General features: G+C 36.0%; 1 pseudogene; it reads left to right on the top strand.

Annotated features, from left to right (window-relative positions):
* The first annotated feature begins 35,998 nt into the window (after positions 1–35,998).
* Positions 35,999–96,297, top strand: LOC121146405 (annotated as a pseudogene).
* Positions 96,298–144,179: the final 47,882 nt, after the last annotated feature.

Genomic DNA, 144,179 nt, shown 5'->3' with positions numbered 1-144,179 from the left:
CTGAGGTTTAAATGCCACACAGCTCACAGTTTCAAAAATCTAATTTTATTTTTTTCCAAAAAAATGAAATAAAAGTAATTTTAGACAGTAGATAATAAAAAAACAAGTTGTTAACTGCATATGGCCCATGGGCCACGTTTGATGATTCCTTAAACAACAATATTACTTTGTGTAACATTTCCTATCACAGTCTATGATGCATACGCTATTTCCACAGTACTTTATATTCATAAAATGTCTGTGTTTATGCTACTCATCTTCTGATATGCCATAATTTGAGCTGTAAGCTTTCAGAAACACCATAATGGAAATGGTGTGATTGAGAATGTAGTTTCTAAAGCCAGACTGAATTTTCCACTAGCCTACATATGACTCTTGAAAAGCTTTTCATACTATCTCCACCTCAACATTCATTCATTTATTAAACACAAGGATATAAGACCATAGGATTGTAAAAAACGTGCAATTACTTCATAATGTCATTGTATGTCAATTTGATGAACTTGAACAAATGGATAGTACTGAGAAACTTTTGAAAACATATACTCTGGAAATCATTAACTTCATTTTGTCTAATGTAAAACATAATATGTAACTGCTATTCAAGATCTGTGTCTGTAGGTATGCATGTTGAATGAATTCTTTTTAAAATTTCCATTTTTCTCTAGGGATTTCATACAGTAATTTTTAGAAGAGAGGGAGGCAGACCCCTGTCTAAATGCTTTGAAGTTAATTTTTCATATTTATGTAGTATTTTATACTCTCTGAATTTATTTGGAAGGTTTCCATAGTCAGCACGGTCATCTGTTATATATTCTTTCATTCAGGAAACTTTCGTTGAGTTTTCATTGCAAGCCATGAAATTCTGGCAGGATGAAGAATAAAACACAGTAACTTCTCCCAAAGTTCTCTGTTCTGCAGTAAGGGCAGGCCCATGGACTGGTGGCTTTGATAAAAGTGCAAAACGTGGAATACTGAACTCAGAAGGAAATGCACATGTACCTCATCTGCCTAGGGAATCAAAAGATACCTCAAAAATTCAGTTCTTATACATTTATAACTGAAAGAGGCTTCAAAGAATAAAAATAATCACACACACACACACACACACACACACACACACACACACACAAGAATAAATACACACACCATACTGCCAAATACATTTTACAGGAAGAAACACAAATTTCTTACAAAAACATAAGCATATTTAATCATGTGTTTTCTTTTGTTGTTGTTCAGATAAACAACATTTGGGAGCAGATAAGAGGAAGCCAAGCCTGGACCTGGTTTAAGCCCAGAGCCCCAAATTTAATGCAGGTCTCCCATACCGGCTCAAAGAACCTGATACCTTGATTTTCACTGATATCTCCTCGGGTACAAAAGAGAAGGGAACTAAGCCAAGATTTTCACTCAGGTACCAGATGTAGTATGCAAGAGTCCAAACAGTCGTCTTAGCCACTGTACCAAATACCCTTTCCTACAGCATGTTTTAGTCATGAAACCCTTCTTATTTAAAAAAGAAACTGAAAAAAAATATGTAAACAGGAACTACTTAGAATAATCTATAATCCCATGAATTAGTGACAATTTTTGCTATTTATAACACTCGATTTTTGAGCATAAAAATGAATATGGGGCCAATGTGATGTCTTAACTGACTAATCTCCACATGCCAACATCAAATATGGATGCCTGTTCATGCCCTAGCTGCTTCATTTCCCATCCAGCTTCCGGCTTAGGGCTTTGGAAAGCAGCGAAGGACCATAGCCTCAGAACCCTGCATCCATGTGGGAGATGCAGAAGCAGCTCCAGGCTGCTGCCTTCCAATCAGATCAGCTCTGGCCATTGTGACCATTTGCAAAGTGAACCAGTGGATAGAAGATCTATCTCTCTGTCTCTCCTTCTCGCTGTAAAATTGCCCTTTCAAGTAAAAATAACTAAATATGTCAGAACATGAAGATATAGAATCAGCATTGTGATAGTGAGTAAAGCTACACATTGTAGTGCCAACATCACTATGGGTGCTGGTTTGTGTCCTAAATGTCCTAATTCTGATCCAGTTCTGGATAGTAATTCAAGAAAGGCTGCAGGAGATGAACTAAGTGACTGGGTCCCCATCTCACATGGAATGGAGAAATGAAAAACGTCTGCCTGTCTTTCTCTGCTTTTCTTCATCTGTTTACCCAACTTGAAATAAAGAAAAAAATGACTAAATATGTTTTAAAGCAGTATAAAAACATTAATGTGGTATTTCCTTCCCATCAGAGAATAGAAAAAAGTTAACAAAAATATTTAACTATCTGCTAATAATTATCACCAAAATTAAAATATAATAGATGTTTTTAAAATTCAAGGAAAAGTTGAATCAACACCAATTTATTTTGGTGTAAAAAAAATCTAATCTATATAGCCACAAAAATCTAATCTATTGGTCCAAAGAGCCTCCTCTGAGCCAGTCAGGAGCCAGGAACAGCCTGGTTTCCTACATAGGTAGTTGGAGCTCCAGGCACGGGGCCACTCCCCACTATCTTCCAAAGTGCATTAGCAGGAAGCCAGATCAGAAGCAGGTACCCAGGATTCAAGGCACTGCTCCAATAGAGGACACCAATGTCACAAACACTGGCTCAACCCAGGCACTGCAAAAATGACCTAACTTGGTAATATTTCAAAAATGCATAAATGATGAATTATCTGCATTAAAATACTACTTTGTAAAATGATTCCTTTTCTGGGGAAATTCTAATGTAATTTAAGTCAAAAGACTTTTTAAGCATTTATTTTTATATGAAAGGCAGATTTAGAGAGAGAAGTAGCAAAAGGCAGTGAAAGATCTTCCATTTGCTTGTTCACTCTTCAGACGATCTCTGAACCAAACTTAAGCCAGGAACCAGGAGCTTCTGCCAGGTCTTTCATGTGGGTGGAGGAGGAAAAGGACTTGAGCCAACACCCACTGTCTTCCTAGTCCAATAAGCAAGAAGTTGGATTGGAAGTGGGAGTCCATTTTTGATCTGGAAGTAGAGATGTTTACTGCACTGTATCCTCAAATTTGGATACAACAGTCTCCATACACAGTTACTATATATCCCCTTAAATGAAAAGCCACAACACAAAATCAACAACAGGAAAAAATATATAAACATACAATGACATGAAACTAATTGGCATGCTACTGAATGACTAATGTCACTGAAGAAATGAAAAATAAAATCAGGAACATTCATGAAGAAAATGGTGGTACTATATGACCTGAATCAGTGAAGAATTTAATGAGGAAAAAAAACATTTTGAAGAAATGAAAACAAATACAAAAACATTAAAGTTAATGAGATATAGTTTCTACTGATCTTTGTTAGTGAAATATGTCTCCTGTAGGCAACAGATAAATGTGTGTTGTTTTTTTTTTTCATCCAGTCTATCAATCTATAACATTTGGTTGATGAGTTTAAGTCATTTCTATTCAGGGTTAATATGAATACGTGGTAATTTGGTCCTGTCATTTTAGCAATGGGTCGTTCCTGGTTTGATTGTCTTCTATTGTTATTTTACTGGGATAGTCTTCCCATTTGCCTTTGGTTTTGTTGGGTGCTAATCCTGTTCTCTGTCAAGAGAACATCTTTAAGCATTATTTGTAGGGCAAGTCTAGTTAAGTATGAACTTAAATGTACTTGTTACTTCCAATTAGGCCTGATGGATCCTGGTATGAAATCCCTTTAACTTCAATACGATAGACACTTACCCCATCAAATTCTATAAGTTACCTTTTGTTTTTTCTCTTTTCTATGTCCTTCCTGCCTTTCACCCCCTTGCTATTGCTCTTACTCAGACCCTTTTGACCGTAGAGGACTATTGCCATTATAACCTAATGTTGTGGTCCCTCTTCCTTTGCTCATCTACTCAAACCATTCCCCTCATAATTCAGAAAGAATTAGCCTCTTTCTTGAAATCTCACATATTCCACTGTTAGTCCTATTCTTAGCCTTTAAAACGGCCTCTAGATTTATTTGCTCATGTTTCTCTACAGGCTGGAGTCTCTTGTTAACTTGCGACTGACCATGACACAACTCTCATGACTCAGTTTTATTCTAAGAGATGCACCAAGTGTCACCATCCATTTTTCCTAACCCTTAACAATATTCAAAACTTTGAAGCAATCCATAATCTTCTCAGAGGAGAAAACATTTTTTATCTTTACTTCTCTGTGATACTCCATGGTACGCATCAACTTGATAGGACACAGGACCAGTTGCAAGGTCAAGCATTATTCTGGATGCTTTTGTAGGGGTATTTTTTTTTAAAAGAGATGAATACTTAAATGGGTGGATTTTTTGTAAAGCAGCTTGCTCACTGTGATGTAGGTGGGCCTTCTCCAATCAGTTGAAGACCTACATAGAATTCAAGACTAAATTCCATTGAGCACACAGAAGTTTTTTAGCCCTTTAGACTTGAACTGCAACATGGGCTCTTAAGTTTCCAACATAGCAGCTCATCCCACAGGCTTTGCCTTGCTGGCCTTCCATGTGGCACATGTCAATTTTTTTAAGACAAATATCTTTCTGTCTATACACATAGTATCTGCCTGATTTCCCTGGAAAAACCTGACTAATATACCTCACAACATATCCTACAATTTGGAAATTAAATCATACCATCTTCAATTAAGGTTAAGGATTGTATTTGCCTATACCCTAACTAATAGTAACACCAGTGGGATAGCAAAAATGTTTTAATGCCTTAATGCTTTCTTTTTTTCTCTTTGTGACAGGGAAGTAGAAAGCCTTTATTCATCTGCCTGGTCTTCGAAAGGACTATAAAAGCACATCTGACATAACATGAACATAAGAAAATTTCAATTTCCCTTTATCTTAAAAGTTCTCAGCTTCACGTGCTTTGGGTCACTCCAGCTATGACTTTGCTCCAAATACTCAGGCAGCCACCAGCTTGATATATCATTAACTGAACCAATGATCTTCATTAACACAAAGGCAATTTATGTAGGACAACATGAACAAGTATTACTACCCTTTCAAAGGGTTCCCTAATCTCTTATGATCCTTGCTGTTTGGCTCCCTAATTACTTCTTTAATCAACTGATTATCTATTAAGTAGTCACTTAATTACCTTACATGTAGGTACTGGTTATTCTAAGGGCCTTTCAAGGTTTTATTCTGACAGTCTAAAAAAGCAATCTGTAATGACTTTGATTCAAATACTGCATGAAAACTTGGCTCTAAGGAAACATTCAAATATGTTTACAGATGATTCACAGTTATCCAACACTGAAGCATGTAGACAAATGCACTACGAAAATGTGCAAATCATGACAGACATCAACTTGTTATAACTCTAGTAATACTTTCACACACAACTGTCTGTGTGAGCTACATGGGGACAATGTGAAATGCATATGTAGATTGAGGGATTGAGTTCTTCCCAAACAACATTTAGGTATCAATAGTTCATACTGAAAATACAAGAACATGGATTATTTCAATAAGTTAACTACTCCTTCTAAATGTTTAGTGACTGAAGATTTCTGGTTTCATGTATTTTTATTCATAGGAATGACATTCCACTATCAAAAGTTACTGGCTTGCTTAATGATCTACCTATACACTCTTGTGTTTGACACTCCCAGTAGTAGGTGTGTGTGTGTGTGTGTGTGTGTGTGTGTATTTGTAGCAGAAGGAGAACTGGAGATCATGAAGGGAGATACACATTTTGGACCCCTTTTGCCCATGTGGGAGACATAGATTAATATCTAGGCTCATGGCTTCAGCACGGCCCAGGCCCAGCTGTTGTAGCTATTTGGGGACTGAGCAGAAGGGTGAGAGACCTCTTCATCTCTATCTCTTCCTCTCTATGTCTTTGCCTTTCAATTAAACACACACATCTCTAAAACATTAAAAATGTTATCAAACAAGTTAACCATGCAACAAAGCATATATTATGTACATGATTACTTACAGCTTTTAAGTAGAGAAGTATGTGCGGATTAGGTTTAATTATATGCAAAAACCCAGGTGCAGAACATTGAAAATCAATTTGAAAGAAATTAAAGATGAAAGACTGTAAAGTAGATAAAAGTTTGCAGAGAAGTTTTTGAGTGTCACTGAAAGCATCACAAATAAAAAAATGAACAGATGAGCAGTACGTTTCTGGCGAGACATAGAAAACATATGGGCAGATTTTATTTCAATATGTACAATGATACATGTAGAAAATGGGAGAAGGAAGGAAGGGAACTCTTGTATTTGGGGTTTCTGGTGCTAAGCAAATGTACCACAGAAAATGTGATTCTACTACACATCAGTATAATTATGGCTTGGTATAGAAAATGAATTAGAAGCACATAAAAGTTAATGGAACTAGAGGAGAGAACGTAAGTCTTAAATTTGTACTTCACAAAATTTTAATTTGTACATTGAGACTATATTTTTGCTGGTTAACTTATCAAAATATCTCAAAAACAAAACTAACTATACTTTTCATTTCAGTAAAATCACTGAAACGGATTACAGTTCATCTGTTAGAGAACCTAGGAGTTGAATTATAGGCAAAGTTACCATTATCATTTAATATTCTCCTTGTAGTAAAGGTAGTAGAATAAAAAATTATCCCAGCTTTAGAAAACACACTCACACTTTTAGACAGCCATCAAAGGAAAATCGAGAAATTTAAGATCTGTAAAGAATAAAGTCTTAGTCCCCAAAGTAAAGAATTTTTGCAGTGAATAAAGACTGCATCAGAATTATTCACTAAACATGTAGCATTTGAAAAATGGAAATTTATCAATCCGCTCTTAGAATATCTAGATCACTTCATTAAATTTTTCACCACTTGACATGAAAGAATGCAACCGAATAAACAATGCTCTTTCAAAAGCAGTAACATGTTATAAAGAGAAATCAATGACATTATTGATTCTTAAAAACTTGTTCACAGAACATGTGGATGAGAATGAACATTTCTGCCTTCTCTATTCGCTTTAATGGGAAAAACATTCTGCATCTAAATGAATAATGTAAACATCTTAGTGAACTATGTTATTCATTAAAACTTCTTTCCTTAATATCTACAAATATTTCCCCTCTAATAAAAGTCCAAACATTATATTTAGAGTTCATGTGTAATTTTATATATTCTAAAACACTTCCTAACCTTTCTAATACTGAAATACGGTACATAAGACATGGCCATATCCAGTCACAGGAACTATACATTGAAGTACTTAACCATGAATACTGTCTGCATGTATTTTCATGTATGTGTACAAAAAATAATAAAATGCAGTAAATTATTAATTATCACTGAAAGATATGCACATAAAGTTTAAAGTGTATGAGAACAAATAATATTAAGGATGTTTAAAATACACTTGCAGATCATTTAGTACATAACAATCTAAAAACAAAATCAAGTTGAAAAATAGGCAAACTATATTAGTTTGTATTTTCATTTTTAAAATTTTATTTATCTGGGAAGCAAGAGAAAGAGCAAGAGAAAGCTAGGGAAAGAGATTCTTCCATTCACTGGATTGCTCACAGCAGCAGATAAAAAGGAATTATCTCCTGAAATAGCTAAACTAGACTCATTCCAGAACTGACAACCTGCTGTGAACATGAAGAAAACATTGACGTGTGTGGCAGCCACTTACGCCAACCGCTAAGACATGGCCTGGTGTGCTCAAATCCCTTGTTGGCATGCAGGAATTCTAGCCATGGCTGCATCCCCAGTTCCAGTTTATTCCTATTGTGCTTCCTGGTATGCATCAAGCGATGGCTCAAATATCTCTGTCCCTGACGCCAACACAGGAGGTTTGAATTAAGTACCTGGTTCCTGGCTTTGGTCTGACCCAGATAATACCATTGTGGAAATCAGGGTAGTGAACCAAGGAATGGGTACTCTGTCTATCTTTCTGTGTTTGTCTTTGCCTGCCAGATAAACAAACAAATTAAATTGTGATCAAGATGGAGGTTGGGGGGGGAGGTTTAGATTAAAGACATGATCAAAACAGAAACATATTAGTGACAACAAAGAAAAACAAATTCTCCAATGATATCATTCATGAACCCAAGCTACTACTATATGTTACTACTTTTCACAACAAACAACACATTTTTAAGGCAGACCTGAGACTACATGCTAGGGACCAAATGGTCCACACAAAATTACACCTAGACAAGAAAAATGTGGAGAAATCGTTTTTTGAATACTTACTAGATACTTGTTTTTTAAGGCAAGCAATAGATAAATATAAATGATAAAGATATTGCTACAGAATAATTATTTGCTTGGAGATTTGTAATGTTCTATCAATGCAATTAAATGTTTAATGAATAAAAACAAAAAAGAAAATTCCTCTCTTCAACATTTTCCATAACTGTAAATGTCATTTTGATGTGACTATATTAGTGTTGCCATTTCCCTTGGATACTGAAAATCCGTAGTAACTTCCATTGTGGTCTAGATTGTTAATGTGTGTTGGCATTTCTTCCAATTCAAATAATCAAATTTCATCGATAGTTTAAGATACTTTATCTTGCTAGAGTAATAAGGTTCTCTATGATTTGCAATGAAAGACAATCTGAGGTGTTTTATTTAAATCTTATTTCATTAGACTTCCTGAATTTTACTCAAGTCACTTTGGTTTGTTCACTACAATATGACCACAATTGCAGATCACAAACTGAGCTATTCTGTGATTTTATTTTTAAATTTAATTTTTGGTAAGTTATAATAATAAAGGAAGCATTCTTTTTTTTTTTTTTAGAATGTAGGCTTCTTATAATAACTCCTCCTTTAAATTACAGGAGTGCGCACTTTATGAATTCACTGTACATATGTTAGAATCTGTTATCAATGTCTATCACATTTTAAAGCACTTTTACATTTTGCATAAATATATTTATAAGTTTATGTAACTAATAAAAATTACTGACTTCTTAAATATATAATCATCACTAATTTAGAACATGGCAGTTGTTTTTTAACTATGAGAATGATAAAACTTATAAAATGATACTTTCTTTAGAAGCAAAAATCATCTGGGCTGGCACATTTGTTTTATGTGTGGTGCCAGCAGCCCTAATGGATACCAGCTTGTGTCACAACTGCTCCACTCTTAATACAGTTCCCTGGATCCACCCTATACCTACACAGGAGACCCAGAAGAAACTCTTGGCTCCTAGTTTCAGATAAGCTCAGCTTTGGTCATTGCAGTCCTTTGGAAAGTAAACAAGCTGATGGAAGATCTCTCTCTGTTTCTCTCCTTCTCTCTTTGTAAAGTTGGCCTTTCAAATCAAAATAAATATCATTTAAAAAAAAAAAGCAAAAACCATCTGGTCCTAAAACCACTTAATGAAGAGATAGATAATTTTAAGAATACGGTGTACTCAAAGTGTAGGGGCTAGCATGGTGACAGAGTACGCTAATACTCTGCATTATGACACAAGCATCCCATATAGGCATGTTTTGTGTCTTTGCTGCTCCACTTTCCAATTCAGTTCCTTGTCTTCCTGAGAAAGTAGTGGATAATGGCCCAGGTTCTTCGGCCCTAGAACTAAACTACAAGACCCAGAAGTTCCTGATTCCTGATTTTGAACAGGCTCAGCCCTGGTCATTGAGCTATTTGGGGAGTAAACCAGTGGATAAAAGGGATTTCTATCTCTCTGTCTCTGTTTCTCTCTCTTCTTTCTGTGAAACTACCTTGAAAGCAAAAATAAACATTTTTTTTTAAAAACAGTATAAACAATCAGTAAATTATAAATCCAATCAAAAGAAAGGAAACAGGGAAAAAAATACTGCCATAAATAATTTTATTGTGTTTTTGTCATAATTATATTTATCTTTAAAACTTTAAAAGATAGATTTTGAATATACGTTCAAATATATATTTAGCACAATAAGCATTATAAATAGAATGGTTATTTAAACCACAAAATGTTCTAGTTGATATCATCAACTGCAAGATTTCTTTAATTTTTCTTTGATTTTGAGGATTTATTTATTTGTTTGAAATGCAGAGTGACAGAGAAGATACAGGCCAGTGATGACCAAAAATGGGTCAGGGAGAAGCCAGGACCCAGAAAATTCATCTAGTTCTCCCAAAGAGTGACAAGGGGCCATGTGATTGGGCCAACATATGCTGCTTTCACAGGTAGCTTAGCAGGGATCTGGATTGGACTAGTTCAGCAGCCCAATATATACAACACAAGTTCACAAGCAGAAACCTAATCTAGTGTGTTGCAATGCTACTGCATCTGACTTTATAAAAATATTTTTCATGAATTCGGTTGGATAATAATCCTTTGGCTAAAAAGATGATCAGTGAAATTATTCTGTATGTACATTTATCCTAGTAGAAAAATAAAAATTGCTTAGTAGTTTATAAATAATATCATTGGGAACTCACCCTAATCAGGAACAGTTAGTTATCTCTCAATATATAAAAGAGAATTACTGGTAAAACATTAAATATACTTCCAATTATATTTAAAAGCAACTTAACATATTAGAAAATATCTTGTTGTATTTTATGAAAAAATAATAAATCATGCTTATATTTATTCTATTTCATTTAATTATTTTTAAATGCAATCTATTGCCATAAGAAAGAATTTTTATGGACAATAATGTCATTTTTTGTTCCAAAACTTAGCATCGGTAGTTCACTCTATCATTATTGCCCACAAGGCCATGATGATACAGTTGGGAGTGTGAGAGAAGCTTGGCTAACAGGAGGAGAAGCTGACAGACTGCAGTAGTGGTTTTGAAGTGTTACCGTGGGTTATTAGTCGAACATTCCATAATGATCATTGTCAAATTTAACAATGGATTTCCTGTCATTGACTGTGATGCTGTACTGTGATTATACTAGATAAAGCCTATAGCTATTTTTAGATTTATTGCATGAATATTTTCAAACCAGACTCTCCATGTATAATATTATAAGTTATATAGTAATGATCTTATGAGTGATTTAATAAGCACATATAATAGTAAAATATCAGCATTAAAAGAGAATATGAAACCTGTTTTATTAAGCTTTTTAGATATTCAAAATGTTCTTATTAGAACATCAAGAATCAGTACTTTAAAATTTCAGTAAGATTTCTCCAAATCAACATTAAAAACTTGCACACAGCCAAGGAATTATTCCAGTGTCCTTCCCTAAACACAAACACAGACTCCCAGTAAAGATACAAATGGCAAACTGAGAAATAGTAATTTACCTTTACCATTTTAAAGTTATTTATTGGAAGTACATACACATATATGCGTGTGTCCACATACATACTTACATTCCATCTTCTGATTCACTATACCAACCATCACAACAGCTAGGGCTGGGGCTGGGTTGGGCCTGGGTCAGGTTTGAGCCTGAAGACTAGAACACCATCCAAGTCCAGCACATGGAAAGCAGGACCCAATCCTTGAGGCAACTTCTGCCACCTTCCCAGAAACATTAGCAGGGAGCTGTACTGGAAGCAGAGCAGCCAGAACTCAAAACTGGTGCTCCTGCAGAACGCTAGCAGCTTAGGTGGGCGTTTAAAGCCATGTATCAAACGATGCCCCCATAGTTACTATTTATATGTTTTCTATATACATGTAAGCCATATATATATATATAATATATTTATATATGTATATATGTATAAGATATTTATATATTAGATATTATTCCTTAAAAGTAGAAAAATAAATTAAGATACTTGACAAAATGGAAAACATATACTCAGTGATGATAATAAATAATAAATGAAGAAAAGCTAAATTAAAACAACAAGGTCTGATTTTGTGTTACCTTTTACTCCAAATGTAAACAGTACTTATTCCTGATTAATCTTACACTGTGGTATATTTATGAAGTTCTATTATTCTATCATAACGTGCCTACATTTTACAGTTAGGGCACATTATTTACAACCAGTTTAAGCAAATATATGAGTGGAATGATAGCATTTTATTTGACTCTTATTTAATACTTCCCAGGATATTTTTTTAGCTAAACTGAATATACATACTCATACAATTTTTCAAAATATCTAGAAAGTATTCATTTTTTCAGTCGATACAAAGAAATTTATAACTATTGGTAGAATAATACCATCCAGATGTCTTTTCTCAACCATGAGACCTTGATTTAAATGCAGAGATAAATATCAAAAATACTATACATAAACCACACATGTAAATGTAAGATTGCCTGGAAAGTTACAAATCTCTGTCCACACCTAACATTTTTATTTCAAATATGCAATAGACATAAACATCTAAATTTCATATTATGAAATAAATTTTTATTAGCAGGAACTATCAGAAAATTCCCAGTTGTTAATAGGTTTCCTGAAATTTCTTCAATGCTTTAGTAATTTTTCAATGATTACTACCATAATGTGGCTGGTAAATGTGTATATTAAGGACGTTATTATCCCCTTAGCACCTGAACCTGAAACCAAGGGCTGGTATTCTAATTTCCATGTTACAATCTGAAGGACATAAGTTTAATTTAAACTATGTAACAGAATACAGTTAATATTTCCTTACATGTCCACCTATCTACAACATTCCAAGTGAGAAGACTCACCCAAGATATACTTTGTTACATTTTTTTGTCTCTACTTTCTATTCATAATCCAACATAACAGTATAGGTCTCTTTGTCTTTCACAAAATTTCTTACTGCCACCCAAGGAAAATTATGGAAATTTATTTGAAAATTAAATTCTGCTGTGTATGATTTCTCTCCCTCCCTCCCTCTCTCTCTCTCCTTATTTTTTACTATTTAAATGATCCATAATAAGTAATGTATATATATTCTGAATGCTTCCTCATTTAACTGTTAAGCATATTCCCAGAAAATATTAACGTTTCCTTAATTGGCTTTGATAGGTTTTATCAAGCAATGGACCTCAGAATTATTTATCATATAGTTTATGTTCTTCAAAACACAAGGTGTTTTCAACTCATGTATAACATTTTGGAGATAATATAGAAAGCCCATAAATGGTCCTCAGGTAAGTTAGTATGGTTCATTTTTTTAAAATGCAGCAAAATTTTCTTAGGAAAGAAATTCAATACCTATAATAAAGTATGATATATCATACCCATATAAATTAATTAAGATTAATGCTTGAAGTATTTAACTCAAAACAACAGTATAATTACAATGATATTCTAATCAACTTAAACTAGCTTCCCAGTAAAGGACATAATTATTCTTTATAGTTTTCACATAGCTTGATAAAATGCCATCATTTTAAAGTTATCTGCACCGTATTACAATTAATGTAAGAATGATACTCCACAGTGGTGTGTACCATTGTCCAATGCTAACCAAAAATTCAGTTGCTAATTTTCTCTTCCTATTAAATCAAATAAGCTAACTTAAGCTGTCCAAAAGCTGTTTATTGTCTCAGGAAAGAAATGCTATGGAACAAAATGTAAATGCAAAGGTCAAAAAAATAAATAAGCAAGCATAAGAGAGACTACTAAGTTTAAAATTATTTTAGGAATTGCAAGGTACATACACACATACACACACACTCCTGGACTCAGAAGGTATAGCATAAATCTTTATGAACCTCCATCATCACCTCCATTCCCCACCAGAATGTAGGTGAAGCATTATTGAACAAAACAAGAGCAGGCAAAACATAAATATGTAAAAACTTCATAGATTTACACAATTAGAGCAGTGGTGCACCTACAAAGTTCCCCCAATATTATGTGTGAGAAGATGTTTCCTGTTTTTTTCTGAGCAAATCCACAATGGACATGAGTGACTCAGAAGTAGTAGCCTGATCTTGGGAGAATGTGAATGGCACAGCATAGCTGGTTCATTGAACTCTCTATATGTTTTCTTAGCTTCTTGTAACCTATAGTGGTATAAGATCCTCAGAGGCAGAAGTATGAGAAAGTAAAATCTGCAAGGAAATGATACATCAGAAGCCAAGAACTTGCAAGGGGTTGTCATCATGACAGTAGAACACAAAAATCTGGGTATAGCTCAAAATATCATAACTTGGAAATCCACAAATCTCCAGAAATAATTTATACATGGCCCAAAAGAAAGCAGTTAAGTCACAAGTGAATTGATTTGGGATTTTTCTCACAGGGATCATTAATAGGTATCAATTTGAGAAAACATGAGGCTTCACTTGTTATAGTCATTGATTTATATTCTGAGATTATTACATTCAAAATATAAACAACAATAAATTTTGGAACCTGCAAGATAACTACATTCTTGATTTCTCTATTAAAGAGCAATACTTAAGTTTTATTTTAATTTTAAAAGACTATATGAAGAATCAAACATTAGCCAGAGTGAAGCAGAGAGGACACATTCCAGGAAATAGGAGAGGACAGAACAGCAGAGGGATACCTGGAGACTGACAGACATGGGAAAGTAGCAGACACAGCCGTATGCATTTGCAGTGACCAGATACCCAGCAGCACCCAGCAAGCAGCAATCTGAACTCCATTGGAGACCAGAAATCCACCAGCAAACAGGTGGGAAGGTGAGCTCACTGCAAGTTCAGCAGGTGAACCCAAAGAGATGCCTGTCCTGCTGGTTTGTTTGATTTGAACAGGAGCAAAGACAGAGCAGTATACCCCAAACAGGCATAGAGGGGACAGGGTGGATTTCACAGCCCAGTCTGCCACTAGAGCTGAAATATGTGCCATTATGCATAGGGAAGCAAAGACCAAGGACACGACTGCACATGCACTAAGCTGGGAGCGAGCTGATTTCTGGCTCAGTGGATTGCAATGATGTGGCATCCTACAGATTCCACCCAAAATAGGTCCAGGCAGCCACCAGACGAGATGGCCAGCAGATCCAGAACTCCAGCAGCGGCACATCAGGTGCCATTAGTACAGTTGTGGCAAATACTTTGAGAATGCAGGGACAACAGTGATCTGTGCATGTGCTGAGCTGGCAATGAACTCAATACGCTCAGTGAACTGCACTGGTCCCACACGGAAAATAATACCAACTTTGGCATCCTAAGGGTCAAAATAGGCCTGTGAGTCCCTCAGACTTAATGACCAATAGGTTCCAGCAGGTCAGTACTACCAACAACATAGCTATATAGGACACCTGGTGTCTCTCTAATCCTAGGAACTGCATGATCTGGAAGTGGGAGAAAGGTTGTACAGACAACAGTGCAGCCTCAGCATGGTATCACAGGAGGTAAGGGTGGTAATTTGGTCCTGTCATTTTAGCAACAGGTTATTCATAGGGAAAACACAGTTTCACACTCTTGGGGGTCATTTGTTACAACATTATTTTAATTGACCAATATACAGTTTTTTGTATGTATCTTTCTCATTGCAGACATCTTACTGAATAAACATTATTGATATACTGATCCTTACTGTACATCTAATGTTTGAAAAAAGCAGATCTAACACTTGAGGCTTCTTCTCTAAAATGCATCACAGGAATAGGCAACAATTTGGCACCATTCACAAGAACCATTTTAAGCAGAAAAATCACCAACAAAGTGCTTAAAAATGCTGTAAATGTGACACTAAATACATTGCTAAAATAGAAGTGTATAATCTGATAGCTGAAATCAAAAGTGGAATGTGGCCTTATCCATACTCATCAGGATCCTCCAGTTCAAAATTTCCATCACTCTGCATGTGTGCACACCTATAATTGACAAAAACAAAAGAACAACTGTGCCCAAGTATTGATCTTTGCATTACAAACATGTTCCAGCACACACGTGTGTTGGTAAGACAGAATTCATGAATAATGATGATCAACTACCAGAGCTTTCTTTGTGTATGTGCATGTATAATAGACTCAATTTACTTGAAAGGTGAAATTACAGAGTGAGGGAGATATCATCCCACTACTTCATTCACTCCCTAGATAGCTGCAGTGGCTGGGGCTAGGTCAGGCCAAAGACAGAAGCCAGGAGCCGGGAGTTGCATGAAGATCCTCCACCTGGGTGACAGGGGCCCAATCATCTGGGACATGTCTGTTTTTTCCCCCCAGACGTAGTAACAAGGATCTAGAATCAGAAGTGAAGCAGCCAGGACTTGACACTTTGCCCATATGGGGTGTCAGCATCTCAGACAGCAGCTGAACATGCAATGCCACAACACCAGCACTGAGCTACAATATTTTCATCATATCTTTTCAAAATATACATCCAGTTTGCAGTTCTACTATCCAAAACTTACAAGAGCCACCATAGGCTGACCCCTCCATTCTTCTCATGCCATGATCCTTTCTCCTTTTAAGTTTACTATGCTCTTCTGTGACTCAGACCATTCCAGAAGCAGCTTACAGTCTCTACAACAATTTAATTCTATTAGTATCTTTATCTGTATCTCATATTAAGCATATCTAGTAATATTTTCATGATTAGACCTGTTGTCCCTTATTTTTATGTTATCAACAAATAATAAATTTCCTCTTTCTACCACACATCAAAGGGAAATTTTACATTTATTTCTGAGCAAACATATTCCATTTACTTTTTATTTTTAATAAATTGCAAGCTCCACCAAGAAAGAAATTTTTCTGATTTTGTCATATCACTTTACTATTCAATGAATTGTGGCAAACAATTGTAAATTTATGTAAATAATATGCAAATAATACCCCTAAACTGAATGAATATTTAAATATTCTATAGCCATACATAACGACTTGGGAGAGTACAAATTTTATTTACATAATCAAAGCAATTTTCTGCCCACTGAATAAAAACTTTGTTGATTAAAAACAGGGAATGTGTAATATAGAATTTCATAGGGATAATTCTTTAAAATTTCAATTCTGTCATTAAATCTGTCCTCCTTGTCATATATTGGAAAGAGATAAATAATTGTTCCCAAAACACTGAAATTGCAATCAATTATATGCAAATTAACGACAATGATTGTAATTTTCAATATGTAATTAGAAATAAAAGCATTAATTTGAACTACTAGTGGAATTTTGATGAAATAGCATGTTCATATATACAACTGATGAAAATCTATCCTGTGCATCATTTCTGGACTACAGTTTGACAACATGTATTAAAACCATCTTAAATGTTCATAGTCAAATCCAATATTCCACTTCTTGTTGCATGGGAAATCATTTCAAATATATGCCAACACAGACAATATTTAGGGAACAAGTAATTCTCAAAAGAAAACCCATACATAACTGAGTAGTGTTAGTCAAAGTGAGGGATAAAGAGTGTCCACAATATAAATATGGTTAAGCAATCAAAATCTATTTTATCTGATAAGTTAGCAGAGTAATATTTATCAGTACTGTAATGCTGAGAAATGATTACCATGCTGGACAGGAGATAAAATGCATTATTATGCACAGTACAGTCATCCTTACAGCTTTTAAAGAGTTCTGACTACTCAGAACATAGGCTTTTCATTCACAAATCTATATGTTATAAAGCATACATATGATAGTTTGTTGAAAAAATAATTCACAAAATCTTAATTCTGAAACCACATCTTTGAGATTCTGCCTTATTTCTCATTGATTGGCCAAGATTGCTTCTTTTCCACCTCTCTAGAGTTAGATTTGATGATAAGTTTATTCAGATGTTTCCTGCTACCTATATTTCAGGTGTACATGGAGACACACTTAAGAGAGTTCACACAACTTGCCATGATAATGGCATTCACTGCAGTTATCCTAGGAAGCAAGTAACCAATTATTGAGTATTTTTTTGTTACAAAGGTATAATATACAATTAAATCATCTTGCTACTTTCCTTTAGACTTCTGGAAATTCCTATGTCCCTGTTACTTGTTCAAAACTGTTTATTTAATGGATGATCAGGGAGTTAATCAAGCCATCAGTTTCACCCCCCTATTGCTACTTCCAGCTTTCCTTTACATGCTACCAACTGTTTAGCGCAAAGGAAACCGTCTGTTCTTAAAGCTATGCAAAAGTGTCAAGCTTTGCCATTCACAACAGTACAGGAAAATAGTATAGGCATTATTTCTCTATTTAAATACAATTTTCAATAATCCCTGTGAAACAATTGCAGTAGGTTCCAATGAGCAATCCTAAACCAGAAGCAAATTAAATCTCTTCAAGAATTTCTGTATCAAAAATTAAGTAATAATGAATTCTTGGTCTGCTTTACATTAGAATATTGCAGAAGAATCCCATAAATCAATTGCAGTTACCCTGTTACATTGCAAATCACAATTTAGAGCTCATTGTTCTGTAAAAGAAAGATATTTGATAGAATATAACTAACGAATTAATCTATTTGAAAAATATAAGGTAGTCTAGCCTGTGCTCAGTAGTGTGATAAAAACAGTTGGCAATAAATACAAAACATTGCATTAGCTAGGATTCCATAAATTTTGTTTTATACCTATGGAAGCTGTTGTGGTGGCTGCTTTGGGTAACTGGATACTGATTTGAGTCCTGGCTATTCAATTTATAGCTCCCTGCTAATCAGCTGGGAAACAGCTGATATTTCGAATATGTCCATCCCTTTTAAATAGTCTGGTTTTGATACATGTAGTTCCTAACCCACACTTCCACCTGTCTCAAACCCACTATCAAAGTCATCCAGAGAGTGAACCACCAGATAGAAGATCTCTATTTTTTTTTTTCTCTCTGGTTCCACTGATGTGGCATAGAGAGTTAAGAAAGGATTTCATTCTAATTTCACCCATGGTGTTAAATTTAGAACACCAGTATCCCATATCTGAGCATCATTTAGAAACCCGGCAGCTTAATTTTTCCATCCAGCTCCTGGATAATGCACCTGGGACAGCAGCTAATTATGGCCCGAGTGTTTGAATCTTTGAAATAACATGGTGATCTATGTTCAAGTTCCTGACTCCTGGCTCCTTTCTGGCTCAGTCCCAGGTCTGTGGCCGTTTAAGGAAGGGATCTACAGATGGAAGACTCATTCTCTCTCTCTCTCTCTCTCTCTCTCTCTGTCTCTCTCTCTCTCTCTCTCTCTGTCTCTCTTTCTCTTTCATTTCTCCTTTCCAAAAAAAAAAAGCCATAAGAATTTAAGGTCTCACGGGGAATAGGAGTGCCTTCGAAGGCCAAGAACTCTGAGGTCACCCACCCCCATCTGGAGCTTCCACAGGGAATGGAAGAAGTTCAAACTCTGCAGTGCAGGAAACAGTGTCATCAGAACAACAACCAGGAGCCCTGAGCATCTGCAGAAACAGAAGAACAATAAACTTCTTTCGGGACTAGGGAGGGGAGCTTTCTCTGGTCCTTGCCTGGTTCTGGCTCTGGGTCCCCACCCTCTCTTGCAATGACCATCAGGATCGTTCCAGAAACCCCTAAAAACAAACAAACAAACATACAAACCAAAAAACCTAGAATAGATAGAAAACAACAAGGAAAGCTTAGAATCAGACAGGAAACAGTCAGCATGGATTCACTCATACCTCACTATGTGGGACACAAAGATTAGTTACTGCTCACTGGGGTATTGAGGACTTCTCTGCACACCCCTCCTAAAAAGGTTCTGCACCTAGGTTCTACACTGTTGACACATGTCTTGTTAGAGTTATAAGCCAGTTCAGACCACCCAAAAACAACCAGGTTCAGCAAAATCATGCTTCAACACTATAAACAGCTAAATACTAAAATGAAAATAGACACAAGACAGCTGAATAGTAATCCATAGACATTTTAAGGTGTATAGAACCTGGTACTATATAAACCAAAATTGACATGTCTACGAAGTCACAGGATGCAGTTAAGAACCTGCATTTTTCCTTTTGACATATTGGTTAATCAATACCACGTCAATTAATACCATAATGTAAATTGTTGCTGATGTTATGTTGGGGCTTTTAATTGATTGGGATGATACTCTGCCGGCTCTACCCTCAGACAAGAGATGGTCTCTCCAAGAAACCGTTGAACTTACCAGGACAATAAGATGCTGAACTTTATGCTTGATAAATACTTCTAATGTAAGAATCTCAACTAATTTGAACTGTGGTAATGCAACAAGGGGGAGGAATCCACCATGGGGGGAGGATTTGGGGGAGGGGTGGAGGGAATACCAGAGCCTATAACACTGTCACATAATGCAATGTAATTAATAAAATAGAGGAAATTAAAAAAATAATAATTTAAGGTCTCTCTCCATTTCATATAGTAGCAACCATGCATAGAAACTCATAATGATTATATTTATCTAGAATATCATGATATATGATCCATGAAATATTATAAGATGTAATATGGCTATATAGTTATAACATATACAAATATATGTATCTTTTTTAATACCATAAAGTTATTTTAGAATCTCCATGAACATACTAATCAATATCATAAAATAATTCCTTTTATGAGTTTGCTTACATTGGCTGATAGCTTTTTTCCCAACTCTTACATAAAACACTTGTCTGCAAAAGTGTCTTCCCCATCTCTATTATGCCAGGCAGAGTAACAGTAATCACTTCATTCCAAAACCTAACCAGTTTTGCCCCCAATTCACTTGATCTCAACATAAACATTAATTTTTCTCAAAATACGTACTTGGCCCCCAGAGTTTTCTTTCTCTTTTCTAAAGGAAATAATGTCAGTTCTTTCTCCAGGGACCAAACTCCTTTCCGAGAACTCCATATGGGAGGGACAACACGAAGATTTATCACTTTAATGATTTGGGCACATATATGACAATCAAATGTGTATTCCTAATTCAAACGTCTGGTTCATGAACTCCTGCTGATATTGCTTTTTATGATTAAAAGGTATCAGCGTGTAAAATTCTTACATACATATTTTGCCTATCACTACACTGTTCCTATTTTTTTTCATTTTAGGGAAATAATATACAATGAATTAAATTATTAAAATTATAGAATCTCCTTACCAGTATTGCTTGCCTAATGCTCTAAAATGGACCTGAAAATATTCACTTCCATTACCACTCTGCTCATGGCACTGCCTTTCCTTCAAAATGACTAAAAGTGTCATGTAGTAAATGACCCTGATTCCACATCTCCACCTTTACTCATCTAATCCATTTCACCTAATAATCAAGGTTAATTTATTGAAATGTAATCCAGTAGCTGCTTGACTAAGACAACAGCTTGGAAAGATACTTCTATGTTTTTCTAATTTCAAGAGAACACAAATATAAGTGAACTTAATAGAAAAATGACAGACTCCGCAATACTGGGAAATAGGAAACCAGACAAGCAAAAGATTTCTGTAAACAATAAATGTTGGGTAGTTTGCCTGAGAATGTGTCTCATTAATTTAAAGTGGAGTCACTGAAGAACATGTTAATGTGGATAGTGGGGTCCTCCAAAAGCCTGGGATTTAAAAGATACAGAAAATTAAGGAACTGGAAATGAAGGTGATGTTAAATGAGTAGGAATGAGAAAAAATAATTAAGAAGAATTTAACTTAATATATTCTTGAACCCTGTCACCCCTTGCTGCCCATGCCACTAACCAATCACCTACATTTCAATCCAGAAGGACTTTCAAGCTTTTCCATCAGGGTCAAATGAAATAGAGCCTCTGAAGACATGCGATATTATGGAAAAACACAACAAATAATGGATATGTGCTTAAGCAACATAACATGATGAAACTCTGCCTTGTTCTCTTATATGCCTTCTAGAAATATGCCAATCAAATTTTATACTCTTGAACAAGAAGATTGGAATAATCAACTCTGGGGAATCTGACCATCTAAAGGAAGAAGAACTTGTAGATACAGCAGTAAGAGTTCCTCCAGTAACCATAATCTCACTAAGATAATCTTCAGGGAAACTCAAAGTCAACATGTTCAATTCTTATAACTTGAGCTTTATACAAGGTTACCATTTCAAATTGGATCATTATTCAACAAATCTACAGAAAATTCTCTCATACTGAAGGCACACATCTACTAAAAGATTGAGAAAACTGTACACAAAATACCTCCAAGAAAATAAAAAAAAAATAGCCAAAATCAGAATTAGAAGTGTATGAAGAGTGGAGAATATTGCAGCATATTATAAAAGAAAAAAGCAGATATTTGAAACTATCTCACTGTTGCTGAGAACTCATTGGACAGAACGGAAGATAGATTGAGAACATTTCCATAAATATAATTAATATCCTCAAGCAATTATAAAATACAACTAAAGCACATAAAATTAGGCAAGTCCTAGAAAATCCAGCATCTATCTTACAGTAGTTCTAATTGGAGAGAAGCTGGGCAATAAAGAGAAATATCATCAGAGTGTTCATAATGTTGCCCAGGATGGAAAAGTGTGATATATAGAATGAAAAGGTCAAAGAAATTTCTAACACATCAGATGGTAACACTCACAACAAGACACAACATTGTGAACTCCAAGAAGTTGGGTATCAGGAGATTTTCATGAGAATATTATAAAATAAAATAGTTCACATTCAATAGGTCAACCATGAAATGCCTTCAAACTTCTGAAAGGTCAAACACAAAACTTGGTAGGATCCAGAGAAATTCCTTTGAAAAATCTAAAGGAAAATTATTTTCAATCAAAAATTGTATATCCAGAAACATTATTAATCAAGTTAAAGAGCACAATAATTTGACTTTAAGACAAATATCTTTTTAGACACCCATTCAGCTGTCCATGACCAAAATCCAATGGAGGCTTTGGCTGATAAAAAATGGAACTAAAACAAGCAAGAAGTCCCAAGATATAAAACATGAGATCCAATACACAATAAAGGTAAAGAGATGCCCTAAAAATCAGGAAAGATGACTGAGACTGAATGGTAATCAAAATTTTAGTTGAGATGAGGTATATGTGATAACATATCTAGCCTTTAAAAACTTATTAACTAGGTCATATTATATTTTTAATTTTAAAGACAGACTTACACAGAGAAAGGGAGATGGAAGAAGAAAATTTGCATCCATTGGGTCACTCCCAAAAAGGCTGTGATGGCCAGAACTGAACTGATCCAAAATCAGGAGCCATAAGCTTCTTCCAGGTCTCCCACAGCGCGCAGAGTCCCAAGGAATTGATAAATCCTCCATTGCCTTCACAGGCCATTCTCAGAGAGCTGGATCAGAAGTGGAGCTGCCGGGACTCAAACCATGCTCATATGGGATTCTGGTGCTATAGGTAGAGGATTAAGCTGATATGTCACTTATGTTCAACATATTTAAGACCCAAAGAAGTTAAAAGTGCTTTTAGGATTTCCCATAGCATTTCCAATCGGTCATTTTACACGTAAAAAATTTTATTGTGTTCAGAAATTAAAACTGTCACTCTAGTGACAGCACATTTCCTTTAACTATCAGATGGCAACAGCCTCTTTCCCTAATTAACACTTCTGTTATCCCAGAACTCATTGCTTGCATTCTTTAACACTGTTTATTATAAAGTATCCTTCCCACAGATTTTAACTTAAAGAGGCTATCTTTTGGAAATACATTAGTGCTATCTTCTGAATAAGTTTTGCTCTCCAAAAGCTCGTGTGCTGGATGTTTGGATCCAAAGTAAAGGTTTGAGCGAGAGTGAATCCTTTGGGAGGTGGAGCCCAGTAGGAGGTGCCTGGTTAACTTGGAAGGGATGAAGGCTGATCACTGAAAGATGAGTGTGGTACCATGAGAACTGGTTGCTATAAAAAGAGTTCTTTTTCACCTTGACCTCTCTCTCTCCCCCAACCTACATCTCTCTGTCTCTGTAACTCATTCTTTCTCAATCCCCTTTCCCCCCTTGTACTATTGTCTCATGAGGTCTCAGTAGACGCCAAAGCTACTGCCATGCACTGGGATCTCTAGGACCGTGAGTTATTTTGTTACAGCAATACAAAATGGACTAGGATGTCTAGATTTTTTAACTTATTCTTGTAAAAAACAAACAAATTAGACAAAGAAGTAAACAAACCAAACACATGGAGGTGCACACCACCAATGTTATTTCTGAATGAAAGAAAGCAAGAGTTTTGAAATATGAATGGAAACACTTTTAAATGGCTTAGAATATTACATTATGTTAACATGATAGGGGATGTCCCAATACTAAAACCTGAAGTTATTTGAGTGATTATATAAAGAGAGTGCTTAAATATTCTAGCTGAAGTAAAAGAAGTGTGAGATATATTCTACCATTGATCATACTGCTTTTAAATGTTTCATATATTTTATTGTATACATGAGTTTTCTGGAAATGTATTATAGAAAGTTAATTTGAGACATTGGCTTTACTGCTGAAATCATCTAAACTCAGCAAAATACAGAAATAAGAGTACATATGTTTTCCACAAATGAATCAATAGAAAGGGAAAATGTGACACACACACAGACAGAGCCACAAGAAAGTATGCAGCCCTAATGTTTTCAGTGAAATGATGGGAATGTAGATGAATTAAACAAAATAAGCCAGAAATGAAAATCAAGATGTCAGAGAGGGCACATTGCAGGAAACAGAAGAAGACAGGTCAATGACAGAGTGGTACCTGTACACTACGGACATGAGAAAGCAATGGAGACAATGTTTTGGTATTGCAGTGACCAGATACCCCAAAGGCAGTCAGCGAGCAGTGAAGTGAGCTCCACCAGGGCTGGTGCTACACCAACAGCCAGGTGGGAAGGAGATTTCAGTGTGAGCTCAGTAGGTGAACCAGGCAAAGAACTGCCTGTCCTGCTGGTGTGTTTGATTTGACCAGAAGCAAAGACATAGCAGTATACTCCAAACAGGCAGTGCAGGAAGTGTAGATTTCAAAGCTCAGAGCCCAACCAGAGCAACATTGGGTACCTTTGTGCATAGGAAAGCAAAGGCTGTGCCATGGAACTGAGCATGTACTAAGCTGGGAGAAAAATCATTTCTCCCACAGTTCATTGTGCCAACATGGCATCCTACCGATTCCACCCAAAACAGGTCTTGGGGTTACCCAGATGTAACAATCACCATATCCAGAACTTTAGCAGTGGCACATCAGGTGCATCTGTATAGTGTGGAAAAGGCCTGGAAACTGGAGGGACAGCTGTGAGCTTTGGATGTGCTGAGATTGGAGCGAATGCAGTTCCAGCTCAGTGCATCACACTGGTCCTACAGGGAAAATAATAGTGACTTATTATGCTATGAGTCAAAATATGTCTGGGTGGCTCTCAGAACTAACAGCCAGCAGGTTCCTACAAGATCAGCACCACTACCAACTTAGTTATTTAAGACTCCTGGTGTCTCCCTACTCCTGGAAACTGCATAAACCAGAAGTGGGAGAAAATTTGTTCAGACAATGGTGCAGCCACAGCATGGGTGCACAGGAGATGGAGAGTGGTGATCCAGGAGCTGGAACCTTAGAGATCATGATAGAAGCATAACACAAAAATCTAGACCTGGTACTCACTGGAAAGAGTGGCACAAATGACTGCAAACAAACAAACAAACAAAAAAACACTGTGTACCAAAAGCAATCAGTAAAATTGAGCTGTAGACCTGTAAGTGACATAGATTAGGAATCTGATCTAAGGAGAAAACTCTGCTAACCAGAAGTACAGTGACCAAGAGCAAGAGACAGAGGAACAACAAATATTACTGAAGACTCCCCTGCAAAGGAGCAAAAACCTTTCCCAAACTCAAACTTAACTGAGGAACACATTGAATAAAAAAGGGAATAAAGAATCCAGAAAATTCATTATAAAGCTTCTTATCAACAAAAAGAAGCACATAAAGCAGGAGTTTAAGGAATTTAAGGAGTATGTTATATAGGAAATAGAAACACTGAAACAAAACCAAGCAGGATTACTGGGAATGCAGGATGCAATGGAGCAAATTAAAAATTCAGTGGAAGTCTCAACAATACAATGAAGGAGGCAGAAGAAAGAATACCACAATTTGGAAGATATTTCTTGCCACAATCGTGAAACAATCAAAAAGCTGGAAGGGGAACTCAAGCAAACTAAGAAAGCTATCCCAAATTAAGGGACACTATTAAAATGCCAAATATAAGAGTTACAGGAGTTCCAGAAGGTGTGAAAAGAGAAGCTGGATTTAAAATGCAATTAATGAAATAATAAAGGGAAATTTTTCTAATCTGGAGAAAGAATTGGGAAACGGAATTGCAGGATGGGCATAGAACTCCCAACATGGTTGAACAAAAGCTATCTTCACCATGACACATGATGATCAATCTCTCTTCAGTTGAGCATGAGGCAAATAAGCCAGTCACGATAAGAAAAAAAAATGCATGCTCTCTCCCATAGGTAGAACTAAGAACATGCAGTAGATAGATCTGAGGTTAGAATGATGATTTCCAGAAGCTGGGGAAGGTAGTGAGACTGGGATAAGAGGAAGATTCAATAAAAGAAGCAGATCACTGTCAGGTAGAAGTAGAACATTCTAGGGTTCCATAGCAGATTGGATGATCACAGATAGCAATACTTTTGTTTTATGCTGTATAATCAGTAAAAGAGGAATTGATAGCTCCATACTTAATCAAAAGATAAGAAAATACAAAAGGTAGTTACTTAGATGATTGGTTTGTGTTGTGTATATGAATCAAAATATAAATCAGTAAGACAAAATATGTAAAAGAAAGATGTCTAAGTATTACATGCTAGTTGAACTTCTTAAATTGTAATGATTTTCAAATTATTAAAAATGTCCTATACTAGGTATAACTTTTTCTGTGAAAACTGAAGAATTATAATGCAATTAAGTTTTAAAAGCTAAATTTTATTCCATTCTCTTGAAGTCAAAGGTTGCATTATATAAATCAACATGTTATCTTTGATATAAACAGTGAGTTTTTAAAATTATACTTCTTTAGTAATTTAAAATATATGTTATATAGAAAAATGATAATAAGAAAATTCAGGAATCAGTATTTATTTCAAAAAGATCTTTATAAGTGTTTTATACTTTTTCTCTAAATAACATAAAACAGTCACAGAATAAAAACCAAACTAATAAAGTGTACTTAGCTTTATAATGGACATGTGTTAACTGCCTCTTATATAAACCTCCCTGACAATTTTTGAAACTCCTGGAGATCAAATGTTTTTTGGTGAACATAAAATTCCAATCTGATTACTCCCTTATTAAAGGATTTTTAAATAGTACTCGGTAATCTGATTTAATGACATGACCTTTACTGATATTTCTAAACTTTTCATTTTACTATTACTGTAACATGCTTGCTAGCATATGTGTAACATATGTTATAAAAAAAAACCCCACAAAACTGAATGTATGGAGATCTCTTATTTTCCATTCATATTTTACAGGAATTCCATCTGCTGCTAATAACAAACCCTTAGATCTCTCTTGTGAACAAAAGATTCACAATTAGCTTGTCTAGTACAGACATGGGGAATCCAAAAAGTTGTGAAGGAATCTAGAACTTCTATTTGTAATTCTCCATAGCATTTGGTTTCTATGCTCCAGATCATCATTTGGCCCAAGAAGTGATTTGTGCAGCCCACATTGTGGTTTATGGGTTCAGCCTGTGATGCTGACATATCATATTGACATCACCTTAAGTCCTGGCTGCTCCATTTCCACTCGAGCTCCCTGCTAATAAGCCTGGGATAGCAGTAGAAGATGGCCCAAGAACCTGCACTCCTGTAATCCATGTGCAAAACCAGGTTGAAACTTCAGGCTCTTGGCTTCAGCCTGCTCCAGTGCTCACCATGCTCACCTTCCAGCTGAGCAAACTCTTATAAAGCTGTCTTCCCTGAATCTGTCACATTTCTGCTTATTTTGAACTGTCAGAAGCTGGCTACATGTGTACACCCAACCACAACCTGGAAAATGTACTCTATTAGCACTTTCTTTTCTCTAAAAACAAGAAAATTATATTTATCATATTAAAAAGGTTACAAACCATCTCCAAAGAATATGAGGGGATTTCAAAAAGTATTTGAAAATTGGGCCCGGCACGGTGGTGCAACTGGTTAAGGTCCTCACCTAGCATGCCCGGGATCCCATATGGGCACCAGCTCTAATCCTGGCAGCCCCGCTTCCCTTCCAGCTCCCTGCCTGTGGCCTGGGAAAGCAGTTGAGGACGGCCCAAAGCTTTGGGACCCTGCACCCGCGTGGGAGACCCGGAAGAGGCTCCTGGCTTCGGATTGGCATAGTATCGGCCATTGTGCTCACTTGGGGAGTGAATCATCGGACGGAAGATCTTCCTCTCTGTCTCTCCTCCTCTCTGTATATCTGCCTTTCCAATAAAAAAAAAACATAATAAAAATAAATCTTTTTTAAAAAAGTATTTGAAAATTATACTTCAAAGATAAATTTATTTTGTCAAAAAAATTTGAATTCTATGCAAACAACCTTTAAAGGTTCATGGGAAAAGTTTATGATGAAAACAAAATGATCCAAGGATAGGAAAAATGTTTACACTAAAATACATTTTTCCTTTAATTCTGTTTTCCCATGAACTTTTCCAAATATCCTCAGACTCTGTGATTTACATTCTTCTTTCCACAAACCTCTAACCGTTTCCTAACGACTCATAGACAGTACTATCCTGTCACTCCTTCCTCAGCAACGACACAGAACTCAAATTTCTTCACTTCATGCAGCAGGATATCTATGTCATGTTTGTGGATTATGCCTTTGCATATAAACTAGCTATTAAAAAACCTCTATAATTAGTATTTTTCAGAATTAAATTCCATTATTGGGCCTTTGTATTTCATTCAACACATGTGAGTTACAACCATCATATTTCTTCAGAGCCTTTTATAAATTAGCTTTTTTCTTATTTACTTAGAAATACATATTCCTATTATATATTTATATTATATATAATATATATATTTATATATATATATATTTAAGGAAATATCAGCTGCAAGAAATATGAACACCAAAAATATAAACAATGTCTATCACTCTAGTAGGTTTATCTTAATTACTTTTTTACACTTATCACTTCGCCTTGATCCTGCAGACAGAGCCGGAAACAGTGGCTCATGTATTTATAATCAGTGCTTCATAAGAAGAGGAGGGGACAGTTTTGTTTGTTTTGCTTGTCACTAAAATTTTCAAGAACAGTTAAGATTCCCAAGGGCAGTAATATAATGCTCTCTCATACATATCAAAGAAGTAAATGGCAGTAACACAACTACATGTTAATAAGAATGACTCCATCTCCTGCTCATCTTAGTAGTTTAAGCAAGGCAAATTAAGAATAGAGGAAGCAAAACATGAGATAAAGTTATCTAGGTGACAACTATATATTGTGAATGACTCTAAATGATATTAAGTGTCTAAGATAGAAGATAATAGAAGAAAATTGGCTTTTCCCTCAAGCATATCTTCATAATATCTACTGTGGTTATATTAATATATTAAGGGGTTATTATTATATTGGGGTTATATTAAGGGGTTATATTAATGTGTTTTACCCATGCACACATGTGCATACTAGCTCAATGTACAAAAATTAGAAAACATGCAAAGTTGATTATGTTGGTTGTATATTACATTAGCAAGTGCATATATCATTGGCATCTCATTATTTACTTGAATGCATAATCATATTGGTTTCAGTAAGAAAAATCAAATAATTTTATTGAGCAAAATATTCTTATGGCATGTAGGAAAGGGTATCATTATCCGAGAACATTTACAAAGCAATCACAAATTGAATACCCAGGTGTTAAACACTGAATAATATGATTTTTGTACAAAGACTGAAACCATAAGCTTCTAACTGTAAGAGCCAGATAAATGATGATGATTTTTATGTTTTGATTCTGTCAAAATGATGATGTCATGTGCAGGAAGGCATTAGAGTGGGAGTATCGCTACACTCCTATATCATGAAATACAGGATGTGTTTTCACTTTATATAAATAAAACGCAAACTGGAAAAAGAAAGAGTAAAGTGATTCACAGCTAAGGCAGGAGAACATCATATCAGATGTTCCAAAAATAATCAGAAGTTATAATGGTAAAACAGACATGAGGAAAGCTGGCAAATTACATTTCCAACAGAGGTGCTGAGAGGTATGAGTGCAAGGAGGTCAGTCCAGATGAGAAAGGCCACTGTCTGGGAAAAGTCAGCTAGGGAAAGAAGAACTGTGAGAATAAGGAAGTATAAAGGAGGGTCATGGTAGAATAAGCAGCAAACTTTCCACCAAAATCTGAAAAACAAGAAAAAACGTTGATTGCAATGCAGAGTCAGTTGAGTGTATTAGCCAGAAAGTTGAAGTCACGTTGAAGAGCTCCGTGTCTGTCTGGGATCAGCTCCTGAAGCCTCAAGGATGATTTAGGAACAACTCCTTAAAGCTCCCTCCCTCCCTTCCCTCAGCCTGACCCTTCCCAGGAAGACAAGCACTGATACTCTCTATTTGGAAGTTTCCCCTGAGGCCTTATTTGGCATGATTCTTTGCAAGGTGCTTACCTACTCTAGAGAAAATAAATATTAACAAATCTTTGTGAAAAATATAGTGCTTTTATGATATGAATTCTCATCCAATAGCTTTGAAAATCATTTTAAACCAATATCCTTTTAAAGAGACCCACATTTGGGACACACACTATAGAGATGTTGACATCTATAAGCACTTTAAAATGGTCAACTGCAGTGTTTTGGAATCACCTTTAATTAAAATTAGTCTTTATCAGTGCCTGAGGACTTTGCTATAAATAAGACAGGCTTTATTTAATATATATCCACATTACATATATATTCTGTAACCAATGAATATATATTTACGTATATATTCTACTATCTACGACACTTTCCCTTTGACTCTCCTCCCCCCAATCCATAAAACAGAAACACACAAAAAATACTACTTCATAAAACTGGTATCATCGATAGTTTGGGGGCCTTTGTGTATTAGCCTATAAATTATTATATATGTGTTATTTTTAAAAATTTGAACTAATTATCCTTAAATAAAAGAAGAGTAAATGTATAAAAGCAAAGTTCATATTAAATATAGGATATGAAAGGCTCAAGATGACATGAAAATGTAACTATACTTACACCCAATGATTCTGTAAAATGGTGACATGGTATGATAGAAATAAAACAGACTTTGTAGTGTGTCACCAAATGAAATTACCTGAAAGTAAATATGGGAATTTTTGTGTGTGGTGCAGATCGTTTCCTATGCTGATTAAAATTACCAGTCCTCAGATTTTCCTTAAATGAAATGAAACTTTGATAATATTTCAGTGGTTGTTGACCACTGCAGTACCATTTTGAGGTAGAGCAAATTAGAACATATACGTATGGGAGAGTTTGAAAAAAAAGTTAGCAGCAAAATAAGCTTACTTTTAAATTCTATTTCCACACACTTTTAAAATACTCTCATAGATATTAGTTCTCTAAAGCAAAAAGCAAACTTTTGTTATCATCAAACAAGTCATTCATGCAACATTGAAATCTGAAATTGGAAACCCATGCTCAAGTGAGTTACTGCATTATACCTGAGGAGAATCAGACACTACAGAGGGAATTCATTCTGTCTCAGTTTTTTCAATGGCTAGTGCAGCTAATAGATTAACATTAGCAATACTGTAATTAATTATGCTGTATAAAATAAAAGTGATAAAAAGTGTTTTGATTAGTATGAAATAATTGCTTTGATGGATTTATCGGAGTATTTGGGTGTTTACAAACAAGATCGCTAATTTGCTTGTTTTGTCTTTCAAGGAGATAATTCAAGTATTTATGTATTAGATATGCTACATACAATTTTGCAGAATCTATCCTAGTAATATACCTTCAGATCCTTTTAGAAAAAAACAGCAATTTCAATGCTACAGGAAAAAATGTAGAGGTAGAAAAATGTTAACAGTAGTGAGCACACATGAATTGATCATGGAATAGGGCAAGAACTCACTAATAAGACATCAGCTTTTCTCAGAACAAGATGATCCAATGTCATGGCATTTTAGTAAATTAGAATTCAGTGATGTAAAATCTTCAGAGTTATTAATAACTTCAGGGACAGGCCTTTGACCTAACAGATAGGAAAATTGTCTGTACACATTCCATATCACAGAGTGTCAGGATTCAGTCTTGCTGCTCCTAATTCAAGTTTCCTAGCAATACACACTCTGGGGAGCAGAAAGTAATGACCAAAACAATGGGGTTTTTGTCATCCACTTGAGTCAGCCTTAATTCCTGAATTCGTGAGTCAGTAATCAGGCAGCACTCTCTCTTGTCCCATCTCTCTATTTTTATCTCTATCTCTACTTATCTCCAATTCTCTATCTCTTTTACCTCTATATTTTTCTATCTGTACTTCTGCTCTCAAGTTAAAAATAATTAACAACAAATAAAGAGAAGAAAAAATATGGAAGGAAGGAAGGTTAAGAAGAAAAAAAAGAAAGTCTTGCAAAATAGATATAAAAAATACAGAAAGATATTGAAATTGAATGTTACTGAAACAACTTTTTATGCCAGGTATCGAGAGTTAATTTTAAAATTAGTCCAGAGTCCCTTTTACTGTATCTATAATAAATATTATAAACTGGAACTTACAAAAAGTTTATACATATAAAATTTCCATTACATGTTTAAGTGTATTTGTCAAAAGACACCAGAGGTTTCATTGAAATAAAGTTGTGATTGCTCCTGAATGTGTTTGAAAACCATTAGTCTAATCTACTAGCTTTTCCCACAGATGAAAAAAAGATACATAAACCATAAACTGGAGACTCAAATTACAAACTCACCTTCCTCATATACCTAAGCATAGAACCAGTATCTTTATTTTCCATTTTTCAGTACACTCAGTTTCTAACCTTCACAGTTCTGGTAACAGAAACCAGGGCAGAAGAAACTTTCATTTACTCTCTTTTCCTCATGAATTTCATTAAACCGGTTATGAGCAGCTAACATTACAGTTCACATCCCCTCTTCCCCAAGCAAAGCTCCTGACTGTAAGCAGCGCTGGCCATGATCCAGAAGAAGAAATTTCAGATACCAAAACCACACAGAAACTCTCAGCCCAGGTCATTTCCCAGACAGCATTTCAATTCTCTTTCAGATAAAACAGAACCTTATGAAGTGAATGTTTTCAGTGGAAACACAAATATAACTGTGCTTGTCTTTCCATTGCACAAAGACATCTGATCTTTGAATAATTATTTTCTCCTTCTATTAACCAAAGGACAATAGCAGCAGCATGGACCACAGGTTTAGCCAGATATGTACTGAAACACCAGTGTTGTATTTTCCACATTTGTTTCTAATCTAGCTAATCTAAAAAGGAGTAACCTTGGATAATGTTTTATTTTAAGCTTATATTCCTGGATTAATCATTTAATTGTTATGACCTTGAATCCTTGCCTGTACAAGAAAATGATACACACTTCAGGCTTGGCAACAGAACTGACCTGGAAAAGCCATGATAGAGGCTAACACAGATCAGAGTCATATATTAGTGGTCCCCTATCCACTTGGATTACTATACATTTTAAAGCTATTTCTTACCACATTTTTACTGTGAAAAATTTTACTTTTAAGACAATTTTTTAAAAAAGATTTATTTAATTATTTGAAAGAGTGAAAAAGAAGAAATGTCAGCCAGAATGACATCTTCTATCCTCTGGTTTGCTCTTCAAATGACCACAAAAGCCAGGAGTGGGCTAGGCTGAAATTTAGAGCCACGAGTCTATCTGGATCGCCTATGTGGGTGGCAAGGGTCATCTTCTACTGCCTTTCCAGGAAAGTAGCAAGGAGCTGGATCACAAATGAAGCAGTTGAAATTTGAACAAGATTTCTCAAATGAGGTGTTGGAGCACAGGTAATGGCTTCATTGTTTTGTCCTTATTTTTTAAGATTCAAATTATTCATTCATTCATTCATTCATTCATTCATTCATTCATCTCAAAGGTAGTGTAACAGAGAGAAAAGGAGAGGCAGAGAGAATCTTCATCTGCTCCTAACTTACGGCCCACATGACCGTAACAGACAGGGTTTGTCCACGCTGAAGCCAAAAGCTTGGAACTTGTACAGTATCTGCCACACAAGTGCAAGGACCCAAGCACTTAATGCCATTTTCCACCACTTTTCTGGGAGGCTATGTAGGGACCTGAACTGGGAGTAGAATTTCCAGGACTCAAACCCAAATGGGATTCTGATATCACGGCCAATGCTTAGCTTATTACACTACAGTGTTAACCCCCAGCTTAATTCTTTCTACTACCATGATTACACTGAAAATAATATTTTCACTACATGAGTACATATTTAATCCTTAAATTTTGCCTTGAGAATGTTGGTTTTATTGTACTCAAATTACAAAGATATAGACAACAGGAAACACCTTTAAAATTAAAATGTCTCCATTTGTTACATAAATTCTTCATTTGGTTCAGACTTTTAGAATATAATTACTGCAAAGCATGTGTGTTGGCAGAATAAAAGAGCAGTTTAGAAAATGAGCCTGTGGAATGACTCAGCTAAGCATCTCATTTTAATATTTAAGTCTGCTCTGTGATATGGTTCAACTGAGTTCTTCCCATAATTACAGGCTTAATATTTTGTTTTGATAATGTCATAGCATAATAGTTTCCAAATATTATCTACTATATGCACTACAGTACTATATAAGTGGGCTACAATTTCATGCAGTTTATGCATCTAAGTTAGTGAATAGTGCATCTTAGTTAATAGTGTATCTTAGTGAACAAATAACTAAGATAATTCAGGAGACAACTGGACTGTTCCAATGATTATTCTGTATTCACTCTCCTATCTACTTCTAGAAGATTCTACTTAGCAGTATTTTTATAGTTATTGCTGTATCATGTTAATGGGTCAGCTTTCACAATTATCAAGCTTGCTTATTGAAATTTGAAAGCAGTATTACGTTTTGCAAACTCCGCAACACTGATGTTCAGAAAACTCCTCCTTTGAGAATATTCTCTAATGTTGTTCAGCAATATGCCAAACTCATATAATTATGTAACACAATAAATATCGTCCCAAAACTCTAAATGCTAGTCTTAGTATATCTGAAGAGCCTAAAATAAATTGGACTAGTTGAGCCTGACTTGTGAAATTTTTATTATTCATTATATTTGCATAGAAGAAAGGAGGAGGAGGTAAGATGGGGGAGAGAGAAACTGAAAGAGACAATGGACATAGAGTTCAAAGGTTCACAAAAGCAAAACTTGGGCCATGGCAAAATCAGGAGTCAGGAATTCAATATAAGTCTTGTATACAATTTGTCAGTGTCTCAAGTACTGGGATCATGACCTGCTGCCTGTTGGGGTTTACATTGGCAGGAAGCTGGACCATGAGTGGAGTACTGGGTACTTGACCCTAGGCTTGGGATATTGGATGCAGGAAACCCAAGCAGAAACTCATCTGCTACATCAAACAAGTAGCCTGGGACTCTGAATCTTAACTCATCCATTCCCTTCCACAGAGCTTCTTTGTGGGAAACATTGTTTCTTTAATAACAGTGACATCAAGTAAGAGTAAAAGCCAAGCTCCGCCATAATAATAATCAGCTCTGAGTTGAGAACATAGTGATTGAAAGCACTGTCTCTATGGCCAGTTTAATAAATGAACAAAGTCCACTCCAGTCTTGGGGTCAATGTTCTTCGGCCAGTAAATTTAGGATGGCAGTACCAAATACCCACAGATTCTTTGAGGGATGATGAAGTAATACATGTGGATTCACCAAACACAGATCTGGTTCTTATTATTTGTGATACACATGTTAAACAATTGGAAACTGTTAGAATTAAGAACAGAAACTGGAAAGGAAAATTTCACTTTGAGATTGAAATAATTTATTGAACAGGGATAGTTTAGGAAGAAACAGCTTATCTTGAGTCTCAGAGAAAAAGGAACAGTTGCTGCCATTTTAACAATCTTAGAGAATTAACGTGCTCGCTACCACCTCAAATGTTGATGCAGAATGGGTGGGTTGGGAGAAGATACATAAGAGGCTAAAGCTCTAGAACAAGAGCTTTATGAGTATGTGGAGGAAGTTGGAGAGGAAATGTAGAGTTTCAGAAAGTAACTTTCCAACTCACTTGCCGGTAGATTGGGAGGAGGGGGAAAACAGACATGACCACCAGACTGAGATGCGTGAAGAAAAGCCTTTTGAGAGTTTCTGCAAAGTCCTGAGGAGTGTCCTTCAAGAACTGAAGGCAGGGACAAGATTTGATGAAGAGCATCATGTAGACAAAGAAACGGATGTGCTGCCTACACTACATATGCCTGTGGGAATGCAGAGAACAAAGGAGTCACAGTTCGATAGTGCTTCTGGACAGCTACTCAAGTAAGAACTGAGAGACTATTATCATGTTTGTTAGGCTTTCCCTGGTGTCCACTAACATTCACAGTCATTATAATTAGACAGCCCAATGCCCTAGGAGGTCAGGTCAATAGGAAAAAAAAAAAAATGGATGGACGCTTCCAAAAGAGTGGTTCTAAGAAGACAGGTTTGGAAACTCATCACAAGTTCCCTGATCTCATTTTGCCCTTAGCTGTCTCACCACTGAACTCACTATGACATCACAAAGATTGAGTTAGATTTCACTTCCTTTCAGATAAGCAGAATTTCATAACTTCCAAAAGCAGTATTCTTCCCCTAAATTACGCCAATTCAATAGAGAACATTGTAAATATAATTCATGAGAAATAGTTGTTATTTTATTGTTATGATAGGCTTTTTAAAAAAAAAAAAATATGTCCAGGACGGCTCAGGGCTTTGGGACCCTGCACCCGCGTGGGAGACCCGGAAGAGGTTCCTGGCTTCGGATTGGCATAGCATCAGCTGTTGCGCTCACTTGGGGAGTGAATCATTGGACGGAAGATCTTCCTCTCTGTCTCTCCTCTCTGTATATCCGCCTTTCCCTTAAAAAAATATTAAAAATAAATCTTTAAAACAAAACAACAAAAAAATATGCTCTAAACCTGGTTACTTCTCCTTTTTTTCTTGTTTATGGACATCTGAATCTCCATTCTGGCTCACAACAGCACACTTTACCACAAAGGATAAGAACAGTTTCACACTATAACAGGGATGGAAGAGTAAAAATAGGAGAAGGTCCCTTATGAAGAAAATCCTTCTTGTGGTGGTTTATCTACCCTAAATAAATCTCTGACATTGTCACGTCCAATCAGCACTGCATCCTTAAAGGCTGCACCAAAATTAGTCATCATAAGGCATATTTCAGTTTTATTGTCTGGGCAATAACTATTGTTAGAGCCATGCTAGCACATACACAGAAGTGGGCAGTATCTGTGCCTACTCAACTCTGTTAACATATTATAGTAAGGGTAAGAGCAGGAAGTCATTTTATATCCAGCATGAGATTTTCCATTGAGGGTGACCTATGATGTTATATGCCATATTATGCATGCTATCATGGGAAAAGCTAGAGTAATGTATGCAAGAACAGAAGATACTTCACTTGTATATAAAACACATTCATAGCAAAGGAAAGAATACTATTCCCTTAATATATTTGGCTTTGGTTCACTCTAAAATACAGTGTGGGCCACATATATAATTTTAAATTTTTCTTGGTCATGGTAAACAGAAAATACCAATGAAAACAATTTTATAACTATTTTTCATGTTATAGTACGATGTTTAAACTTGATAACTTGTTTTAAATAGTCAATAAAGCTCTTAATATATAATTATTTAAAAATTCATAATATATTACATTCTTGTTTTTTTTTTTTAACTAAGTCTTGAAAATCCACTATGAATTTTGTAGGTTCAACATTGCTGAATTCAATGTAGCTACATTTCAAATAGTCAAAATCCACACTGGACTGGTAGCTACCACATTGAACCACATTGCCTTTTTCTACTGAGTTTATTGATTACTCAGAAAGCACAAAGTTGTTGTCACCAATTCAAATGTCTCCATTTTCTCTTCCACGTGTAGCAATTGCTAATTATAAAACACAGCATTCTGTCCATCTACATAATTTTATTACATACATACCATACAAAGCATATGATGAAATAAAGTGGGCTGAAAAAATTTCAAGAATTATTAAGTTTATTTCAATTAATAGCTGCTTGCCTATGAGGCAAATGTAGGAAGTATTAAAAATAAGCCATGTGAAAATTAAAGAAATGCTTAGTAATTAATTCTAAAGCCACAAAGTGGAGAGTGTCTAGTGATAGTTGAATGGTAGGCTTCACAGAGTTCCTTTGACATACTGGATTGCCTTATCCAACTGGCAAAAACTATGAATTCAATATTAAACAAGAAACTTTATGTTTCTTTATGTTTATGTCCACATTAATTTCTTACTAACACCAAGATACATAAATATTAAATTATGTTTATATAACATAATTATGTTATTTATAATTATATTACACAATATTTCATGTTATATATCCTATAAAATATTACATGATATAGAATTTAAACATATTATAATTATTATTTAATATATTTAAAATATTTATGCCTAAATTTCCAATTGTTAGATTTTCCTTTAGGTCAAGTGAGGTAACTGGCTCTCACATCTATCCTATATAATTCACAATGTGCTGACCCTTCCTATTTTTCTTAGTGACCTGTGTTTTCCTCATTCTCAATGATCATAATCTTTCATCCCCATTTTGCACACAAGTCTCACTGCAGAATGTTCCATTTCCCCCTAAAGAACACCACTTGACGCTGCATACAATGTTGCTTAGTCCCTATTGCTAATCCTCCCACTTTCCTGCTCAAATAAAGGATGTCCATTTATTTAGGACATGAGTATTTAACCTTGAAATGTGGGATATGCTCTTATTCTCATTTCCCACATCGACTTACAAGGTATAATCCTTTATGGTTTCTATTAGCCTGTATCAAATAGTTCATTATTTTCATCTACTGATTTCTCATAACTGTCTGACCCTCATTGAAATGTTAGTACTCCCTAGGTCACAATTTATCATTCATAAGCCAAATTCCAAATGATTTCAAGATTCATGTTGTTGAACATCTAGTAATTACTGAATCTCAAAAAGTCTTCATTTTCATACAGTAACATTCATATAAATTTGTCTAAATCTTTCTTCCAAAAGTCATTATTTACAACAGATCTATGTAATAAATTTGGAAAAATATCTGACATTCAATATAATCTGCTATTTGTTTCATTTACTGTTTCACATAATAAAGGCCATTTGAACCCTTAAAAATGCCATTACCTACTCTTGCCATTTAATATTAAAATCAATCTATTGTTTGCATATTGTACTTGCCTAATGAAACTGAAATAATTATTAATTATAAAATTTATATTCTTTTCTTGTCAGATTTTATTTAATATTATTTCTGCTTTAGAACTGGTGGATTCTTGAAACTTCTGACTATTTTTCTGCATTGAGATTCCTTTACATTGAAGCTTCTATTCCAAAATATTAACTATGCAAATCCTTTAAATTTGTAGTGGCATCTGCTTATCATTTTTCCTGCCCTTAGGCTTTCATTTAATCAAATTCACTATGTGTTTATATTTCTTCATTAGGTACTTATATTTCTAAATTATTTTATCCACATTCTAAATTTGATCTTGTGAGTCGTAGACTGGTTTTGTTATATTCACTTCGAAAAATAACAAACATCCCAAAGTTTGGTCCCAGACAAAATATACTATTTCCCTACTAAACTAAGTACTGTTTCTTTCTAAATTTCTATTCTCACTTAAAGTCAGTTATAGTCACACACAACCAACCAGCAATCCAATAGCTTTCCTATTTTACTTTCTGTCCTTCTTCCTGAGCTTTGTCAATGGATCACTAAACACATTTCTATCCTGAGTTACTTTCATTTCATGGGACTCTCAGTAAGGTCCTTCTGATTTTTAATTAGTTTATATCAAATTAACACTTCATGGAGTCTCCAGAATTATCTTTGAAAACAAAAATATGACATGGTACATTTTACCAATAGTGATAATACTTTTCTCGTCCTCAGCAGGAAAATTGTTAGCAGGTTGTGTAAGATTCCTCATCACTTAGTTTAACTTGTGTTATATCTTCTATCCTTGGTTTACAACTTGGCATTTAATACAATATAACGTCATACTTTATTTAGAGTAACAAAGACCTTATTTGAAACCCCTGAAAATATTACAGTTTGAAGCAGGAATCTGATATAGCATTTAAAATATTGGCCTATATCCCATATTAGGTTATCTGTATTCTATATGTGCCTCTGATACATGGCTCTGCCTCCTAAATCCAGCTTTTTGCTAATGTAGACCCAAACAAATAGTGGTGATGGCTGAGTAATTGAGTTCCTGCCACCCAAATAGGAACCCTGAATTGAGTTCCCTGCTTCCTGCTTCGGTACACTGCATTCTAGAACTGGAGGAAATACATGGCAGATGGGAGTATATCCATCTGCGTGAGTCGGTCTCTCCTGAGTTCTATCTCCTTCCTTACCTTCCTTTTTTGCCCCTCCCCATCCCCTCTCCTTCTCTTTGTATTTATGTTTGTGTCTCCCTGTCAAACAAATACAGACTCCTTAAAATACAACTAAAAGTCTATATACAGTTCATACACTGCTATTTAACACCTCTGCAAATGCAAAAATAATAAATGATTTATTAATGGAAATTTTTTACAAATATTGTAGTAAGGTACATGATTTCAGTCATGTTGATGTTATGTAATGAATATAACAATCAAATTAATTAACACATCCATCACCAAAAGTTCTGTTACTTAGATTCCCAAAACTTCAATTAAGGATTAAAACTGTGTACTTTTTTTTCTTAAAGATTTACTTATTTTTATTAGAGAGTCAGATTTCCAGAGATAAAGATCTTCCATACACTGTTTCACTCCCTAAATGGTCACAACAGCTGGGGCTAAGTTGATCCAAATCTAGGAGCCAGGAACTTCTTCTGTGTCTCCCACACTAATGCATGGTGCCAAAACTTTTGCCCGTCCTCTGCTGCTTTCCCACACCACAAGCAAGGAGATGGACGGGAAAAGTGGAGATAAACACTGGCACCCATATGTAATCCTGGTGCATACAAGGCAAGGACCTCAGGCACTAGATTACCATGCCTGGTCCAACTTTGCACCTTTTAAAATAAGACTCCCATCTCTTCCAAATTCTAGTTCTTGATAGCCACTATTTTTTTTCCACAATCCTAAATTTTTCAATTGGTCATTTGGAAACTGAGACATGACAATTGATGTATATTTGGTCCCAAAATCACTTACACTTCTGTTCTGATTTTAGAAAAGTGGAGGAATTCACCATGGGGGGAGGGTTGGGGAGGGGTAGGGGGAATCCCAGTGCCTAAAAAACTGTGTTACATAATGCAATGTAATAAAAATAAAAATAAAAAGAATGTCTTTAAAAACTGCAGTATTAGGCAAGAGAACATAAGGAAATCATCAAAGCTATTTTGACCAAACAGAAATCCAAGGAGACATAATGTTTCAATCTTTAAATTTCAGAGGCAGAAAGAGAACAAGAGTAAGAATTCTCATCTATTGGGTCACTCCACATATGCCCTCAACATCCAGGACCAGGAAAGGCCACAATCAGAAGCAAGGAACACTATCCACATGGAGGCAGGAACTACATTGCCTGAATCATTGCAGCTGCCTCACAGGGTTAGCACAGGCGGCGAACTAGATTCTAGAGTTCGAGCCAGGAATCAAAACCAGGTAACCCAGTACACAGCACAATATTATGTTAATTTCCTTTAGCAAGAAGATCAAAGGAAACATTAAAAAAAGACGTTTAGAAAAAAGTTAAATACCAAAAAGCCTTATTTGATTCCCAAGTGATTATGTGTTTGTGAATATCACTTTAGCTCCATGGATCTTAATTACCTTGCTCATAATATAAGGGTTTTAATATTCTATGACTCTCTCTGTCTTCCTTTTAGAAAAGCAAGCATCTATGAGCTATTATACCTAGTTAAAAGATTAAAAGTTGGAAACAGATAAAATATTATCAAATATTATCAAATATTATCAAATTATATGAGGGCAAACAATCTACTGTGCTCTAGTCCTAGATATTTGACACTAGGTAGTATTCTTTTGTGATTCATAAAAGTGTTTTGCGGTCTGGTTCATTGGCTCAGTGACTGAAACCTCACCTTGCACTTGCTGCAATTCCATGGATGCCAGTTCAGGCCCCAGCTGCTCACTTTCCATCTAGTACCCATCTCATGGCCTAGGAGATCAGTAGAAGATGGCCCAAAGCCTTGGAACCCCCCACCTGCATGGGATATCTGGAAGAAAACCCTGGCTCATGGCTTCCAAGTGATTGAGCTGTGGCCATTGTGACCACTTGGGGAGTAATCTTGTGGATGGAGGACCTTTCTCTCTGTATCTCTTTCTCTGTAAATCTGCCTTTCCAACAAAAATGAATATTTCTTAATCACCATGAAAAATAAAGACAAATATAATTATCTTTATTCAAGCAGGCAAGTATTTCCCAGCTAGGATCCATAAAGTTAATAAATAGAGTGTGACCCCAAGGCTGGAAAGGAACTAAAAATGATTTTAGATTTCTCATGACTCAGGATTCTTGGTCTATTGCTGTAATTTGGTGTCTTTGTGAATGGTTTGCTGCATAGCATCTATGCTCTTCATTCTAAAATGTCTAATGCTGACGAATTAACCACTGCTTGGATAGACTGTGAGAAATGTCTAGCATCTGTGACCATAGCCATTTTACACATATCATTAAGCACTATTTTTCTACCTCCTTTGTAAATGCCACTTTGGATACTCATGTTGTATCAGCCAAGTTCATGTAGATCATGTAAAACATCATTTATACACTGACACAGTTTCTCTCTCATTCCCTGCCATGTGTTTAAAACAGGTTGAATGACTCTTGCTGGTCTGCAAGGACATATCTAGCAGGAAGCACAGAAGAGAAACTGGAGACTTTCAAGACCTCCATGTGGAAGTGCAGGCCATCACCCCCGCCACAGTGAAACTTAGTCGAGTGTCATAAGCTCCAAGCAACTATGAAGACATGGAACAAGGAAAACTCATGAAATACCTGGAGCACCTCTCTTGATCAAGCACAAAGAACACAGAATAGGACAGTCAAGTGGCCAGAGTTCGCACTGTCTTTCTGTCCACCTTCACATGCAGGAGCTTAGGCAAGTCAGTTTTGTTTCTTAAAGTCCTTACTTCTATTATCAAAGACTGTCATCTCGCGCTCTTAGCAATTCTTAGTAAATCTCCAGAACTATAGTAATGAAAGCTGTCCCTTCACTTGGCCTGAGAAAATCAAGGTATTTTTACATGTCTCTTACACTAGCTATTTCTAACATTAATGTAAAGTGAAAGGGATTTAAATTATGCCATTTCCTCCTAAGTATTTAAACTGTAAGAACTACTGAAAGAAACATGTTTACTGAAGGCATTTTTCCTAGACAGGCTTTTGTCAGAGCATCTCAACTTTCCTTGTTCAATGAGTTCCATGGTGAAATATTTATGCCCTCAGTGACTCACCAGCTGAACACAGCCAGGGACAGTTGAAACCTCCACAAACACTATTTCCAAATCAAGCTGAAGTCTCTTCTTCAGTTACTCTATTTTTTCACATATGTATTAACATATTGGAAAACATTAACCTTAATGATAATTTGCACATTTTGATATTTAGTTTCCAACTATAAACATCTGTTTTTCTTCCCTCCTTCACTTGAATCTCGGCTGTGTTTTGGAATTCACAAAGGTGTCTGCAGGTTATTGCATTTCCCTCTGGCTTTTACAGCATCTCTCCAAGTTTGACATACTGCTTACCTGCTTTTCCAGATCATTAGTGAGAGTGTTAAATAAGACTGGGCCCAGTACCAATTCCGGAGGCACCCTGCTATACACCTGTTCTAATTTGATATCCCACCATTTATCATTACTTATGTTTGCTGTGCTGCAGCCAACCTGTGCTTTGGCCTAACATCAGAAACACAGTGTTTCTTGGTAAAGCTGGCAGTGTGGATGTATTTACATTCCTGAGGCCAAAAGCCATTGACACTTAGTGAAATGTGGGATTTTCTTGTTGCCAGTAGATAGAAAATGTTTGCAGTAGAAATGTTTATAACAAATTTTTTAAATTAATAATTTTAAAAATAAATTACACTGGTGGAATAAAAGTTATTAACCCACTCACTAATCATCAACTATGCATTTCCAATAACTGAAGTCAGATTTTCCAATGATTTGTATCAATTGGTGACATCATCATAATCCCCTTGATAAATCTACCTTCTCCTTAGGATCTCTGTGTAATGCCTGTATAATGCTATTAAATGGCATTCACATATCACCCTTAATATTTCCAGTGCCTCCCCTATTTTCAGCCATTCACTGACACACATATTAATTTCTGAATATTCATCACAGTGTTTGCAATATCATGTTACTGATAAAAATTGCAGACAAATATACTTGTGACAATTAACTCTACAATCTTGAACAAATTGCTTACTTTTGATATAAAGTAGTGTCATTTCTAAAATAAAAAGAAAAATCTGAATACTGAAAAATCACTGGGAGAATATTTTAAGATAAAGATCATGAATAATTCCTCAGTCTTATGACTAAAAAAATTGGGTTGGCACACTTATATTTTGCTTCCTTTCCTATCACACCCTTTCGTGTGTATGTCCCTTTTTCCTCTCTGCATCCATACCACTCTCACAATTACCTTTATTAATGTAAGCCAGATTCTGTTGCGAATTTGATTACATAGTCTGAGATTAAAATATTTTTTCCCACTACCTGAGATAATATCAACTCTCGGGCACATACTCTTAAGAATTTATACTGCCTTTCTAATTTAGAAGCAACCATTCTTTACCATTCTCACAAAGTAAGCTTTGCCCTTACTTTGCAAAGCTCTAAAGTATCTATGGGTGTTACAGCTTGTCAGAATCTGTTTTCATCCCCCAGGATACAGCCAGGAAAAAAACAGGCCATCTCTGTAGTCTTGTATTTTCTGGTAGGAACAGAGAAAATACACATTAAGTATATGCTATGGGACTAGCCTGATTCAGGGGCTATTGAGGCCTAGTGAGTGGTTTGAAAAGTAACTTGGAACAAATAAAGTTTAAACAAAGACCAGAAAAAAAAAAGGAAATAAACCATCCAAGCATGAAATAGTCTTAGCTATCTGAGGAACAGCAGGTAGTCTGATGATCCATAAAGGAATCCATGCAAGAGTCACATCTCCGGCTTCCAGGGTGTAGTTACTTCTGGGGATTAGCTGCTCTACAGGGATTGCATTTCTCAGTCTTGCCCATATTATAGGTGTCCATGTGGTTTATACAACACAGTATGCAAGAAAAGTTCATCATATATGTGTGTATATATGATATACATGTGTGTCACATATATAACATGTGTATGCAAACATTTGAAGAAACATATATGTCGTGAATGTGTGTGTGTGTGTGTAAATTTTCTGTGTATTATGATGTTTGGGCATTTTAAAAACTAAAAGAAGTAACTGAATCTAGTGTTATGCTATTGAAGTTTAAGAGGACACTGGTCATTCCAGGATCCTGTTACAGACTATTTCGCTTCTGACCTAGTTTCCTGCTGAGGTGCCTGGGAAGGCAAAAAGGACAGCCCAACTTCTTGAGCTCCTGGATCCTTTTTTTTTTTTTTTTATCAAAACTGAGTTCTTGGTTCCTGGCTTTAGTCAGAACCAATCCTGGTGGTTGCAGGCATCTGGCAAGTAAGGCCGGTTGTCTCTGCCACCCTTCTTCCTCTCCCTCTGTGTTCCTGCTTTTCAAATAAATAAATAAAACAAGAAAATACATTTTGGCTGGGAGATACCACCCTTTTTGAAATGCTTTTTAGGAAATGATTCTAAGTAGTAAACTAGTTACTCAGGAATACAATATTTGTAAGAAAACCAACCCACACAGAGCTATATATTTTCAATCTGTCCAAAGCACTATGGAAGGACTAGTCCTGTCTTAATCATGCCAGGGGCAAGTGTAAGGCATCAGAGATGAACCCCATAGCAGAGACCTCATCTTAAATGGTTTATTCTTGTTGGCTTTATTACTCCTTTGAATTTCCAATAAAGGCACCAGTTCTGATTAAGACAAAAGCTATTAAATATCTTTTCATTTATATGTTCTATCATATCAACTGTATTTATCCACTTGGAAAGGGTGGAAAAGGGTGAATCTATGTGAATCACCAATGCTTTCAGGTCAGAGGAAGTGATTCCCAGAGTACAGTGAGTAGCGGTCATGTATTGCTCTGATAATAGAAATGAGTTGTACAATACTAAATCTTAGTTATGGTACTAGTCATACAATTTGTTCATAAATTCAGTGAAAGCCTTACTTTTTGTTGGTGCAAATGCACTTATTAATTTTATAACATGTACAAGCAATGGTAATTATGCATCCTCTTAGTCTACTGCCCACTTTGAGAGAGAGTTGTCCACCTTCTCACATTTTTCCAAAGCTAACTCTATGGAAAAGAAACAGCCATTCTTGGACACTCATAGAGGCAAACATTAAGAAACAAACTCCTTATTTAATATATCACATAGATCTAAGGAAATTCAGAAACAATTTTATACTACAAACTAAATGCATCTTACAATTTAAATGTAGAAACAAACTATTGTTTTAAATGACTTTTGTAATCATACTAATATTACACCTGTGCAATGATTTATCTTAACATTGTTAGCCTCCACTAGACTGCTCCCTTTGGCAAGACAGTGACATTTCTCTCAAGCTATAGAAACTTAATATGAAGTCATAACCCACTTAGGAATTCACAATACACTTTAAAAACTGATGTGTTTCCTGTTTCTTGTTCTTATAATGCTGCTTGACAATGTTACAAAAGGGATTTCCCAGCGCTGTGCTCTAGCCTTTCCTTAGATGGTTAGATGGTCCTTATTATCGTCTTCTGCTTTCCTGCCTGATCATTTCTTTGTCTTAAAACCAATCATGTGGCAATCTCAGATACATTAATATCCTTGAGCATCCTTTTTCAATCTATAGTTAGTGTCATGAGTACATTTGGTGCCTATCTGTCTTCCTTCCACCCTAGGGCTGAAGGCTGCTCTCCTACCAGGAAGTCTGATTACCTCTGTGTGGAATAGAATCAAGTCCCAGTTAGTGCTAAAAGGAAGCAGCTTCTGCCTCCTCCCATGGATTTCTCACTGAATCTGTGCCAAGCAATCTGCCACCAGCAAGTGAACACTCCCAGAGCAAAGGGCACAATATAATTCCTTGCATTTTTCATGCTTAAAGATTCTGCTTTACACCAATAACACAGAGAAACCCAACAACACTAAGCTTGGTATTGCTGGCATTTAATAAACACCTGAGTTAACATACACATTACCACAATCAGATGAATTAGAAATTGATGACAAATATTGTTAAAATAGTTTGATTGTAATTCTGTACTTGGAAATCAAGCAAGGATTAATTTTGCTTGTAACATTTTCATCAGTGAAGGAATGATGAGGGAAGCTTCTTTGCCATTGGTGGTAAGGAATATATACTACATAGAGTGACATAAAAATTCAAAACGAAATTACTCACATGAGACAAGTTATCTAAAAAATAAAACGATCATGTTTCAATGATAACATTAATACAAACTTTGAGGAATATAATACACCAATGTTGTTCGGCCAATAAAAACCATGTTAAGATGCACAGTGAATTGTCAAATTCTGGAAATACCATTAAAATTCTATATTTGGAAAACTGGGGAAGATGGAGAAAGCAATTAGAATCAATGATAAAGAAACTCAATCTCATTTCTCTAAAATGAGCTTGTCTTGTTCTCTAGAAACTCTCTTTAGGCTAGACAGCAGTGCATCATGACACACACATTGAAAAGACCTACACTGCATGGTCTTGTTTGGAAATTTCCATCTTTTATAAGTCATACCATTTCCAAATTATTATGATATCCATAGAAGGAAGTGGTTTGACTAGAAACATTGTAATTTTGTCTATTCTTTGGGGACCCAAACAATGCCATATTTATTGATGCATCACTTTCTTCTCAACATTACCAGCAAGATGACAATTATCATATATGGGGCATCTACTATAATTTTGGGATAGTACTGAAGATGCCACCTTAAAATTCCCATCTTCTGTACGTTAGTTTATTTACATCTCACATATGAAGAAATGTATCAGAGGGTTTAAGAGTTTTGCCTGAAGCTCCATAGCAGAAGAATGGAGAACTGAATCCATTCTAATGATATAACAAAATATAAGAACAAACAAAAGAAAATCAAGCAAATCAAGGCTGCTATATCACAAATGAAGAATACAGTAGAGCAAATTAAAGTACAATGGAGAGTCTCCAAAATAGAATAAAGCAAGCAGAAGAAGGAGTCTCAGAATTGAAAGACATTTCCTGTCATCAGGGGGAAGCAAACAAAAAGCTGGAAGCAGAGCTAGATCAGGCCAAAAAAATGTATTCAAGAATTGAAAGACACTATTAAAAGGCCTAGTGTAAGTGTTATGGGAGTCCCAGAAGGTGCAGAAAGAGAAGCTGAGTTTGCAAATGTATTTACTGAAATAACAAAGAAAAATTTCCCTAATCTAGAGAAAGAATTGGGAAACAATATCCAGGAGAGGCACCAAACTCCCAATAGGCTTGATCAAAAGCAATCTTCACCATGACACATGATCCTCAAATTCTCTTCAACTGAACATAAGGAAAAGATCCTGAAATGTGCACGTGAAAAAAATCTATTGCAATATAAACGAATGCCAATTCAATTCACAGCTGACCTCTCATAGGAAACTCTACAGGCAAGAAGATAATGGAGCAACATATTCCAGATTCTAAAAGAAAAAAAAAATGTTGGCCCAGGATAACATATCCAGCAAAGCTTCCTTTGTCTTTGAAAATGCAATAAAATTCTTCCACAGTAAAGAAAAGTTAAAAGAATTTGCCTCTTCCAAAACTGCCCTAAAAATGATATTAAAGATGTTCTCTTGACAGCGAAGAGGAATAGCACCCAACAAAATCAAGGGCAAATGGGAAGAACAGCCCAGTAAAATGACAACAGAAGACCAAATCAATGAACAAGCCATTGCTAAAATAACAGAACCAAATTACCACCCATTCATATTAACCCTGAATGCAAATGGCTTAAGCTCAATCAAAAGTCATAGATCAGTAGACTGGATTAAAAAAGAAAACTCATCTATTTGTTGTTTAGAAGAGATACATTTCCTCAATAAAAATCAGTGGAAACCATATCACATGGATTTTGATGATTTCTGTTAGTTTCATCTCTTCAAAACAGTTCCTTGTGATTAAATTATTCAATGACTCATAGATCATACAGTAGTATGATCTTCTTCAAGAAGGTTCTTGATTTTCTTTTTAATTTCTTCAGTGACAATTAGTCATTTAATAGCATGTTATTCAACCTCATGGTGCTGTTAATTTCTTTTTTTTCCCTGATATTGATTTTGTTCTGTGGTGTTTCATTTAAGGGGATGTATATTAGCTGTGTCATGGAGACTGTCATATCTAGTAACATGTCATTTAACTTCATGGCATTGTAAATTTCTATTTTTCTTTCTACTGTTGATTTTGTACTGTGACTTTTCATTTAGGGGGATGTACAGTAGCTGTGAAATGGAGACTAACATATCCAGATGTGAGGATACAATGTAGTATGCATTTCTACTTCCAGACAAAGATGGACTTACAATGAAACTGTTTACTATATCTTGACAATAGGATGCTGGACTCTCTGCCATTGTCCATGCCCACAATGATGGACATATGACAGTGTATAAAGAACTATACTTTAGTAATGATATAGGGGAACTCGGGGGTGGAGGAACTGGGGAGGGGATAAAGGAAACGCCAGGAGCCTATGGAACTGTGTCATAAAATGATAATAATAATACATAAAAAGTATTTTAAAAAGAAAAGTTAAAAAAAAAACCAAGTTACAACATCAAGTCTCTCAGTTTAAAGATTGCATATCTGAAATATCATACCTCAGAGCTATTAGACAAACTAAATCCTATGCTTTTATAATACTTAAATGTTAACTGAAGTGCAATGCCACCAGTTTTTTCTTTGTGCTATGGCTGGAGGTACAGCATTTAAGGAAGTATAAATATATGTGACGCCAAAAAGGCAGAAAAAGAGAAAAAGCTCTAGAATTCTACTGTCTAGTAATCCATTTGTTGGATATAATATTCACATTGGAGGAAATATTGTAACAAAATAATTCATACTCATGCCATCTAAAAAACAAACTAATTTTTTAATCCCTGGTTTCACATAATTACATGATTGGACAGTGGTACACTTCAACCACTGGAGCGAGAAATTGAATAACTTGGGAGAATTTCAATGATATACCCATCAGGTGAGTGATTTCTTTCAGCTTGGAACTAAGGAATACTTAGAATATTAATTATTCAATTAATATTGACAATAAGACTTATTGTGAGTGGTGGTAAAAAGGACAATTTGTGCTAATGGAAATAATGCCTGAACCCACGATCACTGAGCTAGTTCTAAATTGTCAAGAAGCAGTCTCTAAGGATTATATCTATAAGGGTGCTTGATGTGGAAACAGCCATCCGTAGCAGATGATGCTGGAAGAGTCATCACAAGTAACTGAAATGAGACTGTTGATACCTCTGATGACAGGAAAGTCTGAGTCCCTTCTCCATGGCATCTAAGCCTTCAGTTCTGAGTACCCCTCTGCCACACAGCAGAACACCCTTCTTTGTATCAAGTCCAATATGTAACTGGGGAAATGGCTATACTTGTCCTATAAATTACACAACAGATTTAATCACATCTAAATGCTACTCATACTTTATTATTATGGTGAGAATTGACCCAACAGATTTAAAAGGTTGTCACGGATTCGGCACTTTAGGTTAGTGTATCCGTTATGCCTCCATTGAAGGGCACCAATGTACAGGAAAAAGTCCAGATATTACATATGGAAGCCATTTGGACACCTCTGGCAATGTTTTATATGCTTATCCAGATATACGTGTCTTTTTTAACACATTGAGATGTTTGATGTTTGAACTGGATAAATGTGAATAAAATGTTTAGGTGAGATTTCAAGGATTTGATCTATGACAGATTCCAAAGCAAAATAGCAAAATTCATGATTATTTTATTACCAGCTGCAATGTGCTAGATGTTGCCAGAAATTATTGGGGATCTTATCCAGATTCTTGCCAAAAAGGAAGAGATAGGAGCAGGAATCTAAGTTCATCAAAGTAAGCTGCCACTTGCAATGCCAGCATTTCATATAAGCACCAGTTAAGTCTCAGCTGCTTCATTTCCTACACATCTCCCTGCTCATCTGCCTGGGTAATCAGCATAAGGTGGTCCAAATGCTTGGGCCTCTTCCAGCAATGTGGGAGACCTGTGTGAAGTGCGTGCCCCAGATATCAGCCTGGCCTAGTCCAGGTTGTTTCATCCATTTGGAGAGTGAACCAACAAATGGAAGATTCTTACCCATATGTCTCTTTCCCCCTTTCTCTGTAACTTTGGTTTCAAGCAAACAAATAAAAAATTTAAAAAGTTAATCAAGAATTGACTCTAGAAAGCAGCAAGTAAATTTATTAATGTCAAATGATAATGAGAGCTCTGCCTGCTCTTCTTCCAATCCAGATCCTTGACAATGTGAGGAGCTGTAAAAGTTGACTTAACATTTGGGCACCTTCTACCTACACGGGAGACCCAGATGGAATACCTGATACCAATTTGCCCTAATCTAGATTGCTGTGGTCTTTTGGGGAGTGAACCAGAAGATGGAAGAGTTAATGACTCTCTCTCAAATAAATGAGTAAATTTATAAAAATATACACAGAAAATGTTAGAAGCAATAAAACAAATAAATATCTATAGTAAAATATATCAATATATTTCTCCAAAATACTTACTGGACTAAGACACAGTATTGGAGGAGGTAAGTACAGTTCTAATAACCAAATTTGCTAATTTACATTAATATACTATTTTTACCAATAAATACTTCTGTTGAAAATTTGGAGTTTACAAGTCAATGACCTTATATTTTACATCAATATTACATGAAAAGATAAACTACTATGTAACAACATATACAGAACAGGGCCCAGCGGTGTGGCCTAGCAGCTAAACTCCTCACTTTGAACATGCCCGGGATCCCATATGGGCGCCGGTTCTAATCTCGGCAGCTCTACTTCCCATCCAGCTCCCTGCTTGTGGCCTGGGAAAGCAGTTGAGGACAGACCAATGCTTTGGGACCCTGCACCCATGTAGGAAACCTGGAGAAGGTTCCTGGCTCCTGGCTCTGGATTGACACAGCACCAGCCAACTCCCCAGACTGTGTGTGCCAAACCAACTTCTATGGGGAGTAAAAGAACATACTCCAGTCAGGAAGATCAGAAATAAAGAATATACAAATTATTAAGAATAAGAAACATTATATTATTACAGATTCCATAGATGATAAAATGGTTATACAAGTATGTTATGATCAACTTTATAGCAGTCACTTTAAAGACCTGCAGTAAGAATAAATACACAATTTCTTCAGAAACACAGACAACATAAAGAAAATCACTGGAATTCCTTTGTCAGGACAGAGTACTTGTAGTTGAGTGCAAGAACCAAGGCAAGGAGCAGTCCAGACCAGACCAGGTTACAGTACCCTCTGGCACACATGTGGGTCAGGTCTGGGAGTGGGCTAGGCTGGGCCAGTTCATAACTTCCACTGGCACATCTAGAATGAGGACAGGTTGCAGGATAGACCGAACAGGTCACAACACCAGCCAGTTCACATCAGGGCTGGTACTGGGGCAGACAGGGCCATGCTAGGCTTCAGCATCCACAACAGGAGCTGACACTGAGGGTAGGCTGGATGGAGCAAAGCTGAAGTGCCAGCTGGTAGATACTAAGGTGAGGCAAGCTATGCCAGTCTGTACACATTGGGTGCTGTGTCTGTGAGCCTCCAGGATGGGAATATGGCAGGGTCCGAGTAGCCTGGCCCAGATCCCTGTACCCATCTGAGGGTTGGGTGCCAGGTCCTTGAGTCTTGGGGAAGGGGTATTGATGGAACCTGGCCAAGGACCCTTGAACTGCCTGCAAGGTGGGTGCCAGGTCCGTGATTCCTGGGGATGGGGGAAGGAGGGTCTGGCGAGACCACTCAAGTCACCTCGACTAGGTCTTTGGGCCTAGCAGTGATCTGTGATCCATGGGGTCAGGAGGTCTGGTGGGCCCTGGGCCATATAGCCCAGGTCCTTGTGCTTACTGGACGGTGGGTGCAGGGCCATGAGCCCTGGTGGTGGGGATCTGGTGTGTCCCAGGTTCCCTGGTCTGGGTCATTGGGCCCTCCTGTGCAGTGTGTACTGGTACCATGAGCCCCAGAGGTTTAGGACCCTGTGGGACCTTGGTCTGGTGACCTAGGGTGACAATGGCACCATGGGAAGCTCATTTGTCACCAAGGGGCATGCCTGTGTGGATTTGGTGTATGGCCTTGCAGGGGTATGGCAAATGCACAAGTGGGACATGTGAGGGCCTGAAGTCTCACATCCAGGATTGGTGGTCTGATGGTGAAGTTCATGTGTCAGAATTGGGCCTTCACAGTAGAAAAGATGGAGCAGTGGACAGTTGGTCCAGAAGCATTTGCAGAATATGGCAGCTCTTTGGGGCCTGCAGAGGACATCTGGTATCACAGCAGAGGAAGGAGGAAGGAGGACAGAACAAACCGACAACTACCACAGCCAAACAATGACAGCAAATATCTGGGCAAATGGAGACTATATGGTCAACTCTATCAATCAACTGACATTGGAAGGGTTCCTCACCCTTGCAGTGGTGAGACTGACAGAATTTCAAAATTAGCGAAACCACTTGGGCGGAACTTTTGGAGCATACATTACATCAGGGACCCTGGGTTGTTATCAGGAGGCCGTTCCCCATCCCTGGCACTGGGGCAGTTGGGAGGCTGGGTGTGGCTTCTCCCCTTATCTTTTCTCATCTCCCAGACACAGGAAGAAGAAAGAAAATTTGGAAATATTGATCATACCCACTTTTCCCTAACACTGAATCCTTCACACCCTGATCAACTATGTAAACATGATGAAGGAAGAAGAAGAGGAAGAAGAGGAAAAATCACTTTAAAGTAAGGTATTTGTCTGGGACATAGGGATGCCGCTTGGGATACCGGTCTTTCATAGTGGAATGCCTGTGTTGGAGTTCTGACAATACAGTCAATATCAGTACCTTGCCAGTTCACGCGCAGGTGGACAGCAGGAGACAGATATGGCACAAGGGCCCCTACCACATAGATAGGAGACATAGATTGATTTCCCTGTCGCAGGCATTGGGAAAGTAAATCAGGAAATAAAATAGCTATCTCCACCTCTCCCCTAAATAAATTCACTAGTGAATTCTATGCACATTACAAAGAAAAGCTACTAAAACTTCAAAACTCTCTTAATGGGGCTGTGACGGTGGCATAGTTGCCTGTTCCTCTGCCTGCTAGTGCCAGCATAGCATTTGGGCACCAGATCATATCCTGGCTTCTCCACTTCTGACCCAGTGCTCTGATGATGGCCTGCAAAAGCAGTGGAGGATGGTATAGTCATGCGGGAGATGTGGAAGAAGCTCCAAGCATCAGTTTGGCTCAGCTCCCACTGTTGGAGCTATTTGGAGCGTTAACCAGAGGATATAAAATCTGTCTGTGCTTTCCTTTCTGTAAAGTCTACCTTTCAAATAAAAGTTAATTAATTTTAAAAACTCTCAGAAATTAAGAGAAGCACTCTTTTCCAATTCATCCTAGAGGCCAATTTTATCCTGTCTCAAAAGCGTCATAAAAGTTTTACATAAAGAGAAAAACGAACTTTTTTTGTGAACAACAATCTAGTGAGTAACACATAAAGTGAATAGCAAAGCATTCACTGTAGCAATTTAGGATAAATTTAAATTCTAGGGATTGGCATTTGGCACAACAGATACAATACCAATGAGAGCAGCCACGTTCCATATCTGAGTGTTTATGTTGAAATCCTGGCTTCACTCATTATCCGAATTCCTGCTAATGTGTACCATGGGAGGCATCACGTTATGACCCAGTCCTAAAGTCCCTGCCATTCACATGGTTGAATCAAATTTCCAGCCTCAGTAAGTTTTTTGGTTTTATATATAGGGAGTATTCAGTAGATGAAAGTCTTTTGTCTCTCTCTCTCTCTCTGACTTTTAAATAAATAAAAATATAACATCTTTACAAAGTAAATAAATAGAATTCTAGAGTGAACCTATGCCCTTAACCACATTAATAAAGAAAATGCATAAGGTCATCTCAATAGATTCAGAAAATATATTCAATAAAATCATTTTTGTTTGTTGTTGTGTTTTTTTCCAGGAAAAAAATGTAGGAAAAGAATGGGAAGTTCTCAACTTGATGAAGGACATTTATTAAAATTGCCAAAGAAGCAAAGGAAACCTGAGTTAATACCACACTAGATGGTAATAAAGTTTTATTCCTAAGATCAGCAATAAGTCAAAAAGTGTCTGCTCTCATCATTTCTACTTAAAATTGCATTCAAGGTACCTGGATGTGAGCTCAGGCAACCCAAATAACAGGTTTGCAACTTCTTGCTGATGCACATCCAAGGAAATGGGAGGCAATGATTCAAGAGACTGTATACTTCCCAGCCAGCTGGGTCCCCCAACTGAGTTTTATGCTCCTGATTTTAGTCTGTGGAGCTCAAGCTGTCTTAGTCATCTGGGCAGTATATTAGCAGTGAATAGGAGATCTCTCTTGTTCTCTCTTGTCCCTTAGCTTTTCAAATAAGCATATTTAATTGATAAACTATTCCATTAGAGAATTCACTAAACACAATATTTAGATGATAAATAATCACAGGGAAATATATTTTGTATCATTATTCATTAAAAATACAATTTCATGTTATAATTAATTACTACCCATATACCAGACCATCTCAAATTAAAACGACTGCTAGTACCAAGCAAGAGTAAAAATACAGAGAAACTAGACCTCTCAGACTCTATGATAGAATAATTTCCCAAGTTCATTAAAAGTTAAACATATATACCTACTATACATCAGGTCATTCTAATCTGAAATACTTTTCCAAGAGAAAATAAAAGTATTTGTCAATTAAAAATGCTTGCACACAAATTTTCATGGCAGCATGATTAGTAATAACCAAGACCTAAAAACACCAGATATATAGGTTAAAATCAATGGGATACTATTTTTCAATGAACAACTTTAATTTTTGATATACCACGTACAAATAATTCTCAAAATATTTCTGCTAAGTGAAACAAGCTAGACAAAACAAAATACATATTTTATGTTTGCTATTTTATAAAAATATAGGCCACATGAACTAACCTATAATGACAGGAAATAGATCAGTTGCTGCTTCATGCACATACAGAAAGAGGCAGGTACTGTGTTTCCGTAAGGATAGAAGGAGCACCAATGTGTGATAAGCAAAGAACACTTGGGGTAGGGAATCACATCAGGCCTGCGTACTTGTATCAAAACATATCAGGCATTGCATTTTACATGTGTCAAGGATGCTCTAATAAAAAATATACTTGAATGAGTCCTCCATCGAATTGTTAAAACAAATGAAAATTCTATTTCAAATAATTGAGTTTCCAGGATGAAAATAAAAAAGCAACTTTTGTTTAATTAAGCATATTTTTAAAAGAAGATGCATTCTTTTTAGCTTTTTCAAATCACCTTAACACGGAAAGTGAAAGAATTTTGGCTCCTCTGCACATATCCATGGAGAATAGTTCTTGTAGGACATACTGAAAAGTCCTACTTTGAATTTTGCAAACTGACACCTTTTGTTTATTGGCTAACACAGCTCTCCCTTCATGTGCAAAAGGAAAATGCCTATGATGCCTTTATGAAATTAGAACCCTGTGTTTATTTCACTTCCAAAGATTCCATATTCATCATTGTGAAATTTAATTATAAAACACTAATATGTTACTTATTCAGATATTCCTCCAAAACAATTTACTGAGCAGCAAAGCGATGCATGCATGTACCATGCTGCGAGTGAGGTCAGAATTATGAGAATGACATGCCCGGTCCTTGTGCTCAGAGTCAATTGAATATAAATTTATATATAAGTAACAAATATAAGGTAGCAAACACATGATAATGGAGATCCAGAATTAGAAAAAAAACTGTGAGAAATCAAAGGAGAGGTCATTTCTGATGGGGCAAAGATTGGGTCACAGAGAGAGGGAAGCTCTTGGGAAGGCTCACGGAACAAGAGCCAAATGAGCTGATTTCTGAAAAGCAAATAGGAGTTACTGAGAGATACACATAAGAGGCCAAGGATGTTCTAAGCAGTACTGAAGAGAACTTGAACTAAAATCACTAAATGTAATAGGTTAAGCATTTGGTGATAATGGCTTACATATGATGTTTCGTTGTTTTTGTCTAACGTGTGCTGCAACTAGGGAAATCCCTCATAGAATTTTAGGAAGGTAGTGGTGTGACTATTTCTATTTAGTTATTAATTAACATGTGGGTATTGATCCCTTCGCTTCTTGCAATAGGACAGTACCTTTGCCAGGATATCATTGTCTTAAAATCTTTTGAATTAATGATTCTTTGACAGTTTTGAAACCCAAACTTGATCAGTATACCATTTATTTTCTTGTCAACACTCATTAGCAATGAAAGACAATACGGTAACATTTTAATGAGAACTCATATGCCATCAACTTCTGCAAGCTAAAGGGAATCCATGCATGTGCAAAACACTGGTTTCAACTTCTGTGTCATTTGTATCTCAACACAAAGCTGCAAATTTCTGTGCTTTGAACTGAATATTTTCTGGGACTCTAAACTGATGTCAAAGGAAATTGTGCTCATCTTCTCTAATTTTATGACTTCTCATTTCCCCCAAGAAGGAAGGCAGGGAACAGGACAAATGGAATAACCAGTTTTAGTAAAGGAAAACAGCAATAGCTGAGATATTGAGGACATCAGAAAAATAGTTGACATAGGAAAGCTTATTAGACTCATCCTCGACACTATTTTCTCATTCAGGACAACACACAGTAGTAATCTGCTCATCCCCTCAAGCTGGGATTTCCTTTGTGTCCTTCCTTCTTTTAGTTATAGCACTGCTGATAGCTAAAATTCCATGATCAAATCTTTAAGAGTTCATACCTTAAAACTCCTGCAAAGTCATCCTGGGAAATAAGAGTACAAAAACTCAAGACCAATATTTCTCAGTGGTACAAACTCTTCCTACATATTTTGAATGTGTACAAGCATAACCCTGGGCTTCAACTGTATGCATCATTATCATTTAGAACATGGAAACAATCCTTCAAAATAAAACTATTTGACAAATTATTGCTGTTTTTTGTAAATAACTTATAGACTGCATCAGCCATCAAATACATCTGCAATTAACATATCCCTACAGAGTATCTAGAAACTTCTAAATATTAGGAAAATAGAGTATAACCAATGAAGGGAAGCGCTTTCATTTTAAGTGATTATTAGATAAAAGGCAATCAAAATAGAAACACGATTTAACAACATTTGCCATTGGGCACACACATTCATAAGGAAACATCTTGCCAACATTTGCTAGAAAATATTCCAGAATTAGTTATTTTTCATCTCAATTGATTATTTTGTTGATTTTTTTTCCTGTGTACCTACAGGCTATGGTCTCAGATACAAACATCTTGTCTTTCACATCTGTATTCATAATTAGTTTTTGGCAAATTGAGTTTAAAAATTATATCTTGTTGAAGTAGGATCAAATTTAGGAAAAACTGCAAAGCGAGTTTTTTTTCTTTAGTTAACCTCCCACCTCCAGTGTTTCATGGTATAATTACATTCTCTCCACCAGAAGCTTTCCTGGATTCCTGGGGAACTGTTCCCAGATTTCCTGTGTGTGTGTGTGTCTTCTGCTTTATTAATAATAGGAAACAGTGTTAAAAGATCCAATATGCACTGACACCAATGGCAAACTTACCCCTAGCCAGAGGACATCTCAACTTCTGAAGGTACATGCAAAGTGTTTTCTAACCACACCCGTCTTATTCATAAATTAACCCAGAATTCACATGGCAGCATACATAGATAACATGTGATACTTGCAGTACGAAAATTTTGTCATCAATTTACAATTCTTGGATATAATCACAAATTATTTTCTCCTTAAGGTATACATTTTAAAGAGAAGGTCATTCTTCAGAGGTAAGAGTATCTCTGTGAGCTACAACTCGGTGTGTTGTGACAAAAAGAAGTTCAGACACAGTTTGAACATGATTCATTTCATCTCACCTGATGCATGCTGGCCACTCCGGTCCACCAAACGCAGTTCCCTGGGAACCTAGGCAGGATGAACAAGCAAGGTGTCATGAGGTAAAGGCGAGGACACTTGCTCTTTCTGACCAGGCAGTGCTGTGGCTGATTAATATCCACCCAAAGCCACAATCACCTTCTGATCTGAGGAGCAGGTGACGTAGAGATTCTGATGTCTCTTGATAAGTTATGCAAACACATTAAGAAATGCACATAACAGGTTAAAAATCAGTCATTAAATGCATTGATTTTATAATTATAAAAATGGAATCTAAATAGCTCTTTATCATGACAATGTAGAAAAATTAGTATTCCATGGGTGCCCTATAGGGGCTGTTGTGTTTTCTAATGCTTGAGAAAGGAGAGAGGAAGGGAAGAAAATAGATAGTGTTATCCAAATTAAATCGAAATTTGCTTTCTTCTGGTGTTCCAGGTGATACATTTATTCAAAATAGCCAATTATTTTCCAATATCACATCTTTGGCCTTCCTTCCTCCTTGTCAATACAAGTTATAGGTGCTTACAAGGATCTTTCAAGGCCTATCCAAACCCCAAGAGTTAGCTGCTCCACAGCCATCCCTTCTGTAACACCTCAGCTTCCAAGTGATTATTTTGACAAATTTGGATGCACTATGTAAACTTACATGATCTCTTCTAATACAGAATCAAAATACAACTAAAATATATTACTTCTGTTGGGTTTTTTTGGTCTGTTTATCTCATTTAATTAACTTCAGAAAGCTTTTAAAGCAAAAGAATATTTTCCTCACATATATTTCACTTCCAACATAGTTGATGGTTACAGAATTAAAGAAAACAGCAACTCACCGTAATACTTCATTAAAAATGTACAAAAAAGTTAAATTACATTATAATACCTAAAAGTTTTAATGTATAATTTACAGCTTATTTAGATCCCACATTATTAGTCCACAAAAAAGCTTGAAACAGATTGAAAACATATAATTATTTTGATAATAAACACTAAGTAAATTAGTAAGCAACTATTAAGGCACCTTTGAGAGAAATTTGCTAAATTTAGTAACTTTTAATGTTGCTTTCATATCAGCAATCTGATTACTTCCATTGTTTTCCCATAATCTTGCTTGGTTTGATTATGATTGATGTGAATTCTATTAAGCACATATAGATTTCTGTTTTAGCCAGGGGAAGGGGAAAAGTCCGTTGATAGTTCTGACTTTCTATCTCTGGAATGCCAGCACACATTCTCTTCTGGACAGGGAAACAAGGAAGAGACTAAGACCTCATGTACCAGCTTCAGCGTCCCTTCCTGGGCACACACGACCTTCAAGTGTGGCCATTTCTGTTTGTGCTGCAGCCAGCCTGGGCCCCAACTGCTGCTAACATAGTGCGGGTATGTGGCAAGCTGGTAGGGCCCTGAGGTATCATTTAGGGAAGACTGGCCTCTCTTGGGAGACCCCTTACTCCCACGTCTAACTCCTTAAAGATTTTTCTTTGAGGCCACTTCTTGAGCGTCTCCATTCTCTGTATTTTGTGTTGCTATCATGTATTACATCAGCCTCACTTATGCTTGGAATCTAAGTTATATTCTATATTCTCAACCCTGTCCCAGATAGGAGGACAGATTATATCATGGGGTTCAGTTGGCATCAACCTTGACTGGAGGTCAACCCATGCCTGGCCTCCAGGCATTGATGCCAGTTTCTGAGTTGATTCAACAAAGACTAACTGAAGCCAATTCTAAAAAGTTATCAAAAAGACTGAAAGGAAACATATGGTCAGATTGTTCTGTGTTATTGCAGAGGCTCACAGAGGCAGAAGTCTTGGGAATTTTTCCCAGAAATATTTCTCTTTGGTTTTCATGAGCTTGAAGTCAGAACATGCCCGCTAACACAATAGTAATGTCAGGTTCCAAAGGCAGTCTGTGGCAGTGAATGCCAGAATGAAATTCACTTGATTGGATTCTAGGGCTTTCCTTTCTCATGACTCACACTGGCAGTGATTCGAGATTAGGTCATGAAAGAAACAGACACAATTTTCACTGAAGCCCTACCTGAATTTTTGCAAGACATTTTCCAGTGATAACAAAAAGTGCTATAAAACAGCTATTGACAATTCTTCCTTGAAGTACATAATTTTCCAGTACTTTTATGCAATGTGTTTAAATCTATAATAAAACATTATAAAATAGGTAAGTTGAAGGTAAGATAAGGATTGTAGCTGATACAAGTTGTTAATCACATTTTTTAAGTATTTTATTTTTATTAGAAAGGCAGATAGACAGATAGAAGGAGAGACAAGGAGAGACAAACACTGATTTACTCGCCAAGCTGTAGCAATGGCGAGAGCTAAGCCATTCCACAGCCATGAGCCAGGAGCTTCCTCTGGGTTTCCCACACGGGTACAGGGTCCCAAATCTTTGGACCATCCTCTACTACTTTTCCAGGCCACAGGCAGGACACTGGACAGGAAGTGGAGCAGCTGGGACATGAACCAGGGCCCATATGTGATCCCGGTGCGTACAAGTGAACAGTCACTGAGCATTGCACTGGGCCCATAAATTAGATTCTTTGCTTTGCTGACAATTCACCCAAGGAATTCTGCATACATCAATCACATTTTTTAGGATTTTCTTTTTCTTTTTTTTTTAACCTAAGCTTCTAAAATTACAATTTTGGGACAGCTACAATACACATTGTCACAGATTTACAGGTTTGCATGTTTGAATGGAATGGCAGCAGGAAAGATTGGTCAGGAAAAACAAGTGTTGTTCAACATCAGAATGAAAAGGTAAAGTCTGAGGCAAAGTGGACATTCAAAGTATGGAAAGTAAACAGGGAAAAATCTGACCCCTTCCAACACTGAAACAAATGCAAATTGACATACAAGGACACCATTTTTTCTCTGTTAATGAGGTAGAGTATTCAAAAATTTGATAGTTATCTACTGCTGCTAAGAAGTTGAGGACTTTCATTTGCTAACAGAAATGCAAATTTACATTGCTTTTCCAAAGAGTAATATTAAAGCCCTCCACAAAATACGCATCCCCAAACCATTTATTCCATGCTATCTCATGATTTGTCCAACAGAAAAGAATTCAAAAAATAAGTAAAATTCTTTGGACATGAAGTCCTGAGAATACTGTTTCTAAGACTTCCCTGAATAAATTTGAAATAACCAAATATTTGAACTATAGGTTTATGCAGATACTTAATGTCAGGGAATGTGGTTCTTGGGCTCTTTGAAAGTGGCTCTTTAAAAATAATTTTTGCAAAATTTATGCATATCAAATTGTTTCTTTAGTCACAAATTTTACATAGATTTTTTGGGGGGGTAATAAGATCACAAACCAGGGATTTTGCATGGGACATTTTAGTATTTATTCATTTGGGCAATTTTCCCCTTCTGATTGTTGGCTAATGGACATACTGATTTGACAAAAATCATTTTAAGAGCTTGCATGTCTGTTATTTCAAAATAATAGTTATTTTTAAGCCTTGATAGTCTCAGATTCAGATAAAATGTCTATTTAAAACCGTGCCTTAATAGACCTGGATCTCTTGGAAGGATTGAGTCCAAAAATATGCAGTTTGAACAAAATCCTTCTATGACTCAAATGTACAGAATTGTTTGAGAGTGCTATGGTCTATGTAAGAGGTAGTATACATTTATTGCATAGCCTGTTAAACAGGAGATAAACTTCATTAATACAATTTCAACAGCTCTCAAAATTGAAATATTTTTATCTAAGTAGAGGGAGAGACAGAGATTGTCCCATCTAATGGTTCATTCCCCAAATATCCAACGATAGCCCAGGCTGGGGCAGGCAAAAGCTGAAAGTTGTGAACTCAACATGGATTTCTCAAATCAGTGGCAGGAATCCAGCTCCTGGAGCCAGCACCTGCTACCTGAATATAGCTATATGTATATAGCATACATAATTAGAAATCAGTAAATTACTTTATACATTAATTTAACAATATTAAAGCAATGGAATGTTAACAGAAATATTGTATACAAATGATTTTAAAGCCAAATCTAATTGGTAGAAATAATGGAATTGGTTTCTATGCTTATGAGTCTTTGTTTTTTAATGTCACCTGAACAGAAACCAACTAGTTCTTAGTACTTTTAATGTGTGTTAATTTGTTCTTACAGTTGAAACATCAGGACAATCTTTGCTCACATAGTTATGAATTGAATGTAGTTAGGAAGGGAAATCTTTTGTCCTTAGCAGCCAATTGTGACCACTTATCTTTCATATTTTAAGAAAAATCACCAAGCGGTAATTCTGTAAAGTTTAATTCTAATGTAGAATCTGAAACCTATCAATAAACATTCCTATTTAGTTGTATTAAAGCTTGGTTTTATAACAATGTATTGGTTATCTGGAAAATAGCATTTCACTGATTTTTGCAATTTTCTAAATAACCAATTCACTATACAATCATTTGTAATTATGTAAATTTTCCAGATAAATCACTCAGTTAGCACTATGATAAGGTTTCTTAAATATTTAATGATTGCTACAATTTATCTACTTGAAAGGTCCAATGAGAAAGAGAAACAGAGAGCCATGCCCCTGCTCTCTAAGTCCCTAACCATGTAATTGAAAACTCCTATGTATCAAGTGGTTGCTAGTTTCATGACAAGTTTCCCATAACTCTAATTTTCCCAAGAAAGCTCAGCATGATCCTTTGGCAACGAATGATATCGGTTCTCCTTGGAGTAGCACATTTGCTTTGCTCATTTTATTTCAAGTGGCCTAATATTCATATTTGAGTCACTTTTTTTCATTGTTTCTTAAAATGGTCTTCCTTTTGTCACTGTGAAGCTTCAACTAGTTTTCTCAAAAACAAACAACAAAAAAAGTTCTTTACATGCCCCTAGAGTCTACAGGGAAAACTGCAAATTCTAGATCTGCATGCTGTAACTGTTGTTACGACTCTGTAAGTTAAAGAAACAGCACATAACAGTGAAACATGAGTGCAGAAAAGGGTGGGGCATTTGGCACTGGAGTCTAAGCTTCACAAAGGGCATGATCTTGCTTTTGATTTCACTATTGTCATTTCAGTACCTTGCACAGTACCTGGCACTTAGTAAATATTTGCTGAATTATTAATTTTGTTGTTTCTATGAGAATTAAGTTGTATACTCTGAACGACTCCATGATTTTAAAAATTCAAATCACACACTGGCAAGGCAAGCTTCAATGATACAAGAGAACAGAGAACTAACAGACTGAGAGCCTGCACTCTGCTTTATGTTTGTGGCTGTATGTCACAGGGATTTTCAATCTGCAATCTATGGTTGGAATCAACGAGAACTCACTAGAATTGAGTAAAAACTCAAATAAAATGTCTATCGAACATTTTTTTTTCTTTCTAGCATGTACTTCATATATACGCTTCATTATAAATTACGCTGTTTAACCAAATACTATCAATGTTTCTTTCAGTCTTTAAATGTGCAACACCTAATGGCAAATGGAACCAAGCTCCATCTTACCTTTCTGATGTGTCACCACCACCTAGTGTCTATAGGAAGCAACTGCAGCTTTGAGAAACTAAGCAACCTTTGCCCTGTTTTATGTAACATAGGTTCTTTAAGGAAAAAAAATATAGTGATGTGAAAAATGAATGTCTTGGCATTTCTTTTTACAAGTTTAGAATCTACCACTTTCAAGTTTTAAAATCTGTGTTTATGCTCTCCATATTATCTTATTTAAAAATGTGGGTCCCCTTCTCTTTTAGGATCTACTTTTCAGTATGGATTCATTTTGCAATGCTTCATTACATATTCACCCAAAGCCATCATAAAATGAGGAACCGTAATACTGTTGATCTAACTCATACATTTTAGCTAAAACATTCCGTGTAAATTTTATATTTCAATAGAAATGATAATAGGTGACAAGGATATGTAGAATTGTTCTGATGAGGCAAAATGAATACAAACACAGTAAGAAGATCATGCCTCCAGCACAAGGAATTTAAATAGCTCTTTATTCATCCACTCAATGAGATCCTATGGTCCCAAACATTATTGCTCTGGCTAGGACATTCTCCATCAATAATTCTGTTTCATAATTGGAAAATTCTACATTAGAGGTAATCTCAGATTTATAATGGCAGTGCTGCTAAGATATATTTTCTTTAGGAGGAAGCTTCTCATATATTTTCTTAAAGACATCCCAACACAGTTACTCAGCTCATTTCTGAGAGAGCACTAGCTTAGACAGACTCGGCTGAAGGATACATTCATGCGAAGCATAAAGCAGAAGCAGGCCTGCTAGGGTCTAGGCAGCCTGAGAAGCCAGCAGTGCCCGGGCAGGTGGCAGACAGCCAGAAGAGCTGGGGAAAATGCAAGAGACGGAAGCAGCAGTGTGGAGGATATGCAGACTCAGCACCCCTGAGAAAGTCTGATATTGCAGCCTGGGTCTTCCTTAGCAGATTACAACAATAGTAAGCCCCTTTGAAAATCATTCTAGCTCTAAATTAGTCAAAGCCATAGGCTTTATGTGAACTGTAGGATGACTGGACCTGTTTACACAGCAGCGCTTTGAATTCAGGCTTATCCGTTATTTCAAAATTGTAAGGGCAATGATTAAAGAGTGATAGTTATTTGTACATGGAAGCACATCTTCTCAGTGCCTGGCTGCTTTTGATAAGGGCCATGCTCACCCAAGTTAGCTCTGGACCAGGCCCAGCTGTCAGGCCCTGGCTGACAGAAACCTAGGATGGTAAGCATAAAGAAGTCATCACTCTAACTTAAACAAGGAAATAGCATGGGCCTATGATAACTGTGGCTGCACAGGGTGCACAGTGGTCAAATTGTTTGCACTGTGACTTTCTTAATATTATCTCTGAGATTAAGTGTTTTAGTTGAAGTTGGGGAGACAATAGACCTTCACACGAGCAGAAAATTATATCCATGAGGCATGTCTATCAGTTCTTAAATCTCATCCAAATCCAGTGCTCACAAAAATCCAAGAACACAGCATGCCTGAAGGTTCAGAAATATGCAAACGCAAGTAAGCACATTAAATCCATTACTGATGCACCCACTGTCCAGTAGTGATAAAATTGCTTCAATTAGAGAATGTTTCTTAGAAACATAAATACTGATGGACTGCACAATGTCCACTGTAAAGCATACTTTCTTTGTTGATTATTTTTTGTGGAAAATAATGACATAGAAGGGCCTGAAAGTTAGAAGAACCCATTATGGCATTTTCAATTAAGGCCTTCCTCTCATCAGCAAGTTAAAAGGGGAACATGTTTGGGAGGACCCAAAAGCAAAATGGAAACAGTGGAAGTATTTGTGAAGCATTTTCACTGCTCTGGTGAGTGTTACATGTGCATGTAGTAGGGAAAAAATGAATATCTCATGATTGCAGTGGCATTTCATCGTAATAGTTCTCAAGTATGTCTCCAAAATCAGCATTGTGTAAGGTAAGTGTGACAATACAATTCATACTAATTTAAAGTACTATCTTTCTTCACACAAAGTAGCAACTAAAAGCACTAGTTAAGAAAGTTCATGCACTAGATTGCTTTCTGTTTTACACATTTAATGACAACTTCCCCTGCTCCTCTGGCAGGAAGAACATCATTTCATTTCATACCACCTCCCTCAGATTCTGCTTTTGACAGGGCGGGTAGTGATAGTTCTGGGACAGGGTCAAGCTGTCAACACACTGTCTCCCCTTTGGAGAGGGTTGGATGCCTGTTTCCTTGCTTGCTTGCTTCCCCCTTGAAGACTGCAAGATACACTTAATTGTAAGTGAGACATTCACTTTGCTTACTTACTGTCAGGGAAACTTTGTCTCTACTGTAGGTACATGAGAAGAACGTAACCTTTAATCAGAATGAAAAAAAAAGACGATGACACAATTTTCCTGTAGCCAAAGACACATTCCCAATCACCCATGCTGATACATGTCACTTCTATGCGTTGGTAGGACATTTGAAAACTTCTGGAAAGGCATCAGTGGTTTTAGGCTATTAAAAACGGCTTCTGTGTTTCTTGATTATCCAAGTTAGAAGCAGGCTCTGACCAGCTGAGGTTCCTTGGTGACCACCTGCCTCTGATCAAGCTCTCTCTCATGTCCTCCCTCCATCAGAGATTGGTACATCAGCCGGGCCATGACAGTCACCTTCCTCACACTGCCCTCACACCAATGGGGACAGCATGAGACAGGTGCAGTGTGTTCAGTAACCACATGTATGAGTCTTCCAATGCCCCAGTTACTGGATGATATTAGAAAAATATTAGATACATTTTAAAGTATGTCAATCCAATAGTAAAAGCTAGATACATTTTTAAGTGTGTCAAGAAATGAGGCCAGGTCTCTGCGTCAATTCCTTTTCTTGAGCAAAGATTTGGTCTATGGTATGGAGTTGCATTTTTACTAAATTAGCATGAATATAAATTGTCTAGTGTTGTGGTATATGGGTTAAGCCAATGTATGTGAAACCAACATTTTACATAAGCTCTGTTTTGAGTCCTGGCTGCTCTAGTTCTGATCCAACTGGCTGCTAATATCTCAGGAAATGCAACACAAGACAGCCCACATACCAGCCCCCTGCCAGACGCATGCAAACCCAGATGGAGTTCCAGGTTCCCTGTCTCACTAGGCCCAGGACAATTCCTTACAGACATTACAGGGGAGGGAATCCGGGTGTGAACCAGCAGGTGGAAGAATTCACTTTTTCTTCTCTCTCTCTCTCTCTCTCAAATGAACACTTAAAAAAAAACAAAAAGGAATATTTGTCAAAACATACATTTCTGTCTGGTCTCAATGTTACGGTGCAGTGATTAGAATCAGGATGAAGTTGACTGTGTGTGTGTGTGTGTGTGTGTGTGTGTGTGTGTGTGTGTGTGTGTTGATAAGAACACGGATGCATGAGCAGACAGCATGTGCTTTCCCCTAAGAACAGCCATATTAGTCAGAAAGGCCAGCCTAAGGACACCACGCTCTAACCTTCTCTAATGAACACAGCTTCTGCTTTCTAGAGCCAGCCCCCTCAATCTACTACAGAGAAGAAAGGCTTCAGAGCTGACTTTTAACTTGTAGCATTATAGGAGAAGCATACAGAATGAAGATTAATTTATTTTTGGAAATCATGTCATTGTTGAGATTATTCAGAAGCAAAGAGACCGGTTTGTTCCTGCGCCCTTTATCTCACCCATTTAAATCCTCAGAAATGGTAGGTCACTTTAGGATGCACAGCTAGAAATAGGGCAGGAAACTGCATAGCCTCACCCTTGCTTTTTCCACTCTTGCCACTCCTCCATATAACTGTCAGGGAAGACATCCTTACAGCTGAGCTGCAGGGGCAGGATCCTCACTGGTAAACATTGCAATCTAAACAGGGAGGTTTCTTTGCTTTAATTTAAAGTAAGTGAGTCGCCTAGAAAGAACATAACACTAACACTGATCTATTAAACACTGATATTTTTATTCCTTTGAAGAGTGAGATCAGGAAAATCAATAGGAGGATTTTTTTTTTTTTTTTGCTTTAAAGAGTGAATTCCAAGGAACAGCTATTATTTTCTTGGATTATTAAACAATGTTGACAAAAGCCTAGCAAGCTCCTAGAGATTAGAAATGCCACCTGTCTTGCTAACATGAGTAAGTGGTAGGAACGATCCCTGGGTTTTAGCCCTGATTGCAAATGCTGGAATTACACAAATGTATTAAGAGGCCAGAAGATCTCACATGAATGGAGGGGTGGGGTTTCTCTTTTTCTATATAAAAATCTGTTGGGTAAAAGAAATATGTGGATCTTTATTCAGTATGATGCGCTTAAAAAAGGTATCCAAGAAATTACATACTACTCATAGAAAGCCTTCCACAGGATTGACAAAGAGTGTGCCATTCTGCTTGTCCTCAGTAACTTCCATATTAAAATTATCCCCTGCGCAAAAATGTGTTAAATTATTATTTCATAGAATATTTGAGCTAGAAGGTCATCTAAAAGGCAGGGGAAAATATGGTAGAATCTTCATAATTATTCCCCAGGATTCACACCTTTCTCTAATTTTTTTTCACCAAATGTCCATTTATATTCATAAATCCATGCCACTCTACCCGGGACACCATATCTTTTTCCAAGATATTAGAACAATCAGATAGTATTCGATAGAAGTATTAGTCTTGTTACCCCAAAACTAAGTTTTTAAGTCTTTGAAAATCTTTCAAAAATATAATAAAATACAATTACAGATTTAAAATAATGAATGATAAACTCCTTAAAATAACATTTAAAAATACATAAATGGAAGCCTGTTCCAGTCCAGAAGCTGATGTCTGGATTACTAGTTCTTATTAATCAATCAGTTATACAAAATATATAAATTGATAATTTGCATGACTTTTTATTTTATCAGAGTAAAAGAAACAAAATAGATATCCAGAAAGAGAAATCATACTATAATCAAGGTTAAGACATTCCTAGCCTCAAAACCTTACCCATTTGACATTTAATAGAAGCAAGTAATAATCAAGTTTAATTTATTTCTCAGTAGCAAACTAATCTTAAATGTTTTCAAGACGACCGGAAAAGTTGTTGAAATGTTGTCAGATTGATAGAAAATATATTGTTTGTATAGTTTAAAGTCAAAACCATTTTCTTCTTTAAAGTCACCATTTACAAATCATCTTTATCATTGTACTTTGGATTAAATCAATAAAAGTTAACAAAATGATTTAACCAGATGACGGAGACATATCTCTTGGTGAATACAGAAACATTTAACTGCCCCTCCTGCTTGAATTGTCTCTCAATTAGTAATTACAGGATGAGAACTAGGGGAAGCAGGTGTTCCTCCTCTTTTATAGTCCCTCTCTATCACACGGCAGATTCTGTGATTCTCTATTTTCCATAATCTCAACTCCATTCTCATTCTTCCGTTTCCAATTCTGATAGCTTGATTCCAGTCCTCACTGCCCTTCTGGAAGTCATCCATATGGTTAGTCTCTCTGTTGTCCAATCCTTCCTGTACCTCTTGCAAGTCAGAAATAAAAAAATCACAACGTAATATAAGAGCATTCATCTGCATTTTTAAATTGCAAGTTGCTCTGAAAGACAGAATCACAGCACAATGGGGAAGATTCAGAAATTGAAGGGCTTCCCTCTACATATTCACTCCCCAAATGTGCAATACAGTTGAGGTTGAGCTAGGCAAACTCTAGGAGCCAAGAACTCCCCTTGGGTCTCTCACATGTGAAGCAGGAACACAAACATCTTGGCCATTATTTGTTGTTTTCTCAGAGGCTTTAGCAGAGATTGGCTTCAGGAGCAGGGTAGCCAGGACCAAAATCAGGTACTCGAATATGAGCTATGGGTATCCTGGACATCTGTAAGGTAACCTCGCTGGATGCACAACAATACCTCCCATGTTATTCAGTTATTGGAAATAGTTGTGGTTCTTGCTACCTATAAAATACAATCTGGTCTTCTTGTCAGCCCATTCAAAAACAAAAGCAGGTGACCTAGAGATATACTAATACCCCATTCACCTCCTTAATTTACTCTCACAGTCTAATTTCTTTTGCTCCTAACTCCCAAATTCCAGTTAAACTCTGCTCTAATTCCCAGAACATAACCTTTTCTTGGGTTTGTGATATTCCCCCTACAGAACTTTCATGCATTTCTTTTTTCTAGGAAGCTTACTAGCTGACCACTTTAATATGCCGACTGTACAAACCAACACTTTTGCCTTGTATTGTTTCTTCCACCAGCAGGAATAAGAGTGCAGTGAACTGCTGTGAAATATGCAGCATTTTGATGGCAAAGGGAGAATTGGTTGAGCCCAACTCCAGGGGAGTGCTATAGCTGTTCTTAGAATGCTGGAACACATCACTCACTTTCTATCTTCCTGGAACTAATTCAAGTCTTCACAGGAAGTGCTCACTTGGATCAGACATTGGATGAGACCGAAAGATCTGCATACAGATAATACTTCATCCATAAAGTTAAAGACAGGAAAAAGGATAAACTTCCAAAAGGAACTGTGAAACTGGGTACCTGAAACTCTCCCTGTTTTACATGCACCTAGGGAGCCAGCTAATTAAAGCAATCCTCTGGTGACTCTCTTGAAAGGGGAAAAAAATTCTTTAGCAAAGCAAATAATCAACCCAATTTATAAAGCACTTAGAAAGTGAGGTGCTTACCAGTTCACCAAATGGCACTTCAGGGACCCTCATCAAGAATGTGCCTCTGTAAGCACCTACCTCTGAAGCAATTGCTATGTTTCTAGAGAAAATTGGGTTGTGCATGATTTAAGTTGTTAATTTTACTCTCTTATAGAAGAATAAGACTATATTTGTGTTTCCTCTATAAGGCTTAAAGTACAAGACACACAAAAGAATCTCTACAGGTAACATATTATTAGCAATACATTTCATTTTGGGGACCTGTACAGTGGCCTAAAACAGGCTAATGTTCCACCTAAGGTGCCAGTTTCCCATCTGGGCACTGGTTCATGTCCTGGCTGCTCCAGTTGCAATTCAGCTCCCTGAGAAGGGTCTGGGAAAGCAGTGGAAGATGTACCAAGGCTTTGAGATTCTGTGCCCATATTGGAGATTTGGAAGAAGCTCTTGGCTGCCAACTTTGAAACAGATCAGCACTGGCCATTTTGGCCATTTGAGGACTGAATCAGTGGATGGAAGACTTCTATTTATCTCTGTAATTCTGACTTAATGAGAAAATGAATAAATTTGAAAATTGTTCTCATTTCAAGCAAAAAGCAATAAAACTTGCTAGAATTAAAAACAAGGATCTATTGTACTATGTATACATTATTTGTACCTATTTAAAACTAAAGCAAATTTTGGTACTTACAAAAGTGTTTATTTATTTGAAAGTCAGAGCTAGAGAGAGAGAACTTCCTTTTCTTTCGTCACTTTCCAAATGGCCTAACGGCCAGGACAGGACAAGGCTGAGGACAGACGTTTAAAAGCATCATTACGTCTCTGATCTGGATGGCAGGTAATCAGATATTTGGACCATCCTCTGCTGCTTTCCCAGGACATTCACAGGAAGCTGGATCAGAAGCAGAGCAGCTGGGACAGGAACCTGCACCAAGCTGGGATACGGGCATTCCAGGAGGCCATGTTATTTGCTATGCCCCAAATACAGGCCTCTTGTCAGTTTCAGTAATAACAATTTTTAAGACTCATAAAGACTGACGTTTCTAAAATAAGACTTCTTATAGATCCACAAGTATGAAAAATCTTGAGTCATCAAAAATGGATATTATAAAAATATAATTTTCATTTTCCTTGCCAAAATAATTTTATATATTAAGTACATTTCCCATAAACTTTCTGAAGTACCCTGTATATGGATGGTACCCTGATAGAAATAATTAAAATTCTGTCAAAGTTAAAATTTCACTTAACCAATTCCTGATCTCAATTCTACTTTCCAAAGTTATCATCTCATCCTAGATAAATTCAATTTGTTTTGTTTCTTTGTCTCTCTTTCCCTTTCTCCCTTCCTCCTTCCCACGTTCCATATTCTCTTTCTCTCTTACAAACACAAGAACTACATCTCTACAACTTGTTTATAAATTAGGAATTATGTGTTAAAATAAAGCAGAAATAAAGAAGGTAACATATGCTACAAATCATGGTTAAAAAAACTCTACAAAACACACAGAATTTTCATTATGCGAGTACCTATCTCCTTAGCATTTTCTCTACATTTTAGAGACAATTAGCTCATTTCAGTTTCAAAACCCTAGCTTTTTCACAGTTTCTTGGCTTCCTGTTTCACACTTACATTGCCTAGAAATCACATTTTCACTGAATATTTTTATTGAAATCTACCCTATATGAAAAATGGTTTTAGGTTCTAGGAACATAGCAGTGAATAAAAATATTCAAGAGTTGCTGCCGCATGTGGCTTGGCTCCCCGAATTTCTTTAAATTGTGCTCCGATATTGCATGTCCTGCGTTCCTGTGTCATGTTACTTCCCGTTCCTCTCAATATTTTTCAAAACTTTCCTTAAATCATTGGTAGAGCTGTGAGACAGCTTTGTTACAATGCTGACCACAATGTATTTAATATCATTACTTGTCTTCCATATTCCTTCATGAAACAATGGACTTGCTGCAATACTCCTTTTTGTGTTGCTAACATTGTTATTAACACTGAATGAGCACATGAATGAATGAATGAATGAATGGAATCACTGAGTCAAACAATTGACTTTTCTGGGTTAAATTCAATTTCAATTTAAGTCTTAATGGGGTACATACTGATGTAATATAAAAATTAGCACAAGATTTTTTAACATAAAGTTACAGAAAACAATGTAAATAGTCTGAGAATATGACTTTCATAAGCCTCAAAATTCTACATTTTCCTACCTTACATATAAGAATTGCTATTTCTTCTCCCTTGTTCTCATAGATAATTATAGTAATAAATGAAGCTGCCTGTTTATGTGGTTATTTTTACTAAGTAGGTGGTTACCACTGATACATAGAATGGTTGCAATCTTCATAAGGAATATATTATTTAGTTAGAAATAAACAATGATAATAGAACCTATCTCTTTCATGAAAGCTAAAAAGCCGGCAGAGAGAGAGAGACAGCTCATACTTCTTTGTGAACAGTATAAATTTTAGAGATTTGCAGGCAATTCTTTAAATCAATGTCTTTTTTATATGCATTGGGCCCTGCTGGGCTTAAGCCATCAACTAAATCCTCTTATTCTTCTTGGAAATATTTGTACAAATGACAAAGAATAACCAGAAAGTACTTAGAGTTTATTGTTAGGTTCCTTGAATACGGCTGTACTATTTTATTCATCTATTAAATCCCCCCCATTTCCCAGCACACCGATTTAACTACAGCAGATTCTTGTACAATATTGGCCCATTTTGTTTGAGTTTCCTGTTGCTGCTGAAAGCAATGTGAATGCAATTCGTTGATCTTGGGGAATTAGGAATAATGCAAGGGTCAGATGTTTAATATGACAGCTGTTTTCAAATATTTGACAGATTTAATTAACTATGTGTGCTCTCAGAGAGCCATACAGAATCATGAAATAGAGGTCAGACTTCAGTCAAAGTTAATAGCATCTTTTAATAACAGCCTATGCCTAATAAACAGATTTCATCTAAGTTGTTTCCTTACCACCCCGTCGAGTCAAACCCTTCGAAGGTGGTAGCGGTCCAGATCTGACTAGAAGTCTGAGAGAGACCTGACATTCCATGGAACTCTGACTCTTCTGGGGATAGGATCCAGAGCTTAGTTTTCTTCTATTTATAAAGCAGAATTTCTGTTTAATGCAACATTTTAGCCACATAAAGGACACCATGCATTTTTTCCAAACCTTGGAAGAAGAAACAGTGGAGATGAGTATTCCCTAAATGAATTACTTCTTTATCTGATAGTCTTAGCATCAGATCATTTATTTTTATGTTGTACATGTCTTCAAGGCTATTAAATTGCAGATTGCTGCGGGATACTTCTGGATAGCATCTACGACTGTACAGGCCTAAAGACTTAAGTACTGATCACAAATTATCCAAGAATTATCCTGACTGTCTCATGAAGGGTAGACTGCAAGAATCTGCAAAATATCCTCAAATTAAAACATAGATATCCCACTTAAGATAAGGGTCACTATACAAGTCTACAGTTTTGGAGGCAAAACATTTAGTCAAGGTAAAAGAAAGAATTAATTTATTCTACCATGGGTGAACTACAGCAAAAAAAAAAAAAAATCTGCAATTAATCAAGTGTTTAGCCCTAAGCAAGGAAAAGAGGAAAGGTCAATTCTTTATGAATAACTGCAGATCCTTCAGCTTAACTTGATCAGCCTATATTCAGATATTATTTGAAGAACACCATTTTATGTTAAGTAACTCCTGATCAGATGGATTCCTAGTTGGAAATTTCATCCTTTAAAAATGGAAATTAAACTTAAGAAGTATGCTTTCTGTAAGTATTTTAAACATGATCTTTCTCCTTGGGAGGAGTGAAAATTTGTAATTCATAGATGTATGAAGTGAACATTTCTTATATGGGTATAAATGTAAGCGACATTATCAGATAAAAACTGTAACAGAGGCTGAAAGAAAAAGCAGAACTTTGATCAATATTTATAATTTATGAAGAAAAGGAGTAGAATATATTTATGGAAAAATCAGCTTTTTTTGCTTAAACTACTTTCCAGTAATTTGAGAATTTCTAACTTTCCTTCTATCTATGAAGAAGATTTTCTTTGATATGACATTTAAATCATGGAAAGGAATTCATGCATGTGTTTCAATCTCTTGGATGAGAAAATGATCTTGTTATAACTACCCAGATTGGCTGCCTGCATTGTTTAATTAGATATAATGATTTACCTTGGGCTCCCTGAAACTCAATTGTCCAAAACTTCTGTGCTAAATGGGACTTGAATTGTAATTGCTCCCTGGCTTCTTCTAAAAGGCTACTTTGTGGATCATTTTAATTACAATTTTATAAAGATTTGATTATTAAACAGAAATCCTTGGGGAACAAAATTTTTACTCATCAAGAAGGATGTAACAACAGAACACAAAATACTGACTTCAATTTAAATAAATACGATTACATAGAAGCAAAATAATGATAGATTCTTTTAATTTATGCTAACCCATATGTCTGTGCTAAAATTCTGTTTCTATTCCATGTAAAAGCGTCAAATCCAGATTCAACCTCTAAATACTATCTTATTAATCTCAGTAACAGGTGTGCATGTATGGGACAGTGTATTGCAATGTATACATCACGCAGTGTACTACATTCAATGAATGCATATGGGCCTGAATGTCATTTTACAAGAGTAGAGAAGTTCATTCTACAAGAAATAAAGAAAACATATTTTTTAAGTTAAGCAGGATTTTTATAATGGCTTCCAAAATTTCCACTTCTTGAATTTCATTTATTTTCATTCAGTTATCTGGGGGAAAAATAAGTCATCTACATGGCAGAGTGAAGAGATTTTGTAGATGTTATTAAAGTCTAAAATCAATTGAATCTCAGGAAAGACGTACCAGGTGAGTTTGATTGAATGAGTGTGTTAAGCATGAAAAGGGGCTCTGTACCTCTCAGAGGAACACCAAGACATACAAAGCCATCTTAGTCTTTTTGTACTACCATAAAAAAAAAAAAAATGGGGCCCCAGCACAATGGCGCAGTGGTTGAACCTCCCCCTGCACGTGCTGGGATCCCATATGGGCGCCAGTTCTAATCCCGGCAGCTCCACTTCCCATCCAGCTCCCTGCCTGTGGCCTGGGAGGGCGGCCGAGGACGGCCCAAGGCTTTGGGACCCTGCACCCACGTGGGAGACCCGGAAGAGGAACCTGACTTCGGATTCGCTCAGCTCCAGCCATTGCAGCCACCTGGGGAGTGAATCAAGGGACAGAAGATCTTCCTCTCTGTATATCCGTCTTTCCAATAAAAATAAAATAAATCTTTAAAAAAAAATGATAGTTAAATGGCATAGGAATGTTTCCTGCCACTTTGAATCTTATATAGGAATGCTAATATCACTTACTAGGGTGGAGCTATTACAACTCAAGGATCTCCCAAAGGCCATATCTCCCTTGTTTATTTTTAAAATTTGTTTTTATTTGCAAAGCAAAGCGTCAGAGTCAGAAAGATTAAGATCTTTCTTCCATTGGATCCTTTTTCAGATTCCCACATTTCAGAAGTGCATCGTGTCAGGCCAAAGTCAGAATGTTGCAACTCAACCTAGGTCCTTGATGTGGGTGGCAGGACGCCAAATACCTAAGCCTTGCTGCTTCCCAAGAGTACATAGTAGTGAGAAGCTGAAACTGAAAGAACCAGGAAACTCCAGTATGGAATGTGAGCACCCCAAGCACTGGCCCACTCGTAGGTCACACATCCTGATACTGTCACTTTTGGAATGAAATTCTAACATGATTTTTGGAAGGAGAACATTTGAAAACACCAGCAGAGGGTTTCAACGGGAGACACATTTCTCCTTGACAGCCTAACTCAGAAAAGCATCCCGAGGCAGTGACAGCAGTGCATGGCTGAATGCCAGTGGCAGCAAGAGAACAAGTCTTCATTTCTAAAACTGCAAGAAACTAAAATGTACCAACAACCTGAATGTCCCTGGAAGAGACTCCTAAGCCGCAGATGAAAATGTCTCCTTTCAATATTGTCATCTTAGTCATATGAGATCCTAAATAACCCACTCATGCCCAGCCTCCTCACAGAACCTTCAGAACTGAGTTTACAAATGTTTATTTCTTTAAACTAAGTCTGGTGGTGATTTGTCACAGATAAACAAAGAACTGATACATCTACAATGTTGATAAATAAAGCATCAACATTTTAGATAAATTTGTGAAACTGTACTGAGGTTCAGAGTAGAACAAAGAATTAACAGTAGTAATCGTATCAGTACGTGATTAACAATCAATGCACCACATAATTGGAATCAGTGAGATACAATTCAAATATCACATGGTAGAGTGCCCAGCAACAATAAAATTTTAAACAAAAACTCACGCATAAGATCTTGAAAAACTTAACTGAAAATTTTAGATATAATTATAGATCCCCAGAAAATTCAGAAAAATATATGTTTTGAAAAACACATTCATAAATAACTAGTGGCTCAAAACAGAAAGAAGAAAATAGAAAATATTTCTTAATAAATTAGAACAAAGCAATATTCCATACTCAAAGGATATAAGCAAATCTGTGCAAAGGGAAATGTATGACTATAAATGAACAATTCAAGGAAGAAAAATCTGAAATCATTGGCGTAATATTTCACCTAAAGAATCTAAAAGAACACTAAAGTAACTGAATTGAGCAGAAGAAATAATAAAGGTTAGCCTATAATATCTGAAGTCAAACATAGCAAAACAGAGAAAATCAATAAAAATAAATGTTGGTATATCAGAAATATTTAAAAGTGTTTGTATAATAGCAATGAACAAGCTAAAAATTAAAAAAAAAAAAAAAGATTCTGTGTAGGAGAAAGCAGTCGCTAGAGTCTAGGTATCATCTGAATCTCTTCATGTGAATTGTCCAGAGGTAGCAATGTCATGGAGACAGAAAGTGGATGAAATGGTGAGGTGGTGGCACCACTCCGTGAACATGCTAACAAGCTTTAAAGGGATGAGCTCTAGGATAAAAGAGCTATCTACATAAAGCTATAGCACAAGCGAATTTAGCACTAGAAACTTCAAAACAATTTTTAGAAGACAGCATGGCATGAAAATTTTTGACAAATACCATGTATCTTCTCTTTACTTTCATTGAATGAGTTTGTGTAAGACAAGAAGAAGTTGCTTGAAATGTGTGGCAAGACAAGAGGAAATATTAAACACTATGGAATAAAATTATTCCCCAAAAATAATATTAACTTCTATTCTGCAGGCCACTTCACAAATGCAGGGATTCCTTGCTCTGCAACTGAGTGTGAAGTAAAGCACATAGGAGGCATTCCACTGATTTTCAATGAGGACAGAGACAGGCAGTGTAAGGACTGAGTTCAAAAGTCTCTGTTAGTCTATGTGTCTATTTGTTTTGGTGAAATCCTCTGCTATCTCATTGTGATACCATTGCAGAGAAAATAAATTTTTAAATGATACAATACTCATATTTTAATGTTAAAATATATTATTTAATCTGCTACCATGACCTAACCACCCATTTGTTTTATTAAGGTTTCAATTGCTCTTATGTCCCGATAATGACTTTGACTTTATTCCTAGGCAGGCATTTGATTTGTATTCCATTACACATTAAATGTTCGGAATAAATTTCCTGTATTTATTCCCTATACATAGACATTTCTCAAAATAATGATGTCAAGATTTTAAAGATATAAAAAATTTCATTACATTGATAAGCAAAGCCTTTCTCTGTCTCTGTCAAAAACAGATGCACATCTCTTTTCACTACCTTACATGAATTTAAAAAGGGGCAGGGGGACCAACAGTCGATTGCAGCAAGAGCGACATTCATTTTCCCAGAGTAAACCGGTCCAGTTTTTATTAGGAAATAAACTAGAAAAACTCACTATGTTGGTACCTTGCAATGGTTCTCATGAATCTCCATTTCTCTTTCTGATCTCATTGACTTTATGCATAGGTTTTCCTTTCCAATCTAAACGTGGAATTGTGCAACTTGGCTGAATCACTAGTAGGGCTGAGGATTCTTGTATCAACATCTCCCAGAGAGCCAGGGTAAGGACTACCTCCTCCAGAGGATGACTTGACTTGTCCTATGCAGCACAACTGCTACTCAAGTGCAAGTCCCTCTTCACTCAAGAATCAGGAGAGAAAACAACTCCAAATCTCTCAAGGCTGACAAGGGTTTTTACTTGGAAACTGAAATAAAGCATTCTAGCCTTTTTCTTTCCTCTTCCCTTTTCTTGCTCATTAATGCCAACATTATAGACATAATCAATGCTTGCTTTTCAGAGTGTTTTTGAAAGATTTCTTGCTCTAAGAATCGGGAATGCTTTAGACAAATGGCAGTTATAACCTTCCCACAATTTTTCAGAAACACTACTCGTGTTAAAATATAATTAACTACTATATCCAAAAGGATTGGTGTTACTTGAAAGAAAAAAGGAGAAAGTACATAATTTTATTACTCAGAGGACGGAACTGCACAGTAGCATGCTTCTAATATAGCTCGTCCTTTGCCCGCATTCTCTGATGTCTGATCGACTGGCAATGAGATGAGGTACCTTATATACGCTACTGAAAGTTTAACGTTAATTTCTTTCAAAATGCTGCCGCTGTGGGACAGATACTGAGAGTTAAAACATATGCGTATGAATGGCTTTCAGAACAGTCATTTCAAGATCTATAAGAGGAACAGACCAAATGCAGTCTATACTGAGAATGACTTCCACAGCACCTAAGACATAAGCACTAAATAATAACAGAGGCAATGAAACACAAATCAGCAGTTTTTGTGGAGAAAACAGTAGTAATGAGAAAAAGAGTGTGACTTCTACTTTTAGAGAAAGAAAAATAGTTTCAAGAAATAGCTCAACAGCAATAAAAGGTCAATGGAAATTTCTTTTGTCTTTTCTAAAATGGTTTTTGATAATTGGGATCATCGTTGTTCATTGACCACCACCTATAATGCTGGAATCCCATATGGAAGTCAGTTGCAGTCCTAGCTGCTCTACTTCTTTTTTGTTTTTTTAAATATTTATTTTTATTTATTGGAAAGTCAGACATTCAGAGAGGAGAGACAGAGAGGAAGATCTTCCATCCGATGGTTCACTCCCCAAGTGAGCACAAAGGCCGATACTATGCCAATCTGAAGCCAGGAGCCAAGGACTTCTTCCAGGTCTCCCACACGGAAGCAGGGTCCCAAAGCTTTGGGCCGTCCTCGACTGCCTCGACTGCTTTCCCAGCCACAAGCAGGGAGCTGGATGGGAAGTGGAACTGCCAGGATTAGAACCGGTGCCCGTATGGGATCCTGGGGCATTCAAGGCAAGGACTTTAGCCACTAGGCCACACTGCCAGGCCCAGCTGCTCTACTTCTGATCTAACTCCTTGATAATGCTCCTGGGAAAGCAATAGAAAAGGGGCTAAACTCCTGTTTCCCTTTCAAGCATATGGGAGAGCCAGAGGAACCTACCGGCTCCTGTTTTTAACCTGTCTAGCCCCAGTTCCAGTTGTTGTTGTCATTTAGGTCTCAATATCTCTCATCTCCCTCCATTTGTAACTCACTCTTTCAAGCATATAAACTAAATCTTTGAAAATATATTATTGAATGCTATAGAAAATGCAAAGAAAAGTTTAATGAGCACACATAGATTTATCAGTTTTTAACAATTTTTTTTTCTCCCATGAAAATATTAGATTGAGTATTCAATCACTGATACTTCTAGTTAGAAAGTTAAGGGCATAGTGGCACTGCATGTTAAGTTCTTGCCTGCAGTACTGGCGTTTCATGTCAGAGCACTGGTTCCAGTCCCTCTATCTCTAATTCCTACCAAGCTCTTTGTTAATGTGCCTGGGAACACAGTAGAAGGTGTATCAAGGACTTGGGCCTATGCCACTTATATGGGAAGACATAATGAAATTACTGATGCCTGGCTTTGGTCTGGTCCAGTTCCAATAAATATAATCATTTGGGGAGTGAATCATTATGGAAGGCTATTTTTAATGCAAAAAAATGAAGTTAAAATAACTCAGGTTTAGATGGGATTATGTTCTTTAAAAACTAATCCTAGTTTTAGAAAACAATGACTAATGGAAACAACAATCACTACAAAGTCTTTCATAGCCTGAAATTAAACCAGATCATAAAGAGGGTTTTCTTTATTCAGATCTTTGTTTTGGACTAAGACTGCCATCAACTAGAAGATGCCATGTCAATGGGATGATACGTGCATATTATGGCAGTAAAAGTTTCTAATTGTTTCATTAGTGACATTCTCAAAAAAACTCTTCTGAGTTTCTGTAGCGTGCTCTCAAAAAGCCAACAGTGGAATGAATGTGAGCTTTCCATCTCTTCTAACCACCAGTTATTTTGTTATTTCAGTATATAACTATTTTATACACAGTCCAAAACTGCATTAGACATTAATTTGCTCTTATAGGTCATTCTTTTCCCACAAGATACAACACAAACATATCTCACAGAGAGTACAAAATATGAAATTGCAGTCAGTTCAAGTTGTTCCATTCACTGTGTGACCCTGCATATTAATTGTTCAACCATTATTTACTATTTCTTGTGAAAATAATATATATGCTGCACTAATTTTAAACAAGGAGCCTCAAATGCACATATAATCATATGATTTTCATTATTATATTTTTACATATTTAATAACTAATATAATTTCAATCATGGAAACTTTCTTTTATAGGCTTGTGAATGAGTTTACTACGAGCTTTTAGTCTTTGGCACAACACTGTTATTACTGAGTACAAAGAGCCTCTTTTATTAGTATTTAATGAGCTTTAAATTTTTTCCTATGATGCCTGTAATCCAAAAAGGCCACTCCATTCCTCATCCATATACTTTATCACTAAGTAAGTTCTGCAGAAAATACATTTTGAAACAGAATTTAATGGACAGGACACATATTGGACACCCTGCCATTTTCTACTTCCTTCCCAGACATTTTATTATGGGGTTGAATCAGGAGTGTAGCAGCTAGGATTCAAACCAGGTTTTGTATGGGATGCTAGTTGCAGTCAGCAGTGGAACCTGTCATACCACAATGCCAGTCCCACATACTTTCAATATTGGTAGATGGACCATGAGGAGCTAGCATGCACTCAGTATCTACTTTGTTTAGATATTTTGCATATTTTGTGCCTAAGCTTTCTAAAAATATAAATAAAAACTAGAAACAAAATTTCAATGGTTTGCTTGCAAAGTGACGGGGATCTCCAAAAAGCACATTTAGAAAGAGACTTCATTGGATTTTTGTCGCGCTCTGTTTCTGAGAGACTATCCTGAGCAGACTGAAGGGCTTTGTCACTCTCTCTGACCGCTCCCTTACGGAGGGCATAAACCATCTGCAAAAATTTCACCAGAGAGATCTGTGCGCCCATGTCTATAACCAGAAGCGGTGGCTCATATACCTCCGATTTATGCTCCTAGTCACCCGAAAGTTCTCCCTCTCAGAGCTCCTTACCTGTTTTTTGGCCGCAGTTCTGACTTCCTCCCGTTTGAAACGGGAGGCCCCCTCCAGGTCCCGGGTTTCCGGCACCAGTTGTCGCGCCCACGTGTCTTACCGTCCAGCAATAAGACGCAGACGCGAGTGAAGCCTTCTGCGGTAATTTTTATTGCGCGCACCAAGATGAGGAAGAGGAAGGGGGCCCGACCCCAGCAGGCTGTCTGCTCTTATGTGCTGACTGGCCCCGCCTCCGCCGATGATAGGTCGGCGTCATGATCACGCAGGGTCCTGGGCGACCGGATTCGTCAGTCCCCAGTGTTCACGTGCCGGCCACGCCGCAGCTCACTGTGCATGCGCTAGGCGCCTGCGCAGTACCGCGAAGGCTACATGACTCTCCACCACGCACGAAGGTGTGGCTTCTCTGGCCGGCGCCATTTTAGGTACGGCATGTGGCCAGTGCATACAGATGCGGCTTGCAACAGATTTTTAAAGATTTATTTATTTTTATTGGAAATTCAGATATACAGAGAGGAGGAGAGACAGAGAGGAAGATCTTTGGTAAGCTTATTCACTCCCTAAGCTGCCACAATGGTCGGAGCTGAGCTAATCCGAAGCCAGGAGCTAGAAGCAAAGAATCTCTTCTGAGGCTCCCATGCAGGTGCAGGATCCCAAGGCTTTGGGACATCCTCCACTGCTTTCCCAGGCCACAGGCAGGGAGCTGGATAAGAAGCATGGCTGCCAGGATTAGAACTTGTGTCCATATGGGATCCCAGCATGTGCAAGGCAAGGGTTTTAGCCACTAGGATACTATGCTGGCCCCTAGACGGTTAATATTCCAAAAGATGCTATACAATTGAGTATGAATTGTGATGTATCCTTTGTTAGAAATTATCAGCTTCACAGAGGTACATGAAAGATGCTCCACATCATTAATCATTAGGGAAACCCAAATCAAAGCAACAAGAAAACTTCACCTTACTTCCATTAAATGAGCTATTATCAAGGAGATAACAAGAGAGCCGGAAAGGATGTGGAGCAAAGGGAATTCATGCATGCAGAGAGGTGAGAAACAACAACAAATATCAGGGGGCAGTACAGTAATAGCAGTATACAAATCCTCCACCCTGTGGTGCCGACATCCCGTATGGGCACTGCTTCATGTCCCTGCTGCTAATTCTGATCCGGCTCCCTAATTATGATCTGGAAAAGCAGTGTAGCATGGCTAAATTCTTTGGGCCCCTGTTCCCATGTGTGAGTCATGGAGGAGGCTCAGGTCTGCCAGCTTCAGATCAGCTCACCTCTGGTCATTGCCAACTGGGAAGTGAACCAGAAGATGGAATACGTGTGTGTGTGTGTGTGTATGTATATATGTGTATATACACACATATATGTATTTATCCTTCTCTATCTTTAAAATCTGATTCTAAAAAAAAATCTTTAAAAAAAGCAGAAATCAAACTAGCATACAAACTAGTAACTCCACTACTGTATAAGTAGCCAAGAGAAATGAAACCAGCCTATTAAAGAGACATCTCCCAGCACCATTATTCATAATAGGAAGAAATGTAAACGCCCTAGATATCCATCCACTGATAGATAAAGAAAATGTGGTACATATACAGAAAAGGCTGCTATCCAAACCTAAAACAGAATAAATTCTTGTCATTTGCAACAGCACAGCATGAATGGAACTGGAGGTTACAATACTAAGTCAAATAAATCAAGCACAGAAAGACAATTACTGCAAGTCCTCACTCATGTGGAAACTGGAGAAGTTGATTTCATACCATGATGGTTCCCAGAAGCAGAGGAGAGCAGCAGGAGGTTGAGAAATAGGTATTGAGGCAAAGGGAGACAAGAGTCAAAAATTCTGCTGTCATTTTTTTTTAAATAGTTGTGTGAATGTACATCATGACAATGCAATGTATATTTCTCTAAAAGAACCCAGCACAAGATATCTTGAAAAGTTTATTCTAAAAAAGGTAACGGTTTGAAAAGGTAAATATGTTTATCCTGATCGGAGAGGACATGACACATCGATGTACTGAAGCTTCGTATTACTCCATTAAAATGTCCAATTTCACGTACAACTTGATAATTTGGGAATGCAGCCTCCTCTACCTCTTGGTTTTACTCATACTGAATTCATCCTGATTCTGTATAGACAGGTTCTGTCTCTGTTTCAGTTGAGTGTTCTGAAGGATCACTGCAGAATCTAAATCATAATCCACCCCCCCTATGATGAGATTTCTCTTGTCTTCCTAACTTCACAACTGTCTTTTATTTCTACATTTCAGTGTCATCTTCTGTGGAAAACTTTCCCTAAATTTGTTACTAAAAACACTACCCTAGGTTGTTACTAAAAACTCTAACCTAGGGAATTAAGTATTACTCCCATGGGTTTCAGACCTGTTATCTTCTCATCATTTCTCCTTTGTAGTGCTTACAACTTTCAAATAGGTTCATGTGCCCACATGTTCTCAACTTGCATCAAATGTCCCCTCATAAAAAGGGACTGGGCTTGGATCTGGCACAGTAGCCTACTGGTTTAAGTCCTTGCCTGTTTCTTCTCCTTTCTGTATGTGTCACTTTCCAATAAAAATAAATAAATCTTTCTTTTTCTTTTCTTTTTCAAAAGGACTGTGTTCATCCAATGTTGCATCCTAAGCATCAACCCAGTCCATAATCTACAATGGATATTTGGGAATGAATGAATGTCCCTATGGTTCAGGCTTGAGTCATATATTTTCTACTATTTATTATTCCCTGTATTTCAGTGTGTTTCAGAGTGATTTTTGAGTATCACATCAAATATAGGTTGCTATGCAAACTTTATAATTAATTGAGCTGAGCCCTTCCTTGACTGACACTTTTCAAAACAACAAGATTCATTTAATTCATTATAGTTCAGCCAGCTATTCTGCAACCGCTTGAAGTTCTATCACATTCTGCATCAAGATCCTTTCTCATGGACAGAAGGTGCCCTTGCTGTCTCACTGGAGGTTTGAAAAGCTTTAGAGGGACTTTCTCTTCTCGATGCGCTACACAATGCCTGGTACACAAAAGAGGCCCAGTACTTGTGAGCCTGAATTGACCCATGATTTTTAAAACGCCAACAGAATGTCTGAGTTATTTTACTTTGCTTTGATCAATCCTTTAATAATTCCAGAATCATTCAAAGTATTTTGTGATGACATTTTAATCACTGAAATAATACTGCAACTCATTGAAAAAACTCAGAAAGAACTCAAAAACTATAACCAAAATGAAGTTCATGCATATTATGTCAAACTGTTAGAAATTGAGCATGTTGCTATTCAATCTTCTATAAATGTAAACAAATGTGCATTGTATATGTTATTTTATACTTAATGTTTCCACCCAGGATAGCATATTAACTTAAGTTACTAAAAATACTTAAATATTTTATTCACCTATTTAAGGCAGAGGGTCTGAGGAAAAAGAGGAGAGGGAGGGAGGTAGAGAGAAAGGAAGGGAGGGAGAGAGAGAGAGAGAGAGAGAGAGAGAGAGAGAAACGAACAAACTTTGGGCAAGCACAACGCCAGTACCCAAGCACAAAGCCAGGAGCCAGGAATTTTACCCACATCTCCCACATGGGTGCAGGGGACTAAGTACTTCAGGCCATATTTTGCTACCTGCTTAGCTGTATTACTGAGATCTGAAACAGAGCAGAATGAATTTGAACTGATATGGTATTGTAAGCAATGGCTTAAATCACTGTATCACAGCAGAGGAGCCTACAAAATTTGATCGCATAATATTCTATCCAATGAATGCTCACAGACTTTTACACCAGACGCTTAGTACTGAAAATTGTTTGCTGATGACTTCATCATTTTCACAATTCTTAACAATTGGCCTTATTTCAGCATATACTTGCTGAGGGCTTCTCAAGTATCTGGATTATTATACATCCAAGGATATGGCAAAAGAAGACAATGGAAACAGGGAAAGAATTTTTTGAAATGGAGTTGTTGAAGAAGGAAGAAAAACATCTCTCACTGAGCATATTTAAATCTGGGGGAAAGCATCCGTAGAATATACGAGGAGCAACAAAAGGCTATACTGCCTGGAAAGAAGGAAGTAAAGAGAACAAATCAGAGCCATTCCAGGAGTTCACATTTTGTTATTCTTTAAGATATTGCAACTTTGGATTCTTTGCTATATGAATTCCTACACATGTTTGTGTAGTTGAGAACCATGGTAGAACTAGTGTTTTTTTTTTCTTTTAAAGGTGTAATTATTTATTGGAAAGTCAGATATACAGAGAGGAGGAGAGACAGAGAGGAAGATCTTCTGTCTGACGATTCACTCCCCAAGTGAGTGCAACCACCAATGCTATGCTGATCCAGAGCCAGGATCCAGGAACTTCTTGTGGGTCTCCCACACGGGTGCAGGGTCCCAAGGCTTTGGGCCATCCTCGACAGCTTTCTCAGGCCACAAGCAGGGAGCTGGATGGGAAGTGAAGCTGCTGGGATTAGAACCAGCGCCCTTATGGGATCCCGGGCGTGTTCAAGGCTAGGACTTTAGCCACTAGGCCAAGCTGCCAGGCCCAAAACTAGTGTTTTAACAAGATCACTATGGCTTCCAGGTTTAAAGTGACACGTGGGCAAATCAGAAGGCAGATGTCAATGGAGAATCTATTTCAGTCAGACATAAGGACGTAACAACTCAGCCATAGTATCACAATGGAGATGGGAAAAGTAATTCTCAATTCATGGAAAACCATGTGTGAGATATAAGACAATAGTGTAGCCAGCAATGATGTCAGCTTTTCATTTGAGTGACTGAATAAAGATGATGTTTATGAAAGGGACAAAATGAAAGAAGAGCAGTTGAGAGTCTAAGTCATGTCTATTTATCACAGCATTAAGTATCTAAGTAGAGATAGCAAATAGGTAATTCATTCAGGAATTAAAGTCCGGAATTCAAAGTAGAAGTCTGGTTAGAAATGTAAACTAAGAAGTTGGCAGGGAAGTCTTCCATGTAGAAGCATATTTAAAATATAATAGTCATTTACAAATATTTTTATATTTTTCATGGTTACCTTTTTATGTAAAAGAGGTATTGCAAAAAGAGATTGCTAATTTGTAAGTAAATTATTTTCCTAAAGCACTGGGACCATTTTAGCTTTCTAATTATTTTTCATTTTATAACTTTAGATATGCTAAGTTAAATACAAAACTATCTACTTATAAATATTTGTACTTATTTTACATTACTTGATTACTGGTAAAGATATTTTGGTTAGGAACTAAAATAAACATTTTTCATTCAGAAAAATCCACAATCTTAATGTGTGTAAGTCTACAGCTACACTTACATATAAGTACACACACACACACACACACACACACACACACACAAACCTATGAATAACTAGTAACTAGTAACTAGTAAGTGTGGGAAAAGTCCATGCCTTCGCTGAAGTTAGGGAAGGAAATCCTGAATATGTGAGTCGCAGATGTGAAAAACCAAAAATGTCAGTGATCTCGATACTAGTACCCAGCTTTATCACCATTTCAGAAACAATCAATATAATATCATTTTGTCATTTTACAATTTTAATTTAGAAATTTTTGGAAAAAAAAAACAAGTAAAAAGGCAAAAAGAGTAATGGCATTTCAGCACTATTAAAATCTTCGTCATATTTAAGAACTAAAGTAAATGCGTGCAGTAACAGCTGCCAAACAGGTAGAGAAGTTCACAGACAACACACTTCACTTATTTAAAATAGTATATGACAAAGAAGATAACATAAACTTGGAAAAAACAAGAAGATAATAGAACAAAGAGAATTATTCTTGAGAAGATTTAGGTTTGTATCCTGTTGAATACAACATGAAATATGTAGATGAAAGAATTAATTATGCAAAAATACTCCATGTTTTACCAAACTGCAATTAACATGGAAAAGTATTTCCTAATTCTAATTAGGAAAATGTGTTTCTAAATTTAAATGGAAAAAAATTAGGATGAGAAAAAGTTCTACATATAAAATATTAACAACTTTAAATCATCAACAACAAATGGAAAAGTAGTTAAAATAGTTTAGCAGGAAAAATTTAAGTTTATAATTAAAGCTTATAACAGTTCATTGAAAAAGCAAAAATATTCCTAAAAATAATAAAAATGTGGTGTTGGTGTGTCTACGCCGGGGTTATTTCATTCAGCATAGCATCACCATGTTCATTCATGTTATCCCAAATTATGGGACTTCCTATACTCTTAGAATGAATGATGTGCCACTGAAGTTACTAAAGGGAAAATGAGGAAATATTGGATAAGTAATACACAGGCTTACTTAGATAGTAAGGAAAAAATAAGAATTTGAGGTAGTAAACATGCTAACTATGTTGATTCAATTACACAGTGAAAGCATTTATTACAACTGAGTTGTACTGTATAAATACATACAATTATAGTTTGTGAATATTCAATAAAATAAATGAGAAAAATAATTAATATAACCCAGGGATTCTATTTTTTTCACACATAGCAATAGATCGATATACATAAAAGTGATATTTGAAACAATAAAGATTAAATTATACGATTGCAAGGCATTGTCTGCTACACAGCAGGGAGAGGAGGTGAGCCACGAACATGAGCGCATACATAGTTGAAAAGTACACTTTACCAGACATGATTTCACAACTATTTCCCTCATTCTGTTTTGCTTATATTTGTGGAACATCATAATCTTTTATTTACTCTCTTGCACTCATTCACTGGCTTATTTTAAATAACTGGCTGATGAAATCAATGTACAATGAAGAACAGAAGAAATGTGACTACAGAAGGAATGTATATATGACTATATTATAAAAAATAAATACAGCAGCAATAGCTGAAAAGCACAGTTTATAAGAAAAACTACACATAAATCATTAACCTAAGAACCAAATAAAACATTAATTTTTTTCAAGGAATATTTTTAGTGTATAATAAATAGTGTCATTGCTTTCAAAAAGTGAAAGAACACTAAAATATCAATTCCGTTCCCAAATGTCACTCATCTGCTGCTGAAACCTATTTGGCTACATTCATTCCCTCCCCATCTCTCTCTTTCTCACTCTCTCTCTGTCCACAAAAAGCAATATCTCATGAAATCAGGAAGCAAACAACATTTTATTATGTAAATTTCTTAATGTATGATGAATGTGGCTTACACATTATTTAAATGACACAATGCATTGCTGGAAGACATTTAGATTTTAATACAATTTTGGTACGTGTTTCAAATAACCATCTCATGGTAGACACAATATGAGATAAAACATTTGCTTATTTTTAAGATGTATTCAAATGAGCATGACTTTATTCAGTTCTCCATTCCCTTTTTCCAGCTCAATAATTTTCCTTAGATTGATTTTAATAGTGTAGTTTCTCTAATCTATTGTATATACTTTTGTGGCTTCAACTTAAAACATTTAATTTTTTAACACCCATGAGCCAAAGAGAAAACATCAGTAATAAAATATGTCATCAGAATATCAACATATTTATATTTGCAAATGAAATTTGTTTTTAATTAGATCCCTTTAGCTTTCTTTCTCTGAGCTGCATATCAGAGTGCTTCTTTTTTTGGTAGGAGATTAACTTTGTACATAAATGTATGTATATGTGTGTGTCTGTTTCCTCTTTAAGAAATTCTGAAAAGAGATGGGGGATTTCACTTTACTGCTTTGATATTAAATTGTTATGCTGATGTTATACTTCAGACACATAAAATAATTGGATGTGAAAAGCTGGAGTTTGGCTGGTAACTAACAGATCAGTCAAATATCTTGACCAGGGCTCAAAAAGTTTATCTGTACAATTATGAGATTTATATCAGTCTTGTGTTTAAAACCAGAAATTGATACTAAACATGAAAAACTTGTGAAAAATATTTTAAAATACACACTGAGAGACAAAGGCTCTGCTTCTTATGATGGTTTAATTTTTCAACTTTTGAATGCTTTTAAAATGGTTTGTAATATGTAGAAATTATGTCAAATTTTAACATTGATGTTTTTTAACCAAGCTAGTCTTAGCTTGATCCACAACTATTGGGAGATACTGCACAGTAGCAGTAATGGAGTTCCCAGACAGCCACAGGATCACAGGAGGTAATAACCAACGTTCTAAGTTGCCGAGCAATGCTATATGCTGGGTTTCAGCATTTAAAGATATATTTCCCTTCTTTGCGTCACAATATATATCCCTACTGTAACTTGAGGAGCACTAAGAAAGTCATCTCCAATAAACATAAGAATATATTTCCAATCAGAACTTACTCCAAATTTAGTTTTAAATGGCTTTCAACATGCTCAAAATTCGTATTATAGCTCTTAGACAATAATAGGACTCTCAGATTTTATCACTGTTTTCCCAACACCCACTCCTCTATCAGGCCTCTATCATGATCCTTATTTTCAGGAAACATGTAAGAATCTATTTGACCAAAACACAGGACAGAGCACAGAACAAATTGATCAACTACCCCAGCTAAGTGTTGACTTGGAGACTCTAAGGTGGACTACATCAACCAGTGGATTCTGGAGGGACTTCATTGTGCTTAGAGTGGCAGTAACTCAGAACTGTTGAACTATCAACAGCTCTTGAGCAGGACCCTCAGAGCATGCCTTATATCAGGGACCAGGGTTGTATCCGGTGACTGTCCTCCATCCCAGGGTACAGAGGCATTTGGGAAGCTGGCCTCTCCCCTTATCTCCCTCCTTCCCCCAGACACAGGAAGGAAAAGAAAGAGAATGTGGGAATGGTGATCTCATCCATGTTCCTGTAGTCCTTGATGCTTATCACCCTGATCAACTATGTAAAAATCATCAAAAATAAAAACATTTAAATTTAAAAAATGCATCTGACCAGTATGAAAGAAGTCATATCTTACTTCTTCCCTCGATATAGTTCTCGTTCAAGATAATGATGCATTTATGTAAATAGAAGTGAACTTTATGCTTAAAATAAAAGTGTTCTTTCCATTCTATGCATGTAATTTCTATGATATGTGATTGTTAAAATTATGCTACCTAACATCACAAAAGTCTGGAAACCTTAGTCAGTTGAAATAATTAAAAGTGTCATTCCTCATTCAATAAAGTAAGTGTTCGCTTCTCTTATTTTCATGAAGTCCAAGTTAAATACCTTTTTTCTTACAGTTTATCATTTAATATATTACTTATATTATCATTATAATTTACATATAAATAGGTAGATCTTAGAAATTTTGAGAAATAATATATTTTGGACAAAATAGAAAGCTACTTTCAACATAAAAGAGCCTTAAATACAAATAAAATAACTTTATGATTAAAACTTTTTATCAATTTAATAGCAAATTAGGAAACCTAAATCTAGCATTAAAGAATTAAAACATGTGCATAACTTACCTTTGCTGGTGAATTTTCTGAATTTGAACTTTAATTAAAGTGCAAGATGTGAGCTAGGTAATCATTATGGTCTCATCCAAATTATATATGCTATGGTTCTAAATCAGATATGATTGAAGGCAATTATAATAAGAGTTTACACCACCAACACAAACTTCCCAAGCCAAAGATGTTGGAATTATTCTCCCCTTTGAACCATGTGGTAGGCAGAATCCTGGCAGATGTCCACATTCCAATGTTGTAAGTTCCCTTATTTTTTTTTTTATTTTTTTTAAGGATTTATTTATTTTTTTTTAAGATTTATTTTTATTATTTTTTTATTGGAAAGGCGGATATACAGAGAGGAGAGACAGAGAGGAAGATCTTCCGCCCGATGATTCACTCCCCAAGTGAGCGCAATGGCCGGTGCTATGCCAGTCCAAAGCCAGGAGCCTCTTCCGGGTCTCCCACGTGGGTGCAGGGTCCCCAAGCTTTGGACCTTCCTTGACTGCCTTCCCAGGCCACAGGCAGGGAGCTGGAAGGGAAGCGGGGCTGCCAGGATAGAACCAGTGCCCATATGGGATCCCGGGGCGTGCAAGGCAAGGACCTTAACCACTTGCGCCACCGCGCTGGGCCCAGTTCCCTTACTTTCAAAAAGACATGGCTTTACTTACTCCGCAGATGTGATTAAATTTAGGAACTAGAGAGGGAAAATTCCCTGGATTTTCCTGTGACCACACTAAATACTCGCACTCCTTGTAAGAAGAGAACCATTCCAGTTTGTGTTCAGACAGGCCGCATGAGTGGCCTCACAGAGATGATGTACTGCATACTTTGTGACACTGACGCGTTACCTCCTGTACTAATGAGGCACCTTGCATTATTCACTTTAAAGAAAGGGGGTTAAGAGCTAAAGAATCTGAGTAGTAACTAGAGGCTGAAAAGACAGGGAATGAATTCTCTCCTGCAGCTTCCAGATAGCCTCTGTGCAGTCCTGCATCATGGAACTCGGATTTAGCTCAGTAACATCCCGGTCAAAATTCTGACCTATAAATCAGTAAGAGTATAAATGTATGTTACTTTAAACTACTAAGATTTTGTTAATAGAATTCAAGTCAAAAAGTGATGAGATTATTTTTATTTTTAAGAAAAATAGAATTCTATATTATTTGTGTTGAATTATGACTAATTGGAACATAGCTGTAATTTTAGGTTTCTTATAATGCTTTATAAATATTTTCATTCACTAGGGATTTAATATCAAACCTCAGGCAAGAATTACTATCAAATATGCTGATAAGTACCCATGCCTTTGTTAAGGATGACAAAAGTGAGGGATATTTAAAAATCTATGGAAAATGGAATTAAAATGTTTACTTGAAAGTGAAAATATTGAATTCTATACAGAGTATTTTAATATGTGAATTCCTCTGAACTATTTGAAGAACTCTCATAGCAGTTATATAACAATGTCATAAAGCTTAATATATCAAATAATTCAATGCCACCATTATTTTGCCAATATAAAAAAAATCACCAGTTAGCACAGATCTATCATACATATAACTCACAAAAATCTAAAGCAGCAATTTATTAACTTTGGCTTTATTAATCTAGTATGTGAGCATTCTCTCATGTCTTCTATATTTTTGTCCACACTTTTCAATCTGAGGTAGAACTGCTTGATTTACTAAGAAATCAGCTGTTAGGCTAATTTGGGATCCTTATCACATGGAGATGGTGACAGGCTGAATTTTCTAAATTAAAATAGGACTCAAGTCCCTTTTTGGAAAAATACAGAAATCATGTTAGTAGTAAAAATAAACTTATAAAGCTAAAATCATGATGTGTCTCTGAGTTACAACGTTCTAAAATCCATTGGAATAGAGGAAATATACAAATACCTTTATTTGTCAGGCTTTGCTTTTTAAATCATTAAGTTTCAAATAAAGAATCGCTTTCAGAAATGGCATTAGGTAACTACAGACAGTTATTGACGAATGGGTTTTCCTTGTAACCCCCGCCAGCTCTCTTTTGAAAAGCATACTTCAATATACATCTATCATTGGAGAATCAATTTCCACCTGGCAAAGATAATTGAATGCTAGTGGTGCAAACTTCAGAGAAAAACTTGCCTTTTCTTTTACATTCTTAACATCTTCAATGCCCCTTGTGTGATCACTTGAGACAGAAATGGACAAAGATTCTGCAGAATTACTCCCCAAGGATATTCCTTTTCTTCAGGTCAGAGTAAACATGAGCAGGTCTTTCAGTTTACCACTGAGATTCTTACATTGCTGATACAGTAGATTTTTACATTCCCCATAAGAGACATTACTGATGTTATTGGGCAGTCCTAAAACTTCCAGATAAAAAAAAGTTTTTCAAATATGGCAAAAGAAAAAAAAAAAAAGAAACAAAAGCTTTGTTATCTTCTAGAGAGTACTTCACAGAACTGCTGCTATCTTTTTACTAATAACTGCCAGTAAACAAATGAATGAATGAATGAATGACACTCCCTCTCCCTTGTTAAAATCAGAGAAAAACAAAACCCTTTTATTTCTCTTTAGAGTTTCTTGATTTTCCAATGAATTCCATGGTGGACAGTTCTATCAAGTAGATTGTATATCTTTATATCTTTCAGATAGAGTACTGTACTTTGGGAGGGAAGGGTAATACTAAAAGGTGTGCTCTTGTATTTTATTTAGTTCAAATTTTTGTTGAGGCTAATAGTAGTAATTTAGATTTTAGCAGAATCATTATACAGAATTTTAACTAAGAACAAACATTTTTGGGAGATTGCCCCTGGATCTCTGCCTGCTACCTGTTGGGTGTGACCCACAGTCTACCTGCCCCAGACTTGAGGCACAACTTCTAGCCCTGCATGAGGAACAGGACTTGTGCCATGTCTGGAGGGTGTAAAGGGACAGACATGGCTTCTACCCAATTACTGTGTCATTGCTGGGTGGGAGGACTCTTGGGGGCAACCCTTTTGCCTAGTCTATATAAGCTGTACTCGTTTTATAACAAATGGACATGCCCCATCAGTCTGTCCCGGCTAGACCTGCAGCTAAAGAACACCATGGCCTCACACCCTCGGGGGGTGGGGTTGGGGCGGGTCTCAGGCCTGCTGGCGGGAAATTCCCCTGAAACATTTAGCCATTATATTATATGTGAATTTACTCATATACTTGTTAATTTGGTTAAGAATATTGATTTTAGCTTTCAAGTCACTCCCTAGATAGCAGACCTACTGAGCTCCATCCTGAGCTCCATGGAGAAGATGCCCAACTTCAGGAATCAGGAGACCCAGCACAAGGTCAGACAGCAAGTGGCCGCCTAAACAAAGTATAATAGGAGTTCGAACAGCAGAAACTGGAGTTTCATAAAAGGATGGAAAAAGAGATGTCAAATTTTATCCAAGACAATGGTTAGGTCAAGAAAAAGTTTCAACCAATAAGCAAGATAGAGGGGAGGATTCTACATGACACGGTGGAGGTGGCTGGCAAAATGTCCTTCTCCTTCAGGGAAGATCATGACTGTCACTATGTCTTGATCTTCAAAATGGAGTTTGCACCCTCAGATGAGGAGCTGTACTCCAAAAGCTCCAGGCAGGAGTAGATTCCTCAGAAAGAAGAGGAGAAATAGAGGTTGAAGGAGCTGGCCCAGCAGGAGCAGGAGGAGGCTCAAAAGGGACTCATTGTGGTGAACCCCACCAGTGACTACCAGGACAAGTACAGCCACCTAACCCGCAAGGGAGTCACCAAGGCTGCAGCACACATGCTACAGGCCAACAAGACCAACAGCTGTGTGCCTGTGACCAACAAGAAGGACACCAGCTCCATCGAAGCAGCTCTGAGCAAGATCCATGACAAGAAACATCTGGGGCAGAGTGGGGAAGGGTTGCCACTTACCCTGCTAGGCACCCCACCTGAGCCCTTAGAGATCATTCCTCTGCATAGACCACACTGTTATTGTATCCAACTCTTACCTTTGTTGCAATGTATAAACTAGAATTCATTCCCATGATCTCCAATTTTTTTGGCATATGTACACGTCTCTGTATTTGAAAATATCTGATTGCAAATATCTACATTCGAATCTTTTTTCCTGAAACTCAGTGCATATTTTTTTTCTCTTTAACACTCACTCAGAAATATTTGAATATTCCTCTATGAGGAAAGTACTATCTTAAGAAATGTTTCAACGGAGATGCCTTTCTACTTATCCCTATAAGTTACACATTAGTGATGAAGACAGATATTTTAAAATTAATAATAAAATTATATCCCTCAATCAGAATTATAATTACTTGGAAATAATAGATGTGTTCGGTGTTTACAAACTGGGTCACATAATAAGGTACTATAAATAGAAGACTTTTAAGATGATTATTATGAAAAGGAATGGCAGTGGCAAAGAATAATGAAAAGAAATTATCTATGTCATAGAAGCAGCCCAGACTAAGGTGTAGCATTCAGGGCAACAGCTGAAATTACAGCTGAACCTCAGGGAGCAACCAGAAATGCAGTGTAAGGCAGGAAGAGGATAAAGTCTTTGGGGGTCACAGTTAAGGACTAGATAGAGTACTATGGAACAGAGAAAAGCTATAGAAACAGACTGATTGAGTTGTGTTTTTAAATATTGTCATGGAGTGGGCATTGTGGGCATTGTGGAAGAGGGAACTAAGCCAGTACCTACAATATCAGAATTCAGTATTTAAACAACAGTTTGAGTCCCAGCTGCCCTATTTTTAGTCCAAATCCCTGCTAATAACTTAGGGTGATAGCTCAAGAATTTAGGATCCTGCTTCCCTATATGGAAGGCCTGGATGGAGTTCAGGAATTCTGGCTTGCATCTGGCACAATTCTAAGTTTTGCAGTCATTTGGGGGAGTGAACCGGCAAAAGGATGATCACCACCCCTTACAAAGCTTCCTTTCAAATAAATAAATAAATCTTCACAAACATATCTGAAGTTCTTGGATTTGAGTCCTGGCTCCAACCCTGAATCCAGCTTCCTATTGATGCACATCCTGGGAGGCAACAAGTCATAGTTGAAGGAACTGGCTCCCTGCCCCTCACTTGAATGATAACAAGTAGAGTTTAAATATAGGCTTCAGTTTAGACAAGCCTCAGTTATTATGGGTATCTGGGGTGTGAGCTAGTGGATAGAAGATCGCTCTCTCTCTCTCTCTCCCTCTCTCTTTCTCTTTCTCTCTCTTTTCTTCTCCTTTTCCCTCTCCCTCTCCCCTCCTCTTTCTTAAAACAATGAAAAGAAATTTCCAAACCATTTGAGTATTGTGAAAATATGTCCCTTAACACTTTATTAGTATAAATGACATATGATTTTATATAGGTAGTGGTTTAAAATAGCAAGATAAAGGACACTGATAATCTTAAAGACTCCAATCATTTTGAGGATAGCAAGCTATGCAGCAATTAAAATGAAATTACTAACTTTTTAAAATAAGTAATTTGTGATATATTTAATGGATCAGTTTCTATAATTTCTATTCTCACCCTGTAGGAGAATAATGTTAAAAGCCACAGTGCAGGTGGCAATCACCTAACTGTTAATATTCAGTAAGTTAAATGTCACAGAAATCTTTCATCTTTAAAACAGACAGTGAAACAACCTAACATAAAGGACTCTGGATCTTTAGAGCTAAGCTAACTTCACCATTGTGTCCTGGTTAGATGACAGTCCTGGTTATATCCATTAGCCTATCTACAAACACACACACACACACACACACTTGCTTAAAACAATGAAAATCTATTGTCATAGACCATCAGGTTTGACACCAATTCATACCTTAGTGAAATAGATGTTAAATATACTGTAATTTTAAATTAAAGAGTAGAATGAAGGGTATTTTATGACTGAGGTCAAATAATAAGATACAAATTGTAGCCACATAATAATCATGCATATCACTATTATATACACTTTCAGTGACAACATAAACCGGGATGATGAAACTTAAAAATAAAGATGTACATCTATACTTACACATTGTAAAATGCTGAAAATGTTAAGGCTTTGATTAATGTGATTATTTCTGTAATTCATTCAATTGTTCTAGGAAATGAAAACCTTTCCTCCCAAATCATTAGTTTTCCTATGGATCGAGTCATACTAAATAGGTAGAACTCTGAGGGTTTATCACCAAATTATTTGTAATAGTATATATTTTTGCTGTGGAAGAAATATTTACTCAAAGGAGGAAAGATTCAAATCCTGTTACTCTTAAATTTGGATTAATTACAGCAAAATATTATTCTAGTTATATATATGGACTACAAAATGTTTGGCCAAATTAGAACTACTGGTTTGGAGACTCTTCTATCATTAATAAAACCTAAATTATGCAAACACAGTTAAAAACAATTTTCCTGTAAAATCCTTCAATTATGACTCATTGGTGAATGAAATTTTGCGATAACTTGGAAGAACAAAAGGTATTTGACTATCATCCATGCTGTAATTTCCAGACATATCTGATGAGTCACCACTCACAGTTATTGATTCGTTTAGATCTGAATATATTTCTATGAGGATAACACATTGGGTAAATAAAATTTAGGGAACACTTTCAGTTATTTCAAAATAGAATACTTTAAATTACTACTAAAAGGGTTCTTGATCTCAGATTGAAAAACCTGCCAAGTGAAATTATACTGAAAGGACATTATAAATAACAATGTGAAGGACCACAGATACCTTGGGTAAAAGCACACAGCTGCATGAAAACAAAGTAGGCAACATAGACACACAAATGGGATTTAACCAGGAGATCATGTAAATTAAATACAGCCAATACATGTGAGTCAGTCTTGTGGCAAATTGTATTAAATCGTCTGATGCCAATATTCCATCCGGGCACCTGTGCTCACTCAGGCTGTTCCACTTCCTATATAATTTAAAACCTGGGGGAAGGAAAGACGGTCCCAGTATTTGGATCCCTGCCACCATATGGGGGACTCAAAATGTGTTTCAATGTTTAACTTCATCCTGGCACATTTGTGGAATGAAACAGAAGATGGAAAATCTCTCTCTCTCACTCTCTCTCTCTCTCTTATTCTCACTCTCCTCCATTCACCTTTCCTTTTTGCAATTTTGGTTCCAAATAAATACTTCAGTTTTTCATGTACAATATTATAAACTGATGCAAAAAAGGAGAGAGTGCAATGTTTACAACAAGGAAAAATAAAACATGAAACAAATTATGGGAAACTTATCCAGTTTATGTCCCATAGTAGGAATAAATACTGACAGTCAAACTCAAATGACACAAAGGTCACTCCTAAAAGACTGCGACAAGTTAAATAAAAAGCTGAAATTTATGGTCATGCCATAAATTTTTAAATCCATGCATAGCATAATCATTGAAAAGGTCAAAGAAAACACATATTTTTGGAAAAATACGTGGTTTCAAAAAATTTACTCTAAAATAAATAAGTTCTCATTTTTCACAAACTTTCTGAAGCGGCACAATACATCATTAGTTGAAATAAATCATTTAAGTATCTAGAATGACATAAATATAGATAGAGGTGTCTTATAATAAAATATTTTGCTCAGCAAATATTAAGGTTCCAATTATTGCATACAGATAATTATTAAGACCATAACTTTGGTTAGAGCAAGATAACAACTAAAAAGCCAGACTCATCAGTTCTGAAGAAGATATCCTGGAATTTCTATATCAGTTCACAAGCCACTCTACCTCTGCATTTGTTCTAGCCTCTGTTTGGAACTTTTAGTGTTGAACTTTCTCGTGTATTTTGATCTTCAGTTTGAGTATACTACCCACTAGCATAGGCAGATATTCAAATTCACTGGGGAGGTCAGTTGCATTAATTAGGAATGCCTGCTCCATAGGTAGCATTTGCAAGTCCATCTTCAGATTCAGTGCTATAAACACGTTTTATGTGTTTCAAATAAATCTCAAAAGTTATTTTGATGACCCAAATGCATGCTTGATGCAGATTTTTATAGGCATACTGGCAATTTGGGGACAGACTTTTAACCTAATACTTGATAAATCTCTAGCTTTTTCAGGAGTATATATACATATATATATATACAAACACACACAAACATATTTGTATATACTCAAAAAGGATAAAACACAGCAGCCTGAATAGCTGCCTGCAGTTTGTCTGCAAATTCTTAATCCTGATCTTGTTTCTTTGTGAAAATACACTCCTTTTGTCTATCTCTTAAGCTTAAGTTCTTCCCTTAAAACAAACTTACTATCAGGTGCAGCATGTGTAGCATGCTGTTCAGTAAAGTCACTGTTGCACTTTAATTCTTTCTAAAAAATCAGGCATGCAAATGTAATGCAAAACATCTCATTATCAAAGACAAACAAATATTCTGTGAATCAGAAGTCTCATTTAACCTGGTATTTATGTTAAACTCAACACGAAATGATTTCAGCAGAAAAGTGGTAAAGTTTCTTTGTAAAATGATTCATTCGCATTAGAGCACAATTCACGATGGGTTCCTAAATTTACCATTGGCACAATTCTCTCCTCAATAAAGATACTCTCTTCTCAATAGGATTATTTTAAATAAGGCATTATACTTAATGATTAATTATATGATATTCTAGATTCCATTTATAATCAGAGATTATATTTTTCTACATTTTGCTTAGTGTAGAATTTCTTAAGCATTTTATCAAATAAATTCTTCTTCTTCAAACTGCCTTAGATTTTTAAAAATTTGAACTTTAAAGCTATTTTCATTTATTTATGAGGTAAAGGAACAGACAAACGTAAGGCTGGTTGACTTCCCAAATACTCTAATAGATTGCACAGAGGCTGCAGTAACTCAATTGTAGTTCCTTGCATTATATAACAGGAACTCAATTACTGGATCTATTGCCTCAGCTTTGCAGGCTCTGCATTGGCAGGATGCTGGAATTGAGGATCACAACTGGGAGGCAAATTCAGCCTTCCCAATATATGCTGAGGACATTTTAACCCATTCCTTAACTGGTTTGTCCAATGCCCGCCTTACAGACTGACTTGGCTTTTCCATTTTACACCTTTATGGTGTTTCAACTGATTTTCTTTTTAGTTAAGCACTCTTATAATTTTAACCTCCATCTTCATCATTTTTAATCTTAATTTAGTTATTATAAATATATATGTCATTATTAGAAGGCTGGCCTTAGTTGAACATAAAAATTCAATCACAAAATTAATAAAAGAAGATGTGTGACAACATCTTTGTGACAGCTGGGTAGGAAATATTTCACAAGTCTAGCCCACCTTACTCTCAAATTACATATTATAATAAGAAAAGTGAATGAATCTCATTTATTCAGAATTAAAGTCTACTATCAATGACATCATAAAGTTGATAAATATGAATTTATTATCTATAATACAGCGGGTAATTTTTAAATGACAAAAGCATCTGAAATCTCAGCAGGGAAATGAACTAGAATTGAAGGAAACAAAACTATAGAATGGATAAAGTGGTTAATGGTCAAGGTAAAAGAGACTCTACTTTATTAATAGATGAAAGAGGGTGAAAAAAAATGCAACAAAATGGTTTACATCTTGGCGGGTAGAAAGACATCATAATAAAAAAAGAAAACACCAAGTCCTAGAGACAATGGAAGACTAAGCATTTTTAGTCACATTGTTAGAAACACCCTAGAAATCTATCTAGGTAAACTGATCCAAGAAGATACCATATGAATACATTTGAGACAATATGGACCAGCATATGGTTCAGTAAGGACAGATGCTGAAACAATATTCAATTGGAAAAAGACAGAAAGAATAAAATGTGAGGCTCAAAAGTATGTATGCAGATACACCCAGAATATAACATATTTGAAACTTGAGAAGATTAACTTGAAAAACCAAAAGAAATGCTTTCCAAAGTTTGATATTGACATTGGATCGTCCATTAATATCAGTTAAGCACTAAGATTTAGAAGATATAAGACAGAAAGAAAAAGCTAATTTTATTTCCAAAATAGTTAAAAGGTTTAACATACTGTGAAATCCACTTTCTTGTACAGATTAAGCATGCTGCCTAGAGTTCTACGTATATAAGGGTTTGTGGAAAATAGGAAGATCGTGATATGGGAATATGTTATGAGTGTTAGCTTTATAATATTCTTAAAACAAGGAATTTTAAAATAAATTTATAAAATCTATACGTGAATAAAAATAAAACCCAGCTTTTAAGGAAAATGGATCACAGCTTCAAAATCATAAAGCTATAGATTTTTTTTTCATTTTGACCAAATAATGAAAACCTTTACTCTTTTCATCCATGCCAAAGTCAATCAATATTTTAATGAACATTAAGGTAAAACTGAAGAACTGTGTAAAACAAGTTCATTGCTGTGAAATCCACTGGAGACCATCAGTGAGGTGTGCCTAGAAGGGTTTGGCCATGAAATCTATCTTGTACTTAATGTACATTTTCAAGAAAAAAATCATTTCCTTCTGAGTAAAATATATGCCAATAACCAAGGCAATAAATAAGCACTATGACATTCTTCTAAATCAGAATACTTCTAAATATGCATAGAAAAAAAGTAATATTTCTTAGAATATTAACAATTCAATAACCCAAAAATATACAAAATAACTCATAAGTATCACATAAATATTTAGTAAATTACTAACATGTATAAAACTAGCAATATGGTTTCATGGAAAATAAAGAGTAAATAATTTTCTATATATTGTTGATTTTTAAAGATTTATTTTATTTCTTGTATTGGAAAGTCAGATATACAGAGGAGAAACAGGGAGGAGGAGAGACAGAGAGGAAGATCTGCCTTCTATTGATTCACTCCCCAAATGGCCACAATGACTGGAGCTGAGCCTATCTGAAGCTAGGAGCCAAGTGGTTCTTCCAGGTCTTCCACACAGGTGCAGGGTCCCAAGGCTTTGGGCAATCCTCCATTGCTTTCCCAGGCCAAAAGCAGGGAGCTAGATGGGAAGCAGAACTACCAGGATTAGAACCAGTGCCCAAATGGGATCCTGGCACGTGTAAGGAGAGGACCTAGCAGCTGGGCTACCAAGCGAAGCTCTATATAACATTAAATTTTAAGTTAACCTAGAAATCTGTGTAATATATACTCTTCCTTACTTATTAACATGACTTATTTCTTGTTAATGCTTAAAATGTATGACTTGAAAATAACGTTTATATAGAAATGAATCACAATTCACTAACCATGACTGATTGTATGTCTAATTCATTCAATTCCAATCAACTAACATAAGTAGAAGCTAGATGTCAACTACTGTATAATATTTATGATGTAAACAACCAGAGACAAATAATATATTTTAGAGCCAAAGTAGTTTATCCAGCATATATCAATAATTCTGAACTAGGAAAAATATTTTAAGTTAGATGATGTGAAATCAATTTTTAAGTAAAAAAAAAAAAACCGATAATGTGGAAAGTATACTTCTAATCTCTAACAATGCTGGATTTGTATGAGACCAACAATGTGTTGACTAATTCCAAAGTGAGCTGTTTCATATCCTTCTAAACTTTTTTCACATGTTATCTCCATAATCTATAATATTTGAATGTCAGAGTCCTCACATTTTCTGCTCTGTTTCTCTCTCAGGACCAGGGACTAGGCTTGGTGAAGAACAGCACCTTTAGTAATGAGCCAATTTTCTCAAATTACTAAGGAGAGGGTTGAAAATCATTTGCATCAAGTTGATTAAGTATCTCATCTAGTTTAGACTATTAATCTATTCAGTTAATCATTTTACTTTACCTTCCAGCCCACTCCTTGTGTCGATTACTGCAATTTTAAATTAGCAAAGATTAAATTAATGAATGCTTGTCATATGTATTCACCTGTCCCCAAACCATATAGTGCTATCAAAGAGTATACTGAATCCAACCATCTATCTCGAAAATGAATCCTTTTTAGAAAATTTCCTTTTACAGGTGTTTCACAGTGTCCTTTGATTTAACAGCTTCCAGTAATTTTGTGATAGTTGGCCTGACGTCTTACTCTCTATAATGCAAATAAACCACTTTCTTTCAAAATCCTGGTGACAATATTTTATTTACAAAAATTAACTTATTCGTACATGCACAAGTGGAGCCTATTTGGGGGATTGTCAAGCAATTCCTCCTACTAGCGGTGAAGGTATCCTATATCAAATTTGCACCCTCTAAGGGATCCTAATTCTAGCTCCCAAGAGATGTTCTACTCATCACCCACCTGCTCTATCATGCAGTCACCCTTGGGAGCTATCCTAAGCTGTCTGAGCATTTGTTAGCCCCAGGAATAGCTTGCAAGCTGCTGAATGTAAATCAAGCATTGCTGGACTAAGATGCTTTTGTGGGTCAAAGAAGCTGGCTTGGATGTGGCTCAGAATTTGGAGACTGCTCCAACTTCCAGTAGCAATTTGTGTATGACAATGTGAGGTAATATTTCTTCCACTAAATGCATTTGGCTATGACTCAGCAAGAGGTTTTAAAGGACATTCCCAAATTTGTAACTAGAAGATAAGCCTGCCTTAGGGATTTCTCTGTAATTTCACATACTTCACTTGTAACCTGAATAAATTCTTGGTTGAATAAACTGAAAAAGTAATTGTGTCTTCTTTGCTTCTGTTTTTGGTTTGGCCTTTTCCTAGAACTCGGTCAGCCCACTCACAGGTTTTGATGAATTGGACCTCTGGACCCTGGCTGGGAGACTCCTGTCAAATAACAGAGCCCAATTGCAGAGGTGTTCCTCACTGACCCCCAACAGAAGGCAAGGGTCTGGCCTGGGTGCACTCAGGAATGTGTCATTTGTCTGAATCTGCTGATTTGTGTTGTCTCTGCTGTGTTCTCATATATAATTGTGATGTATGTTATGACCTTGTACTTATTATTTGTTGTGTCTATATCATAAAATGCTCTAAATCTCTTTTGCAAAGGCTCACATCTTTGTACTCCTATATAGTAAAACTTAAATGAAAACAATAGCCTTTTGATTTCACATGACTTAAATGAATTCCTGATAGAAGTTTCCTTAGATTTACTAGTTAATGTACACCACAAAAGGGTAATTTTGGCCTATAAATTACTACAACAGAAAACAGCACAAAAATAATTATGTAGACATTTAATATTTTTCATACTAATATTTCAGTATGAGAAACCCTGTTAGATAATATGCTTATGTTTTCTTACAACATATGATAATTTTAATGTAGGTCATGATTCTAATCAATAAGTCAATCTGATCTTGACAACACATATTGAGATACATTTATTCAACTAGTTAAAATTAATTACATATGACAAATTCTCAGTATTAATTTTCCTAGTGCATAAATACATCACCAATTCTGTATTCTAGAAAAGAATAAATCTCTGTTTTTTGACTAACAGATCTTGAACAAACTTCAGAAAGTTCTTTGCAAATGGAAACGAAGATGTTCATTTTCTTTAAAAGGCAGGAAGACAGAATGAGACAGAAAGATATGTTCCATCCCAAGGTTCTCTACCAAGTGCCTGGGTTGGGCCAGGCTAACACCAGGGCCAGAGGATTCCTGGGCTTCTCCTTGGGTGAAGGAGACCCAAGAACATTTTACTCTTTCCAATTTATTTGTGAAAGTCAGAATTACTGACTTGAGCTTTAGTGCTTCTCTGGGTGTGCATTTTTTCTTTTGAAAAAAACAAAATTGATGAACTTAATGAACATTATACTTAGTAAAATAAGTAGACTCACAAAGGTCCATATCATATACTTTCCCTAATTTGTGGTAACTAATTTATATGGTATAAAAAAGTTATATCTACAAATGAAATTGGCATCTTCCGATTTATTATTTAAGCACTTGGTCTGACTCCTGAGGAACAGCGTTTTCCCCTTACACCTGCTGACTTCATTCAGTGGAAGATTGTGACTGTAAGGTAAACTTAAGGTATGTCATCACCATAATTAAAGAAAAATAAGAAAGGAAGAACAAGCAAGGACTAGAGCAAGAGAAGCACTGTGGGAAGCATCCTTATGTTCTTAAAACAGTATATATCATATACATGAAATGTGTTTCCTTTATATGAATTAATTAAAAATATAATTAAAATAAACCATATACTAAAATTGGTATCATCAAATGAAAATCATGGCCATCAAGATATCAATAACAAAAGCAGTTGTGCAATGAAACAAGCATTTTGTAACCAAAGGAAATGCAAAACGTGCTGTGTCCATCTATTCCTGGAAACCTCACTCTGGACTGCCAGTCATTTTCTAACTTAAGAAATCGATATATTTTACAAAATAATTCAGAAAAAAAGGATTCTTCGGAGAAACCGTAGCTGCAGTTCTCATACAAAATAATTATTGTTGTATAATTGCTGTATTAATTGCATACTTTGTTACAATGCATGCATACATCTGTACACCACGACCATAAAGCACTATTCCAAATTTTGAAATGTATCTTTTTAAATGTGAAACACATGTGTAAGTACTATTTTACATCTATATTTTATTGTATATTTTAACTTTTTTCCTACAGAACTAATTAGTTTGTGGAAAAGGGTATATGTAATCTCCAACATAGATATCCAGATAAAAATATAGATGGATAAATGATTAAAAGTTAATGTAAAACAACATTCCTCTATATTACAAAGATAAAAGGATTATACATGGATCAAAGAAGCTTAAAATATTACTACTCTTATTTTTTTTTAAGATTTATTTTTATTATGTTTTATTGGAAAGATGGATATACAGAGAGGAGAGACAGAGAGGAAGATCTTCCGTCCAATGATTCACTCCCTAAGTGAGCACAACGGCCGATTCTATGCTGATCCGAAGCCAGGAGCCTCTTCCGGGTCTCCCACGCGGGTGCAGGGTCCCAAAGTTTTGGGCCGTCCTTGACTGCTTTCCCAGGCCACAGGCAGGGAGCTGGAAGGGAAGCGGGGCTGCTGGGATTAGAACCGGCGCCCATATGGGATCCCGGGCGTGCAAGGCGAGGACCTTTAACCACTTGCGCCACCACGCCGGGCCCAATTACTACTCTTCTTATAAACCACCCTTTAGGCTATTTCTGTTTCTTTATTTCCATGTCCAGGATGAAGAGCAACTGCATTGAAACTAAGTGAGCCATTTGTAGCTATTTGTATACTCTGTTTTCCTCTAGTTTATACACAATTAAGTACCCAAATTATAACTTAAGTTATGAACACATTATGTGATCACTAGAAATAAGATTTTCACAAACTCATAAAGTATGAGATATGTAGGAATTTCTTACAATATAATTGGTATGCTTTGATTTGATCTATGAGTTTTTGAGAAAATCAAATTTGACAAGATATTAATATTTCTGAAAGTCCTTCTAAAATGTTGACACACATTGAGACAGGTTCATCTAAGCACAGTCAGGGTTTCTAGGATGTGTTTGTATGTGTGTGTGTGTGTGTGTGATGTGTATGAGAGTCCTATCAAAAATGACAAAGTTATGGAAAAACTTTCACATAGACACAAATCATAAAATACACACTTATAAGATAAACTCTCACTTCAACATGTTTGCTACACGTTTAAAACTATCTATTTTGAGAATAGAAACTTTTTGCTGTCATTTTATTTCAATCAAAAATGCTCAAAAATTGCGTGCTTGCAATGAGGACAAGATAAGGTAGAATGCAGTGATGTTTCCAACCTGTCGTGACTAATTGCTTATGAAAGAATGTTTTGAACACACACACTGTGACTGTCAGTAGAAGTCCACAGTAACACAGAGAAATGCTCCATTCATCTGAGAAGGCCAAAGCAAGTATCAGAAACGATGCTATATTTACAGATTTTGGCTGAAATGTGACACACTACTGTTTTGCCAGAACCTATAGGTTTACAGGTTTAATGAAAAATGAAAGTTTGAGTTAAATGTGATCTCAACAGGAAATGAAACACATCTTTTTATCTCTTGGAGGATTACCAGCAATGTCTTTTTGCATTAGATCTGCTTCCAATTCTGATTTGACTTATAAAAAGGCAAAGACTCATGCTCTACTGTGAAAGAAAATTAAATAGCTACCCACTTACCATACTTATTCGGTGATTTATTGCATTTGCCTTATTTTATAAAAAAAAATATATTGTTAAAAGCTTAATATCAGATGCTACATAATTATGTGTGGCCAGTGTGGTACAGAAAAATAATGTGAAAGAGTATACATACATGTGGATATATTCAGAATTTTTCTTAATGTTCAAAGAAAAATGAGGGAAATATCATTCTAAACATTCAGGGTAATCTTCAAATTAAGATTTTTTTAAGATTTTTAAATTTGTATTGAAACCTTAGCACTACAGAGAAATAGCTCCCATTTGCTGGTTCACTCTCCAAGTGGTCACAATACCCGGACCTGAGACAGGATCCATGAGCTTCCTCTGGGTTTCTTGGGTGCACCGGGCCAAGACTTTGGGCCATTCTCTGCTGCTTTCCAAGGCCACAACAGTGACTAGATAGGAAATGGAGGAGCAAAGGCAAGAGCCCGTGCCTGTGTGGGATCCTGGCATGTGCTAGGCAAGGATTTAGCCAGTGATTCATCACACCAGGCCACAAATTCAGAATGTTTATAGCAATGTACAACTTAAAGTGGATTGGATCAATTTAAAATAGAAATACAACTATCTGAAAATGTCACAAATATATAAATCAACATAGATACGCCTCCCTGCTGTAATCCTAAATTTTCAGATCAGTACATCCTAAATATTAAATGGTGTTTAAAAAGCGAATCTGAAGTTAAATAACTTGGGAAAGCTACATTCCTAAAGGCCCACAATTTATGTTTGTTACTGACTGTAAGACGTTTCAGAAAATAGAATAAAAAATGTGAGCTTGTTTAGTTCCATCTTTTCTAGATTTGCATGATATAGACCTGAAAATGTAATCTTCAATACTGGTATTTATTAAGAAAATAAAATATGTTAAAATGTGATGATAACAAATGTTTTTCAGACACCTTTGTTTCCCCATAATGCATCATACTAATTTGACTTTTTATGCAAGCAATGTGATAAATGTGTTTATGTAGTAGTTACAATACTATTCTCATTCAAATCATAAAGATTACAGGTCTCAGAAAATTATCTGTCAAAAATCAATGTGGGACAATGGCACCAATTTGGAAATGCAGCAAGATTTCTTTAATAATTGGTATCCTAGATGAATTCACTTAGAAGAAAAATCAGTACTGCTCTCCTTGCACGGGAATGGAAAACTTCCTTAGGAATCTGATATTTAAATATCAAAAATGGAAATAGTCCAGTGATTTCAAGACTAAACTATATCCCAACCAACATTGAACATATACATGAAATTCACATTTTAACATGGAAAACATAAACTAAAAACCAATATGATCACTGTTGTATTTTTTGAAAGACAGGACAGATTAGAGATAAAATTTAAAAATCTATTTCCGTCTTACTTCCCTTAACTTTAAACTCTTCTCCTCACAATAACAATTGTAGCTTTTGTAATTAATCTGCATCCAGGCTCTGGGTTATATCTGAAGGCTTTATATCCCTGGAATCACATCTGCTCATTAGAGTTTCCAGCCAAAGAAGAAATACCGTTGGGCAAAAGGCTGTTTGGAAACAAGTGTGATATGGTGAAAAATGCCTACAATCAGGGTATGGAAAGAGAACTCAGCTACAAAGCACAAACATTAAGACAATGCCGGCAGATTATTTTAACATCGAAATGAGGAAACGTGAAATAACAAGAAAGCATTTAAGACAATTACAGTTTTTCAAATATTTTTCAAAAACCAGTCTCAAGCAACTATGTGAAGATAGGAAGATAAATCCTTACCAAAATAAAAATGTATCCTCTATATGCTCATGGAAAACACTTTATTATATATTTTTTCCAGTGCACCAGAGAGTTATTTTGGAAAATATTCTCATTATAAGTACAGTTTCAATGGCCCCACATTTTACACTAATTTGCTAGTTTTCTGGGAACCAGCCTGCTAGTCCCCCAGACCATTTGTATTAGCTTGTGAATACTGCAAAGCCTTTCCAAATAGAAGGCTGATTGGCAGAGTGGCACCATTTGGAAGTGAGCATAGCACATATTTGCGACATTTCATTTCTTTTTCTTTTTTCCAGCAGGAAAAATATTTCTTGTAGACAGTAAAAACATTTCTCGTATCTATCCTACTGCCTTTCCACTCCCTTTCCTGAATGGTTTGGACATTTTTTTTAAATTACGAGTATCTTTCATAGTTGCATGGGTACACCAGAGTTCTCATACATCTAAATCAATGGCATTTGTAAAGTAAATAAAAAGATCATGTTCAGAATAAATTAGGATAAGCATTCAGGCTTAATAGCTTAAGCTTCTGCTTTAAATGGCTATGCCCTATGTTGAAGTTCCTGGTTTGAGTCCTAGTTATCAAGGTTCCATTCTACTTCCTGCATACGTGCATCTTAGAAGACAGCAGATGATGGTAAACAGGCTTGAGTTCCTGCCACACATGTGGAATAACCTAGATAAATGTCCAGGCACCTGGCCATGATTTGGCCTCTCCCTGCCTGCTTTGGGCATTTGTAGAATGAAGCAGGAGATGAAAGGGTATCTGTATCTACCTCCCTTTCTCTCTTCTTACTTTTCATAGATAAATAGAATAGATATTTTAAAATTATTTGAACATGCACTGAGCTCTTGTAATTAAGAGACTGAGTACTCCAGAAATACAGTATCTGTGGCTCCATATTTCTAATAGATGTTAACAATTTGAACATGTTTTGCGTAGAAAGACACTGATTTCAATGAAAAACTTTTTTTTAACATATTGCAACTAGATTTTATATTTAAATTAGAATTACAAATAAAATGTACTAATATTAAATGTGGATGTAAGTATCCAAAATATAAAAGCAGTTATACCTATAAAACTGTAATAATTAATGTATTTTTACATGGTAGATAAGTTTGGAGCAATAAGTTTTAAAAAAATATGCTATCAAAACATAAATATATTTTTAGAAACATATTTTACGATAAATACATGACAAATAATTTATTTTTACTAAAAGCCTTTAAGTCTCTAACTGCTTCTTTAAGCATGTAAAATATGTCTACTGAGAAATATAGAAACAGTCATACGTCTTAGATTGCGTATATAAAGAAACGATAAAGCTATAGGGATCCCTTAGGAAAATCAGAAGCTTGGCATCCCAAATAACACAGAAATACTTAGGCTGATATTTAATATAAATCCTACTATCATCATAGATGACACTGAGTTAAGGAGGGAAACAATTTGTGAATGGGTGCAAGAATTGATACAACATTTTGCTAAAGCAAGTATTAATTTAAATGTGGGTATCTTACTATAGCATTGGTATTTTGAAGTATGTTCACATTTACAGTGATCTCATCATAGGACCAAGCCACACTTGCTTTATGGCAGTGCCCCAATATGGAAGATCAATTTTTTATTTGCCATATAAAAATTAAGATTTTAAAGGCAAAAAAAAAACTTGATTTCACATCTTGTAGTTTTATAATCAAGATTTCATCTTGTGAGCTGGCACAACATGTTGGTTTTATTTGGTTGATTCAGACATGGGCAAAGTGCCTTTTTAAAAAAATATCCTTATGTACTTATTAACTATTTAAGAGGCAGGGAGACAGGGAGAGAAAGAGAAACAAACAAAAAAAAAATAATAGAGAAAGAGCTCCCATACACTGATTTACTTCCCAAATGTCCAAAACGGAGAAAACTTCATTTAGCCCAGTAAATAACTGGAAGATAGGTATCAAATGGATTGCGACTTTCTAAAGCAGTATCCTAACTGCTAGGCCAAAAGTTGTCTTCAACATTCCTTTGTGCTTTTTTGTACTAAAATTCATCATGGATGAATAATTCCTCTACACATATGTGACATTAATCTACATCCAAGGACTAATACAGCTATATATCACAAGTGGCCCATGGTTATTTTCAAAGAACACTGTCTAATCATTTTATCATATACAACACTTTCTACATATTAATCTGCTCATAGATTTGTGCATGTATCCTCATGATTACAGAAAGGAAGACATACTCAAAGCATGACTTTTAAGTAGTGAGAGTGCTTCAAGTGCACATCTTTATTTTACCCATTTGGTAAAAACAACTCAGCAGGTACAGTTATGCACTTTCAACTCAAGCCCTCATTGCCTGAATCATCAGATAATTTTATCAATGTAATGAGGACAAAGGGACTTAATACAATCTACTTAACATAATTAATTTTATATAATGTTCATTTAAAACAAAACATTTTGAATAGTACAATAAAAAGGCAGCATAGTAAAACACTGGATTTTTTGTTGAGCTATCATCCTAATTTTTCCATTATAACTTCAACCAAATGGAAGGAAAATTCATTGAGGGCATCCTGGGGGGCCAAAAGCATTCATAAAATACAAGTTTCTTACAGTTTGATCAATAAAACTACTAAGCAAGGAGTCTGCTCTGGTCAATCCTAGTAATATAACAGTGAGATTCATTTCTTTATTTGACTTTCAATTTTTGTATGAGTTTGAACATTTCATGGTAATCTACTGATCCACAGCAAACACCTCTTATAATTTGACAAACCAAATGCAGACTGTGACAGCTCTGGATTGCACGATAATGGATGAGTCACATGTTCATAATGTGATTTAAGTGAAAAGAAGAGTTCTGGAAATACAAAGTGATTGCTTTCCTCCATGTATAGAGTTTCTGATTCTATTAGAAAACACGGACTAAAGTATTGTTCGTTTCTATTCCATTATGTTATATTTGGATCTTTCCCACATCATCAAAGTGATTAAGAGATAAATGCTTGTAAAAAATACAGGTTGAACACACAAAATATTTATTTGACTTTCAATTCTGTTAGTTGATGCTACTCTGTAACATGTTCTTGTACCACATCAGATGTGATGTCACTTGCTATGATTTCAGTTAAATATAAAAAATGTACAGCTCTAAAGAGAAAAGAAAAAATGCCTCATAGAAAATTATGTAGACAATAAACAAATTCAATTCTTTGTGCTGAAGTTTCAGAGAGATTCTCTACAGTATTTTTAGGGATAAAGAAAATGAACAGCTTTGTGCATCTTTCTTTCCAAAACTCTTTATTTATCCCTATGAGGGAGAATTTTGACAACTGGACTGATTTTTAGTAAGATAGGTAAACAGTCTTTATATAACCATGGTTATATCTGTTAATGTCACACAGCTAGAGTCCAGAAGCAGGCACATATTTTCTGGATGGTATAATTGAGAACACTTTTTGTTTCCTTATGAAGGAACACACAGACTAAAACATCTCTCTAAGGTAATATTCTCAGGGAGAGGAGTCACTTCATTTTTAAACAAGTTTTACCCCTTTATCTTGCCAAATTTTTACCAAATTGCTATAAACCCAAAATCCTCTCATAAGAAAAATTTTCAATACTCACTAGATACATAGTCTGAAGTCTATGAAGTTTGATATATGGATTAAAAAATACAGATGATAATAAAGTGAATAATTAATTAAAATAAATATTCATTGCAGTGTAATCAACCCTACATTTTATATTGTAATTGGAATTTTACATAGTATTTATATATTACAGACAGTCTTGAAAGTAATTTTATGCAGTGCTTGAACAATTTGTATATGACACAATTTCATTATGTGGAAATCTTTATCAACATGAGTAAGTGCTCAGAAATTTTAGATGCTAAAGCATTTTGTATTTCAGAGTAAGGATAAGCTACTCCACTTGAAGTAGTAGTTACTATAGTCATTGCACTGTAGTCTATATGCATTACCTATTGGCTTTCACTGTAATCCTTGCAGTAGACTTTTTTCTTCCTAGTTTCAGTAAATGGATCAGAGTAGACTATGTGCCACTCACCTGGGATGCTTTGGACAACATTTTTATTGCTTCAAAAGTGAATGGGCTAGCAATGATTTACATGTACTGTATTATATGACTTTGTGGAAGCTGGAGTTCATTATCTACTGGACCAGGCTGACAGAAGCTCTAAAAGAAATCCAAAGATCATAGCAATCAAGGCCTGGTGAATTGGCCCAGTGGGTAAATCCTTGTCTTGCACCTGCAAGGTTCCTATATGGATCTAATTTCATGTCCTGGCTGCTCCGTGTCCCATCCCGCTCCCAGTTAGTGGCATGGAAAAGCAGTAGAGTATGGCCCAAAGCTTTGGGAGCCTGCATCCATATGGGAGACCTAAAAGATGCTCCTGGCTTCAGATCAACTCAGTTCTAGTCGTTGCAGCCACTTAAGAGAGTGAATCAACTGATACAAGATCCTTTCTCTCTCCTTCTCTCTGTAATGTAAATCTGTCTTTCCAATAAACATAAATAAATCCATGTTTAAAAAAATCATAGCAAACCACTGAGGCAGTACTATATCATGACTTGAAAGCGGCAGCTAATGATGTGTGACTCACATGCCATCAAATGTGTTACTTCAATTATGTATTGCAAAGGTTAGGCAACCTTGCTCAACTGTATGTTTTACTCCAAAGTTCTGAACCATGAACAAGGAGTTCATTTAACGGGAGGAAACATTTAATGGAGATAGGACAGTGAATAATTTGGAAGTCAACTAAAAATGCCTCTAGTTCTTCAAGGAATACATATCAAGAGGTACAAGAGAAAGCACACTAACTGATGCAAGTCTAAAGACAAAATCACAGAAAAAGATGGCAGATGAACATAAATACAGAGGATTTTTGGAGGAGGTCATTAAGATCTCCAAATAGATACCAAATAGAGATAAAACACAAGGGTATGAGGTTCTGAAAACCCTGGTGACTTTCCCCAATAAAGAACAAAAAAGTAGAAGCAAGCATTTTTTTTTTTTTAGGTTACAAAGCTATGCAGTTATCTTGAGTGTGGTGAAGTATCATTACAGCATATACCTTGCACTTAAACTGTGTTTGTTTAATTCAACATAAAATTAAAAAAATATATTGAGATATTTTGTTAAGAAATATGTTACAATCCATGCTGCAGTGAGTAGGTTCATGATGGGTATAGTATCCCCAAAACAGAATCTCCAACTTAGCAATCATTCCTGCAATGATCATTTATGATCATTTATCATTCTTACAATGATAAAACCTAGAAATTCAAGATACTAAGACAGAGATTCAGAGGGTTGTTATTCCCGACATAAGCTGGAAACTGCATGCCCAATTACTGTTTAACCAGGGAAGTCACATCTGATCACCGTGGGCTGCTGAGAAAAAGATAGCCAGCTCTTCAGCTTAGTTGTGACAACTATACAGGACTAAATCACCCTTAGAGATTTAATAGGATTAGCTGAGGATGGTAGCAGTTGTACCAGCTTCAACTTCTTCCTCAGCCCAATTCAGTTTCCTTCTTTCTTTGAGGAAGTTTCCCAAGGTCCTAACAGTGCCCTGCATTCAAATCTGCACTTCAGAGCTGCTTTAGATCTAAGCTATTTTATAATACAGACTATATTAGGTTTGGATTAAATCCTCCTTTCTATGGAATGACAGAATGTGAACTCTGACATCAGATGACTCTGAGTTCCAACATCAATTTTTCAATTAAAATCTATGTGATCCTGGGCATTTCTCCATTATAAGATGAGGAGTGCAACTACCCAGTGCTTTCATGAAGACTGAACAGCATAATGCATAGCATAAATGTTTAACAAAAATATTTTAGAAATATGAGTTATATTCTAAATGTTATTTATGCCTCTCCAAAACCATGTTAACTGAATAAACTTGATAAAGAATTACAATAGCCCATGGGCATGGCAAAAATATAGACCACCATTCCCAGAGTTTGAATTCAAATGAATTGCATATTATGTTATGACACAATCTTAGCGAAACGGAAACAGCAAACAACAGTTGGGAAGCTGGTTTTACGTTCCTTTCATGGATCTTGTTATAATTTAATAAAAGGTCACTTTTGTAGGGTCCAGATGGTTTTCAATTAATGATAATGCTTTAAAATGTTTCTGATAAACTCCAATTGTAAAATTAGATTAAAATGCAAGTAAAAATGGCAATAATTAATTTGTATAATTTTTAAATAGCAAATGAGAATAATCCATATAACCTATTTTATATGATGTTGTAGAATAGTTGAATATTTCTAATGATTTAAGAGCATTCAAAACACATTTATCTGAACGCACTTGATGTTAGTTTTCTTGCTACCAAAATGCTGATGGAACTTGAAAATAAGCCAAATGGTACTTTATCCCATCTTTAGCTATTTTCTTTTAAATATCCCCTCATCAGTTTTGGACCTAGCAGACCACGATGCAAGAAATGAAGCAGCAGAAGTGAGGGAAACAACATGGCACAAGCACAGTCAGTGGTCCTCCTTATTAACATTGTGCCCAGCTGTATAATTATTGTGTTAAATTTTAAGCATTATACATTACATGTACAATGTTTCAATAAAAAAAAAATTTTACTATATCAAAAATAAGTGAGAAAGCAGCTGCTTATTCAACTAGAGTTTACCTAATTGTAATGTATACAGTATTTCACATAAAATCTTAGAATTTCATAAACATTATAATCAAAATATTTTATGCATGGACTAGTTTTTATTTATTTCAGTAGATTCAGTATTTATAAAAAGGTAAATATAATTCTAATCCTGAGAAATACTGGTTTTTAAATAATCAAAATTGATGAACAATTCAATGCAACATAAATGCCTTCGATATTAAGAAACAGAACAAAATGTAGCCTAACAGAAAAAAATAAAATGTAATTGGCTAGACCCAAGGCAGTCAAGCATCAAAAAGACCTAATTCACATCTACGTAACATTTCATCCTACAGCTACAGATTACATATTTTTTCATCATTGCATAGAACTTTCTCTAGAATAGACCACATGCTGTGCCATTAAACAAGCTTCAATATATTCAAAATTTGAATCATGTCATGTATATTTAATGACCACAATGAAATGAAGCTTAAACTTAATAACTTAATAAACTCTACAAAATATGTAAACACACAGAGATGAAACAACACACTCCAGAATGAACAGATGGTCATAATATAAAATCAAATGGGAAATTGAAAAAATCCTAGAAATGAATGAAGATGACAACACAAAATAGCAATATGTATGGGATATAGCACACAAATAGTGCTGAGAGAGAAGCTGTAACAATTAGTGTTACGTCAAGAAATTGGAAAGGCATAGAATAAATTATCTACAAATGCACCTCAAGGATCTAGAAATCCAAAATTTGGAGGAGGAAATAATTAAAGTTATAGAAGAAACAATCAAATTGAAATAGAAAAAGATAGAAAAGATCAATAAAAAGAAAGATTAGTTAAGTAAAGGTGAGCTGGTTTAGAAAAAATAAACAAAATTTACACACCAGTGGTCCAGCTAGCAATAAATAAAGGAGGGGGGAAGAGTACCCATACTAATAAAATTAGATTGAAAAAGGAGATGATACAATGGTATAAGTGATACAGTTGCTTAGCCTGACAGGACAGCAAAACGAACAACCCTGTGAAGAAATGGAGGAAGGAAATAAACAGATGCTTTTCAAAAGAACAAATTTGAATGGCTAATAGGCATATGAAAAGATGCTCTGGCTCCCTAGCTATCGAGGAAATACAAATGAAAATAACACTGAAGTTCTACCTAACTTCAGATAGATTGGACTGTGTTTAGAACTCTACAAACAATACATACTAGTATGAATGTCAGGAAAACGGTACCCTTCTTCACTTTTTGGAAGTTAGGTTAGTGCAACCACTATGGAAGTCAATATGGAAAATGTTAAGAGAACTGAAAATTGGCCTGCTATATGACCCAGCTATCCCATTTCTTGGAATACATCCAAAGAAACTGAAACTGCATAGGAGGATAAAGTGACCTCTAATCCAATATTTGCAGCAGCACAATCTACAATAGTGAAGGCATAGAAACAAGCCAGATGCCTGTTGAAAGAAGTGTGGATACATAAACTGTGACACATCTACTCCGTGAAATACTACTCAGCCAATAAAAAGAAACAAATTGTATCACGTGCAACAAAATGATCCCAATTAGAGACCATTATGCTCAGTGAAATAAGCCGTTCCCCAAAAAGAAAAATACCATATATTCCCTATAATACAAGGCAACCTTTATGCAGAATAAAAGATCAATAGGTATATAGGTAAACATGCATTTACACATGTTCATCTAAAGAAACTGTATTATAGAGACTATCATATTGAGAGGTGAAGAGACAATGCAGTATGCACCTGTACTTCCAAATCAAAGATGGATTCCTGAAAGAACTGTTAAATATATCTTGACAACAGGATGTTGCACTCTGCTATTTTCCATACCCATAATGTCAGTATACATTTAAGTAGCAGAATGATGGAGTGATGACTGCTTTTGAAGGACTTTACTATTGTAATAATATAGGAGAAATCAGTTGGGGGAGGAGAATTGGAGAAGGGCAGAGGGAAAATTCCTGAGCCTATGAAATTGTACCACAAAATAAACAAATTAAAAAAATAATAATAAATCGAAGAATAGTGAGGAAATCATGACCACAGCTATAAGGTAACAAAATGAAAAACCTACAAGAAATGTATAGATATTTAGACATACATATCTTCCAAAATTGTGCCACGAAGAAAAAGAAAATGATACAGAAGCCATAGTCAAGGCATACTAGGTAAGGGTTTCACCCACAACACCAGCATAGATGCCAGTTGGAGTCCCAGCTTCCAATTCAGCTCTTTGCTAATGCACATGCAGATACAGCAGTAGAGGGCCTGAGAGCTTGGGACTCTACACTCACATGGAAGAACCAGAAATTCCTAGTTTTGGCCTGACTCGGCCCTGGTTGCTGTGGGCCTTGGGGAATGAAACAGAGATTGCAAGATCTGTCTTTCTGTATCTCATCCCTGCCCCCTTTGCAACCCTGCCTTTCAAATAAATGCAATTTAAGAGAAAAAAAGGGGGGATGCAAGGAGAGGGTAGGGTAGGGGAAGGAAAATTTGAACAGAACTTTGGACCAACTTTTGGAATAAAATGGATACCCTCTTTTGAAACTGAATAGATGCAACTACAAGTCACTATGCTCAGTGACACAAACCAGCTCACAAAAGACAAATATCACATGCTTTCTCTGATATGTGACAAAACAACATGTAGGAACGAAAAACAGATTGCAAAACAACATGTGGGAATGAAACAAAAATCTTGTTATCTGTAATTTTAGCCTTATTTATACTCCTGTGGAATAGTGGATTTTCTAATTTTTACTTGTTGAGTATGATGGTTAGTCATTCATTAAGCTGGTATTTATAGGATGAATTGTGGTTTATGAAAAATTAAACACAAAAAGGGATAGGTGGGGAGGAGGGGCTTGAAGGAAAGAGAGGGAGAAAGTAAAGTATGAATATCTTCTTAGAATTGTACCTATGAAATGCATGAAAGCTGCTCCCTGTACATTAACAGGAACTGTTAAAACTTATTTATTCATTCATTTTATTTGAAAAGTACAAACCAAGAGAAAAGAAAGAGAGACAGAGGCAGAAACATAAAAATAGATGTCTCATTCACTGGTTCAAATTCCAAATATCTGCAGCATCTGTACTACGACAGGTTGAAGCCAGGAGTCTGAAATTCAATCCAGATCACCCATAGAGGTAGCAGGAACCCAAAAGCTTTACTGTCACCTGTTCTGTCCTAGAGAACAGTAACAGGAAGGTGCACTCAAGAGCAGACCTAGGAAGAGAGGTCAGGTCTAAGATGCAGAATGCAGCTGTCCCGTGCGGTATTGGAACCACTACAACACGTGCCTGCTCCCAAAAAATGTTTCTTGGAAGAAACTGTTTTCCTACAGTGACTCATATATCTTAAATTATGAACAACCACAGAAAAAAATTACAAAATTCCCAACTTATTCCATTAACTTTACTGCCAAAAGTTTTTATATGTCACACTCTTAGTCTTCAAATAGATTTGAATTCTCTCTAAAAACAGGAAATAATGTTTGTTCTTAGTATGTGTCTGAAATGTTTTTATTTTTTCTGATAAAAGAAAAGAAACAATGAGCTCAAGTAAAATTGCCCGATGACTTCAGAACACTGCTCTTGGTGTGAGCTACATTTTCATGGACAGAATTTTGTCAAATTCTAGAAGAATTTCATGAATGTAGACATTCTTTTCTTCTGGCTTGTGTTGGATGGAATGGATAATATTACCTACTGGAACATTTCTAGCTTGTATGGAAAATCTCACCATTCAGTATGTTTCTACCAAATAAAAAAATTACTTTGGCTGGCTTAATATTCAGAGGAATAAGAGATGAACCTCACTTGGCAGTATGCCCAGGATCACAGACAATAGAAGTTGGATGTATAGAGCCAGTACATAGATGTGAAAGCAGTTAAACCAACTGAAATTGGTCCCACAGTATTTGCTCTTCATGTTTAACTTTTATATGGCTGAGAAACAGAAGCTGATACATTGAGTAAAAGAAGTTATTTCTTTTATGATCTTGCATATAAGTCCCAGAAGGCAGATAGTAATTACACCCCCTATCCACTTAATTTATTAAGAAATCATTTTCCCTTCTATTTCACTATATGTGGGAAGGAAATCAAGGCTAGGAACAATTTCAAATCAATTGGAAACATAAAGGTTGATGATATGTTCCATCACAAGAGAACTATTTCATCAAAAGCTCAGTCCCTGCCATATGCTTACAGGCTATTTAGTTCTTATAAATCCATGTTTTCATGATTTTTTTGGCAATTATCTGTATAGATAGTGCCTATTCTACAAGAACAAACACAATAGATTTACATGGGTTTTCTAGGATGGGAACTCACCCAGAAGCCCAGCATTGGCATAAAGAGTATCTTAAGTTGAAGATATTTGAAATTCAACAGTTGTAGAGAAGTAATCTCAGAGCTTTCCTTTTCTAACAAAACTCAGGCAACTTCAGGGAGAGAGAAGTCTAGTATAAATGACTCCTATAGATACATGAACAGTGACCATACCATGGATTTCCCCCAACCAGAGGAGTTTCAAAGCCTTGGGTAGGACACTAAAACCACTTATGTCTTCATACACACAATCTAAGATTTCTGTATAGTGTTTATTCTAAAAGCAAATGTTGCCTTTAAAAATGCTGATTTGTTATCCTCATACAATGATTTTCTTTCCCCTTTATTTTCCCATGCTGAGGTAGAGGTTAAGCCCCTATCTGTAACCACTTAATGAGTCAGCTTCTTCTTACATGTGGGAACAAACATTTTTTTCTTGTTAATATCCTTTTGTCAGTTTAATTTGCAAGCCTACAGGCATACAACCCAATGGCATATAGAAAATGCGCTTCTCCCTGAAAATAGCAAACAAAGCATTTAAATGCTACTTCAAAAATCACCTATAAACGATATGAAAAAATTAAATATGTTAACAGAAAAAGATATTACTAGGCTTCATATGCAACAATATTATTTTGGAGAATTAATTTGAATAATCAAAGCTAAAAACAAACAAAAAAAATCACACATTCCAACTTCCATGAAAATAAAAGCTAATCCACACATTTTAGAGTCTTTAATTGTGGAATAAATTATTCTCTGTCTAAATAATTTTACAAAGGTAATAATCAACAGCAATAAATTTCTCAAATGTTTTGAATTTGTTAACTGGATTATAGGCTGAATTTTCAAATATGTCAACAGAATAATTTATAACTGTTATCACTGTATATATTAAAGTGATTTATCATATATTTATCTATGAATCTAAGACATTTTCTGTATTCCAAACATTGACTGTAAAAATCGCTTCTTACTGTATAGAAATCCTGATCCACAAGGCTTAAGAGGGGTCTCAGACTATCATTATAAAAGACAATATTCTCTTTAGAACAACGTATCATTCTCTTATAGAATTCCTTATTGTTTTAATTTTTCATGTCACTACTTTTATTGCACTCACAGTATGAAAATATCAGCTAAAGGAAAATAAGATTCTAAGAACAATGTCCTTCATTATTGTGTCAGTTATAGAAATTGCCCTAGTAAACAGAGTGATTAATTAAAAAAAAAAAAAAAGATGCTCCTCAAAAGATCTCAAGAAAATGCCTGTGCACAAGCAGAAATAGCTGAGACGAACAGTTTTTCCAAAGTTGTTTGATAAAGGGTAGTGAAACCTTAATACAGAATTCTAAGTTCAGATGGCAAGGACTCCATGCCTCAGATCCTGCGGAGTTCTTGTTTGTCCAAGGTATGGGTTGGCTTCCCTTTTTCTTTGTTTCCCCAAATATAAAAGAAAGGATAGACAAATTATTTCCTTGTCTCTGGTTTCCTATAAGTTACAGAGATACCACAGAAATCTCGCAAAGCCACATAAAGGAAGCATATATATTTTGGAAACAATTTATGGACAGGATGACTACAACAGAACAGAGAGATTATTCTTTACACCGTTGACCATCAAGGATATGATTTTCAAGCAGAGAGCCAAAATGCAGATTATCTCAATGGGTCTTAAAGTGAATTGTTCGAAGAATGCAAATAAATTCACAAAAGATAGAAGATAAATCATGATTATTGTATAGTAGATCACAAAGACAAATGCCAAGGTCATTTAGTGAAAATATTGTTTACCTTTGGGAACATAGATATAACTGAAAATGTTTTAAATAGCAAATGTGCACTATCTGACAAACATGCAATATTTGAATTTCTGACAATTTTACAGAAAATAACCATATAAAATTACAAAATGTGCACTATCTGACAAACATGCAATATTTGAATTTCTGACAATTTTACAGAAAATAACCATATAAAATTACAAAATGTCTAGGATATATTTTAACATATTTCACTTATATAAACTGCTAGAACTAATGTAGCATATTAAACTAAGCCACATTGATAAGGTCAATATATGCAGAAGAATCAGTGTTAACAACTTGTATCCTTTGACATTGTTAAAGTTTTTGTATCTAAGTAAGCATGGACCTTATGAAATTTCACCAGATTGCACAAAAGTTTTATCTGTCTCAAATGCACTATGCTTCTTCTCTTAACTGTGGCTCAGGAGACAATTTGATTGTGATGACGATCAGAATATTATCAGAATTCTGTTAGGATGGACATTGCGTCTGGAAATTAAGTAGCCAATTAAGATTTCTGAGTCCTTTTTTGGAACACCTGGGTTTTCATACCAGTTCTACTCGTGCTACCAGATTCCTACTGATGTGTGCTCTAGGAAGTGGCAGGAGTAGCTCAACTGGTTGAATTCCTGACATCCATGTAAGTGCACTAATCTGACCAAGTCCCAGCCATTGTATGCTAATGGAAGAGATTCAGTGAATGGCAGATCAATCAATTCATCTGTGAATGCTTCTACAAACCAAACTCCTACCTTTCCAATAATAAACAAGAAGAGCTACAGAAAAAATAATAACAAAAAACAGAGACAGTAAGAGGGAGTGAGGGAGGAATGGTGGGAGAGTTAAAGGGAGAAAGAAAGAGAAAAAGAGAGGGAGAGGTTGGTATATGGGGATGGTTATGAAGAAGGGGAGAAATGCACAAGAAAGTAGGCAGAGAGGAAAGAAACAAAAGATGTAGGTATTTGAGGAGCTCACTGATATAATTTTATCACAGTATTTGTCTCTTTAATTCATTAAAAGTCAGTTAAATAAAACACATTCTAAATATTTCAAATCAAAATTAATTTAGTATTGTCCTGCTTCATAAAGGTATTACAGCATATCTTGACTCCACGGTCCTCCTGTCAACAAGCAATACAAAGACGAGTTTCTCCTTCATCTCAGAGAAATAGAAACAGGTGCATGGGGCTTACCAGTTCTCATCAGTGTCTTTTGATGACTTTGTGGGCACCCCAGAACCTCAATCTTGCTGACTAATGTCCAGTCACCAGCAATGTGTTTCTTCCTGTGTTAACTAATCATTGACTGCTTGTCCAGCAACTGCCAGGCACACCTGCATTTATCCAGCTTCAGTTCCTAAACCCTTTGTAACTGGCCATTCATAAAGTCAACCAAGCTTTAGGAAAATATTTATGGAGACCATTTTCAGACAAATTTATGTCTTGCCATGATAGTCTCTGAGTAATAAGGAAATTAATATCAATGACATCATTCAAGAATGTCAAATATTTCAAGCTGAATATTAGTGTATGAATTATAGTTATGATGCCACATTTTTTGGTATGTACAGTTTATGCTCAACATCAAATATTGTGACCTTGTGTCTGCATAAATATGTCATTGGTCAGTGATAAAATACACTAATTTTACTGATCCCCATAAATATCTAAGCTAATTGAATAAAGCCATGCAAGTTAAAAATACTATTAAAGGAGATAAGAGCAGAATATAATAGGAGGTATCAGCTGAGGACAAAATGAATTTGTTGTAGAAATGAGAATTTGCTAATTATTACAATTTTATCTCCAAATTTTCTTTCAACGGTGGTGGTAATTAAGACAAAAACAAGTATCAAGTAACTGGTTTAATGGTTTTCATTTAATTTGTGAAATGCATTTGCTTTAAATCCTGATTGATAGAACAATATTCCACTACTGCTTGGTTAAGGGCAGAACTGTTACTCAAATTGACATTTTAAAATACAGAGTCACTAAGAATGCTAATCATGTAACAGCTTTGAAGATATTTCTACAGGTAGGAATCTTTACAAGCTAGTTTACCTAATTTTCTTGCTGGAAATCTAATTTAATAGAGATACAAAATGTGTTTATCTTAATACAGAGAAATGAATGGCTAACATGCCCATTAGATCAATTCTCAAATATTAAATTTCTTGGAATATCAGATGCCTTTCCTTGACAGGTACTTGATCACATTCAACTTATGACTGAGTTCTGAAATATGCCCCTGAGTAAACACTTGGCACTGCTGTGTAAACTGAGAGAAATAAGCTTTTTACATGAGGGCAAGGCCAAATCATTATTGTACAATGTAAGTGCAAGCGTCCCACCTTTATTTCTTGCCAGGCACATTGGTAGGGATGTATGCTATACAAGGCTTAGAAAATAAATGCTGGAAACATGTAAGCCAAGTCTGGGGTTGAGGCTTCAATGAACATTGCCCTGTATTGCTTAGAAGAGAGCCAAATAAATTCCAACAAAATAATTTTAGTAACTGTTGTTCCACATTATTTTGGGGTGACATTTTGTAAGATCCTTCTGTCCATCACAAACAAACCATGAATGACGCATCGTGCTGATCCTAAGGTTTGGAATGCAGGGTTTCATAGTCAGTGTCTTTATTCCCCAGCAAAGCATGATGCTTTAACTTGATGTGCAAATGAAATTTGGCAAAAGTGATTCCTCACATTATTTCAGCTGTAAGTACAGGATATGACTTAAACCTGGTGACTGTGATTTACTAAATAATTGTGGCCAGGAATATATTGATTGTGTCATTATTGTTATTAACAACCTTGGACAGTTTAGCCTTGGAATTTCATAAATATTTCTCAGTATCAGAGGCAAAACCTGAGACTTCTACACTTTGAGTGAAGGTCATTCTGGAACCTTAACAGGTGTTTAGAAAGCTCAGGACCCATTTTTATTAACCTTTGAGTTACTCTTGAATTAAATAAAAGTGTGAATTGAATGTAATTTGTTTCAATAGATCTCTCTGCATACTTTTCTCCAATTTTAGCTATTCTCACAGATCCAACATTTATTATAGCATTTTTGGTGTGTGTCACAGATATGATAAGCTACAAGATTCTTTCATCATTGCAAACTAATTGTCGCTAATTTGCTCAATGGATTGTTACTCACATAAATCTGAACTACCCACTAATTTATTTTTGAAAGGGAGAGAGAAATGAAGAGAGAAAGAAGAGACAAGGGGAGGGAATAAGAGCAGGGAGATAGAGAGAAAAAAAGGGAGAGAAAGAGAGAAATCCCTTTCATTGGTTTACTCTCCAAAAGTTTGAAATGATCAGGGCTTGTTCAGGGTGAAGCCATCTGCACAGAACCCACAGGGACTCAACTACGTGGACCATCACGAATGAACACTGTGAAGAAATCTGGAATACGGAGAAGAACTGAGACTGAAATCTGAGCACCCTGACATGAGGTCTGAGCATCCAAATTGTCATCCTGGTAGTTATATCAATAGTAGTTGCTAAATTGCCGGTCAAATCTAAACCACACTGCTAAAAACAAAAACAAAAGCAAAAACAAAAAGCAAAAAACTTGCTGTACTTAACTGTGTTACTTTCGTAGTGATACACATTTCCTGGAATTTCACAGCCTCTTTTTTTTCCCATTATTATTTTGATCATCTAACCTAAGAGATTGTACTTTTTTACCTTTATTCTAACAACAAAAATGGATAGAGAACAGCACTCCATAAAGCTTCATATTTCATCTTGAGTGTACAAAGCCTTGTTTGTAGACCCCCATCCACCCTCCCATCTATTCCATTTTCCTCTTTAGTGTCACTGGTAAAACAAAAAACAACTTAAAAAGTACACGTAGAAGAATCTTATGTTTTTAATGAGTCAAGTGTCTGGAAGAAACTTAATGATTCCATCTCTTAAGGTGAACTAGAGAGCCATTCAGGTGATTTTTTTCAGACATTATATTGCAAATAGCAAATAAATTTATCTTTCATATGAGAGTTACAGAAGATGATAAAATTAACACAGTAACTGGCCTTCTTTCTGATAGAGAGGCTGTTCAGGCAGGCTTGAAAGGTACTTTTATCATAAGATAAATATTTAATCAGAATTCTTTCTAACATCCCTATTTTACCTTCCAGTAAATTTAATGTTTCCTCATTCATTATCTAATCATGCTTGTTTTAATCTTTACATTATAATGGCTGAAGCATCCTCTTATGAAGTCATTAAGATATTTTCTTAGGGTGTCTCTTCAAACATACAGCTTACATAAAGTTTTTTTAAAAAAATTTTTATTATATTTGAAGAGAAGGAGAGAACATCCACTGCCTACTCTCCTGTATCTGGAATAGCTCAGGCTAGGACACAGAGCTCAGGATTCATGAACTTCATCTGAGTCTCCCACAGGGGTGACAGGGACCCAAATACTGAGATCATCAACTGATATCTCACAGAGGGCCCACTGGAAGGAAAATAAGATCGGAAGCCAGACAGGTAGGACGCAAAGGGGCTGCAGACATCTGAAGCAGAGAATTAACCACTATATTAAAGGCGATACCTGCATCAGAATATGCATATATGTAATTGCTGTTAAATGTAAAGTTTATTAACTGTTCAGTATTTACTGTTGTAATCACAGTATTTTATCTTCATCAAGATGAGGATATCACATTTTATATATTTACATCCTACTTTACATCATGATGTAAACTCCAAATTCTCTTTTCAAATTTGTAATTATCAAGAAGGAAAATTCTATAGTACAAATATCTCATGTGATCTTTTAGAATTATATCCATTCCTGATAAAATTAAATACATATTTATAAGCCATCAAAGTTAAAATACTCAGATTTGAAAATTAAGTAAAAACAAAACCACCTTTTAAAAAAGTATTCTCAACTTGTTACAAAGAGGTTTTTGGCAAACGATAGTAACAATTTCCTTTATTTCATTTTAAGAGAAGATATTTAACCTCCTCTTGTAATTGTATGAATAACAAAATTTTTCCCTCACTTTGAAGTAAGGGATGCAATAAAACTGATTCTGACTTCATGCCCAATAAGGTAAAGTCATCAAATGAGTTCAGTATGGATTAAACACTCTAAATTTAACATACTTAATCTAAAGAGATAATGAAGAGAGAGGACTGTTACCAAGTCACTTGTTCACCGTAGGTGTTGAAGGTCTGAGATATCATACAAAGAACCATAATTCTCAGATATCTGCCAGTAAATCATGGAACATCAAAAAATTATGTGTAAAGAGCCAGCAGTGTCAGCTTTTTGACATTATGGGATAACCTAACCCCTGTAGTACTGTCATTCCTTTAGAATGCCAGGTGGAGTCACAGCTGTACCACTTCCTACCCAGCTTCCTGCTGATTCACCTGGGAAAGCAGCAGAGCATGGCCAGGATCCTGGGGGCCCTGCACCAATGTGGAAGACACAGACTAAGCCCTGGCTCCTGGCTTTGGCCTGGTGCAGCCCCAACAAGAGATTGAACAAGCAGATGATCTACCTTCTTCTCTTAATAGCCTTGCCTTTCAAATATATACATTTTTTTTAAAAGATTCACTTATTTTTATTGGAAAGGCAGATATATAGAGAGGAGGAAAGACAGAGAGAAAGATCTTCCATCTGATGGTTCATTCCCCAAACCGCCACAACGGCTGCAGCTGAGCCAATCCGAAGCCAGGAACTCCCTCCAGGTCTCCCACATGGGTGCAGGGTCCCAAAGCTTTGGGTTGTCCTCCACTGCTTTCCCAGGCCACAAGCAGGGAGCTGGAGGGGAAGTGGAGCTGCCAGGATTAGAACTGGCAGCCATATGGTAGCCCGGAGTGTGCAAGGCAAGGATTTTAACCATTACACTATCATGCCAGGTTCATAATTCAAATATACACATTTTAAAAATAAATAAATAAAATTAAAATTCCACATCCATCAGAGAGCACACAGTTCTTTTAAACATCAATCACAGTTTTAAAGGAAATTAACTCCCTAATCCAACTCTCCACCCTGAAATAGCTAAAATATCCTGGTTACATTTTAAAAACCTGTTGAAGACATTGTATAGAATGAAATAAAACAAGGAAAATGCTGATAACGTTTTTAAAAAGTGAAAAAGTATGCATCTCACAATTTAAAAACATTGTAATAAACTTGAACATTCAGATTATTGTTCACAGACCTGGCCTATTTTTATGCTGGAATATGGTCTCTATATTTTTCAATTGTTAAACTATTTTTAGTAGATACATGAAAATCTCAACTGTACTGCAAATTAAACATGCTTGCTGAACAGTAAATAAATTACTAATTTAAAAATTGCACTGCAGGGCCTAGTGCAATAGCCCAGTGATTAAAGTTCTTGCCTTGAATATGCTGGGATTCCATATGGGCACCGGTTCTAATCCTGGCAGCCCTGCTTCCCATCCAGCCCCCTTCTTGTGGCCTGGGAAAGCAGTTGAGGACGGCCAAAGCTTCGGGACCCTGCATCTGCATGGGAGATTTGGAAGAGTTCCTGGCTCCTGGCTCCTGGTCCGGATCAGCACAGCACCAGACTTTGCAGCCACTTGGGGAGTGAATCAACAGAAGAAAAATCTTCCTCTCTCTCTCATCCTCTCTGTATATCTGCCTTTCCAATAAAAAATAAATAAATGTTTTTTAAAAACTGAACTGTGTTGACAAAACCTGGTATCTCCAACTTTCTGTTCAGAAGGCCATACCAGGTGCAAAGAGGACTTGGAACCCAGCGCTTATTCTAAGCAGACGGTTTGCTAGAAGACTGCTTGCAGCCTTACAGCCTTACTACAAGAGAGCTACTCAACAGTGCTTGTCAATGCACATGGCCAGCTGTTATGTCCAAAGTCAAATCTAATGGCCAATGTTCTTGCTGCTTCATTTGTTCAATATGTTGAATAGCATGCACTCTGTAACACAGCTGTTTGTAGTAAGCAAATATATTTTCAGTGGCAACAAATAAGGAATAACATGTTCTTATCTTAATCTTCATACTGAATTAAAAAAAAAATCCTGAAAAGTCATAATCAACAACAGGCTCTCTATGAACAGCTATTTCTTGTGGCTGGCTTGGTGGCATAGAAAACCAAGTGCTTGACCTGCAGCTCTGCACTCCACATGAGCCCCAGCTCATGTCCCAGCAGTTTTACTTCTGATCCTACTCCCTGCTGGAGCAGGCTCAAGTGCTTGAGCCTCTGAACCCACATCAGAGACAACTAGGAAGCTCTTGTCTCTTGGCTTCCAATCAGCTTAACTCAAGCTGTTCTGATCCTTTGTACAGCTCTGGCCATTGTGATCATTTGGGGAGTGAATAAGTGGATGGAAGGTCTTACTGTCTCCCCTTACCTTTTGAAAATCTGTCTTTCAAATAAAAGTAAGTGAATCTCTTTTTTAAAAGAGGTGTTTCTCAAATTCACTATAACTTTTTTCTAAGACTAATCAGAAACTCATAATAATATATATATATGTATATTTACACACACACATAATACACAGAAAGAAAGAGAAATAAAAAGATAGTAAATATTGGGAATATCACATGTGGAATATAAACATAGAGTTTGTAAACTTCATAAAATGTGCTGTGAGAGAAATTAGCATGTATTTTGCAAACTTGTTTCAAAATAACACTTTTTAGTTGCATTTTTGAAGTACTCTCATACATGTAGACACACATAATCACACACACACACACACACACATACACACTCAACTGTGTGTGATAAACAGATTTAAAGATATACCTATATGCTGGATTATAACATATGAAATGAGATTAGACAACGGTGACAATTAATTGGCAAAGTACCAGAGGTAAATTTTAGTAATTAAAAGAGTAGAATAATTAAAGTTAATAATTAAACTAACAGTTTAAAATGCAGATTCACCATAGAAACAAACATAATTGCAAATTAGAAGATAGAGCTGAAGAAAGTAATTTATCCATATATTGTAGAGACAATGAAGAGAGAAATGAGACCAAGAGATTAAGAGACTTGACAGATGGAGGCATTGTTACATTTCTGAAAGCAAAAGAAAGAATGAGAAAAACAATGCTCATGGATGACGCTGAAGGATCTCCTTTATTTAGTGTACTGAAAACAGAAATTTTCAGGTTGAATAAATCTAAGGAATCATATACCTGGACAGATTAAAGTGGATCTGAAAGCACAGCATGCAAAGACAATGCCTAAATGTGTCTCCAGAATTAAATTAGTTGGCAAGAGACAAGGCCTGCAATCAGTGGAAACTAAAATCCTGGAACTAAAAAAGGAAAAACAAACAAACTGTCAATCTAGACTCAATTGTTCAAAACAACAGCTTTTCAAGAGGAGGAAAAGGGGGCAGTGTTGTGACGAAAAAATAATGCGTCAGGTAATGCCGCTGTTTATACTGAAGCACCACAAATGCCCCTGACACTACTTCCAATCCACTTCCTCAGAAATTAGCAGGAGGCTCAAATATCTGGATTCCTGCAACCACCTGGAAGACCTCAATCTAGTTCCTGGCTCCTGACCAGCCTGGCCCTAGCTCTTGTGTGCATTTGCAGGAGAATCAGCAGATAGAAAATCTCTGTGCCTCTCCTCTCTTTCTCTTTCTCTCTCTTTCTCTCTCTTTCTCTCTCTCTCAAAGAAAACTCCCTGTTAGCAAAGAAATGTGATAATTCTTATTTTAAAAATAAATAACACTAGTTTATGCGAGGGCCGAGTATGTGCTGGGCAGAACCAGGCTGGACTGTTACACCCATTGGTTCCAGTGGAAGTAGGGGCTGAAAACAGAACTAGCCCAGTGATCTCAACCAGCAGCTGATCAGCGACATGGACTGAACCCGGCCGTGTACCTGCTAGTACATACAAGAATCTGGTCTGAGAACATCTCAGACAAAGTTTCTTTGGAGATCTCCCCAATTGAAATGCTGCACTAAAAACCCTAACCAAGAAAAGCGAGAAGACAGAACAGGTCAATCAAACATCTCAACTATATGTTGGCAGCAAAATACAGGGAAAACAGAGACTCTATGATGGACTATGTCAATCAGTGAATTCTTCAAAGGCCTCATAGTGCATGGAGTGGCAAGATTGGCAGCGATTCATAACTGTTGAACTATCAAAACAAAACCACTTGAGCAAAAGTAAATAACACATCTTATTAAAATATAATACAGCACTGGAGTATCGGGGCCAGTGTTGTGGTATTGCCGGTAAGCTGTTCCCTGCAACACCAGCATCCCATATGAGCATCAGTCTGTGTTCCAGCTGCTTCACTTCCAAGCTCTCTGTTAATGGCCTGCCACCCAACGGGAGACTGGACACAGCTCCTGGTTTCAGCGTGGCCTACCCCTGGTTGTTGCTGCCACATGGGGAGAAACATCGGATGGAACATCTTTCTCACTGTGTCTCTTGTTCTGCGTCTCTCTCTATTATTCTGACTTTCAAATAAATAAATCTTTTCTTAAATACTGGGCTATAATTTTAAAAATTGGATGCAGTATTCCAAGATATTTGAATCATTTGGAATAAGAACAGAAGCTCTGATTAACTTCAGACACTCTTTAATTAAGTGCAAAGGTATGATATCAAATGAAATACAGTCAGTGGAGAAAATAAAATAAGTAAAGCAAAGTTATAATTAATGCAAAATATTTGGCTCAATAAACTACAAGATATTAATAAAAAGTGTATCAGTAATTCCAATAACTGTAAATGAAATGAAGTTTCAAAATCATCATTAAAAACAGGCATGGAAATCAGAAAATCCTACCAAAGGAAAGCATAATACAATAATCTTACCAAGGCTTTGATACACTAAACAAAGTTGATAATGACTGTAAGAAGAAACAATGGATCAGTTCTGATTTCTCAGTTATTGATCAGGAATGAAAATGCCCAGTAAATCTCTCAGATATTTGGACAAGTATAATACTTCATTTGATGAACATATACAGGACTCTGAAATCAGTAATCATAAAATATATATTGCACTCTAGTACGTATGGATAAAAATACACCTTCGGAGCTTGCATCTTGACACAACAGGTTAAACTTCTGCCTGTGACATTAGCATCCTAAACAGTGGCCAGTTTTCATCCTAGGTAACCCACTTCTTAATCCAGTTCCCTGCCAATGTGACTGGGAAAGCAACCTAAGACAGCAATTGTTTGGGATACTGTACCTTTGTAGGTGACTAAATGAAGCTCCTGGCTCCTAGCTGGCCTAGCCTTGGCAGTTGTGGCCATTTAAGGAGTGGACCTGTAGTTGGAAGATCTCTGTCTCTCCTTTTCCCTCTGTTATTCTGTCTTTCATATATATAAATAATAAATACATGTTCTTTACTTTAGTAGACCATGTACAGAGAACAATAAATACATTTTTTGAAGACTGGGCCATATATATCATTTTTCTTGAAAGCAAGTAATAATTAACCTTTTTTTCAATGGGATTAGAAATTAAGAGTGTACATTTGATGTAGTGGTCAGTGAATCACACGGAATGATCACATCCTGCGTCAGAGTGCTTGGGTTTAACTCTCGCGTCTGTTCCCAGTTTTTGGCTCCCGTTAATGTACACTATTGGAGAAAGCAGGCAAGGCTCAGGCACTAGGGCGCCTGCCAACATGTAGATAACCTGGATTGAATTCCCAACTCTTGCTTTTGCTTTGTATAGAAATGGCTACTTTGAGCGTTTGGGGAGTAAATCTCAAAATGGATGCTTATAAATAAATAGAAAATAAAAAGAAAAATCTGAAAGAATAATAAAGATAATAAAGAGGAAAAAATATTTTAAAACAATTTTAATATACTTACATCAAAAACAGGACACTCCGACATATTTGGTATAAAATGTATTTACTCTTAAGTCATATCTTGGCAAAATTCTCAAAATTTAAGATAAAAATCTCAGATTTCACATTTAAATCTTTAAAAAGAACACTCAATTTATTGTGGACATTTTTAATTAACTTACTTTCATTTTTTTGAAAGGCAGACTTCGAAGTAAAAAGGCAATTAAAAAAATTTGTCTATTTGTTGTTTCACCCCCACAAGTTAGCCAAAACATTGTGGAGCTGAAGTGATCTGACTCAACTGGCAGATTTCGCTGGTTCTCTATGCTGCTGCAGGAAGCAAAGGTCTTGAACCATCATCCACTGCCTTCCCAGTCAATAAGCAGGGAGTTGGGTCAGAAGCTGGGATAGATGAGATGTTAACATGACATATGCATGATTAGCTCACTAAGCCACTGCACCTGCCCCTTTATATACTTTCAAAGTGTAAGACAGAATCTCTATCTCACTGGTTCATTCCCCAACTTCCTGCAAAAGCCAAAGCTGGACAAAGCTAAAGTCAGGAACCCAGAATACAGTTCACATCTCATTCTAGCATGGCAAAATTTTAGGACTTGAGCTGCATCACAGGTGTGTGCTAACAAGACTATGAATAGCACTTGAGTCAGACACCCCAATACAGGGTACACACACCTGAAGCAACGTCTGACCCACTGCATGACATGCTTGTGTTTCTTCTCCATCACAAACCCCACCATCACAAATATAAAAACCAAATAATGATCACACTTATGTTTTTGACAAAATGCTACCTGGAAAAACCGTTCAAGGAAAAAAATAACAGAAAAAAACAGTGGTGTGAAGATAGAAAGACCAAGTGTAGATGTAGTTACAGATTATTTTTAAACTTTATTCTATTTGAAAATTCAGCCAAATTTTAAACTTAAAAAACTATAAATTGCCAGCAATGTTGAAGAGGTATAAAAATAAAATGACTTATGAAGACAAGCAATATAAAGTCTTTAGTTAAACATCTGTCATCCAAAGAAAACATAAGCCAAAATTGTTTGGCAGGTTAGCCCTAGAAAACACATATGATAAAAATTATTTCAATCTTATATCAATTCATCCATAACAAATAAAAATTATAAAGCCTACATAGATAATATGACTTATTTCATAAATTTGTCACTTTCTAATAAAATCAAAACAAGAAACCCAAAATGAAAAAGCAGGATTTTCTTTGCAATGTAGAAATCTCTTTTCCACAACAGAAATAGCATTTAACTACACTGAAGCTCCCAAGAAATAAATATATTTATTTAATATATTGTTTTCACATAGAATGGCATATTTCTCAAACCAATATTGTCAGTTTTATTTTTTGAATTCATTAAAGCATGTACATTCAGATGACTATAGATGAAATTTTACATAGAAAATTAGAGATTTTAAAGTTAATAATAAATGAATCGGTAAAAGAATGCATTTAATTAGTAATCCAGAGGAAACTGAGTGTTCATAAGCTTGACACCTAATGTCACTTTGGAAGATCTATCAAATATCTGAGTTGAAACTGCCAGATGATTCTTGGAAATTCACCTCAATAAAACTCATATATTCAGGAAAAAAATGTCTATACCAAAAACATTTACATAATGATGCATATTTTATTTATAAAATGTTTAATGTTCACTGTTATATATGTATATTGGTTTATATAGATTATACATGATTAAATAAAGATTCATCCAATTATATAGCATAGCTACTGTTGGAAACAACTTCTGTTCAAGAAGCCAGAAATGCAGACTAGAAGAGAATAATGTACAAAATAAATATATTTGCAAGTCATCCTGTATCATTAGATATATTTTTAAAAACTGTGTGATCAAGATTTTAAAGAACATGAAATTCTTGGATATCCATATATTTCTAGCATTTATTCTTTGAATTTTTTCAATAGTAAATAAATCTGCAAGTTTATTCAACTTACAAAGAGTTACATGAAAGAACTTGGTTTTCTTTGATTTCAAATAATCATTTAAATTTGATTGTATTCATAGTTCATTATATTAGTGTGAGTAAAAACTGATACAAATTATAAAAATTGAAAAATTGAAACTGAGAATTCATTTACTATCTAAAGGATGCTTTAGAATAAAACTTCTGAATTAAACTTCTGAATATAAATTATATATAAATGCAACCCTCTAAATAAAAGCTCAATCAATCCTAAGAGTCAAAATATGTAATAAACCATTAAATTTTCATCTAAAATGAGAGACTTTGCATTTATTCCCTTTACATCTCTTTCAGTTTGCTAAATATCACTAGTACCTGTCAGTTACCAATGTTAACACTGTCTGACACGGTAGCCTCTGATGTTGTCTTCTTATTCAGAAAAGTGAAAGGAAGGAGAAACAGCAAATGCTTGGACATTCCACAGGCCTTCTCCAGCTGTGCTCAGAGTAGATATTACCAGCATAACACTGCGTGCTTTCCACTGAGCACAACTCCACTTCAGAGCCTTCCAATGTGTACTTCAGCCCTGGCAGAGCTGAACCAGAGCAAACAGTAGCTTCTCCAAGAGCCAGAGCCAGCACCCTGCATAGGAACTCATTAAATAGCTTGAGAGCCATTCCAGGTACTGCAGTCCCTTCCAGAATCCCTGATAAAATCGGTTTCAATCTTGGATGCTCTCAGCCTTTGCTATCCGACTCAGGCACACACAGAGGCTCTGCGCTTAGTATCCAGGTATCGAGGTAGGCCTGTGCCAGACCCGCAGCTACCTGGTCAGAACAAATGCCAGCTGGAATGACCCAGCGAAAGCTACTGTGACTCAACCACCACAGCAGGAATCACTAAAGTGACCATGAAGTCTATCATATAGGTAAGTAAACATTCAAAACTAGCTCAAGCAATTAAACATTCCTCATTCAACATATTCTTTAAAATATGCACTCCATGGACATACCTTAAAATACAACGCTGCTGAAAGGATGTGCAGAAGGACATCATGACACCGGAAGGTTAGTGGGCACAGGATTATAACTGATTGTCTATTCAGCAACTTCATCATGGTCTGGGAAAGCAGCAAAGAATAGTCCTAACCTTGGGACCTGCAGCCACATGGGAGACTGCAAGAAGCTCCTGGCTCCCAGATTCATACCATTCCAGTTCTTGACATAGAAGCCATTTGGGGTATAAACCAGCAGAAGGAATATTTCAGCCCTGTTTCTCTATCTCAGTAATTATGACTCTCAAGTAAAAAACAAAACAAAACAAAAAAACAAAAAAAAACAGTATTAAAGAGTCAAAATATTTTCTAAATTCAATGCGCTTTAAAGATTAGAAAAATTATAATCCTTAATCAAAGTATATCTAATTAATTTTTGCTTGGCCTAATATTTTAAGCATTAAAACTAAAAGGGCTAAAATATTTCAAGAAATTCATACAAGTATTATATTAACTACTGTGTGCTACAGGAAAGTTTTAATAAAGCATAAACACCAGGAACCAAAAAGAAATAAGCACATTTGATTACATATAAAGGAACTCAACGTCTACACAAGATCAGTGTGTGTGTGTGTGTGTGTGTGTGTGTGTGTGTGTGTGTGAATTTATAAACAGGTACAATAAGGGACTGATAGTTAATAATAAAGGATAAACCTATAAAAATACACTGCAGTGAAACTGTGTGATGTGATATCTACCTGTCCAAATATTTCAATAGCCATGTAGGTTATTGGATCAACTGTTACAGCACTACTGCACCATCGATGTGATCCTTGCTTTGCTCTACCGTGGCCCCCAAAATAATGCATGTAAAAGTAATCTGAATATGTGAAACAGAACCTGTAAATTTGTTAAGTCCTTGCTTTAATAAAAAGAAATTAAAATCCTTGGCTTAGTAAATAGAATATACGTGTATCTCTCTCTCTATATATATATATATAAATATACATATATGTTTGTATATGTGTGTATATATTTATATACATGATTGAGACTGCTATTATCTATTGTAAGAAAACCTATCTGTGAGATCATGAAGAAGAAAAAAGAAATCCATGCTAGTTTCCTTACTCAGTTGAAAGTGGATGAGTGAAATGACAGAAAAAGAAACATCAGATGTGGTGTGGAAGACAACATATATCTCATACATACTGGCATAAAGTCAAAGTATAAATGAAGTCAGGACAAAAACTTCAGAAGGGGAGGGTATCTTATATCACAAATGAACAAAAAGGAATCACTTCATTTAAAAAAAAATCCAGGGACAGGTACAGTAGCTCAGCAGCTGAAGTCCTCACCTTACATGTGCCAGGATTCCATAAGGGCACCAGTTCTAATATTGATGGCTGTCCTTCCTATCCAGCTCCCAGCTTGTGGCCTGGGAAAGCAGTTGAGGATGGCCCAAAGCTTTGGGACTCTGCACCCACATGGGAGACCTGGAAGAAACTCCTGTCTCCTGGCTTCAGAGCAGCTCAGCTCCGGCCACTGCAGCCTCTTGGGGAGTGAATCATTGGATGGAAAATCTTCCTCTCTCTCCTCCTCCTTTCTGTATATTTGAATTTCCAATAAAAATAAATAAATCTTAAAAAAAACTCCAGTAGGAATGCAGTAGGAAAGAAAGCATATGGATGCACAATTTCCAAAAAAAATGTGGATAGATATGCATAAACTCTGTAGTAATATGCTAATCAATACCATAACAACTATTATTCATTTCCATTATGCAGGACAAGTTTAAACAAAAATTAAACCTTGCCTTGATGAGGATGCTGTGATCAGGCAATCATTTATACATAGAGATGTCTAAATTACTGAAGTAATTTTAGGAAACAACCCAATATAGCTTTCCAGGTTTTTTTTTTCTTTAAGCATGAATTTTAACACAGTAATACCACGTTTAGGAAACTATCCCATGGAGCCAGTGGAGCAAAAGCAACAGGGTATAAGTTTCTATCATCAGGAATACTTATTGTAGCTTTATTTATAATGGAAAAAGTATTCTGAATATTTATCAAAAGGGAGTCAGTGATTACATTAACAGTACAACCATTCTATGAAACATGATATGGTTATTTTTAAAATGTTTTTTAAAAATTTGCATAATTCACAGAAAAACATGTGTAGGCCTTCAGCTTCAGAGTAGTTAGTATGTTTATATTTTTGTAAGTTCCTTAAAAACCACAACATAAATTATATGGTTTTATATAAACACATAAAATGTTTACAGCATTTTTATGGCACTGGCAGGCTGCAGCAACAGACTGATATTCTGCTCTGTGATACCAGCAATCCACATGCACGCTAGTTCTTGATCTGCCAATCTGGTTCTGCTCCAGAACTCTCCTTACGGACTGAGAGCAGCGGGCTAGGGCTGAGGTCCTTGGGACTCCTCACTCACATGGAGGGATCCGAAAGAGGCTCCTAGCTCTCGGCGTCACATCAGCTCAGCTCTGCTCATTACAGCTATTTGAAGAGGAAACACATGGTGGATGACCTTTTATTTTTATTTCTTTCTCTCTCTGTAAAATTTGCCTTTCCAACAAAAATAAATAAATCCTATTTTTTAAAAAAAGAATGTATAAGAAGTTACTTTGCAATATATGAAGTAAAATTTACATGTATACATAAGAGATACAGGTTATGCAAGAAATAGCAGCATCCTTTTTCAGTAATTATGTAAGCTATGTAAGATGAATATTATTTAAAGAGAAAACAGCTAAATATAAAATGTTAAAACTATGTCTAATATAAAGATTAAATATTTTTGTACACATCATATTAAATTGGTGTTTTACTAACAGACTGAGAATAATTTAAAGCTCTTGAAATGGGTGCTTAGCATCATTAGGGATCCCCAGTGGGATAAAGCCCATGCGAGTCTGTCGCCATAGAAACATTTTATGCTAGTGAGCATCAACTGGGTCCAGAATCTAGTTTTAGAATTTAAGTAGAAATAAACCTGACCCATTCCCTGTGCAGATGGAAGATCTCTTTTCAATAAACAAAATTATGCAATCAGAAAATTAGCACATTGATTTAAAATACATTTACCATAATAAACTACAATGTTATCAAATTCTGCAGAAATATTATTACTAGGGTAGTTACTAACTACTAGTAGTTAGTAAATATCTATTGCTATTTTCATAGATCGAGGGAACTAAAATCCAACGCTTTCATTTCTTTATGATTTATTTATTTTTAATTTTTAAAGCTTTATTGATTTGTATTGGACAGGTAGATTTAGAGAGAGAAGGAGAAACACAGAGAAAGCTCTCCCATCTACCAGTTCATTCCCCAAGGAGCCATAACAGCTGGAGCTGAGACAATCAAAAACCAGGAGCTTCTTCCTGGTTACCCACCAGGGTGCAGGGTCCTAAGGCTCTGGACCATCCTCCACTGCTTTCCCAGGACTGGATGGTCAGTGCAGAAGCTGAGACAAGAACCACCATCGATATGGGATCCCAGGAGTACAAGCCAAGGATCTAGCCAGTGTGCCATTCCACTGGGCCCAAGATTTATTTATTTGTATTGGAATGGCAGATTTATAGAGAGAAAGAGAAACACAGAAACAGATTTTACATCTGCTAATTCACTCCTCAAGTGGACGCAACAGCCAGAGCTGAGCTGATCCAAAACCAATGATCTGTAGCTTCTTCTGGGACTCCCATGTGCATGAAGGATTGCAAGACTTTGGGTCATCCTCTGCTGCTTTCCCAGGCCACAAGCAGGGGTCTGGATGGAATCTGAGGCACCCAGGAAACAAACTGGTGCCCATAAGGCATCCAGGCAATCATAGGGGGAAGATTAGCCAGTTGAGCCATTTCACCCGACCCTCCATTGGTTTCTTTTAAGATGACGTAACTGGATAATAAAACCATAATCAAAAGGTTGCTTGATATTCATATAATGACACATTCAAAATAAGTTAATTATCAAATATTTAAATGTATCTAGGTGAAAATGTCCACTGGTACAGATACAACCATTTGCCAGAATTTGAATGACTCAATATTTGCATCAGTGATGCTCATTTTCTAGTGTTACCAGTGTGATACATTCAGTTACATCATAGTACAATGTTGCTATGGTGAGACCATTTAGCCTCCTTTAAGTGATTTCACTTCTACATGCTGACTAATTAGATAACTCATGTAAAAGAAAATCTTAAACCCCTCCTTAAGCATTCTTAAAAGCACTTTCCTGCAGTTCCTCCTATGCTGCCACGAGGCCTGGATGCACTGCTTCTCCTCTGAAAGTGCTGTTTAACATACGCTCTCATATTTTTTAGATTGACTGCCAAGTCGTAAGTCTTATTCGGACACATTCAGCTCTTATGTCTAACTGTGAAAACATAAATTTATTACAGACAAAAAGAATCATCAAAATGAAGTAATATTTCACTAGAATTCATAAAATATTCAAAAAATGATCCACAGCACTGTATCCAAAATATTGCACTGTTTGTTTGACTCGTGAAATGCAGCCTGTGTGTCAGCAAAAGATTTCTTTTCAAAGATTTAAAACAGAGTGTCTGAACAAGGGTGCAAATAATACTCTAAAAATTTGATTATATGTTTTGGAAGAAGAATACAAAAATTATTTTTACTCTTCCACTTTCAATATGTGACAATGTGCTGAATCAAACATTCTGGTAGCTCTAAACTGCCAAAGAGAGTAAAAATGACACCAAGTACTTCGAGCTGTAGGTTGAGATACTAAAATTTAGGGAAAGAAAGTCGAATCCTTGGTGGTTAAGTGACTCCTCTAGGACTTGCTGTACCTCCTCACTGCACAGTTCAAACAGGAAACAATAAGCTCTCCTCGAATACATTCATCATTTACTAAGAAACAGTTTTGTAGGCATAAGGTTCTTTGCTCCTCCTCTTCCCCTCCACCACCCCCACCATTATTCACCCAGATTATCACAGTAGTATAATCCTTTGGTATCAGTTACAAAATGAACTTGGCACTATTTAAATGTGTCATCATGCAGTAGGTAGAGCCATAAGTAGACAATCTAGTATCATGCTGTACAGATATTCCTCCAGGAGAACAGAAAGGAGCCAAGTTAGCTGTCCTCTCCCCTTCTCATTCTAATCCTCTGAATTCAGCGCAGCACACCCTGGGGTCTGAGGGCAACTGGCTCTTCCTCTTTTTGGTCAGTGGTTGGGGATGCTGTTATTTGGAGCTTTCCCCTTGAGCATGTTTTAGTCCTTAGTTTCACAACTCAATTACCATTTTGGAGTTACTAGGACAAGTTCTATTCCCATATAACTAAATGTATTGATATAACAATTTCTTAAAATCTAAAATATGTTTCTGTCCAAAGCAATGATGTTTGCCACCATGTAACTATGACTAGCAGACAGGACACCGTTTTCCTTTGTACTCAAATTCTCAACACAGGAATGAACTGGTGGTCAGATTTTGCAAAATGTATCACATCTTGGTCTTTTCTGTTGTATAATTTTCATTAAGCATAGAAAGAATACGTGGCATCAAATTTTGGGAAAAGTTTAAAGCTAAGTTATGGATTTATCATGCAGAAAATTAACTTTAGGTGTTTTTGATGTACTGACAATAGGTAAGAGATGCCTTAAAACCTAACATGCTCATAAAATGAGAGAATATAAAGCCAAGAATTGTCTATTCTTTGAATTGCATTAGGGAACTCCAAAAGGCTTATGAATACAAGGCTAAAAGATACATTTTTGCCAAGTGCACACTTTCTGTGATTTTTGTTGAAACTCCTTCATATGCCCCTAATGCTATAAACATGAAATTTAAGGTACATGGATGGTTGGACTTGTGGCACAAAGGGATTGGGTCACCATGTACTAGGTACAGTATCCAATGTTGGACTGCTGGTTAAAATTCCAACTTGTTCTCTTACAAACTTTTTTTTTAAACTAATGTGACCAGGAAGCACTCAAGTGCTTGTAGCCCTAATCATCTGTGAGAGACCTGGATGGAATCCCAGGCTCCTGGCTTTGGCCTAACCAAAGCCTGACTGGTGCCACCATTTGGCAAGTCATCAAGCACATAGTGTCTCTCTGTCTGTCTCTCACTGTCTCTTTTTCTTTCTCTCCCTTTTAAATGAACAAATAAGTATTAGATAAAATATCAAGGTGCATAAACTGCACTGCCAAAAGTTTCTACTGGCAATCTACAGGATATGATATTACAAGGTACGTTTATTCTTTGGAATCACATGAGTCTAATCATCCCATTCTTTTTAAATTTTATTTTTGATGATACAGTTCCATAGGCTCAGGGATTTCCCCATTCACTGCCCTCCCAACTTTTTGTCCTGTCTTCCACTATTCTTCCACATATTATGACAATAATACAGTGCTTCATCAACAGTTACAAGTGCATTATTCTGCTATCATCCCCATTTCTATCCTATGAAAACTTGAGATAATTGAAGTAAAATGTAAATAAGGAAACCCAATGGAAATGAGTCCATACCAAAGAGATGACATTGAAAGGTCACATTGCTAAATTTATGGTTAAATACAAATCATAAACAAGATTAAACTACAATGCCAGAAAAGATAAATGAATCAATTTTCCATGTTTTTCTTCGTTTTCAAGAAATAGTCTTTCCTAATTGTCACACATCCACTGTCAGATTAACATAAGATATTAAATGTAAATTAAAATATCTTATATACTACTATTCTAAGGTCTCTGTGCTTGGCAGTCATTCTAAGTTATAGCACAAAGCAGTTGGTGGATTTGTGTTGCTGTCAAGACTGCTGTGGTGGTTAACACTGTGTGCAACTTGAGTGGATTCAGAGACTGCAAAGCATCCTCTCTGTATATCTGTGAGGATGTTTCCACTGGACAGTTGGGTTGGCTTAGAAAAAAAGGCAAAAGGAAAGAAAATGCATTCATTTCCTCTCTCTCCATCTTTTCCTCCCTCACTCTTCTCATTCCTCTATACTTTCCACACTTGTCTCCTTCCTCTATGCTTTAACATTCTGGAGTTGGGGGACCACAGACATTAGAACTCTAGACTCTCCTACCTTGACACCTCGGAACTTAACATCAGTGACTCCCTCTCCCAGGGTACTGACTTCAGACTGACAGTTATACTAATGTTTCCCTCATTCAATTGGTCACTCAGACTAATAATATCCTAGAATCCACAGCATGTAAGTGGCCTATGTTACAACTTTCCAGGCCCAGTTTCCCTAGTAAATCTTCCTTTTGTCTGTTTTATCTACTTTTCTACTTTCCCACCTAGCTTTCTTATCTAACCTTCTGGAAGAGTTCTAACTAATACATCCACATCTGTGATTGCTGAGTACTAAGTCAAGAGCAAATGCATTAAACAGTATCGA

This window comes from Ochotona curzoniae, unplaced genomic scaffold (genome assembly GCF_017591425.1).
Source record: "Ochotona curzoniae isolate NIBS_2020 unplaced genomic scaffold, NIBS_Ocur_1.0 scaffold_4505, whole genome shotgun sequence".
Classification (NCBI taxonomy): domain Eukaryota; kingdom Metazoa; phylum Chordata; class Mammalia; order Lagomorpha; family Ochotonidae; genus Ochotona; species Ochotona curzoniae.
This window is presented reverse-complemented; position numbering and strand designations above follow the sequence as displayed.